The following is a 134,319-nucleotide window of genomic DNA, read 5'->3' as shown; positions in this document are numbered from 1 at the left end:
AGAACTGGAACATAAGCCACCTATCTTCTAAGGCACTGTTTTAACTTGAATTCAACCTGCTTGTGGAGAGAGCAGACTGTGAGGAGACAAAATGTCTGAAAACCCTGTTGTCATCCCCCAATCTTTAAGAGCCTAGGAAACCTACAAAAAGCAGGAGCTTGAAAAGAGAGAGGAGTGATGGAGGAAACAAGGAGACCAAGACTTTTTATTTTTTTAATGTTTATTTTTGAGAAAGAGTGCACAAGTGGGGGAGGGCCAGAGAGAGAAGGGGACAGAGGATCATGACCTGAGCCAAAGTCAGCCACTCAACTGACTGAGCCACCCAGGGGCCCCAAGGACACCAACATGTAATGGATGGGTAAAGAAGGAGAATTGAGAAGAAACATACAGCAAAAGGCATTTCTCAAAAATTAATGTTAGACTAGGAGAAATATGGACGCATACTTTAAAGGGGAAGCAGTTTATTCGTGTCAATTGATGCATAAAAACTACTCAAAACATTCAGCATCTATTGATACAAAAGAACACCCCATAACCTGATGAAGGATATCTTCAAAAACCCTACAGCACACATCACAGTAATGATGCAATGTTGAAAGCATTTCTGCTAAGGTGAGAAACACCAGGGTGGCTCAGTTAGTTAGGCATCAGCCTCCTTTTTCATCCAGCTCAAGTCATGATCTCACTGTTCCTGAGGTTGAGCCCACACGTCAAATCTCCGCCTAGGATTCTCTCTCTCCCTTTCTCTCTGCACCCCCTTCAAAATAAATGAATAAACTTAAAAAAAATTACATTCAAAACAACACTTTACTCACAATGCCCATTTCTCTAGTGACTTTCAGAAATTACTTAGATATTGCACAGAAAAATATTTTTTCAATAAAAATATGCCATTTGGTTACATGAACACATACATATAGAAGTCAAGCTGTACACTTTATTTATTCACTTTATGTTTGTTTCTTAAAAAAACTTTTTTTAACGTTTATTTTTGAGACAGAGAGAGACAGAGCATGAACAGGGGAGGGGCAGAGAGAGAGGGAGACACAGAATCTGAAACGGGCTCCAGGCTCTGAGCTGTCAGCACAGAGCCCGACACGGGGCTCGAACTCACGGACCGTGAGACCTGAGCCAAAGTCGGACGCTTAACCAACCAAGCCACCCAGGTGCCCCTATTCACTTTATGTTTGGTTGCAATAAAAATTTTATTTTTTTGTCTCAAAAGTTTTTATGAGTAATTGTTGTTGTTGTTGTTTTTTAATTTACATGCAAGTTAGTTAGCATCTAGTGCAACAATGATTTCAGGAGTAGATTCCTTAATGTCCCTTACCCATTTAGCCCATCCCCCCTCCCACAACCCCTCCAGAAACCCTCTGTTTGTTCTCCATATTTAAGAGTCTCTTATATTTTGTCCCCCTCCCTGTTTTTACATTATTTTTGCTTCCCTTCCCTTGTGTTAATCTGTGTCTTAAAATCCTCATATGAGTGAAATCATATATTTGTCTTTCTCTGACTGACTACTTTCACTTAGCATAATACCTTCTAGTTCCATCCATATAGCTGCAAATGGCAAGATTTCATTCTTTTTGATTGTCAAGTAATACTCCATTGTATAGATATACCACATCTTCTTTATCCATTTATCCCTCGATGGACATTTGGGCTCTCTCCATACATGGGCTATTGTTGATAGTGCTGAGATAAACATTGGGAAGCGTGTGCCCCTTCGAAACAGCATACCTATATCCCTTGGAGAAATGCCTAGTAGTGCAATTGCTGGGTCATAGGGTAGTTCTATTTTTAGTTTTTTGAGGAACCTCCAAACTGTTTTCCAGAGTAGCTGCACCAGTTTGCATTCCCACCAACAATGCAAAAGAGATCCTCTTTCTCTGCATCCTTGCCAACATCTGTTGTTGCCTGAGTTGTTAATGTTCGCCATTCTGACAGGTGTGAGGTGGTATCTCATTGTGGTTTTGATTTGTATTTCCTTGATGATGAGCGATGTTGAGCATTTTTTCATGTGTCAGTTGGCCATCTGGATGTCTTCTTTGGAGAAGTGTCTATTCATGTCTTTTGCCCATTTCTTCACAGAATTATTTTTTGGGTGTTGATAAGTTCTTTATAGATTTGGGATACTAACCCTTTATCTGATATTTCTTTGCAAGTATCTTCTCCCATTCTGTCGGTTGCCTTTTAGTTTTGCTGATTGTTTCCTTCGCTGTGCAGAAGCTTTTTATGTTGATGAGTCCCAATAGTTCATTTTTGCTATTGTTTCCCTTGCCTCTGGAGACATGTTGAGTAAGAAGTTGCTGTGGCCCAAGTCAAAGAGGTTTTTGCCTGCTTTCTCCTCAAGGATTTTGATGCCTTCCTATCTTACATTTAGGTCTTTCATCCATTTTGAGTTTATTTTTGTGTATGGTGTAAGAAAGTGGTCCAGGTTCGGGGCGCCTGGGTGGCTCAGTCTGTTGAGTGTCTGACTTCAGCTCAGGTCATGATCTCGCTGTCTGTGAGTTCAAGCCCCCATCAAGCTCTGTGCGGACAGCTCAGAGCCTGGAACCTACTTCAGATTCTGTGTCTCCCTCTCTCTCTGCCCCTCCTTGACTCATGCTCTGTTTGTCTCTCTCTGTCAAAAATAAATAAACATTGGGGTGCCTGGGTGGCTCAGTCAGTTGAGTGTCCGACTTCAGCTCAGGTCATGATCTCGCTGTCTGTGAGTTCGAGCCCCACATCGGGTTCTGTTCTGACAGCTGAGAGCCTGGAGCCTGCTTCCAATTCTGTGTCTCCCTCTCTCTGTCCCTCTCCCCCTCACGTTCTGTCTCTTTCTCTCAAAAATAAATAAACATTTAAAAAAATTAAAAAAAGAAAGTGGTCCAGGTTCATTTTTCTGCATGTCGCTGTCTAGTTTTCCCAGCACCACTTGCTGAAGAGACTGTCTTTATTCCATTGGATATTCTTTCCTGCTTTGTCAAAGATTAGTTGGCCATATATTTGCGGGTCCATTTTCTGGGTTCTCTATTCTGTTCCATTGATCTGAGTGTCTGTTCTTGTGCCAATACCATACTGCCTTGATGATTACAGGTTTGTAATACAGCTTGAAGTCCGGGATTGTGATGCCTCCTGCTTTGGTCTTCTTTTTCAAGATTGCTTTGGCTATTCAGGGTCTTTCCTGATTCCATACAAATTTTAGTATTGTTTGTTCTAGCTCTGTGAAGAATGCTGGTGTTATTTTAGTAGGGATTGCATTGAATATGTAGATTGCTTTGGGGAGTATTGACATTTTAACAATATTTGTTCTATCCAAGGATCATAGAATCTTTTTCCATTTTTTTTTGTGTCTTCTTCAATTTTTTTCATAAGCTTTCTATAGTTTATAGATTCAGTGTATAGGTTGCAATAAAAATTTTAATAAAAATATATGATTTGCAATAGCAACCGAAATATAAAGTACTTGAGAATAAATTTAACAATAGGTGTACAGGCCCTTTGTAGATAAAATGATAAGGCTTTACTGAAAGATATTAAAGAAAATCGAAATTAATGGAGAGAGATACTGTGCACTTAGAAGAACGACCTGATATTGTAAAGATGTCCGTTGTCTCCATGACCTCAGTGTGGGGCCAAGGGGGATGATAAGAGTCCTCTATGCCCAGTCCTGGTACAGTCTCACCCATCTGCCCATCTCAGGAGCAGACTGAGTGGGACAGCCCTTGGTGGGCCTTTACTCCTCCCCAGAGACTTCCTCCTGCAAGCTGAGGAGTTTTTCTTACCTTGCAAATCACATTCCTGAATCCCTCATCCCTTTCTCCCCCTGCTTCCCTTTCTGGCTTGTCTCGCCCTTTGCAGATCTCTCCACAGATGGCAAGGTGGACTGGTGGGCTGTAAAGTTAACCTTGGTTATGTCTAAAAGATGTCAACCCTTCACACACCCCCCATCCTACCCCAGCAAATTCTTGTGTTCGCCTTCCTGGAAGGTGTGTTACTTAGCCCCTCACCCTTGCACGTATTCTGCCTCTGTTACCCTCTCCCACAAAATTTGTTGTCACTGCTTTGGTCCTCAGCCCCCTTGGTCTCAGAGTAGGGTGACAATCCAGCAGTTCTGTGACTATACTAAAAACCACTGGTTTGTACGTTTTAATTTTGTTAATGTTTATTCATTTTTTTAGAGAGAGACAGACAGACAAACATAGTGCAAGTGGAGGAGGGGCAGAGAGAGAGGGAGACACAGAATCTGAAGCAGGTTCCAGGCTCCGAGCTGTCAGCACAGAGCCCGACGCGGGGCTGGAACTCACAAACTGTGAGATCATGAACTGAGCCTAAGCCGGACGCTTAATTGGCTGAGCCACCTAGGCACCCCTGATTTGTACATTTTAAAAGGTGAATTTTATTTCTCCAAACTATTATGAAAAGCTTTAATAGGCCATTCGGCTTTCAAGTACAATTCATTCAACATTTTTGAAGTGCCCACTCATACCATGTATACTCTGCTAGGCTTTGAAGAAGGAGACACACACAGTCTCTTTCCTATCAGAGCTACAAGTTGGGGAGTAAAGGGGAGACAGACAACAAAATATTAGCATATGGTAGAAGGAAGACAAGTGCTGTTGGATCACCTTTCTCAGAAGTGAGGAGTTGGAGAAAGATTTCCAGGGGAAGCTCTCATCTCAGCTGTGTGAGCAGCGAGATAAAGTAAGCACGCAGAAAAAGTAGCTTCCATCTCGAAGGAGTGGAGTTGTGGTTACAGGCCAGGAGCTGAGGTCCCAAAGGATGGGTCGAGCTTTGTGGGTCTGAGAGGACCCAGCCAGAGGTGATTGATTTCCCCTAAAGTTATTCTCCCTTTATCCCAGGGTTTTATTTGGTAACACAACCAAGGCATAGATAGATACCGGTCCTGTGAGGTAGAGACCCACTCATCACCACAGAGTAAGTCATGGCAAGGAGTAGGCCTGTGGTCTATTCTGGAGAAGGGGGGCTCCAGTTTTTCCCACAGTGTCCCGGCACTGCGGTGACTCCCAGATCCTCGTCTACAGTCTCTAGGGGAAAGGGTGCAGAGAAGCTCTCCAGGGGCCTCCACAAGCTCACCTTCCGGGAACACAGCAGAAGAGGAGCCCTATTCCAGGCCACTTGCCCCAAATCCACAAGTGACAATCATGGGTGTTTCTTCAGGCACCAAGATTTGAGTAGCCCACGGGAGAAGAACATAACTACCATTAGGTCTGAGGTGCACTATCAGCCTTTTGTCCCCCAGGGAAAGAAGTATTTGGAGCAGGAGAAAAACCACTAATATTGTCGAGGCTGTGTAGGAAGTGAAGCCCAAGATGGCATGAAGACCGGGCAATTCAAGGTGTGCCAGGGCACGGGGCGTACTTTCACATTTTGTACCGCACGAATGCATTACACAATAAGATGAAAAGAAAATGAGAAAAACGAAATATGCCTCCCTGTCAGATTGGTACTCCCATACATTATTGGTACTTCTTTTCTAGAAGTTTAGGAAACTTGAAAGTGCCAACATCTCTTTTTGTTTTTCTTAATGTTCATTTATTTTTGAGGGGTGGGGGAGACACAGAATCCGAAGCAGGCTCCAGGCTCCGAGCTGTAAGTACAGAGTCCGATGCGGGGCTCGAACCCACAAACCGTGAGATCATGACCTGAGCCGAAGTTGGACGCTTAACCGACCGAGCCACCAGGTGCCCCAGTACTGACACCTCTTAAAGTAATATTCCAATTTAAGAATTTGGTTTAAGGAAATAATAAAAAATGCGCACAAAAATTTACAAAAGTAAAGTGCTGTAAACAACCAAAGTTTCCACTAGTGGATAATTGTTAAACAGAAGATGACAAAACTATGATGCAAATTTAATTTACAAATATTGATAATAACACATATATACATATATATGTGTGTGTGTATGTATGTATACACACACACACACACACACACACACACATACATATAGTATACTTATCAGGGACAGTGTGCCTTCTATGTGTGCTGCTGCTGGTGATTCAATCCTGAGCCCTAACTCACCTAGCCCTGCCCTCAGGGAACTTAGAGTCAATTGAAGAGACTCACCTTAAACACACAGCCATACCATTCAGTGTACAACTGTAAAATGAGATGAACTCTAAGGAAGAAAAGCATTTGAGAACATGTGGAACATCATGCAGCCACTGCGAGTAGTGATTCTGGAGACTCTACAGTAACAAGTGTGGCATAAAAATAAATGATACATTTTTGGGAATGCAAGCTGGTGCAGCCACTCCGGAAAACAGTATGGAGGTTCCTCAAAAAAACTAAAAATAGAACTACCCTATGACCCTGCAATTTTACTACTAGGCATTTATCCACAGGATAGAGGTGGGCTGTTTTGAAGAGACACATGCACCCCCATGTTGATAGCAGCACTTTCAACAATAGGCAAAGTATGGAAAGAGCCCAAATATCCATCGATGGATGAATGGATAAATAAAATGTGATACACACACACACACACACACACACACACACACACACAATGGAGTATGACTCAGCAATGAAAAAGAATGAAATCTTGCCATTTGCAACTGCGTGAATGGAACTGGAGGGTATTATGCTAAGTGAAATTAGTCAAAGAAAGACAAAAATCATATGACTTCACTCATATGAGGACTTTAAGAGACAAAACAGATGAACATAAGGGAAGGGAAATAAAATAATATAAAAAACAGGGAGGGGGACAAAACAGAAGAGACTCATAAATGTGGAGAACAAACTGAGGGTTACGAGAGGGGTTGTGGGAGGGGGGATGGGCTAAATGGGTCAGGGGCACTAAGGAATCTACTCCTGAAATCATTGTTGCACTATATGCTAACTAATTTGGACGTAAATTTTAGAAAATAAAAAATAAAATTAAAAAAATTAAAAAAATAAATGATACATTTTAAAAGACCTTCAACCTTGGTTCAAATCACTTGTCACTGTTACAAATGACAGTGATATCTTACGGGAAGTGTTGCAAGAAAAGAATTTCATTGACATGAAGTCTTTCAGTGCAGCTTAGGTACAGGTTATAGGTACAGGTACAAGTATGGGTACAGGTACAGATATAGGTACAGACAGTATGTATCAAGTACAATGGGCCAACATTTGGCCAAGGGGAAGAAGCTTTTCCAAAATTATTTTTGGCATGCTCTGTTTCTAGTTAAAGTGTAACTACCATTTTATTTTATGTTTTTAATTTATTTTTTAAAGTTTATGTATTTTTGAGAGAGGGGAGGGGCAGAGAGAGAGAGAGAGAGAAAGAGAGAGAATCCCAAGCAGGCTCCGCACTGTCAGCCAGAGCCCGATGTGGGGCTTGATTCATGAACCGTGAGATCATGACCTGAGCCGAAATCAAGAGTCTGACACTCAACCAACTAAGCCACCCAGGCACCCCTCATTTTATTATTTATTTATTTACTTTTCCGTTTCATTTTAAAAAGTGGGATAAAATCAGGCAGCCTCTGGGATAGGCTATTTCTAACTCCAGAAATTATAACCTACAATTGAAGGCTTTGATGATAGGCTTTTTATGAAAGGAAATTGCATTTGTCAAGACTATTTGTTATAGCAAATTGTGTTCGTTTACTTCATGTTGAAACTATATTTGTTATGTGAAATTACATTTGTACATTCACCTTATATTGATAGCCTCCTGTTTGAGACCTTGCTGATTTTGTTACAATTAATCAAATCTGCATATTATCTTGCCAAGTTAGATTCCAAATCTAGAGTATCCCTCCTTGTTAGTTATTCAAGTAAAAAAAAAAAAAAAGGTATTATAGCACATTTGCTTTCAGAAACACATCACTTCATCTGGATCCTCCACAAAGGAGAGCATTTATGATTTAAGGTGAGTGAAGAAGTCTGCCTCCCCTGGGGGGACTTGTATATACACTACATTCAAAATTGCGTTTTGGAAAAAAGAGGATGCATAAGAAAAAGAGTGAGGAAAAATAATCAAAATGCAAAACTTTTCACTACATTTTCAAATGTCATGTAACATGGCTATAATACCTAGGTATGAAAAATTCTTTTAAAAAGATTTCCCTGAGACTGAGAATTAAATCTGCCCCCCAGGCCCCCCAAGGATCCACTGAAATGTTGAGATGTTTCTGTGGACACAAAGATTGGATGGGGAACATTGGAAAATTCCTGTTTGCATTTTTCTACCCAAAAACTAATAGAGATTTTTAGTCCACGTGGTAACTATTTCTCCGGTGACTTTCCAGTTCTCAAAAAGATAAGAGAGCTCCTGACATTAACTACAAACAGATGGCTGGATTCTCTCTGGCCATCTCATCTTTCTCCCTACTCTCCCAGACTATCCAAACACAGCTAACAGCACAGATTTGGAAGAGGAGGGGAAATGAGATTGGGGATGAGAATGCCCACGGGACATTGGGCATGAGGGAATCTTCAGAGGCCAGGCATCATCCAGGTTTCACCTCACGCTGCTACGGGAATGTTCTTTTTAACCATGTGTCCGGATCACAGAATTCCACTACTATAAACCGTATTCAATGAACGTTCTAGAGAGTTTCTCATAAAGGAAATTTTCATATCCAGACTGGGAAATAACTGGTCACTTAAGTAGGCCAGAGGTTGGGTTAGATGAAAGAAATGTGGCTTTCTATATTTTACTGTCATTTCTTTGATGGGAAATGCAAGTTGGTCAATAAAAAGGGAGTGAATGCATACAATCCCTCCCTGGAGATACGAAGACCTCCCTCTCCAGTCTCTAGTCCCCATTGCCAAAGAGGCATCACTCACCCTCCATCTGCAGGGGTAAGCCTCCCAAGAGACAGCCACTCCCTGAGTAAGGTCCATTATCACACTGGAAAGCAATGTCAACGATCCAGGGAAGATACACCCTTTAGATCTAAGGAATCATCTTCTTTTCTTTGGTCAGTGCTCCTCAGAAAAAATTAGTCATAAAAGAAAAAAAAAAAGGTGCTACTACCCTTAATAACATTTTGCTTCATTTTTTATCCAGAATACAAATTCAGTGTAAGAAGCGCTCCCATCAGTAACTGCTTCTTTGGAAAGGCAACAGTTAGTGGTCTCCCTCCCCCTGGATTTTGAAATGTGTTAACTGATTAGCTTGGGCCTGGGAGATGCCAAGAATCATCAACACCCAAGGGCCTGGCAGTTGTAAGACGCTGCAGCTGAGTGTATCTGGAAGCCTATGCCTGAGTCCTGACAGTAGGGAAGAAAGGCCCTGGAAGAGTTTTATGGAAGAAAATTGATTCTTGCTTATAGAGAAGAAGTGGAACAAGAAGCAGATAATATTTTGAAGGATGCTGAGATCAGCGATTCCCTGTGGTTGATGATCCATTTGGGGCTGCAACACACAGTGATCTCATTCTGAGAGCAACAAAACTGGGAATCTCTCATCGAGTTATTCAAAATGCTCTCATAATAGATGCTTAGGCTGCTGTTTTGTAGTTAGGTTTACAGTTGTATAAATTGGGAGAGCCAGGTTCTATCGTTTCCCGGACAGGCACTTGGACACTGGAAAGCTTTTTTGACAAAGTGAAGAACAGACAAAATGGCACACATGCGTCGTGCTTACTAGATATTGAAATAAAGGAGTAGTCTTTGGAACATCTAATCGAAGGAAGACTTACAAACCTCCTTGGTGTATGAATGAAAATCAAGCAGCCCAGCAACTTCTGGAGATTGTTCAGAATCAAAGAATATGAGAAGAATCAGCAGCCACCAAGGAGACACTGTGTTAGCTTAGCCAGGGTTGGAGCTAAGGACCAGAAAATTGCAGCCAGCACTTGCAGCAAACATGCGCTATGAACTTGGAAGGACCATTTCACTCCTTACTTATCACAGGAGACAACATGCGTCTGTTGGAGATGGAGATGCTAAGCCTGTTTTCCATACGGGAAAACGGCCCAGAATCCCCAAGCATTGATGGGCTCCGAACATTGACATTTTCTATTGTTAGATGGTTGATTTCAGTCATACATGCCTGTACATGTGTTTGTATAACACACTGAACAGTTCTTTTGGTTTATTTAATAAGTTTAAAACAAATGACCAAGAAGAAAGATGTTGACTCAACAACTAAAACAAAACAAAACAAAAAGAGAATACTTTTTAAAAAAAAATTTTTAACGTTTATTTATTTGAGACAGAGAGAGACAGAGCATGAATGGGGGAGGGTCAGAGAGGGAGACACAGAATGTGAAACAGGCTCCAGGCTCTGAGCTGTCAGCACAGAGCCCGACGCGGGGCTCGAACTCACGGACTGTGAGATCATGACCTGAGCCGAAGTCTGCCGCTTAACCGACTGAGCCACCCAGGCGCCCCAAGAGAATACTTTTTTACAGCGTGGAGCCAGGGGCCCTGTGTGGGACGCTGGGCACACAGCAGTGAACAGGACAGACATGGTCCCTGCCTTTTTTGAAGTACTCACCCCAGTGAGGAGTACAGATAGACCAGCAGATAGAGAGGCAATGACAAAAAATAAGAGATCACAGATGTGATATACTCAGCACAGCATGTACAATGGTACGCATTTTCTTCCCTTTGGATGCCGGAATCTTGAGAGCAGTAAGTGCAATGTAAAATGCATTCACCTTGAGAATTGTATTTAGCCTTTTGATGTTTTCCAAATCTAGTGAGCCCTTGGCTAATTAAAAAGAGGCTTCCCTTCTTCAAAGAAAAATTCATATCTGATCTTATATCTGCTTTATAAAGAAGCCGTTCCCTATGTTTTTCTGCCACCACGGCTTAAATGGTCCAGTGTGCTGCCCATGCCCGCGTGGCCAGACGTCTCCAGGGCAAATCCGGCTACAAAGCGTTTTTTAATTTCTCAGAAGTGCAATGTGCTCCCTCACATCCAGGCCTTCCCATTTAAAGCTTAAAATGATTTTTTCTCCCTCCCCTTCCTTCCTCTTTCAAAATGAGGAGCTCTCCGTCTGACAGCCGCCGCGCCGCCACCCCGGAGGCCAGCCCCGCTCAGCCTATCGAGCTGGCCAGGCTCGGCAACGTGCTGGGTGGAACCGGCTCCCGGGGACAGTGCACGCAGGTGCGCGTGGAGGTCACGGATCGCAGGAGCAGTTCCACCCTCCACAAGGTGAGAGGCCTTGGGCGCGAGGGCCAAGTGCTCACCCTGTCAGAGCGAGAGGCTGCGATGAACTTGTGGCTGGGTCCTGGATGTCTGTGAGGACCACTTGGCCCGCAGGGGTGGTTTGCGATTAATAAAGCGTTTATAGTGTTTAAAAAGGCGGGGGGAGGGGACGCCTGGGTGGCTTAGTCGGTTGAGCGTCTGACTTTAGCTCAGGTCATGATCTCACAGTTTGTGAGTTCGAGCCCTGCGTCAGGCTTTGTGCTGATAGCTCAGAACCTGGAACCTGCTTCGGATTCCGTGTGTCCCTCTCTCTCTGCCCCTTCCCTGCTCACACTCTGTCTATCTCTCTCTCTCTCTCAAAAAATAAATGAACATTGAAAAAAAATTAAAAAAAAAAAAACAAGAAATAAGTAGAAAACCACATAGCACAGCCATAGTGAACCTGACGGAATCACCACCCTCTTATTCAACACTATTTGTCCTGTTTTTTTTTTTTTTTAAATAAGTAAAATACTACAGACTCAGTTGATGCCCGTGTGTACTCCTTCCAGACAGCCCTCCTCTCTCCTCAGAGGTAACCTCTAGCCTGAATGTGATGATTGCCAGGCCCGCAAATTATTTTGTACCATTACTGTATTTTTATGGGTCTGTGAGAACATACGCATTTTAACGTGTTCAAACTGGATTTACTTAGTTGCTAACACATTACAGTTTAGTTTCATCTTCACATCACATTTTATGTACAAGTGATTTCAAAACTTTTTTGATCACAGGTTTTCATTTTCACGTGAAACATAACAGAGGATTGAGCAAGGTCTTGCTGGAGACGTTTCAGTGCAAATATTTTTTTTGCATTCTGTGGCAATTGTAAAATATCACAGAAAGGAAACACAAGTTTCTTTTTTAAGATAATCTGGTGGATAGGTTTCAACAAGAAACCCATAAATATGGTTTTGCCAAAGTCCAAATAGGCTGTACGTGCCTTGAGCATTTTTCTTGAACTGGTTGGGGCCAGAATTTATTTTGCTATATTTGAATAGATGATATAATTGCATGATTCAAAATTTAAGAGAGGCAAAGGATGTATGTTAAAAGTCTACCAACCACTTCATCCCTCACCACACACTTCCCATCTCTGAAGGCAATGAATGTTTTTAATTTCCAAACTATTTAAGTGAGAGTGTGTATTAAATGGGAGGGCATTTAAATGGGACACTCTAGGTGTCCCTGTGCAGCTTGCCTGCTTTTTCCTATCAACCTTATATTTTTGAGATTTATATATTTTGAAACATGTCGACCCAGATGACTCATTTTATCTGTTCCATAACAGTGCTGTCCAGTAGAACTTTCTGCAATGATGGAAATGTTCTATATCTGCACTGTCCAATATGGTACCACTACTGAGCACTTGAAGCATCTGAATGCAGCTAATGTGATTGAGGAACTGAATTCAAACTTTGAAATTTAAAACATAGAATTCATTTGAATCAATTTAAATTTATAATTTTTAAATTTAAAACTTTATTATTTTTTAAAAAATTTTTTAATGTTTATTCATTTTAGAGACAGAGAGAGACAGAGCATGAATGGGGGAAGGTCAGAGAGAGAGGGAGACACAGAATCTGAAACAGGCTCCAGGCTCTGAGCTGTCAGCACAGAGCCCGATGTGGGGCTCAAACTCACAGACCGCAAGATCACGACCTGAGCCGAAGTCGGTTGCCCAACCGACTGAGCCACCCAGGCGCCCCTATAATTTTTAAATTTAAATGTAAAGAGTCCCATGTGGCTTGTGGCTACCATATTGAACAGCACAGCAGTATAATATTCAATTTTACAAATATATCACAGACCATGTATCATTGTTTCGCTTATGGATATTAAAGTTATTTCCACCTTACTGGGGCGCCTGAGTGGCTCAGTCAGTTGAGCGTTCGACTTTGGCTCAGGTCACGATCTCACGATCCGTGAGTTTGAGCCCTGCATTGGGCTCTGTGCTGACAGCTCAGAGCCTGGAGCCTGCTCCGGATTCTGTGTCTCCCTCTCTCTGCCCCTCCCCTACTCATGCTCTGTCTCTCTCTCTCTCTCTCTCTCTCTGTCAAAAATAAATAAACTTTAAAAAAATGGCATAAACCACGTAGACCTACCAGACATTTATTAAAAAAAATAATTTCCACCTTATTGCTATATAAAATAATGCTGCAATAAACATACTTCTGTATACCTTCTTGTGCAAATGTGGGAGAATTTGGGTGTAAGTCTATAAGTGGAGGGGCACCTGGGTGGCTCAGTCCACTAAGTGTCCAACTGCAGCTCAGTTCATGATCTCATGGTTTGTGAGTTCGAGCTCTGTGCTGATGGCTCAGAGCCTGGAGCCTGCTTTGGATTCTGTGTGTGTCTCTCTCTCTGCCCCTCCTCTGCTCGAGCTCTGTCTCTCTCTCTCAAAAGTAAATAAACATTTTTTTAAAAGTGTATAAATGATATTGTGTTATCACCTCCACTAGAAATTGCCAAATGGTCTCCACATTGGTTTTTCCAGTTTACTCTCTGACCCAATGTAAGAGGGTCCTTATTGCCCCATAGTCTCACATTTGATATTACCAGACTTATCTTTGCCAATCTGATGGATGTGAAGTGTTATCTCGTTATTTTCATTGGCAGTTTTTGTTTCTTCTTCTTTGAGGAATTGTCTTTTGTCCTGTCTTCACTTTTTCTGTGGGGTTTATTGTCTTTTTCATATTGATTTGTGGAAGCTCTCTATAAATTCTAGATAGTAATTCTTCTTGGTTATATGCCTATATATGACGTCTACGTTAATGCACCTTTTATTATTAATTTTTGGAATAGAAATATATTCACATGTATTTCAAAAGGCACACAAAGATAACCAGGGTTCTTCAAAAAGTTAAATATAGAATTACCATATGACTAAAAAAGATTCTCTCCTTGACCAAACTCTAGCCAGGTGTCTCTAAACCCTTTCAATCTAGACCTATAAAGACTTAAACAAATGCTAACATCGTTTCTAACAGCTCAAGACCACATCCTTGCAATGACCCTTGACCCCCTTAAAGCACCTGCCTGAGAAAACTTAAGGCTGCCAGAAGAATTTACTGTTTGTTCCAGCCGATGCCTGAAGGTAGGGCCCCTGTCTCTCAGCCTCTTTGGGAGGGTAGAAGCCTAACCTGGATAAGCACCAGTTAATAAACCCAAATGGATTTCACACGGACCAACTCCCCCGCTTCCTGCTTTTTGTAATTTTTCACTTCCCTGACTCTACAAAGTTGCCCCTCACCCCCCTCCCTATTCCCTCATTCTCCCTTTAAAATGCCCAGTTACCTCTGTACAAATCAAAGTTGAGTTTCATGCATGTGGGACTCTTTTCTCTACTGCAGTAGTATCTTACTGACTAAAATCTGTCCTTACCACTTTAAGTAGCGCCCAGCTTTGTTTATTCTTGATATGAGCCAGCAATATTACCCAAGAAATAAAAGCATATGTACACACAGAAAGCTGTACAAGAATGTTTATAGCAGCGATTTTTCTAATAGCCAAAAAGGTGGAAACAGCCCAAGTGTCCATCAACTGATGAATGGATAAGCACGTTATGATACATACATAGAATGGAATAGTAAGTATTCAGCCATAAAAAAAGGAATGTAGTACAGATACATGCTACTTTGATGAACGCTGAATTATGCTAAGTCTAAGAAACCAGATACAAAAGGTCAAATTGTGTGATTCCTTTTTATACGATATATATATAGGCAAATCCATAGAGACAGAATGCAAAATAAACTTGCAAAAGGTGGTGGGGGGGTGCCCTCTGGCTGTCTCAGTCAGTCGAATGTCTGGCTCTTGATTTTGGCTCAGGTCACAATCTCAGGGTTTGCAAGATCCAAAAGCACTGTGTAGGGCTATGTGCTGACAGCTCTCTCTGCCTCTCCCTTACTCGTGTGTGCATGTGCGTGCTCTCTCTCTCTTTCTCTCTCTCTCTCAAAATAAATAAATAGACTTAAAACAAAAAACAGAGTAGAGGTTACAGGGGGATGAAGTCAAGGGGAATGTGATTACTTAATGGACAGGAAGCGTGTTTATGGGGTGATGAAAAATCTTTGAAATTAGAGAAAGGTAGTGGTTACATTAACATTGTGAATATACTAAATACCACTAAACTGTACACTTGAAAATGATTAACTGTATGCTATTTGAATTTCACTGTTTAAAAAAAAGTAACCAATAAAAAGTCTCCCTCATTATCCTATTGCTTGGCTACTCTGTAAACCCTTCTCAGAGGTAACCAATGTTTTGTTGTTAATTTGTTTTTCAAAACTCCATGTATAATGACTTTTATTTCTTTTTTTTTTAAAGATTTATTTTTAAGTGATCTCTACACCCAACGTGGGGCTTGAACTAACAACCCCAAGATCAGGAGTCACATGCTCTTTCAACTGAGCCAGCCAGGCGCCCCAGAAGTTTTAAATTTTAACATAGACAAATTTATCAATTTTTTCCCTTTGGACTTGTGCTTTTCAAGTATCTTATGCAGAAATTCTATCTTATCCCAATATTCTACTGCCCTACATTTTTCTCTGAAAGTTTAAAATTTTTGCTTTATGCATTTAGGACTTTAATCCAGTTGGGCCTCCTTTCTCTGTATGAAATGAGATAGAAATCTAGTTTTATTTTATTTTATTTTATTTTATTTTATTTTATTTTAAGAAAGAGTGCATAAGTGAGTGAGGGGCAGAGAGAGAGAGAGAGAGAGAGAGAGAGAGAGAGAGAGAGAGAGAAGCAGGGCTCACTCAAAGTGGGGTTCATGCTCACCCGATGCGGGACTCGAACTCATGAACCGTGAGATCATGACCTGAGCTGAAGTCAGATGCTTAACTGACTGAACCACCTAGGTGCCCCTTTATTTTATTTTTTCATATGGAAAACCAATTGTCTCAGTGCATTTTATCGAATACTCAATCCCATCCACAGAACAAGGACAACTTACCTATGTCAGTATTAGATGTCCATATATATGCATAATTATTGTTAAGCTTTCTTTTCTGCTCCATTGCCCTATGAGTTTATCCCTGTATCAGTACCCAACTATTTTAATTACTAAATAATTGCCATAATTCTTTTTTAGTGTTTATTTATTATTTATTTATTTTTTAAAATTTATTAATTTAGTTTGAGAGAGAGAGAGCTGAAGAGGTACAGAGAAAGGGAGGGAGAGAGAATCCCAACCAGGCTCTGTGCCATCAGCACAGAGCCTGATGCGGGACTTGATCTCACAACCAGAGATCGTGACCTGAGCTGGAATCAAGAATCCCATGCTTAAGGAACTACGCCACCCAGGCGCCCCGCCATAATTCTTGATATATGGTAAGGCACATATCTTGTGATATCTAGTTGTTCTTGGCTCTTTGTTCATCCATATAAATTTTGGAATCAGCTTGTGACATCCAGAAAAACTATTACTAGGGATTTTTATTAGAATTGCATTAGATTTACAGATTACTTTGGGGAAAGTTGACACTATTGTAATATTAAGTCTTCTCATCCAAAAACATGGTATGACTTTCTGTTTATTTAGGTCTGCTTTAGCACGTTTCAATAAAATGATATAATTTTTCTCAGAAATTTCTTGAACATTTTTGTTTGATTTATCCCTAGTTACTTTCAAATCTTTATTGTATTGTAAAGGGCTTTTATAAAATTATATTTTCTTACTAATCTGCCACTTGTATAAAGAAAACCAGTTTTTTTGCTTATTAATCTCATATCCAGTAACATTTCTAAGGTTTCCTATCAATTCTAATAGTGTGTTGGGTTTTCTATGTAGACAATAAAATCCCTATAAATAATACAATAATTATTTATGGGGTTCCCCCCCTTTTTTTTTTTAACGTTTTTTATTTATTTTTGAGATAGAGAGAGACAGAGCATGAACGGGGGAGGGGCAGAGAGAGAGGGAGACACAGAATCCGAAGCAGGCTCCAGGCCCTGAGCTGTCAGCCCAGAGCCGGACGCATGGCTCGAACTCACGGACCGCGAGATCGTGACCTGAGCTGAAGTCGGACGCTTAACCTACTGAGCCACCCAGGCGCCCCTCCCCCCTTTTTAATTGTCAGGTTAGCAGTACACACACAGCTGGGTTAGATTTACACACACACACACACACACACACACACACACACACACACAGCTGGGTTAGATTTACAAAAATCTTGTTTAGGATTTTCCCAACTATGTTTGTTAGTGAGATTAGCCTATAGTTTTCCTATCTTATACTGTCTTTGTCTAATGTTAACAAAGTTATATTGAGCATTATAAAATAATTTGAAAATGTACTCTCTTTTTTCTCTTCCCTGGGAAAGTGTATGCTGTTTTTGTTTTAATGTCGGTTATAACCCTGTATCCAAGTAATAATCTCATGGAGTGTTTTTTCTACCTTCAAATAATTTATACAAAACAGTGAGCCCCTTGGCCCCACACTCTTTAATTTTTTTTTCTTTTTTAATAATCTCTATGCCCAAGGTGGGGCTTGAACTCGTTAGTCAGAGATCAAGAGTCACATGCTCTACCCGCTGAGCTAGCTAGGCGCCCTAATTTAAAAAAAATATTTTTAAGGCCCAGGGTGCCTGGTAGGCTCAGTTAATTAACCGTCAGACTCTTGATTTCACTTCAGGTCATGAGCTCACAGTCGTGGGATCAAGCCCCGAGTCAGGCTCCACGCTTAGTGTGGAGCCTGCTTGAGATTCATTCTCTCTCTCTCTCTCTCTCTCTCTCAATCCTTCTTTCTCTCTGCCCCTCCCCCACTCTCACACACACACTCTCTCTCTCAAAATAAATAAACATTAAAAAAAATTTTAAGTCTCCTCACTCTTTTACTGGGCTAATTTCTATTCATCCTTCAGTTTTCACCGTGAACTTCATATCCTCAGGAAGCTCTTTACTGCGTCACATGAGATTAGCTGTCCCTGTTCCATATCCCTCATAGCACATTTTATTTGTTCTATCATAACTCCCTTCACATTTCATTGTAATGTTTCACTAAATGTTAATATTTTCAGCTGGGCCACAAGCTGCTTGAAGGCAGGGACCCTGTGCTTCGCACACTGATGGCACAAAGTTGACTATCAATATTTGTTGACTGATTAAGTGAATGAGTAAAAGAAATAGCCTCAAAATGGGACTTGAATCAAGTTATTCTTGGATATGGGCAAATTTGAGCTCCCTGCGAAGGCCTTCTGCTTCAGAACAAGTAAAAGAACTAAGAAAGACCACGGCACCAGCTATGGAAGCAGAGGCCTATGGAAGGAGGTGGATGCCCCACCCTGGTCCCTCTGTGCAGAAGCCCAGTATAAAAAAAGTGATGGGGACAGAGATGTGTCAGCACCAGGGACCGCATCATCACTGGAGTTCTGTTAGAATCCTGGGCATTCATTGTGCCACCTGAGAGCCAAGTGCTATGTAGGGTTATGGGGAAGACCCTGGAGGTACTCTCACAGACAAGAAGCTGGGGCTTGGACAGGGCTAGACTTCTCTTAATAGGAGGAGGAGTCCCTCAAAATATCAGTTTAAATTATATATATAATATATATAAAACTTATAAGTTATATATATATTATATATATATATAAGTTATATATATATTATATATATATAATTTAAACTGATATATATATACATAATTTAAACTGATATATATAGATATAGATAGATCAGATATCTGATATATATATATATACACATATATATTCACACACACACACATATATATATATATACGTATATATATATATATATCTGATAACTGATCTATCTATCTTGTACTGTGTGACAAAATTGTATCCAGGCCTGAGAAATTAAATTATACTTTCAGAATTACCAAATCCTGTCAAGACAGGCATGTTTCAATGGCTTCTGTGGGGCCCTAGGGAAACTTGCCTAACATGTCCTCACCCCTCTGACTCATGCTCAGTGACTATCATGTTTATTCTGCATCTGTACCTCAGTAGTAAGAAGTTCCTTGGACAGAGGTATGAGAAATCTACTCACTGGAAAGACATGATATCCTGGGTACTCTAGCTGATCTGTCTCACATGACTTTGACTAATATCAGGTAGACCTTTGAGCTTCAATAACTCTAAATACACTGGCCAACAGATCTTTAGGCTTGCAGGGAGGTTCATCAGGCCCTGATCCTATATTGTGGCTGATCCTATATTGTGGTTTGCTCATTCATTCAGTAAACCTTCATGAACACCTACTGTGTGGGATACAATTGTTGGGTCAGTTCCTGGTATCTACCTAGAGAGGTATTTCCATGTGGCCCAGAAATTTTGATCTATAGAATAGATTTGAAGACTGATGGCTTAGACTTGCTATTTGCCAAATTTCCTTTTCATTGTTTCAAAGCAGAAGAGGGGGGATGAAGGGAGCAGGTGCTTGAGGGGGCTTATTTTAAGTGTGTAGGTTGATTAAATTGTTGAGTGAGGTCACCATCACCTAACATCTCTTCCTGCATAAAACTCAGAGAAACCTCAGGACTAGCCCTACATCTGAGTATCCTCTGGTGCCTGGCCCTGACTCTTTTCTGAGTTGTATGGCTACAGGGCCAGATCAAAGCCATGTTGGTATTTTTAACTGCTATGCCCAAATTTTCTGCTTTTTCACCATGGAGGCATTTAACTCCATTACCCGTTGAATCAGCTGACATGTATCTAAGAGACTTCAGCCTCACACAAGACTTGGAGGGCAAGGTATCATAGTAAAGTAAAAGCATGTGCTCTGTAGACAAAGCTTGGGTTCAAATCCAACCTCCAGCATTTACTTCTCTAGGCCTCAAGGAAAAATAGAGTTAATAAGAGTCTAACCAGTTTTGGTTAGGATACACTCAGCTGCAACTGACAGAAAACTCAACTAACAGTATAGATATTAACTCATTTCATATTACAAAAAGGTCTGGAGGTAGGTGGCTGGTAAACACCTTAAACTATGTCATCCAAGACCTAGGCTTTCCTCATCCTGCTCCATCATGCTTGGTATGCCGGCTCCTTGGGCCCTCTGTGATTCTCCACTGATACTCTTTGCACACGGGAAACTTTGCTCCTAGAATTCACACATCATTTTGGAAATATTGCTTGGGAGTGAGGGGTGGGCAGGGAACAGTGGTCCTCTGGCAGTTTCGATTGTTATTCCCAATTCTCTGCCTCCCCTTTATTTAAGTATACTTCCATGCCTTTTGCTATGTGACTTTCCTTGGGCCAATAGAATGCCATAGAACATGATACAAACATATACTTTAAATGTGCTTTTGTGATTTGACTTTGCTTCTTACACTCCTGTGATGTGTTAAGAGAAGAGCAAATTCCAGACATGCACGGCCCCTCCAGCTTGGGTCCCAGATTAAATAACTGAACATAACCAGAAGTCTGAAGCCCTACTACTCCCTGTCAAGCCCAACTTGGATAAGTCAAACCATAGCCAACTTCTACCACCAAAAGCATGAAAATAGGTGGTTTTTGTTATAAGCCATTGAGATCTTGGAGTTGTTTGTTACACAACAAAAACTGACTATTGCAGTCCATTTTGAGGGTCCCACCAATGTCTAAGCTCCTTAATAGGATCAATTATCTTATTCTACAACTCAGAATGTGAGGAGAAATAGTTTATCTATAAGCAATGTGGTCTTTCTTACAAACTTCATCCACTGGGTGGCATTAAAAGCTGTAGTTGTTCCAGTGCAATACCACAGAATAAACAGGCTGTTCAGATATTTTTAAATCTATCTAGGTAAAAATGCTCAGAGTCTCAGATTTCTCAGAGGTCTTGCCTCTTCCCAGGCTTTTTTCCAAGTAGCTGTGAGAGTGCATGGAGAGAGAGAAGAGGCTTAAGTGATCTCGTCGGGAATGGGTGTATGAGGAGAATTGGGGTCCTTGTGCTCTCAATGTGTCCTTTGGCTCCTCTGGTTTGTTGGCCAATATGCACTTGGTCATTCTCCCCCTGCTGGCCTTTGGCTAAAGTCAGCACTTACAGTATCTCACATGTCTTTCTTTCTTTTTTTTTTTTAAGTTTATTTATTTTTGAAAGAGAGAGAGCATGAGTGGAGGAGGAGCAAAGAGAGAGGAGACAGAGAATCCCAAGCAGGCTCTGTGCTGTCAGCACAGAGCCCAATGTGGGGCTCAAACTCATGAACTGCCAGATCATGACCTGAGCCGAAATCAGGGGTCAGACACTTAATGGGCTGAGCCACCCAGGTGCCCCCTCACATGTCTTTCTTGACTAGGTCTGACTTCAACCTCCCCATAGCTCTGCAAAGCCCAGTGGACCCCTTGAATTTTGACATGTCCTCCATCCAGGCTCTGACCCAAACTACATGCCTGTTTCCTGTTTGGATCTTCCTGCCATACCATTCTCCATGGCATGCCCATGGCTCTCAACTGAATACTCATCACTGGAGGACTAGAAGTACAAACTAGACCCTATCTCTCTGACAGTTTACCCTGATTTGTCCATTTATCTACATTGGGCACAAGTTTGTGCCAACTTCAATGATTTCTTCTCTTTTCTGGATATTTCTGAAGCCATTCCCACAAAAGCAAGTTAAGCCTCTTTGATTCTTATCTCACTCTCACCTTCTAGCTATCTTCTTCAATGTCCAAGAAAGGAAAGGGCAGGCTTCTCTTTTATTCCTTCGATATCATATCCTTGGCTTCCTGGCCCACTTCCTAAGTCCCACTTCAGAAGACAGAAGTTCATTCTGGAAACAATCCTTTGATATAGGTGTTATCATCATCGTCATGAGTAGATGGGGAAATCAGAGACAATAGACTAAATTACCCCTACTTTGGTGGAGATTTGAATCTAGTTTTGGATCTTGATCTTGTTAAATGGGAGCTAGGTGAATATAGAAAATTATTTCTCTCACAGAGTCCAGTTTTCAAGCCTATTGTTTTGCTGGAAAAAAACTATTTTGAATTTCAATAATGCATATTAGCTCTTTTCTTCTTAGTATTCCTCCTGAAACAATATTAATCTCCTCACAAACAGATTGATGCCATAACCAAATAAGAAGGAGGTCATTTCCTTGCTAAGTGCAAAGGGAAAAACACATTAATAGTTTCTAAGGATCTAAGTCAATGGCAAAACTAGAGCTGGAATTCTCCCTACTCTGAAGTCCAGGGAATTTTTGGCTAGTCCTTTGTGGTCATGCACACGTGTCAGTGTGTGTATGCATGTGTGTGAGTATGTGTGCATATGCGTGACAATGTTGAGAAAAATCAGGTCTTCAATTATTCTTTTAAAGAGGTTTTCTTATGTCATGAGTCGTTGGCTTTTAAAGCCCCAAAGAAAAAATTTGACTCATTTGTAATCGGTGTTGTATTATCATTCTTTCTTGAGATAAAACCAGAACCCTTGTTTTCTGTGATGAGCATAGGGATGGGGATTACAGAAAATATAGGGTAATAGGTTACTATTTTAAAAGTCTAGTATCTCTAGGATCTAAGTCAATGGCAATGGAGAGAAGAGAGGGCAGTGATGGTCCTGACCAACTACCACTGAGCTGTCTAGCCCTTTCGCTTTTCTTCGACCTCCTTGAGTCATAACTCTGGCTCCAATAACTTACGAATGCAGCAAAATGAAGCCAAGATATTTTTGAGCCTTAACCATATGCCCAGCAGTATGTTATGTACTTTCATATACATTACCTCTTTTATTCTCAAGGCAATCCTTCAGGATAGGTATTAACATTCTCGCTTTTCAATGATGAGGGAGCACAGACTGAAAGAGGTTGAATAACTTCTCCAAAGCCCCACAGCTAAACCATGAAAGAGGTGGGATTCAAACCCTGTCTGCTATGGTTACTAATCTCACCTCCTTTCCTTATATTAAGGTACTTCTTGAGAGAATGTACCAGCACCACATGAGGAGGATTCTGTAAAGATGAGTATTTTCCTTCTTGCGGGAGTTTATTTTTAAAATGTTTTTCTTTCTTGCAGGAGTTTATTTTTAAAATGTAACCTGGTGGTAGAGCAGTCTCAGAACTGTTTGTATCAATTTGCCATTTAAGTTTAAAGTAAAAGACTGGTTAATGATAACAATGAATCATAAAACCTTCAGAAGGAAAGGAGGTTTTGTGGACCATTTGTGTGTGTGTGTGTGTGTGTGTGTGTGTGTGTGTGTGGCAGTTTTTTTTTTTTTTTAATTTTTTTTTCAACGTTTTTTATTTATTTTTGGGACAGAGAGAGACAGAGCATGAACGGGGGAGGGGCAGAGAGAGAGGGAGACACAGAATCGAAGCAGGCTCCAGGTTCTGAGTTGTCAGCACAGAACCCAACGTGGGGCTCAAACCCACGAACTGGGAGATCATGACCTGAGCTGAAGTCAGACGCTTAACCGACTGAGCCACCCAGGCACCCCAACCTGGCTTTAAAGGCATCAGGGGTGCCTGGATGGCTCACTTGGTTGAGCGTCCGACTTCAGCTCAGGTCATGGTCTCACTACTCATGAGTTCGAGTCCCAGTCAGGTTCTGTGCTGACAGCTCAGAGCCTGGAGACTGCTTTGGATTCTGTGTCTCCCTCTCTCTGCCCCTCCCCCACTCATGCTCTCTCTCTCTCTCTCTCTCTCTCTCTCTCTCAAAAATAAATAAACATTAAGAAAAAATAAACCAAAGGCATCAGATCGGGGCGCCTGAGTGGCTTAGTCAGTTGAGCACCTGACTCTTGATTTTGGCTCAGGTCATGATCCTGGGGTCATGGGATCGAGGCCCAAGTTGGCTCCACACTGAATGTAGAGACTGCTTAAGATTCTCTCTCTCTTCCTCTGCCCTTCTTCCCTGCTTGAGTTCTCTCTCTCTAAAATAAAAATAAATAAGGGCACCTGGGTGGCTCAGTCAAGCATCTGCCTTTGTCTCAAGTCATGATCTCATGGTTTGTGAGATCTGGCTCTGCGCTGACCCCCCGTGAGCCTGCTAGGGATTCTCTCTCTGCCCGCCTCTCTCTGCCCTTCCCCCAATCACATATGCAAGCTCTCTCTCTCTCTCTCAGAATAAATAAACTTAAAAAATAAAATATAAGTAAGTAAGTAAGTAAACAAATAAACTACAGGCATCAGATTTAAGCCACTGCCAAAAAATATCACAAGTGGAAGAGGCCCCAGCTCCCTTGCCATGGGTTAAAGGGAGCTCATACTGGGATCCGTAAAAAGCCACCCAATCTGAAGGTAGTGTTTGAGGGCATTTCCCACTCTTGTCTTTAAGTTTAGGTTTTTGAAACCAACGGTGAGTAAAGGAGAAAATGCCTAAGCTCAAATCTTTTTTAGAGATTTAAAAAAATTTTTTTTAACGTTTATTTATTTTTGAGACAGAGAGAGACAGAGAATGAACGGGGGAGGGTCACAGAGAGAGGGAGACACAGAATCCGAAACAGGCTCCAGGCTCTGAGCTGTCAGCACAGAGCCCGACGCGGGGCTCGAACCCACGGACCGTGAGATCACGACCTGAGCTGAAGTCGGACGCTCAACCGACCAAGCCACCCAGGCGCCCCTAGAGATTTTATAAAAATTCCAAGGACACCTGGGTGGCTCAGTCAATTGAGCATCCGACTCTTGATTTCGGCTCAAGTCATGATCTCAAGCCTCATGTCGGGCAATGTGCTGACAGTGCAGAACCTGCTTGGGATTCTCTCTCGCCTTCTCTCTCTGCTCCTCCCTCCCTCCCCCCCTACTCTAAAAATAAAGAAACTTAAAAAAATTCTAAAATGCATATTTTTCTTCCAGACCAGTATATGCTTTTTCTTTAACTCTTTTTGCCATTTTCTTTAGCTCTTTTTGAGCACAGTCTCCATGTCATGACATCTTGATGGGTAGAGGCAGTCCCTCAAACATCAAGAACCCGAAGTTCTTCTGGTTCAGTCTGGTGACCTATCGACGCATAACAAACTGCACCAAAACTCGATGTCTTAAAACAGTCGCCGCTTTATTGTTTCTCACAACATATGGGTCAGGAATTCTGGCAGGCTCAAGTGGCCAGGGGATGACTGCAATTGCTCAACTGGTGTCATACATCTGAAGCCTCAGTTCTCATTGTTGCTGGCTTCCTCAGTTCTTTGTTGTGAAATCTCAGGGCCTCTCCCTCTCTGTGTGGCCTTTCCACACAGTCACTCCAGCAGGGTAGAAAGACTTCTTACCTGGAGACTCAAAGTTCCCAGGAGAGCAAAAATGAAAACTACCAGGGTTTCTTTAGGCTTAGGCTCAGAACTGGCTCATAGTCCCATCCACTGTAGCCTATTGGCTACACAAGGTTGTGAATACTGCGAGGCATCCATTAGGGGTCACCGATATAGCAGACCACCATAGGTCTCAACCTATATCAGCCAGTCCTGCAGAAAGTTCTCTTCCCTATTTGTTTTGTTTTAATTTTTTTAAAGTTTATTTATTTTTATTATTAATTTTTGAGAAAGAGAGAGAGAGAGAGAGTGCAAGCCAGGAGGGCAGAGATAGAGGGAGAGAGAATCCCAAGCAGTCTCCGAGCTCTCAGGGCGGAGCCCAAGGAGGGGCTTGAAATCACAAACTGTGAGATCATGACCTGAGCCGAAACCAAGAGTTAGATGCTTAACTGACTGAGCCACCCAGGCGCCCCTCTTCCCTGTTTGTTTGTTTGGTTTTTTTTCTAGATGAGCCCACAAGAGGCCTTACATGTGTTTGTAAATATCAGCTGTAGCCTTCATGAAGTATCTGCCGTGTTCCTCCTCTCCTATTCTGATTCAACACTCATAGTTCTCAAAGCTGCTTAAGGAAGCTTTGCTGTTACCGGAACTGATATCCTACAGAAGAAGCCATCAGCCAGTCCTCAGATTACCACATTAACGTGTGACAAACTGGGACAATAGGCCCCACAGCAGTAGGACTTGTGTCTGGAGTCCCCGATATCTCTCAGGAAACAGCTCCTTCTACTGATGAGCCTGGATCTATTAACCACTGGCACTCACACTTGTACTAGGGCCCGGGGTGGTGGTGAGCAGACATCACATCCTCCTTTTCTCTTTCTCGTAGATACAAAGCAAAAAGCCAATCAATGCTCTCAAGCTTCTAAAGCAATAAAGGCAGAAAGTTGAAGGGGAAGACTGTCTTCACCAGCCAGGCAAGATGCCCTGTCACTCAAATAACTTTGTGACAATCTCTTTCTGAGAAGTTACCAATGTGGAGTTTTCCCAGTTGATTAGAAGTAAAATGTCACATTGTCTGTGATAAAATAGCAGGTTATAAAAGGACACAGAAGGAATTCTGGTAAGGCATTCTTTTTAATGACCGAAATCACACAGTGAGGAGAATAGAAAAGGAGACAGAAGCAACAAAATGTTGGAAATTGGAAAGCTGCAAGGCAAATGGTAACTAATTTAGTAGATTAGAGAAAGCTGGGGAAAACCGAGCAGCAACCACATTTACATCAAAGAAGCTGCAAAAGGAATTAGTGACACAAATCACCTCTGGAGGTGAGTATGGGGCTGAAAACAGAACGTTTAGCTGGAAGTCTACTTAAGAAGCAGCTGAACCCCAAATACCCCTCCTCTGACAGCAGGTATATGACTTCTCCTCCCAAACTAGCAGAAGTCTGAGCATTTATATCCCAGAAGGTACCAATTAAAGAGTTTCTAGACTGGAGGACACCAGATGGCGAGGGTGTCATTCTAAAATGGGAGGATTGGGGTGCCTGGGCGGCTCAGTCGGTTAAGCGTCCAACTTTGGCTCGACTCAGGTCATGATCTCACAGTTTGTGAGTTCGAGCCCATGTTGGGCTCTGTGCTGACAGCTCAGAGCCTGGAACCTGTTTCTGATTCTGTCTCCCTCTCTCTCTTCCCCTCCCCCACTTGTGCTCTGTCTCTGTGTCTCAAAAAATAAATAAGTAAATGTTTAAAATTTTTTTAAAAAAGGGAATTTCATTCAGAAGAAGGATAGACTACTTAACGTATTTGAAGAAATTGAGAAGAAATATGCACTGGGGGATATTTGAACATTGAATTCATGGTAAGAAGGTAGAAATAATTCACAAAAAGGCAATTATTAGGTCAAGGGGAAATGAGAGGTTATGCAGCAAGTAATGTTTGTGCAGTGGTAATAGGTTAACAGTGAATATCCATTTAACCAAAATGAACTATGTTGGACTGACCCGGGGATGAGAAATGGGCAGATAAGGCCCAGTAGGGGGTGGGTGTCATTTTCGATAACAAGCCCTGTTGAAGTATTTAAACTGTGTGCATGAATGACTTTGATAAAATATAATAATATTATGAAATTAATACCAAAATAAACATAAATAAAGACAGGAACTCTAAACAGGAAAGGAGATGAAAGCAGGGATCAGTGGCCTGTTCTTTGTAAAAAGTCTCATAAAATTATTCGACTTTTTGTTTTTCAGCGTCTTCATTGAAAACCTTTTATGGAAGCATGTAACTTGCGTACCCAAAGGGTACATATCATAAACATACAACTTGATATTTTTCACAAAAATGAACACAGCCTTGTAACTACCTTCCAGAGAAAGACATGGAAGATTCCAGAATATTCCCTCATGGGATGGCTTCATCTACCCCCTTCCGATCGCTACCCCCAAGGGTAATCCTTTTCCGTTTCTAACGTGTAGATTCATGTTGACCGTTTTGTATTTTATATAAATGGAGTCATACAGTATGTCACCTTTTGTGTTTGATTTCTCTCATTCAACATTACGTCGATGAGATTCATCTGCGTTGTTGCGTGGCCCTGTAGTTCACTCCCCTGTCCCTTTGTGACAATATAACACAATTTATCCATTCTACTGTTAATGGCATCTGTCTAATTTCGAATATGAAGCTACTACGAGGAGTGCTACTATGAACATTTTAGTAAATGTTTTTGGTAGACATTGTATACACACTCTTGTGGGCGGTATTTTTGGATACCGCCTGACAATTTTCCAAAGTAGTTGTACCGATTTTACCTTTACATCAATAGTGTGTGAGTGTCCCAGTTGCTCCACATCCTTGCCAACACTTGCTGTCATTAATCTTTTTCATTTGAGTCCTTCTGGGGATATGTCGTGGCATCATGTTGTGGTTTTAATTAGAATTTCTCTGACAACTAATGAAGTTGAGTACTTTTTCATAAGTTTATTGGCCATTGAATATCAGCTTTCATGAAATGTCTCTCCAAGTTGTTTGCTCAGTTTTGTATTGTGTATTTCTGTCTTTTTCCAACTGATTTGTAGAAATTCTTCATCTATTTTCATATTGGTCTTCTGTTGCCTGTATGTATTATGAATATTTTCTCTCACTCTATTGGTTACCTATTTTCTTTTTGAACTATGTTGCACAAATAAAAGCAAGATCCAAATTATATGCCCCCTACAAGAAACACATCAAATATAAATCCATATCTGAGTTAAAAATAAAAGTATGCAAAAAGATATACATGCAAACACTAATCAAAAGAAAGAAGAGGGACTATATTAATACCAGACAAATTAGACTTCACAGTAAGGAATATTACCACGGATAAAGAGGGACCTAACAATAAAGGAATCAATTCATAACAGTCCTAAAATTTCATGCATTGAACACAGCCTCAAAACACATATAGCAAAACTTCTAGAAGTGAAAAACAAAATAGATAAATCCACAGTTACAGTTGGAGACTTCAACATTCCTGTCTCAGTAATTGATAAGACAACCAGACAGAAAATTAGCAAAGATGTAAATACCTGAACCCACCATCAACAAATTTGACCTAATTGACGTTTATGGAACATTCCACCCAACGACAGAAAAACAACGTTCTTTTCAAGGATGCATGGGGCCTTTACCAAGATGGATCACATTCTGGGCCATAAAACAAGACTTACCAAATTTAATCTAATTGAAATTATAAAAAGTATGTTCTTTCACCGCAACTGAACTAAATTAGAAACCAATAACAGAACGATATTTGGAAAATCTCCCAAATATTTGTAAATTAAACAGTGTACTTCTAAATAACCCATGGGTCAAAGAGGAAGTCACAGGGGAAACCAGAAAATATTTTGAATTGAATAGAAATAAAAACACAATATTATCAAAATTTGCGGATACCACCAAAGCAGTGCTTACATGGAAATTTAAACATCAAACTAGAAAACAAGAAAAATTTCAAATCGGTACTCTAATCCTCCACCTTAAAAATCCAGGAAAAAAAAAAAAGCAAATCCAAAGCGAACAAGGAAGGAAATGAGAAAGAGCAGAAATCAATAAAAATTGAGAACAAAAAGTAATGAAACCCAAAGCAGGTTTTTAGAAAAGATCGTTAAAATCAATAAACATCTAGACACACATCAAGAAAAACAATTTAACAAAATCTGTATTGGCAGAAATCAGATCAGTGCTTGCCAGTAGCTCCACGTTGGGGGGAGGGGTTGATCACAAAGCATCAGTAGGGAATTTTGAGGGAGATGGAAACGTTCTACAACTTGACTGTGGTGATGTAAGCGATTGTATACATTTATCAAAACACATAGAATCTAAACAGAGTGAATTTCACTGTATGTAAATGACATCTCAATGAACCTGATTAAATATCAGAATCCATTTTAGCACTTTAGGGAAAAGGAGAGTTTCACGATACTTTTGTTTTAGATGTGACTGTGCTCTGGATTGCAGATAAAATGTGTTTGTTTGTTTGTTTGTTTGTTTGTTTTGCCCATATATTGTGGTTTTCTAAAAAAAAAGAAGGAAAGAAACTATCACCCTAGAATATGCCAAAGTCTTTCCTGCCTTGGAATTTTATACACTAGCCACTTCCTCTGCCTGGAAGGCTAAGACTCGTTCATTCTCCTGTTTGAAGTCACCTTAGGAAGACCTTTCCTGGTCACTCTGTCAAGTAACTAAATATCTTCCCACTCTCTAGATCTCTAACCCTCCCTCACGCTGTTTATTTCCCTCATATGACTTACTACAATCTGTAACTTTACTTTTGAACAATACACTGAGTCTGTGGACTTGCAGATTGTAATCAGGTAATAGCTTTACCCTCTTCTCCTACTGCCCTTTGGAATCTGCCTTACTGGGCTAGTTCTTCCACCCCCCTGCCCCCTGGAACAATACTCAGGAAGGCCACAGACCATATCTGCTCAGCCTCTGGTATAAAAAGTCCTCCAACCTTCATTTTAAACTTTCTTCTCTGGGCCAGCTAAGACTGGCTTGACGTGGAAACCTGTGGTGGGAAACAGACACGGTGTGGCTGGCTTCTTCATGCATTCCTTTCTAGGCTCCCTCAGTGTCCACCCTTCCCACCGAAGCCAGATGCAGGGAGGTAAGGGGAGAAAATGCATTCCTTAACCAGCACAGACCAGAAGTGGTTTTGGTTTCCTCCGGCCGAGGCAGATGTTCATATCGACTCTTGCTCTTGGGGGATGTTTGTGGCTCTGTATATCCCCCAGTCGCTGGCTGTCTCTCACCTACAGTCTCTATCCCAAACCTTGAATTTTATTTTCACACCCCTTGACTCTGGATCAGCCTTATGACTTGCTTTGGTCAATAGAACAAGGTGGAAGCAATCTTGTGTCAGCTGTGAGCGTAGGCCTCAGGAAGCCTTGTATACTTTTCTCCAATCTTGGAACCCTGGTAACAAACAAGCTCAAGCTAGGCTTCCAGATGACAAGACATGGGACCCAGGCACCTCTTGTCACTCTAGAAACACACAGCCAACTTCCAGAAGTAATGCTGTCTGACCAACATCTGATTACAAACACATGAATGAACCTTGCTGATAGTAAAAGAATTGCATGCAGGAGACCAACACATACTGCCGACCCACAGAACTGTGAGCTAATTAAGTGGGTGGGCTTTTTTTTTTTTTTTAATCTTTATTTATTTTTGAGAGAGGGAGAGACAGAGTATGAGTGGGGAAGGAACAGAGAGAGAGGGAGACACAGAATCCGAAGCAGGCTCCAGGCTCTGAGCTGTCAGCACAGCACGTGGGGCTCGAACTCACCAACTGCAAGGTCACCACTGGAGCCGAAGTTGGACGCTTGACCAACTGAGCCACCCAGCTGCCCCAAGTGGGTGTTGTTTTAAAACAAAAACTTTGGGGGTACTTTGATACACAGCAATTAACTAACTGATACAGTCTGTTAAGAAGTTGTAGGGGTGCCCGGGTGGCTCAGTTAAGCGTCCAGCTTCGGCTCAGGTCATGATCTCGCAGCTCACAAGTTCGAGCCCCGCATCAGGCTCTGTGCGGACAGCTCAGAGCCTGGAGACTGTTTCTGATTCTGTGTCTCCCTAGCTCTCTGCCCCTCCCCCACCCATGCTCTGTCTCTAGCTCTCAAAAAAATAAATAAAACGTTAAAAAAAATTTTTTTTTAAAAAGAAGTTGTCTGTGCTGGGTTGAGAGGCAGACAGCAAGAGTAACAGCACGGGGCAGCGGTTCCAGTTTAAGGAGACTGGTCCAGACCCTTATTTGCTTCTCCACCCTCCTCAGCCTCCCCCACTCCTACCTTGTTGTGCACCATGAGCCTCTGTTCCTACACTCCACCCTCCACCTTTTATTTTCCCCACTATTGCAGCCGCCTCCAGGCCTGTTGCTATAGAGCCTACCAGTGTGTCAATAAACAACAGCTGAAGCAACAACAACAACAACAAACAAGGAGTTTTATCTGTGCCAGCTGGATTCTGGTTCATAATTTGCATGACTTTTCTTTATTTTTTAAAGACTTTATTTTTAAGTAATCTCTACCCCCAACGGGGGCTTGAACTCACAACCCCCAAATCAAGAGTCACATGTTCTACCAACTGAGCCAGCCAGGCACCCCATGTGACTTTTCTTTAGCCTTGTTTGGGTCCTTAGGATTGTTATTAAAAAGCCAAATAATAGGACAAGTATTATTATTTGTTTTGGTCTTCTAAACTATCTTTCCTTGGCATAGGCTCTTTCACTCCACCTTATGAGGAAGAGATTATTATTATCCTAGTTTTATAGATAGCTAATTGAGTCAAAGAGCTTTAAAAGATTTGTGCAAAGTCATTCAGCTAGCAAGAGGCAGAGCCGGGATGTGAACCCAGGTAGCCTGGCTCCGGAATTGATGCTATTAAACACGATCTATCTGTTTCCTGCCACAGTGACAAGTATTTCCTGGGATGTATGTAAACCAGTTTGAGGAACATGGGTTTAAAATAAGGCATCTCTATATTGTTACCTCCAGCTTTTCTATTATTTCTAAAGAATAGGCACCATTTCCCAATATATAAAAAGCTCTTTCAAATCAATAAGAAAAATACTGACAACCATCGAAAATGGGCAGAGCGTATAAACTATTTTTGGAAAGGAAATTCAACTGGTTTTTCAACCATTTGATTGAAATTGAAGCGTGCTCAATTTCAGTCATACTGATGAAATGTAAATTAAAATAACAAATGGCATACTATATTTTGCCCACCAGATAGACAAAGATAAAAAAAGTTTGATAGCAAAAGAGAGAGAGAGAGATTTGATAGCATTCTCAGGTGGCAGGAGTGGGAGAAGGGAATTGGCATTGTCACAGTGTTGATGGGAGGGTACGCTGGTGCAACCTTCCAGACAGCAATTTTACAATATCTATCTGAATTAAATATTTATACATTTTTTGAGTTAGCAATTCTGCTTCAACACCATATAACTCCACTGGACATTTTTGAGAATCATAGGGAGCACTCTTACAAAACAAGGACTCACCTGGACATCTGCATGGAGAGGCACCCTGACCATGAATTATGTGCAAGGATATTCACTGCAGCATTGTGCGTATTGGTAAAATATTGGAAATAACTCAATTATTTATCAGTAAATTAATGGTTAAATAAAAGTATCATTTAACCCTACAATAGAATGCAACACAATAGTTAAAAAGGAGGAAGCTCTGTAAATATTGATATCAAGATATTAAGTATAAAAAGCAAGGCAGAGAATGGGTGTGGTATACTACCATTTATGTGTGTTTTTTTGTTTGTTTATTTTTTTAAGTTGGTGGAGCCCAACACCAGGCTTGAACTCATGACCCTGAGCTGAGGTACATACAGAGTTGGACGCTTAGCCAACTGAGCCATCCAGGTGGCCCCCATTTACATGTTTTAAAGGGTATGTATGACTACATGTTTGTATATGAAGACACTATCTCTGGCAGATCCAGGGTTGGGAAGTCCTGAAACTTGTACAATTCTGGTGGCCCTTTTTAGCAAATGAATATAGGGGCGCCTGGGTGGCTCCCTCGGTTCAGTGTCTGACTCTTGGTTTCAGCTCGGATCGTGATCTAATGGTTTGTGGCTTCGAGCCCCATAACGGGCTCCATGCTAACAGCATGGGGCCTGCTTGGGATTCTCTCCCTCCCTCTCTCTCTCTGCCCCTCACCTTCTTGTACTCTCTCTCCATTTCTCTCGCTCTCAAAATAAATAAACTTAAAAAAGAAAATGAATACAAAAAGTACAAATCAAAATTGGGTTCAGGACCTGGGAAGGGTCCTGAGCAATAAGGATCTCTGATGCCAAAGCATCATTGACTTCACAGTAAATTGACTGCCTTATCTGGAAAGAGGTAGGAGAAACCAGTATAACAGTTTGGTTCCCGGGAGGTGACCTGGGTGGTTGTGGGACTGGGGAAAACAGGAGATGCACCTTTCTTCCTTTGGGATTTTGCACACGTGGTATCTATCCAACAGGAAAGATTCTTTTGTTAATTAACTGCAATGTCAAATGAGTATAATACCTAAAAATAGCCAGGACAAACAGGACAGTCATTTTTCAAGAGAAATATGCATTCTTTTCTTTAGAGACTCTCATTTTCAAGAGGAAAAAAAAGAGGATAAATACCGTTTGTTTGTTGTTTGAGCTAAATACAATGAGGACAACTGTTATTTTATATATCAAAAAATGTTTTTTAAATGTTTTTATTTATTTTTGAGAGCAAGGCACAGAGTATGAGTGGGAGAGGGGCAGAGAGAGAGGAAGACATAGAATCTGAAGCGGGCTCCAGGCTCTGAGCTGTCAGCACAGAGCCTTATGCGGGGCTTGAACTCACAAACGGTGAGATCATGACCTGAGCCGAAATCAGACAACCAACTGAGCCAACCAGGCGCCCCTTATTTTTTTTTTAATATTTATTTATTTATTTTGAGAAAGAGAGAGTGTGCTCATGCAGGGGAGAGGCAGAGAGAGGAGAGAGAAGGAACGAGAGAACCCCAAGCAGGCTTCACACTGCCAGCACAGAGCCCAACATGGGGCAACATTTTTAAATTAGTTAATTTTTTAGAAGATTTTATTTTATTTAAGTTAATTTATTTGTTTTGAGGGAGAGAGCATGCGCAGGGGAGGGGCAGAAAGAGAGAGGGAGAGAGAGAATCCCAAGCAGGCTCTGTGCTATCTGCATGGAGCCTGATGTGGGGCTTGAACCCACAAACCATGGAGATCATGAGCTGAGCCAAAACCAAGAGTTGGATGCTTAACCGACTGAGCCACCCAGGTTTGATGTGGGGTTTGAATCCATGAGCCGTGAGATCATGACCTCAGCCAAATTCAAAAGTGGCTTAACCTACTGAGTCACCCAGGTACCCCTAAAGATTTTATTTTTAAAGTAATCTCTACACCCCACATGGGGCTCAAACTCACAACTCTGAGATCAAGAATTGAGCACTCTACAGGGGCGCCTGGGTGGCGCAGTCGGTTAAGCGTCCGACTTCAGCCAGGTCATGATCTCGCGGTCCGTGAGTTCGAGCCCCGCTTCAGGCTCTGGGCTGATGGCTCGGAGCCTGGAGCCTGTTTCCGATTCTGTGTCTCCCTCTCTCTCTGCCCCTCCCCCGTTCATGCTCTGTCTCTCTCTGTCTCAAAAATAAATAAACGTTTAAAAAAAAATTAAAAAAAAAAAAAGAATTGAGCACTCTACCAACTGATCCAGACAGGTGCCCCACAACTGTTACTTTTTAAATGCTAGTAGCTTCTTCCTGCCATAAAAAGTAAAATCCAGGGGTGCCTGGGTGGCTCAGTTGGTTAAGCATCAGACTCTTGATCTCAGCTCAGGTCTTAATCTCAAGGTCATGAGTTCAAGCCTCACAGTGGGCTCTATGCTGGGTGTGAAGCCTAGTTAAAACAAAATAAAATTTGGATCTTAAAATTGGCCTTAAGTTTTTCTCACATACTGTTATTTCTTACATACTATTGATCTTCTTATGGCAATTTGCTGGGTTTTTTTTATAGCATCCTGTTCTTTTTTTCATATATATGCAGTCTTATCTATGAGTAAGTTTATTATAGTTTATGTGACGTTTTCCTCTTCTGTCTGTTTCCCTTATGTTATTTTTACTTTTTATTTTGGTTTGTTGTTTTTGTTCAGAGTCTTCCTTGAATATCCTGTGTTCCTTAACTGAACACTCACTTAAGATAGAGCCACCAACAAGTCACTAGGCCACCCTGCTACCTCGGTGGGAACTAGTAGCCTTCACTATAGGGCAGTTGAGAGAGAACCCAGATTTGTAAAAAATTTGAATAACCCCTAAATGTTAATATCTGTAGGTATTTTTTTCTTGAGGGCGTCAGTTTCCTTAGAGATTCAGACTCCTGTGGGGTAAAAGTTGCCAACCTTCTGGGAAGCATCTGGGAAGAGGGAGCTGAAGGGTTTACTGCTTAGGATACAGACTTCAGAAGTGTGGAGCCTCATCTCTGCTCTCAGCAGAGCCTGGTGTCCCCAAGACCAGAATCTGTCCAGTTTGACTTTCCCCAATCTTTTCCCAGCATGATGTGCTGGCCTGGGGGGTTGTCTGATTCCGAACTGTGGGGAGAACTAACTCTGCTTCATCAAAAACTTTTAATCCATCTTCCCATTGTATGTCTGCTTTCAAAGGGAACTGGGGTCTCAATTCCTGTGTCTTCCTGAAGTTCTGTCTCAGGAATCAGCTTGTTTCATGTTATCCAGATCTACTGCTCTTACCTCAGGGTTTTGCTTTCCCAGGTTGGCAAAATCAATTATCACCCCTCTTTCAGCTCTTATCAGCTTTCTGATTTCTAAAAAGTTGGCTTCTCCTATCTTCTTTGTCCCTATAAGCCTTTGTCTTTTTCATTCCTTTCCTTCAGGGAAGTTTGGGGCATGAGGAGAGAGAAACTTGAACATCCGATTCTCAAGATTTAACCAAATGAGTTTAAAATTGCCTTTGTAGTCAAAGAAATGAAGCTAGAATTTGTCCTTGGATCAAGATATGCCTTTGTTTGGGAAAGGATTACATTTTTAAACCTTTTATTTGCCATTGGTTCATTCATTAATCCATTAAAAGATATTTCCAAGCATCCTGTATACTGCCCAGACTGGACATGACAGGGTTGGTTCCTGCCCTCACAAAGCTTAGATTCCAGTTTTGAGAAAGGACACAGATAAAGGAGAGAAAAACCAACAAATAAATATTATAATAGAAACAAATAAAAGACAAAGAGAAAGAAAACCCCATTGTCCTCTTTTTCACATCCCAGCAAGTGTTGTTAGTATTGACTGCTTCCATCCCCCATCTCCCACTCGTTTCCCACAACCTACTCCAGCTGGGCTTCTGCCTCTTACTCTAAATTCCCCAATGCCTTCCATATAACCAAACCCAGTGGACTTTCCAGACCTCCTTGTACTCGGTTTCCAACAGCAGATGGCAAATGGACTTCTACTTTATTGGGACACTTGTCCCTTGTCCTACATGACCCAACATATTTTTAATCCCCCTCTCACCTCTCTGATTGTCTTTGGTCACTATTGCCTTCTTTATCTTGACATTGAATACTGGAGCTGTCCAAAACTTGGTCTTGGATTCTCTTCTCACTTTACAATCCTAGGACAGCCCATCCTTAAGAACTGAAAATTTTAGGAGCATCTGGCTGGCTCCATCCATAGAGCATGCAATTATTGATCTTGGGATCATGAGCTCCAGCCCCACGTTGAAGGTATAGAGTTTGGTTTAAAAAAAAAAAAAACAACATAGAAATTTTAGCACTCACTTTCCTGTCTGGCCTCCACCAATAATACTGATGTTCCCTTTGGATATGGCCTCAATTCCTTTTCTACTTTATTTTTTCCCAGCATTTTTGGCAAAGCCCTAACTCTACCAACGCTGCCATTGTACTCATGTGGCTGAACATTTCCAAAAGGAATGAAAACCACACAACTTTGCTGGCTGATCTCACTTTGAATTTATCACAAGCCTCCAATAGACCTCAGTGCTGGTTGATAATCATATTGTGCTTCCCCAGTCCAGTGGTCTTCACCCTAGAGTATTTGGACTCCAAGGAGTACACAAAGACCTTACAATGGGTATGAAGGCAAGGCCACTTAAGAAGGCATCCATTTTTGCATTCCCTATTGCTATATGTTCTCTTACCTAAAACTGGCTTGCCTGAGAACTGTTCTGCAGATTCTCTTTTCCCTCTTCTTCCTCTTTTATCATTGCCTCTATACCATTCTCTCAAGGTAGGGAAGTGTGAAAACATCTGGGTTGTCAAACAAAAGTACAATTTGGAGTATTTGAAATCTTGTTTTTGAACGTAAATGACTTTAATGATTGAGTAATGAACCCTTTAACAATTCAGGTGGTTTCCAATTCTTTGCTTTCAACAGAATTAAAATAGAATGTAATTGAGTTGTCAGCTGGAATATCATTAAAAATACTTTTAATGATAGCTCATTATGTGATTTTTGGCATATAATTCAGAAGGAGTTCAAAGAAGTGAGTGTTATTGCTATAATAAAAGGATTTCCATTCCCTTTTACTTATTTATGTAAATAAGGACTCTCAGCCCTTACTCTAATAACAAAAGAAAAAAATAGAAAAAGAATTGATAATTAGTGCTGCCTCATTCCAGCAATGTGATTCAGTGATACATGAACTCATTGAAAACTCATTAATAGATGCATTTTGGATAACATTTTAGATTAATATTTAATAATTATCAAGTTTTATAATATACTTATGTGTTTTTCATCAGTTTGTGCTACTGCTAATAGTTCAATCCAGAAGAAAAATTGAAACATTAACAGTATTATGGTTAAAAGAAATTAAAAGGAACTAATCTTTTTTTTTTTAATTTTTTTTTAACATTTATTTATTTTTGAGACAGAGAGAGACAGAGCATGAATGGGGGAGGGTCAGAGAGAGGGAGACACAGAATCTGAAACAGGCTCCAGGTTCTGAGCTTTCAGCACAGAGCCTGACGCGGGGCTCGAACCCACAGACCGTGAGATCATGACCTGAGCCGAAGTCGGCCGCTTAACCGACTGAGCCACCCAGGCGCCCCTAAAAGGAACTAATCTTAAAAAACAATTTTTTGTTGCAGAGAAATATAGAGAGACTCTCAGATATAAAATCCATTAAATTAAGATAAAATTCTGTGGTGAAAGGGAATGAAATATGAATTCAAGGAGAAAAAATTATGTAAAATATCCAACTGTGGAAAGAGAGTTTATTCCTTTCATTTTTAAAAACATTTTTAAAAAAGTAGGCTCCCGGGGCTCTCGGGTGGCTCAGTCGGTTAAGTGTCTGACTCTTGATTTCGACTCAAGTCATGATCTCACGGTTCGTGAGTTCAAGCCCTGTGTTGGGCTCATCGATGGCAGTGCGGGACCTGCTTGGGATTCTCTCTCTATCCCTCTCTCTCTCTGCCCCTCCCCTGCTCATGCTCTCATGTGCTCTCTCTCAAAATAAATAAACTTAAAAAATTTTTAAATAAAAAATAAAAATAGGTTCCATACCCAACATGGGGCTTGCACTCATGACCCCAAGATCAAGAGCCGCATCTCTACCTGCTAAGCCAGCCAGGTGTTCCATTCATATCTTTTTAAATTTAATTTAATTTTAATTTTTTTGAAATGGGGGGAGGGTTAGGGAGGGAGACAGAGAGAGAGAGAGAGAGAGAGAGAGAGAGACAGAGAGAGAATCCCAAGTAGGCTCCACACCCAGCAGGGAGCCTGACATGGGGCTCCATTTCACATTAGTGAGATCATGACCTGAGCTGAGATCATGGCCCAAATCAAGAGTGGGATGCTTAATGGGGTGCCTGGGTGGCTCAGTCAGTTAAGCATCCGACTTTGGCTCAGGTCACGATCTCACAGTCCCTGAGTTCAACCGCTGCGTTGGGCTCTGTGCTGACAGCTCAGAGCCTCGAATCTGCTTCAGGTTCTGTGTCTCCCTTTCTTTCCGCCCTTTCCCTGCTTGTGCTCTGTCTCTCCCTCTCAGGAATGAATAAACATAAAAAAAAAAAAAAAAAAGAGTGTGACCCTTAACCGCCTGAGCCAACCAGGTGCCCCCCTATTTGTACTTTTTCTAAAAGGCTGACGTTGAATATCAAATAATGATGGGATTTAAATTCTATTATACATTTAAAAGAGTAATATAAACAACTTTGTTTTACAATGTCAACATTTATAAGACATCAGAATTTTTATACTCTTTGTAGTTATTTAAATTCACAGGGAAGGGCGCTTGGGTGGCTCATTCAGTTAAGCATTCAACTTTGGCTCTGGTCATGATCTCACGGCTTGTGAGTTCAAGCCCTGCATCGGGCTCTGTGCTGACAGCTCAGAGCCTGGAGCCTGCTTCAGATTCTGTGTCTCCTGTCTCTTCCCTTTCCTGCTCGTGCTCTGTCTGTCTCTCTCAAATATAAATAAACATTAAAAAAAATTTTTTTAATAAATTCACAGGGAAAACAATTAGATATAAGGTAAAAAATATGGAAGAGGTTACATAGTTTTCCAAAATGTTTTTAGGAAACAGGCAAGCAAAAAAATTTGAAGACTGATAGACTAATCCTACTACTGTTTTTTACCCATGCAAGAAGGGACTCTGGCTTGAGATCCACATTCAAGAGGTCCCCACGAGTCATAACACAAAAGGAATAAGTTTGGAAAAAATATATGGGTTTCTCTGTTATTAAGGATCTGACACTTAGTTCTGGCACAGCATATTAGTTATCTATTACTGTATGAGAAATTACCCCAGGACACCTGGGTGGCTCAGTCGGTTAAGCACAGGACTCTTGATATCGGCTCAAGTCATGATCTCACTGTTGCAGGATCGAGCTCTGCATCAGGCTCTACACTGACAGTGTCGAGACTACTTGGGATTCTTTCTCTCTCTCTCTCTCTCTCTCTCTCTCTCTCTCTCTCCCCCTACCCTGCTCTTTCTCTCTCAAAATAAGTAAATAAACTTAAAAAAGAAATTACCCTAAAACTTAGTGACCCAAAACAGCACACATATTTACTCATGGCTTCTGGAGGTCAGAAATCTGGGAGAAGCTTAGCTTCAGCTCTGTTTCAGGGTCTCTCACAAAGCTGCAATCAAGGTGTTGCCAATGATCTCGTCTAAAGGTTCATCTAGGGAAGGATCTCTTTCTAAGCTCACCCCGACAGTTGTTGGCAGGATTTAGTTCCTTAAAGGTTATTGGACTTGAGATATCAGTTTCGTGTTGGCTGTTGCCCAGAGGAGGGCAGTTTCTTGCCATGTGAGCCCCCCCAACATGGCAGCTTGCTTCATCAAAGCCAGCAACAGGGAGAGTGTCAGCAAGATGAAAGTCATGGTTTTTTTTAAGAAATTAATCTTAGAAGTGACACCTCAGGCCCAGCCCCAGGCTGCTTCAGCCAGCCTCCTTTAAGGCCTGTGGCCTGGATGTCCTTCCCCACGTGTGCCCCTTATGGGATCTACTCCCAGCGAGGCTCCTGTCTGGCCACTGGGCAGCGGACTGCTCTGCCCTTCATGCCCGCATTGAACCCCTTCCTGGGGCTCTGGGGCACCTATCTGCTGTTGTCTGGGCCTCCTCCCCTGCCTCAGGAGGCTCCACGGCCCAGACCACATCCTTGTTGGTGGCAGTCAGCGTGAAACCTGAGGGTCCCAGCACGCAGATGGCACAGATGGTGATGTCGGGCTGAGCTAAACCCCCCTTTGGACAAGAATGATATAAAGAAAGTCTTATACAAGTTTTACAAGAGGGACGAAATTCAGAAACTGGGTGCTGATTATGGACTTGATGCTCATCTCTTCCACCAAGCTTTCCTAAGTTTTAGAAATTATAAACCATGGCAAACCATGAGAGACTCTTAAGTACAGAGAGCAAACTGAAGGTTGCTGGAGGGGTGTTGGGTGGGAGGACGGGCTAAATGGGTGATGGGCATTAAGGAAGACACTTGTTGGGATGAGCACTGGGTGTTATATACAGGGGATGAATCACTGGGTTCTACTCTGGAAACCAATACTATACTGTGTGTTAACTAATTTGAATTAAAATAAATAAATTTCAAATAAAAAAAAAAGAAATTTGATCATGCAGTCTCATTCCCTGGATGTGGCCATTCGGATTATGTTGAAAGATATTTGCTTCAGTGCAGCTCATGTGGATGATTTATTTCCATTTTTCTTGAGATGTGAGAAGCAGATATTTCCTGTGTTGGATCCTGGGGTGATCTAGATAAGATCGGTGACTTTAGAATCCACATGATCCTAAGAAGCCAGAGCCATACGGTGGAAGATAATATTCCATTCAGGCCCCACAAATGGTGGAAAGGCTTATCATGCAATCCAGAAATACTTGTCAACAAAATCTGGAGTATATTGTGGCCCTTTGAAACTATTGGCACATGATCTCTTCGAAAAGAGAAATACTGCTGCTGTCGGTACACTACTGAATATTTGCTCTTTTTCTTGTTAATTTGGGAGGGTTGGGCAGGGTGAAGGTGGGAGGTGGGAAAGGGCATATGTAGTAATTTACCATTAATAAAAGTGGCCATAGTTAGTTCATTGTAAAAAGAAGAAGAAGAAAAAGAAAAAGAAGAAAAGGAAGTAACATCCCATCACTTTTGCCATATTCAATCCCTTACAAGCAAGTCATTAGATGTAGTCCACACTCAAGGGGAGGAGATTGCACAAAGACATGAATATCAGGAGGTGGAAATCACCTGGAGCCATTGTAGAAGGCTGCCTACTATACACAGCGTGACCAGAAGTCTAAACATCTTCCTTTATAATTTACACTATTCAGGTCCTGGGGCACTTGGATGGCTCAGTCAGTTGAGCAGTCCTGGCTCTTGATTTCAGCTCACATCTTTAAGAAAATTTTTTCAATGTTTTTTTTATTTTTGAGAGAGTGAGAGAGAGACAGACAGCGAGCTGCAGAGGGGCAGAGAGGGAGACACAGAATCCAGAGCAGGGTCCAGGTTCCGAGCTGTCAGCACTGAGCCTGACGCAGGGCTCGAACTCACAAACTGTGAGATCATGACCTGAGCTGAAGTCTGATGCTTAACTGACTGAGTCACCCAGGCTCCCCTCAGCTCAGATCTTGATTCCAGGGTCATGGGATTGAGCTGTATGTGGGGCTTTGTGCAGAGTGTGGAGCCTGGTTGAGATTCTCTCTCTCTCTCTGTCTCTCTCTCTCTCCCTCTGCCCCTCTACCCTGCTCGTGCTCTCTCTCTCCAAAAAAACAAAACCAAAACCAAACACTAATCAGGTCCCAAGGAAATGTGTTTCCAAACCTCTTATCTTCTATCATTGAAACAAAAGGTGATGGTAACCAAATGCTGTGAAGATTTATGGGCTGTGCCATTGCCGACTCTAGAAATGGACCCTTGTTTAGAATGCAGGGACAATTTAGCAGTGATAGTGATTAGGTAATAGAAAAGACAAATTAATCAATTTGTCAAATATTCTCTCCCAGTCAGTTATGAAAGCAATGCTTTCTTACATAATGATGTCTCATTTCCCGGTAGGTAGGGCCACAGTTGTACCATGGTGGCTGAGGAACATTTTCCTGTCCTAAACAATTTATATTACTCTTAGATTTGTGAATATATTTATGTATAACAAGCATGACATATGAAGTTATACTGGCAACTAAATCAATAGCCAACACCTGAATTACATGTAGCTTTATTTTTATAAAAATATTTAAGAAGGTTTAACTATAATCTCAAAAAGTTAAAATTTAAAATACCATCTTTCTGGGGTGCCTGGTTGGCTCAGTTGGCTGAGCATCCGACCCTTAATTTCAGCTCAGGCCATGATGCCAGGCTTGTGGGATCGAGCCCTGCATAGGGTTCTGTGCTGAGTGTGGAGCCTGCTTAACATTCTCTCTCTCTCTCTCTCTCTCTCTCTCTCTCTCTCTCTCTCTCTCTTCCTCTGCCCCTCTCCCCAGCTTGTGCACTCTCTCTCTCTCAAATAAATAAATAAAGCACCACCTTTTTATAATAATTTAAAATATTTATTTAGGGGGTGTCTGGGTGGCTCAGTTGGTTAAGCATCCGACTTTGGCTCAGGTCATGATCTCGAGGTTGGTGGGTTGGAGCACCACATTGGGCTCTATGCTGACAGCTCAGAGCCTCGAGCCTGCTTTGGATTCTGTGTCTCCCTCTCTCCTTCTGCCCCTCCCCTGCTCATGCTCAGTCTCTCTCTCTCTCAAAAATAAACATTAAAAAAATAATAAAACAAAATATTTAGTATAACTTGCATTTTAAACTTTAGTTTTAATAGATGATTTAAACTTAGACAAATAATATTTGAAAGCATGAGTATAATTTTAATTTTAGGTTAACTTCATTTTACATCTGTATGCAAATACTGTATGCAAATATATTCAAATTATGTGAAGTTTGAATACAGTTGCATTTGACTTTTTTTAAAAGTTTATTTGTGTATTTTTGAGAGGGAGACAGAGAGAGAGAGAGAGAAAACAAGTCGGGTAGGGGAAATGAGAGAGAGAGAGAGAGAGAGAGAGAGAGAGAGAGAATCCCAAGCAGCTTCTGCACTGTCAGCGTAGAGCCTGATGCAGGGCTCAAGCCCACGAACTGTGAGATCATGACCTAAGCCGAAGTTAGATGCTTAACCAACTGAGCCACCCAGGTGCCCTGAGTTGCATTGACTTTTAAATTCTTTAGCCCATTACCATCAATAGAACACAGATTATTTGAAAATCTTTATTATAACAACATAGCAACTTTGCTAAAATAAAGATAAATAAAATTCATTTATAAAATTAATATTTTATTAATTTTTAAATAATGCATATCTTTATTACTCATCCAACCATATCTTATCCACCAATAGAATACTTAGATACATGTGATAATGATTAAATGATTAAGTATAGTCATTTTGATGTTCTTCCAGTTGTGTTGCTTTGCACATATTTTTTTATTTTGTTATGAAGGTAGATTTCTCAAGGTATGAATAAAGAACATACTTAACAGTTCATTAGCTTGGTTAGTGAGTTCAAAAAAATTAGACCTATGATATGTAAGCATCCATTTTTACTCTTGCACTGGGATCCTGCAAATGTCTACACCTTTCCTCAAATTAACCTCCTGGTGCCCTTCTGATTGTGTTACTTCCTAGTTCACTGAAAGGTGGAGAACTTTCTCCACCTCCCATTACACCTCCCCACCTATCTACACTTTTGCCCTTAGACTTTGTCTTCCCTCCAGACACCATAAATGTAATAGTCTATCTAAGGCCACCTCTTTTACTTGTGGCCATTGAATCCCAGACCCACTCACTCAAGGATACCATTCCTACAGTTGCCACTTTACTCCCTAGTCTCCTCTCTCCCTACTTAGTCATTCCTATAAGCATATCAAAATATCAGAATATACTATTAAAAATATTCTTCCTCTTAGGGTGCCAGGCTGGCTAAGTCAGAGGAGCATGCAACTCTTGATCTTGGGGTCATGAGTTTGAGCTCCTTGTTGGGTGTAGAGTTTACTTAAAAAATAAATAAAATCTTTAAAAAAATCCTTCCTCTTGATCCCATGTTTCCTTCTACATTATGCTGCATCTTTCTCTTTCCTTTCAGGGCAACATTCTTGGAAAGGGCTGGCTGTGTTCTTGCTCTCCTCTTATTCACCTACCACACTCTCTTGAATTCTCTCCATTTCTTCCATCAAGAGGTGGATTTATGAGGTCCATATCTCTTCCTTATAAATCTGAACAGGCTTGTGGCTCTCTTGTAGCCAATAAAAAGCAATGAAGTCGTGCTGCATGATTTCTGAGGTTAGATCTGAAAGGTGATGTACCTTCTGCCCTTTTCACTGCAACATTCGCCTTTGAGCCATGAACACCAAGTAAGAATTTTAACTACCCAGAGGTTACCATGCTGTGAAGCAGCCCTCGCTACATGGAGAGGACATGTGTAGGTGCTCTGGCCACCGGCTCCAGAGATCTAGCTGACAGCTAACATCAACTGCTAGAAGATGCCTCCAGATGATTCCACCTTAGCAGTTAAGTCATCTCCAGCCTTCAAATCTTCCCAACTGAGGATCCAGACATTGTTGAGCAGAGACAAGCTGTCTTTTTACTGTGTCCTTCCTGAATTATTGACATCATTCCATAAGCATAATAAAATGGTTGTTTTACACCACTAAGTTTTAGTTATGTTAGGCAGCAACAGTAACTGGAACAGTGTGTGTGTGTGTGTGTGTGTGTGTGTGTGTACATATATATATGTTCATATATTTCCTAGCTTGGTTTGCTGTCAGGGGCTAGAAACAATGGCATCCCTGTAGTCATGAGTATATCTAGTACCCAGATCTTGGTTTCCAAATACCATCCTGTTAGAAGAAGCCAGAAGAAACAGTTGATTCCTGGGCGGAGGCAGGAAAAGTACAAATTCAGCCTGGATCACCTCTTGTACCAGAAAGTAAGGAAGTGCTCAGGGTGCCTGGGTGTCTCAGTTGGTTAAGTGTCGGACTTGGGCTCAGGTCATGATCTCATGGTTTGTGGGTTTGAGCCCCACATTAGGATTTGTGCTGACAGCTTGGAGACTGGAGCCTGCTTCAGATTCTCCCTCTCTCTCTCCCTCTCTCTCTGCTCCTCCCCCACTCACGCTCTGTCTCTCTCTCTCTCTCAAAAATAAATAAACATTAAAAAATTGTTTAAAAAGCAAAAAAAGAAAAGAAGGAAATTCTCAAATAATGTTGAGAACATCTCAAAAGGACACAGGATCCAGCTTGAAAGGATATTTCATTTACCAAATTTGGGATCTTTGTGCATCAAAATAATAATTATAGTAACTGATTATAATTCATTAAGTAAAATAGAAACCCTCAAGTCCAGACAATATGATAGTAATGCATTACAGTTCATTGAGTAAAAGAAATCCATGAGTCCATATGATATAAATAAATGAATAAATGAGGGAGAAGGTAATGTTCTCTCTTACAGTAGATTGTTGACTAAAAGCTGAAGAAGGAATGGTGGAATTAAAAATCAATATTATTGATTAATTAATAATTAGTTAATTAATTAATCAATTAATTAATTATCAATTAATTAAAAATCAAACATTATCATGGTGGTTATTCCAAGGGAGGTTATCAATCGATGCTAAGGCAAATAGATGGAGATTTGATGACGTAGCAGAGACTTAAGAATTACAAAGGGACAAGTGCTGACTTTATGGAGGAGAAACCTGCCGAACTGTATATGGGTTCACCCCCTGCACTTCCTAATGTCATGCACTTGAAAGGACACCACATCATTTTCCTTTTGCCTTTACGTGCACTTAGGTTGAAGGACATCTTGCAGAAAGTAAAAAGCTTGTGCTCTTTAAAACTGATTCCTGAAAGCCAAGGCAAGACAAAGGAACTACCCAGATTAAAGGAGACTGTAGATATGTGACAACCAAATGCAATATGTAATCCTGGATCAAAAAGGGCAGATATATTGTTGGTGAAATTGGAAAGGTATCTGTGATTTGAATAGTGGTGTCGATTTGCTGTTTAGAATAGTGTATTAGTTTGCTAGGACTGTTTTAACAGACTGTGGCTTAAACAATAGAAATTTTTTGTCTCACAGTTCTGAAGGCAGAAGTCCAAAGTCATAGTGTTGGCAGGCTTGGTTCTTTCTGAATGATGATATGAGAGAAAAGTCTATTCCATGCCTCTCCCCTAGATTCTGGTGGTTTTCTGGCAATCTTTGGCATTCCTTGGCTTGTAGACACATCAACTGTATCTCTGCCTCCATGTACACATGGTATTCTCATTGTACACAGATCTGGGTCCAAATTTCCCCTTTTTGTAATGACATTAGTCATATTGGATTAGGAGTACACTTTACTGCAATATGACCTCATTTTAATTAATCCAATTACATCTGCAATGACCTCATTGCCAAATAAGGTCACATTCTTTTTTTTATTAAATTTAATTTTTTAAATTTACATGCAAGCTAGTTAGCATCTAGTGCAACAATGATTTCAGGAGTAGATTCCTTAATGTCCCTTACCCATTTAGCCCCTCCCCCCCCACAACCCCTCCAGTAAACCTCTTTGTTTTCCATATTTAAGAGTCTCTTATGTTTTATCCCCCTCCCTGTTCTTATATTATTTTTCCTTCCCTTCCCTTGTGTTCATCTGTTCTGTGTCTTAAAGTCCTCATATGAGTGAAGTCATATGATTTTTGTATTTCTCTGACTGACTGATTTCACTTAGCATAATACCCTCCAGTTCCATCCACATAGTTGCAAATGGCAAGATTTCATTCTTTTTGATTGCCGAGTAATACTCCATTGTATATATATACCACATCTTCTTTATCCATTCATCCATCGATGGACATTTGGGCTCTTTGCATACTTTGGCTATTGTTGACAGTGCTGCTATAAACATTGGGGTGCATATGCCCCTTTGAAACAGCATATCTGTATCCCTTGGATAAATGCCTAGTAGTGCAATTGCTGGGTCGTAAGGTAGTTCTATTTTTAATTTTTTGAGGAACCTCTGTACTGTTTTCCAGAGTGGCTGCACCAGCTTGCGTTCCCACCAACAATGCAAAAGAGATCCTCTCTTTCCACATCCTCGCCAACAGCTGTTGTTGTCTGAGCTGTTAATGTTTGCCATTCTGACAGGTGTGAGGTGGTATCTCAGTGTGGTTTTGATTTGTATTTCCCTGACGATGAGTGTTGTTGAGCATTTTTTCATGTGTCGGCTGGCCATCTGGATGTCTTCTTTGGAGAAGTGTCTAGTCACGTCTTTTGCCCAATAAGGTCACATTCTTAAGACACTGAGGATTAGGACTTCAATATATGAATTTTATGTGTCAAAATGCAACCCCTAACAGATAGTTATATTGGGGTTGAGAGAAATGAGCACATATATCCACATGTAGAATGGGGGAATTAGGGTGAAAAAGATACCAGGGTTTTTGATACCATTCTTTTTTTTTTTTTTTTGTAAGTAGGCTTCATGCCCAGCACAGAGCCCAAAGTGGGGCTAGAACTCATAATCTGAGATTAAGACCTGAGCTGAGATTAAGAGTCAGATGTTTAACCAACTGAGCCACCCAGGTGCCCCTTCTTGATACCATTCTTAAATGTTTTCTGTAAATTTGAAATTATTTCAAAATTTAAAAAAAATCCATTGAGGTGCTGGGTTTATATATTACACAAGACCTTGGTGCTAAACCTATCATGTAGAAGGAAAGATAAAGGTGTTTGTATAGCCTCATCATCAGGGAAATACAAATCAAAACCATGGTGAGATACCACCTCACACCCATCACGATGGGTAAAATTAACAACACAGGAAACAACAGATGTTGGTGCAGATGTGGAGAAAGGGGAACCCTCTTACACTGTTGGTGGGAATGAAAACTGGTGCAGCCACTCCAGAAAACAGTATGGAGGTTCATTCCTCAAAATGTTAAAAATAGAACTACCCTATGATACAAAAATACAAATTTGAAGCAGTACATGTACCCTGATGTTTATAGCACCATAATCAACAATAGCAAAACTGTGTACAATGTTTTTTTTTAATGTTTCTTTCTTTCTTTATTTTGAGAGAGTGAGAGAGAGAGCATGAGCATGAGGGGGAGGGACAGAGAGAGAGGGAGAAAGAGAATCCCAAGCAGGCTCTGAGCTGTTAACACAGAGCCCAACTCCAGGCTGGATCTCATGAATGTGAGATCATGACCGGAGTTGAAATCAAAAAGACGCTTAACTGACTCAGCCACCCAGGCCCCCCAACAATAGCCAAACTATGGAAACAGCCCAAATGTCCATCAACTGATGAATGGATAAAGAAGATGTGGTATATATATGATGGAATACTCCTCAGTCATCAAAAAGAATGAACTCTTGCCATTTGCAATGACAGATGAAGCTAGAGTGTATTATGTTAAGCAAAATAAGTCAGAGAAGGACAAATACCATATGATTCCACTCATATGTGGAATTTAAGAAACAAAACAGATGAACATAGGGAAGGCGGAAAAAGAGAGAGGAAGCAAACCATAAGAGATTGTTTTTTTGTTTTGTTTTGTTTTTTAGTGTGAGACAGAGAGGCTGTGAGTGAGGGAGAGGGGCAGAGGGATAGAGAGAATATTTGTTTTAATTTTTTATTTTAGAGAGAGAGTTGGGGAGAGGGGAAGAGGGGAGAGAGAGAGAGAGAGAGAGAGAGGGAGAGAATTCCAAATAGGCTCCACAGGTGTGGAGCCTGATGTGGAGCTGGATCCCACGACTCTGGGATCATGACCTGAGCCAAAAGCAAGGGTTGGATGCTCAAACAATTGAGCCACCCATGTGCCCCAAGCGACTCTTAACAATAGATAACAAACTGAGGGTTGATGGAGGGAGGTTGATGGGCTAAATGGGTGATGGGTATTAAGGAGGGCACTTGTTATGATGAGCACTGGGTGTTGTATGTAAGTGATGAATTACTGAATTCTACTTCTGAGTCCAATATTGTGCTATAATATTAACTAACTAGAAATTAAATTTAAATTTGAAAAAGAAAAGGTGTTTGTGTAGACTTATTGTAAACTTGTCTGAGACATAAGTGAGGGTATCAGAAATTAATATGTTATATTAATATAGCACTTCACAATTTACAAACAAAAACAAAACAAACGCCTTATTTTATTTGTCCCTTATAACAATTTTGTGAAGCAAGAGATTTCTCAGTTTTATAAAAAAAGTCCAGTGACTTCCTCAAGATGACACTCACAAACAGGTAATAGATAAACTGAGGCATATTAAAAATTCAAAGCGTTTATTTGAGTAAAAATGGATTTGAGGGGAGGCTGGGTGGCTCAGTCAGTTGAGCGACCGACTTCAGTTCAGGTCATGATCTCATGGTTTGTGAGTTCAAGTCTCGAATCAGCTCTCTGCTGTTAGCACAGAGCCTGCTTCAGATCCTCTGTCTCCTTCTCTCTGCCCCTCCCCAACTTGTATGCACACACTCTCTCTCTCTCTCCTTCTCTCTGAATGAATGAATGAATGGATTTGAATGGGGTAGCACCAAACCAAAAGTGCTTAGGCACATTCTGCAGACAGGAGCCAGGGGAAAGACTTATACAGATAAAGTCCAGAAGCACAGAAAGGCAATTATTTGTCTGGCTATAGCTTAAAGCCTCGTTGACTGTGATTGTCTTCAGCATTTTGATTTCCAAACCTTGGGGAATTTACAGGCTTAGATTTGGGTTTGCTAATGCAGTCTAATGGCCGCCTTGTTTAATTAACACAAGTCCTAAGTGATTAGTTTGACTCCATCTAGGTTTTTTGACTCTTAGAGCAACCCTCTTGTGGCGACAGCAAACAATAACAGAACTTGGCTCTAAACAAAATCGTGGCATCGTTTGTACCTTTTTGGGGGTGAGCAAGGTCTTCCTATTAGGTCAAAATGAAGTTTAGGTAAGAGATCCTAAAGGCTCCATGCATGAGGTCCGCTACCATACATTGCTCCCTCTACTGGCTACCCTACCCCCGTACTGCTCCACTTATTCCAGGGGGTCCTCCTGGAGGCCTTGGGGCCAGTGCCTAGGGAACAGGGCCAAGAAGAGGACTTCAACCCTTGCTCCAACGACAGCCTCCTGGACGACACTCCCAGTCAACAACTCTTTAATCACCCCCCCTCTCCCATATTATCGCGCCAACACTTAAGTCCCAACGACACACTCTGGCTCCGCTGACCAATCACGATCTTTCTCTTTCTATAGACCCCCGAGAGCCCTTCCCCCAGGCCTCCTCCCACCACCCAAGGTAAAGCTGGAATGGGCTGACAGCGGCTCACGGTGGCACATCAGCTACAACTGCTCACCCTCTGTCTGTAGGGCCGAAAGACGTGGGGCCTTGAACCTGGAGACCCAGAAAGACTCCAGCAGTCGTTCCAGCTCGCCTGTCTCCGTGTTGCGAAGACACAGTTGCAGTAAAGGTGGACAGACTTTAGGAATCACTTAGTCCAGACCATTCACGTTGCACGGGATGATCATACGATTGCCTCCTTTCTGTCTTTGATGGGGGAATTAGGGTCAACCCAAGCAGGTTCAGGGCTTGCTGCTGCCATGCCCCTTAATCCTGGCGTTGCTGAGCAAGGGCTCCCATCCCAGCCCCGCTGATCCAGTCAGCTGTCAGCTGTGAGTTACTATGGCGGAGGAGGAAGGCGATGTGGCTGAGGAGGATGTGTTCCTGGCGTTCGCCAGGCGTCCTTGTCCTCCCAGAGGTCCCCTGCGTCGGGCCTTGGACAAGGCCTTCTTTATCTTCCTGGTCCTCTTCCTGATGCTACTGACGCTGGAGGCTGTTTATAAGCTGCTGTGGCTGCTACCGTGGGCAAAGTTTGGGGACTGGCTCCTGAGAACAGCTCAGAAGGAGGAGGAGCTGGAATTGTGACCACCTTTCCTATAAACATTGTCTTCCCCTGTGACAGAGGTGAGAGGTGGGGACAAGAGGGAAATAGAATGTAGGGGGCTGTGGAGGGGACACTTGCACAGCTGTCTCAAAATTTTTGCACCTATACTCTGGGAAAATTTTTTGAAAAGGTTCGTACTTCTCACATATGCTTAAGTAATCATCTACAGTTTTTCATCATAAATGAAAATTGTTTCAAGGATGGAATTTCTGGCCGATTGCAGATATTCACATCTTGGGGAACCTGGGTGGCTCAGTCGGTGAAGCGCCCGACTTCAGCTCCGGTCGTGATCTCCGGTTCTTGGGTTCGAGCCCCAAGGCAGGCTCTGCTGTCGGCGTGGATCCTCTGTCCTCTTCTCTCTCTGCCCCTCTCCCATTCATGCATGTGCTGTCTTTCAAAATAAACATTTTTTTTAAAAGGAAAATAGGGGCGTCTGGGTGGCTCAGTTGTCACACTTTGGCTCAGGTCATGATCTCATGGTTGGTGAGTTCGAGGCCCATGTCGGGCTCTGTGCTGACAGAGATTCTGTGTCTCCCTCTTTCCCTGCCCCTTACAGGCTCATGCCCTGTGTCTCTCCCCTTCAAAAATAAATAAACATTTAAAAAAAAAACTTTAAAAAAAGAAAAAAGGAAAATATTCACATTTTAAAATAAACAAACTCATAACTACAGGATTATTCTCTTCCTTCTTTCGTGACTCTTTTCTTCCCCCTTGAACAGCTATTACCAGTCCACTTCTCCACAGACAATTTTATACTTTTATACTTGAAAGTCTTTTACTGACCGATCAATCATATTTTCTTGCATATACATATTAATTGAGATGAAAAACGTTTTTCTTTCTTGTGACCATAGACAGCAAAGTTTTTAATAATTTTTCTTCTGTTATCATTGCAATTATTATGAGAACAGAACTGATTTAAATAGCATCAAGATTGCACACAGTTTTTAAATGATTAAAAATTGGAAGTACATGTTTAATGAGACAGGAGAGGTGGTGTTTATGGTACCTTGATGAAAGAAATAGGCTACATGTCCCTTTACTTAAGACAAGATTAGCCCCAGATTTCATGATTGACAACCACAGGCATATCTTGGAGATAATGCAGGTTCTGTTCCAAATGACCACAATAAAGCGAATATCGCAATAAAGAAAGTCAAAGGAGCTTTTTTGCTTTTCCAGTGCATATAAAGGTTATGTTTACGTGATACTGTAGTCCATTAAGTGCACGATAGCATTATGTCTTTAAAAAAAACCCAACGTACTACCTTAATTTAAAAACACTTTATTGCTGGGGTGCCTGGGTGGCTCAGTCAGTTGAGAACCTGACTTCAGCTCAGTATGGTTGATGGGTTCGGGGCCCCCCTGGGGTTCTCTCTCTCCCTCTCTCTGCCCTTCTCCCACTTGCATGCACATGCTCGCTCTCTCAACATAAATAAATAAACTTAAAACAATACTGCTAAAAATGCTAAACATCATCTGAGCTTTCGGGGAGTTTTAATCTTTTCGCTGGGGAAGGGTCTTCCCTAGATGCTGGTGGCTGCTGACTGATCAGGGTGGTGGTTGCTGAAGGTTGGGATGGCTGTGCCAATTTCTTAAAATAAGACAACTATGAGGTTTGCTGCATCAATCGACTATTCTTTTCACAAACGATTTCTCTGTAGCATGCGATGCTGTTTGATAGCATTTTACCCACAGCAGAACTTTCAAAATTGAAGTCAGTCCTCTCAAACCCTGCTGCTGCCTTATCAACTAAGTTTTATGTAATACCCTAAATCCTTTGTTGTCATTTCAATGATCTTAATAGCATCTTCACCAGGAGTAGATTTCATTTCAGGAAACCACTTTCTGTGCTCATCCATAAGAAGCAACTCCTCATCTTTTGAAGTTTTATCTTGAGATTGCAGCCAATTCAGTCACATCTCCAGGCTCTACTTCTAATTCTGGTTCTCTTGCCAATTCTACCACATCTGAAGTTACTTCCTCCACTGAAGTCTTGAACCTCTCAAAGTCATCCATGAGAGTTAGAGTCAACTTCTTCCAAACTCTTATTAATATTAATATTTTGTCCTCTTCCCATGAATCACAAATGTTCCTAATACATCTACATTGGTGGATCCTTTCGAGAAGGTTTTCAATTTACTTCACCTAAGTCCATTAGAGGAATCACTATGTATACCAACGACAGCTTTATGAAATGTATTTCTTAAATAATAAGACCTGAAAGCCGAAATTACTCCTTGATCCATGGTCTTCAGAATGGATGCTGTGTTAGCAGGCATGAAAACAACATTCATCTCATTGTATATCTTTATCAGAGCTCTTGGATGAGCAGGTGCATTGTCAATGAGCAGTAAAAGAAAGGAATTTTTTTTTAAGTTTATTTATTTGGGGGGAGGTGCAGAGAGAGAGAGGGAGAGAATCCCAAGCAGGCTCTGCACTGTCAGCACAGAGCCCCACGTGGCGCCTGAGTTCGCAAACAGTGAGATCACAACCTGAGCCCAGATCATGAGCCGGACACCCAACCGACTGAGCCACCCAGGTGCCCCCAGAAAGGAATCTTTCTTTCTGAGCAGTAGGTCTCAAAGTAGGGCTTAGCAGTAACTATGTTGTCAACAGATGTGCTGTCATCCAGGCTTTGTTGTTCCATTTATAGATCACGGGCAGAGTAAATTTAGCATAATTCTTAAGGGCCCTAGGATTTTTGGAATGGCAAATGAACATTGGCTTCAACTTAATGTCACCAGCTGCTTTAGCCCTTAGCAAGAGAGTAAGCCTGTCATTTGAAGCTTTGAAGCCAGGCACTGACTTCTCCTCTCTAGTTATGAAAGCCCCAGATGGTATCTTCTTTCAGTAGAAGACTGTTTCATCTACACTGAATATCTGTTGTTTGGTGTAGCCACTTTCATTAATTATCTTAGCTAGGTCTGCTAGATAACTTGCTGCAGCTTCTACGTCAGCACCTGCTGCTTCACCTTGCTTTTTTATGTTTGGAAGATGGCTTCTTTCTTTATACCTCATGAACCAACCACTGCAAGCTTCCAAGTTTTCTTCTGCAGCCTCTCAGCCTTCACGTAATTGAAGAGAGTTAAGGTCTTTGCGAGAATGTTGTGGCTGGTTTGATCTTCTATCTAGACCCCCCAAGCAGCTTCCATATCATCAGTAAGTCCGTGCTGCTTTCTTATCATTCATGTGTTCACTGGAGTAGCACTTTTTTTTTTAATTTTTTTTTTTACATTTATTTTTGAGAAACAGAGTGAGACAAAGCGTGAACGGGGGAGGGGCAGAGAGAGTAGGAGACACAGAATCTGAAGCAGTCTCCAGGCTCTGAGCAAGCGGTCAGCACAGAGACTGATGTGGGGCTCGAACCCACGAACTGTGAGATCATGACCTGAGCGGAAGTCGGACGCTCAACCAACTGAGCCACCCAGGCGCCCCTGGAGTAGCACTTTTAATTTCCTTCAAGACCATTTCCTTTGCAGTCACAGCCTGACTGTCTGGCACAAGAGGCCTAGCTTTCGGCTTGTCTCAGCTTTCAACATGCCTTCCTTCCTAAGCTTAATCATTTCTAGCTTTTGACTGATTGATTTTTTTTAATGTTTATTTCTGAGAGAGAGAGAGAGAGCAGGGGAGGGGCAGAGAGAGAGAGAGGGAGACACAGAATCAGAAGCAGGCTCCAGGCTCTAACCTGTCAGCATAGAGTCGGATGCAGGGCTCAAACCCACAAACCGCAAGATCATGACCTGAGCCAAAATTGTACACTTAACCCACTGAGCCACCCCGGCACCCCTAGCTTTTGGTTTAAAGTGAGAGACATGTGACTCTTTCTTTCACTTAAACACTTAGAGGCCATTGCAGGGTTATTAATTTCAATATCCTTGTGTCTCAGAGAATAGGGAAGGCTGAGGAGAGGGAGACGGACGGGGGAACAGCTGGTCAGTGGAACAGTCAGCACACACACACGGTATTTATTAAGTTCACTGTCTTTATATGGGTGTCATTTGTGTTACCCCCAAACAATTATAATAGTAACTGATCACAGATTACTATGACAAAACTAAAAATAACAAAAAAGTTTGAAATATTGCAATACTTACCAAAATATGAACCATGAACTGAACCATGAAATGAACAAATGCTGTTAGAAAAATGGTGTCAGTAGGAGCACCTGGCTGGCTCAGTCAGTACAGCATGTGACTCTTGATCCTGGGGTTTTGGGTTCAAGCCCCATGTTGGGTGTAGAGATTCCTTAAAAATAAAATCTTTAGGGGAGCCTGGGTGGCTCAGTTGGTTGAGCGTCCGACTTCGGCTCGGGTCATGATCTCGCAATCTGTGAGTTTGAGCCCCATGTCAGGCTCTGTGCTGACAGCTCAGAGCCTGGAACCTGCCTTGGATTCTGTCTCCCTCTCTCTCTGCCCCTCCCCTGCTCATGCTCTGTCTCTCTCTGTCTCAAAAATAAATAAATATTAAAAATAAAATAAAATAAAATAAAATCTTTAAAAAAAGGAAGAAAAAAAAAAAAAAACCGTGCCGATAGAGTTGCTCAACCCAAGGCTGCCACAAACCTTCAATTGGTTAAAAAAAAACAAAAAACAAAAAACAAAACTACAATATCTGTGAGGCACAATAAAATGAGGTATGCCCGCATACCTTTTTGGGTTTTGTTTGTTTGTTTGTTTGTTTGTTTGTTTAAGAGACGAGGAAGTCCATTATAAAAGGGAAAGGGAAGAAGGAGAACCTCAACTGCAAGCATTTACTCAGTAAGAACAATCTTGCGAAAGTTGAGGATCTAGAAATTAAATCCTTATCATCTCCTAAGGCTGAATACCCTTTGAGGGAATTTTCATGTTCCCTAATTTGAAGACTATAGGCTTAGATGGTGTGGGATTCTTTAATGGAAGGGCAGGTTTGAGGCTCTGGTACAGTGAGGGCTTAAGGATCTAAGAACCTCCGCGTCCTAATAGTGGCAAGATGGTCACCACTTGTAGAAAGCCAAAGGATGCAGGGGATGGGAATCTCCGTGTTAACTGTTCTGGCTTCCCCATAAGTTCACATCTGGACCCACCCTGGCCTCCACGAGTCCTTCCAGCCTCCCTAAAGTTGAGTGAGGTAGGGGGTGCGGGCGAGGCGGGCGTCGAAGTCAGTTTCTTCTCTCTTCGTTCTTTCCTCAGTTTCCCCAGAGGAAGAGAAAGGGACGAGTTGAGACCCAAGGTATTTTACGAGTCTCACTTCGTCTGCCAGCCCTCAGAGCGGCAATCTGCACAGATTCTTCTCGCGGCCCCCCACCCCTTCCCCCTTTTCGCCGTCCTAAGGCCCTGGAGCTCCTGGACAAAGCTCGGCCTCCAGGTCATCACCGCCTACACTTTGGGGGACCCTCTCCAGAAAAGAACGGAGAACCACCTAGCTCCCACCTACTTGGTTGGTCATTAGTTCCATGGAGGCGCTTAAAGAGGAATCAATAACAATAGCGATAATAATAAGAACACATTTGTATAGCTCATTGTGCTCATCTGTATGCATTTGTTATGATTTCACGGTTGGGAGATGTAGACACTTGGAAGTATTAGTAGCTGCTGGACAGCGGCAAGGGAGCGGGCAGCCCGCAAAAGGGAAGGGGCAGGCGCAGTCGATTAAACCGTGGAAAGGGTACCGGGCAGGTAAAAAGCAGCGCCGGAAGGCTGGTCAACGGCCCAGCGGAAGGAAAAGGGCTTTTTTCCCTCTTAAGAGACGCTCGTTCTTTCCTGCACCCTTGCGTAGTCTTGGAGGGCCCAATCCCTTGGCTCTCCTGTTCCGTTCCCCCTTCCCCACTTGGAAAGGTGGCTCAGCCCTTCCCGCACGCGACCCGCCGGCGGTTGGGCCGGATGCAGGAAGTTTCTAATTGGCTGAGTCGCAGAAGCACCGGGTGAAAAGAGCTCTGCCGGCGGCGCGCCCTAGTCCGGGCGTAGCCAATACCGTACGGCAAAATGGCGGCCCCCAGGTAATTTGGGACGCCCTGAGGAGGCAAAAGCGCCCCCTACTGGTCACAGGAAAGGGAGCCGCAGACTGTGTGGGCGTCACTGGAGATGGGGGCGGGTCTACCACCACTTCCTGCCGCAGGGTGAGGCGTGGTCCGGGCGCCGTACGACAATATGGCCGCGCCTATGTGGCTGTAGGCGGAAACTCGGCGGCTTCCGGTCCAGAGAAGGGCCTGCGGTGGGAGGGGGAAGGAAGGCGGAGGGAACCATGCGAGGTTCTGAGATCAGCAGCGAGGGTCGCCTCGAGAGACCGTTTCTGAGGTGGGGGCCGGACGGTGTGGGGAGCGAAGGCGGGGGCGGGAATGTCGAGGGAGAGGTATTGGGGAGTCCCGGGCGCTGAGTCTGAGGGACAAGCTATGGTACCTTCCTTCCTATCCCTGAAGGGGAGTGGGGTGGCCGGGGGCCGAACTGGGGGAGGGGGACTTGGCGGGAAGCTCATCTAGGGGAAGGGGTCAGACGCCAGGTTGGGATTTGAGAGGAATCGGGACAGCTCACTGCTGGGCTCACAGTCGGTTACAGGTCACAGAGAGAGAATGGGGGAAATTCGGGTGGGGTAAGAGGGAGGGGATTGAGGTGAGGTCTCTCCAACCTGACGCCCCGGTTTGAGGAGCCCCGTCGGAGGGCGGAGTATGAAGATAATTCAAGGAGGAGAAAGGGGAATGGATTATTGGGAGGGAACCTCCTGCACCTCAGAGAGTCTAGGAGTTGGGGGTGATCCTTCAGGATGGGATGAGGGTGTGGATTTGACGTGTTTGAGAGCGAAACGGGGAAGGCTCAGGAGGTGGTGCTGCCGGGGGTGTGGTATCTGCGAGGGAACGTCGAGGGAATCTGGAGTGCAATGTGGGAGGCGGTCCAGGGGTTGGAAGAATCAACTTGGCAAGTATGAGAATTGGGGAAATGAATGTCTGAGAAGTGGGGCAATGAAGCAGAAAGCTTGGATATCGACAAGAGGGGTGGAGCTGGGGGTGGGGACTTAAGGGTTTCAGGTGGTTTGGGGCTTCCTTATGTAAAGGGCCAGAAAAGCATATGGTACTAACAGTTGCTGGAAGACAGGCAGTTGAGGACACTGTTGGGCAGGGCTGGGTGTTACTGAAACCCAAGATTGGAAAGTGTGTGAGATGAGGGATGGGCTGTGCTGGAGGGGCTCTTTCTGAGGCCCCATCCCCTTCCAGCAGGAGTTCCGAAATCCCCAACACCTCCTCCCTCCGGGGGATTTGATCCCCCATGGCCACCGCTAACAGCATCATCGTGCTGGATGATGATGACGAAGATGAAGCAGCTGCTCAGCCAGGTCCCTCCCACCCACCCCCCAATCCGGCCTCACCCCGGCCAGAAGCCCCTGGCTCCTCTCAGCCCCATGGGGCTGGAGGAAGCAGTAGTTCTGGCGGCAAGAAATGCTACAAGTTGGAGAATGAGAAGCTGTTTGAAGAGGTGAGCTTTAGGGGAGAAGATTCTTGTACCCCAGGGAGGGGGATGGCTGACTGGCTCTCCTGTCCTTTCTTCCCCACTAACCCCACCTCGCCTTCTTTCTCTCAACCCCTCCCCTTGTCTCTTTCCCCCTACCTCTTCCCCTGAATCCTCTAGTTCCTTGAGCTGTGTAAGACGCAGACAGCAGACCACCCTGAGGTGGTCCCATTCCTCTATAATCGGCAGCAGCGTGCCCACTCTCTGTTTTTGGCCTCGGCGGAGTTCTGCAACATCCTCTCTCGGGTCCTATCTCGGGCCCAGAGCCGGCCAGCTAAGCTCTATGTCTACATTAATGAGCTCTGCACTGTTCTCAAGGCCCATTCAGCCAAGAAGAAGCTGAACCTGGCCCCTGCTGCCACCACCTCTGGTGAACCCTCTGGGAATAACCCTCCCACAGACCCCTCCTCGGACCCCACAAATGCCGAGACCACTGCCTCTGAGGCCCCAAGGACCCGTGGTTCCCGGCGGCAGATCCAGCGCTTGGAGCAGCTGCTAGCGCTCTATGTGGCCGAGATCCGGCGGCTGCAGGAAAAGGAGTTGGATCTCTCAGAGTTGGATGACCCAGACTCCACATACCTGCAGGAGGCAAGGTTGAAGCGTAAGCTGATCCGCCTCTTTGGGCGGCTGTGTGAACTCAAAGACTGCTCTTCACTGACGGGCCGTGTCATAGAACAGCGCATCCCCTACCGTGGCACCCGCTACCCAGAGGTTAACAGGCGCATTGAGCGGCTCATCAACAAACCAGGGCCTGATACCTTCCCTGACTATGGAGATGTACTGCGGGCTGTGGAGAAGGCAGCTGCTCGGCACAGCCTCGGCCTCCCACGACAGCAGCTCCAGCTCATGGCTCAGGATGCCTTCCGAGATGTGGGCATCAGGTTACAGGAACGACGCCACCTTGATCTCATCTACAACTTTGGCTGTCACCTCACAGATGACTATAGGCCAGGTAGGGATTAGTGAGATGCCTGTCAACAACCCTTGTATGTCAGATGTTTGGTGGAGGGGGGATCTCTCTTGTCCCTTCTTCTAGGGTTTGGGCTGAGTACTCTGACTTTATATCTTCCCACGTAGGCATTGACCCTGCACTGTCAGATCCCGCCCTAGCCCGGCGCCTGCGAGAAAACCGGAGCTTGGCTATGAGCCGGCTGGATGAGGTCATCTCCAAATATGCAATGATGCAAGACAAGAGTGAGGAGGGCGAGAGACAGAAGAGAAGGGCTCGGCTTCCCCAAGCTACCTCTTCCCACTCTGCAGACTCCCCCAAAGCCTCCTTGGATTCTGGTGAGGTATGGAAGGGATAAACCCTCCAGACAGACCTTGTCCTTCCCCTGCACTAGCTAGCAGGGAGTTTAGGGTGACTGACTGGGAAAAGTGCAGAAGGAACCCGAGAACCAGACCCTCTGGGACAAGGGATTCCTTAGAGAAATTCCTTTGTCCCCGAGGGCCCTAGTGGAATGGTGTCCCAGGAGTGCCCTACCACCTCCAAGGCTGAGACAGATGACGAAGAAGATGAGGAAAGTGATGAGGAAGAGGAAGAAGAGGAAGAGGAGGAAGAAGAGGAAGAGGAAGAAGAAGAGGAGGAGGCCACAGATTCTGAAGAAGAGGAGGATCTCGAACAGATGCAGGAAGGTCAGGGGGACGATGAAGAGGAGGAGGAGGAGGAGGAGGAGGAGGAGGAGGAGGAAGCAGGTATGTCAAGGAAACAGTCCCCTCATGTGTCGGTTCCCTCTACTCTTTTGGATGTGAACCACCTGTTTGAGACCCTTCCCTCCCTCCTATTACTCTCAGCAGTATTCTTTCCCCTAGTTCTCATGCTGCCTCTCCCCTCTTTTCTTCTTTTCCAGGCCAGGATGGAGACAAGAGCCCTATGTCCCCACTGCAGCAGATCTCCGCTGAAAAAAACCTGGAATCTAGCAGAGGGATCAGCAAGTCTGTGGGGGAGCAGCAGAACAAAGGACTCATAATGTCACCATCTTCACTGTCAGAAGACGCCTTGGCCCCCTCCAGCATAGATGCTGAAAGCAACGGAGAACACCTTGAGGAGTTACCCCTGGAGGAAGAGAGCCCCATGTCTCAGCTCTTTGAGCTCGAGATCGAAGCCTTGCCCCTGGATACCACTCCTTCCCCTGAGGAGAGGGACGTTTCTTCTTCCAGGAAGCAATCAGAGGACCCCCTCACCACTGTCTTGGAGAATGGAGCAGCCATGGTCACCTCCACTTCCTTCAATGGAGGTGTGTCTCCTCACACCTGGGGAGATTCCTGTCCCCCGTGCAAGAAATCCCGAAAGGAGAAGCAAACTGGAGCAGGGTCATTAGGAAACAGGTAACAATGACAAGGAGGAGAAGAGGGAGGCCAAGGACAGATTGCAAGGGGCTTTCTGAGAGGAGTATTGAGGAACTGGGTCTGCTGGGAAGAGACTGGATGATTCCCCTCCGGCCTCAGGCTCTTCATACCCCTCCACATATTTGTGTTTCTGTCCCTAGCTATGTAGAAAGGCAAAGGGCAGTGCATGAGAAGAATGGGAAGAAGGTATCTACCCTGCCCAGCCCACCTTCTCCCTTGACTTCTATGGCCCCAGTTGCTGATTCCTCGACAAGAGTGGACTCTCCTAGCCATGGCCTGGTGACCAGCTCCCTCTGTAGCCCATCTCCAGCCCAGTTGTCCCAAGCCCCCCATTCACAACCCTCCCGGCCTGGTACTTACAAGGTAAGAGGGGGAGGCAGTTGTTTCCTGACTTGTCTTTCATTGTCTGTTCAGTTTCAGGCACTCCATCTGAATTTTGCACCCACCACAACCTCTCTCGACCTTTTTTCTAACCCCAGTTTTTAATCTCTGAGAAATCCTTCCCTTTGCTTCTTTTACCCCTATATTCCAGACGTCTCTTTCTGACTCTGTCTCTCACTCCCCTGCAGATGAGTGTGGCCACACAGTGCGATCCAGAGGAGATCATCGTGCTCTCAGACTCTGATTAGCTGCCTCTACCCCCCACTCCCTGCCTCCAAAATGTTTTGGAATAGTATTTGGAGGATGGTGGGAAACAGATGACTGAGGAAGGGATTGACTGGGCTAATCCCCTTTTGGTGGTGTTTCTTTAAAAAAAAAAAAAACAAAAAAACAAAACCTTAAGTTTTACACAGAAACATTAATAAACAATAAAGTTCTTTTCTTATTGTATCCCTGTCTTTTCCTTTTCGTTGTTCTACTCTCACAGCCGATTGGCACCGGCTGTTCTCTGGTTCAAGGTTAGCCTGGGCCTGGACTACCCCTGGAGCTGTCCTTTGTAGCCTGTCCTTAGCCTGCCTCTCTTTGAGTTCCCTCGGCTTCAGGCCTTCCGCTTGCCCTCTGCCAGGCACTAAAAAGAAAGAAGAAAGAAAGAAAAAAAAAGAAAAGAAAAAGAAATGTGTTCCAGCCTCCCGAATGTGCTTTACTTTCTCACTTCGAGCGGTTGGAGTAAAAAGGCCAATCAGGGGCCGACTCAAGGTTATTTGGCCAATCCAGACCCAGAGGAAGGGGGCGGGGTTTCAGGGGGACTGTCTGAAGCTGGGAGAGCAGGGCGATTAGATCCCGCAAACCTGCTAATGGTCACAGCTCAGGGGCGGAGCCTAAGTAGCGACGGCCAAAACCCTTTGCCAATGGGAAGGGCAGGCTTACGGAATTAAAGGGGAATGAGCGCTTCGGCCGAACCGTCAAGTCCTGCGTTTTCAGCAGCGGAAGAGACCTGGTACCTTTAAGGTGGAATGAGACGGCTGTTCTTTAAAGGAGAAGTGGTCTAGTCGGCCGAGTAGTGCCCAGCGGCACGGGCGGGGTACCCGTCTGTGCCTTTAAAGCCGGAGGGGCGGGAGGCGGAGCGGAGGCGGAGGGCGGAGGGAGTCGGCGCAAGATGGCGGCGGGAGGGGCCCAGGCTGCGGCTCTGGCCGCCGAGTGAGGGGCGGGGGGGCCCGGGGGCGCGCGGCCCGGTAAGCGGGGACGCGCGGGGTTGGGGGGCGCCTTCCGGGTGGGAGAGGAGGTCGAAGGAGCGCTTGGGGCGGAGCAGAGGGGGGCGGGGTCCTGTGTGGGCGGGGGTAGGTAAGGGGCGGGGCCGAGAGGGCCACGGGGGTGGGCCTTGAAGGGGCGGGGCCGAAAGGGCCAAGGGGCGTGCCTTGAAGGGGCGGGGCTAGAGGTAAGCTGAGGGGCAAAGGGGCCCTGGCTCGCAACGGAGCTGGGGGCGAGGGGGGGGTGCATAGCCTAAAAAGACATGGAGGGAGGGATGGTTTTCGGTACAGGAACAGACTTGCCCCCCTCCTAAGAAAAGGTTGCAAAACACCAGTAAGGTAAATTTTGGAAATTCAGGCTTTCAGGCAAATGGGAAATTCCGAAGGGAGGCACCCCGCTCCCCAAGAACACCTTATTTCTCTAATCTCCAAAGAAAGAGCACTGGATTAGGAGTCAGGACACCTGTGTTTCCTGGCACTGCCACTTACTGGCTCTGTGACCTTGGATAATCTCGTAATCTTTCCGAGCCTCAGTTTCCTCATCTGTCAAATGGGGTTGAGAGGAATACCTACCTTACAGTGTTGTGGGGAATTACTCGGATAAAGGGTATGAACATGTTTTTAAACTGTAGAGGGAAGGGCTGTGTTATTATGAGATGTTATCATTCTTCTCTCTTTTTCTTCCCAGAGACCCCCCCGGCCGCCCTCCTCCTTCCCTTGTTCCTGTGGCTGGGGGGGTACCCCCTCCCTCCACGCCATGGAGCCATCTCCTCTCTCTCCCAGTGGGGCAGCACTCCCCTTGCCTCTGTCACTGGCCCCACCCCCACTGCCCCTGCCTGCAGCTGCAGTGGTCCACGTGTCCTTCCCTGAGGTGACCAGTGCCCTTCTGGAGTCCCTCAATCAGCAGCGGTTACAGGGCCAGCTCTGCGATGTGTCCATCCGAGTGCAGGGCCGGGAGTTCAGGGCTCATCGTGCTGTCCTGGCTGCCTCCTCCCCTTACTTCCACGACCAGGTTTTACTCAAGGGCATGACCTCCATCTCTCTGCCCAGCGTCATGGACCCAGGCGCCTTCGAGACTGTCTTGGCTTCCGCTTACACTGGTCGCCTGAGCATGGCTGCTGCTGACATTGTCAACTTCCTCACAGTGGGGTCGGTGCTCCAAATGTGGCACATCGTGGATAAGTGCACTGAACTCCTCCGAGAAGGCCGGGCCTCAGCCACCGCCACCACCATCACCACTGCTGCTGCCACTTCTGCCACTGTCCCTGGTGCTGGGGTCCCATCGGGGAGTGGGGCCACTGTGGCCCCTGCCACCATGGGCTCTGTGCGCTCCCATGCCTCCAGCCGAGCCAGTGAGAATCAGTCCCCCAGCAGCAGCAACTACTTCAGCCCCCGAGAGTCCACTGATTTCTCATCTTCTTCCCAAGAGGCATTTGCAGCTTCTGCAGTGGGCAGTGGGGAACGTCGAGGAGGTGGCCCTGTATTCCCAGCCCCTGTGGTTGGCAGTGGCGGGGCTACCTCTGGGAAGCTGCTGCTGGAGGCAGATGAGCTCTGCGATGATGGGGATGGGAGAGGTGCTGTGGTCCCTGGGGGTGGGCTCCGGCGGCCCACCTATGCACCCCCCAGCATCATGCCACAGAAACACTGGGTATATGTGAAGCGGGGTGGAAACAGCCCAGCACCGGCACCCCTCGTTCCCCAAGACCCAGATCTGGAAGAGGATGAGGAGGAGGAAGACCTGGTGTTGACCTGTGAGGATGATGAAGATGAAGAGCTCGGGGGTGGCTCCAGGGTTCCCGAGGCTGGAGGACCAGAGGCTACCCTTAGCATAAGTGATGTCCGGACCCTGACTGAGCCTCCGGACAAGGGAGAGGAGCAGGTCAATTTCTGTGAGTCCTCCAATGACTTTGGCTCCTATGAGGGTGGGGGTCCTGGGGCGGGGCTTGATGATTCCGGGGGGCCAACCCCTTCCTCCTATGCCCCCTCCCACCCTCCGAGGCCCCTGCTTCCCTTGGACATGCAGGGCAACCAGATCCTGGTCTTCCCATCATCTTCATCCTCCTCCTCCTCCTCCTCCTCCTCACAGGCCCCAGGCCAGCCACCAGGGAGCCAAGCTGAACACGGGGCGGTGACCCTGGGGGGCACCTCAGCAGGGAGCCTGGGCATGCCGGGTGGTGCTGGGGGGACCCCTGGAGGGGCAGGCAGTGGGGATGGGAATAAGATCTTTTTGTGCCACTGTGGGAAGGCCTTCTCCCACAAGAGCATGCGAGATCGGCATGTGAACATGCACCTCAACCTGCGGCCCTTTGACTGCCCCGTGTGCAACAAAAAGTTTAAGATGAAGCACCACCTGACCGAGCACATGAAGACACACACAGGTCTCAAACCCTACGAGTGTGGCGTCTGCGCCAAGAAGTTCATGTGGCGAGACAGCTTCATGCGCCACCGGGGACACTGTGAGCGCCGGCACCGCCTGGGCGGGGGCGGACCCGGACCTGGAGGGCCCGCTGGGCCAGCCCTGCCGCCCAAGAGAGAGTCTCCTGGAGTGGGTGGGGGCAGCGGCGACGAGGCGAGTGGGGCCACGCCCCAGTCCAGCCGAAGGGTCTGGTCCCCACCCAGTGTCCACAAGGTGGAGATGGGCTTTGGTGGAGGAGGAGGAACAAACTGAAGGGGGGGGGCTCCTGGAGGCAGCTTTCGGGGAAGAGGAAACCGGGAGCACCAGCCAGGGGCGCTGTGGCCCTCAGGTGATCTCCCACCACGCTTACTGTCTTCCTTATCTCTACCGGACTTGTATATATTTTGGAGGGGGAACAATGTTGCACCATCGGCCACCCCATTCCATCCCTCAGCCCCTCTCCCACAAAGTATCCCTGGAACTAAGTCCTTCCTTTCCCTCAGCTCCAGACTAGGGCGCATATGGTGGGGGGGGAGGGAAAGGGGCTATGGAGCATCCTGGAGTCACAGGGTCAAGGGTCAGGTGGTTGTAGTCTGTACCTGAAGTCTGTGTTTGTGTTGTTGTGGGGACCAGGTTTTGAGCCCCACCCTTGTCCTAGAACCTACCCCACCCCGCTAAGGACGTGCCCTTTATTTCCACCCTAATCCCTCCTATCTCTCCTTGGGGGACCTCCAACTGGATTCTCATTGAGGAGGGAGTGAAGACAAGGAGGGAATATAAGTCGTAAGAATACAAGGTTTTTATTTTAAATCTTATTTTTTTTAAAATGGTGATTAAAATATTTATTGGTCATTTCACTTGGCTTGCCAACAGCCCCTATGTGTTTGCTGGGGATCCGGCGCAGGTTGGGGAAAGCGGAGTAACGGTTCTCTAGGAAGTAGTTTCTGGAAGGAGGGCACGGAGGGGGAGCCTAGGGTTGGGGAGGGTTTCTGGAAGTGGGTGGTGCTGTGTGGTCCAAGAGGGAGGGGCGGGGCGGGGCGGGGCTGAGGTCCCCAGATCAGAACTGGAGATAGTGTTCCGGGATCTGTGCCTGGCCTGTGCGGAAAGCACCTGCCTCCCACGTGGCCTCACCCAACCAGAGGGGATTTCCGGCGACTCTCCAGCCGGCCTTTCAAGGAAAATGAAAGTGAAAGGGAGAAGTGGAGGTTTCAGAGCTGAGCAGATCGCTGCGCCATGAAGCCCCTGTCTCTGCTCCTCTCCGTGGCTTTGGGTGAGCGAACCCCGAGACTCTGCCCAAGAACAGGGAAGAGGCGGAGGGAGGTGACCCACCACGCGCCAGATGCTGGGGGTGCGGGACGAGGGTCGCCTGACCTCTGGACCGCTCCCTCACTCGCGCCCCTCTCCTCCAGGCTTGGTGACCGCCGTCTCGGCGGGACCCGCGGTGATAGAGTGCTGGATGGTGGAGGACGCGGGCGGGGGCCGCCTGACCAAGAAACCCGCCGCACTGCTGCTGCGCCAGGGCCCAGGGAGACTACCTCCCCGGCCGGACCTGGAACCCGAGCTCTACCTCAAAGTGCGCGGTGAGTCATCCCGGACTCGCCCTCAACTCCCACTTCCACCGAAACCCCCTCCTCTTTAGGTCGCACTGTGACCTCAGGCCTCAGTTTCCCCTTGTAAAATGAGCCTGGATTACCTGCAAATCTCTCACTACTGGGTAGTTTGGGCATTTGGAATTCCCTGGACGCTGCCCTCCCCGTCGCGTTCCTGGTGGTGACTACAGCAGCAACTCCCTTGTCCGCGCTCACAGACCCCGCGGGAGCCCTGCAGGCTGCCTTCAGGCGGTACCCCTCGGACGCCCCTGCGCCACACTGCGAGATGAGCCGCTACCTCCCGCTCCCTGCCTCGGCGAATTGGGCCAGTGGCTTGACCCCGGAGCAGAGCTGCCCTCGGGCCCTGGATGGGACTTGGCTCATGGTCAGCGTGTCCAGCCCGATCTTAAGTCTCTCCAGCTTCCTAAGACCAGAGTCCGAGCCTCAGCCGGAACCTAATCTCATCACCATGGTAACAGGTAGCTGGGACGGGGAAGTGGAAGTGAACGGGTAGATTCTAAGGGTCTAGATCTGCCTGTGACTCGCTCTGTGGAACTTAATTGGAACTAATTGGGGCTTAGTTTCCTTACTTGTAAAGCAAGGCGGTTCGGCTAAGATTAGACAATCTACCGCTAACAGCTTCTTCTATCTCCTGCCCAGTTGAAAACAACCACCCACAACCTGCGGTTTGGGGGTGGGGCTTCGTGGAGTTCCCAGGGGCAGAGCTTTGGGAAGAGTGGCTGACTTTCCCTACACTGGACGTTGAGTAACTTGTAAGGGAATGGGGTTTGGGAGGGGCTCAGAAGCAGGATAATTTTTTTCTCCTTTCCTCCTGGATCTTTATCTTGCGTTTCACTCTGTTTTAAAAACCAGGGTTCAAGCCCCATCCGTGCCCACATCCGGAACTTCTGCACTTAGCAAAACAAAGGCTCTTGCGCTCTAGAGCGTTGACATTTTCTGACTGCCCCTTTCCTTTAGTTCGTGAGGATGCGCGGATTCTGTGGTCACCAAATGGTGGACTTGGAGGAAGAGACAGGGCAGGAGACCTCATGGTTTCCACTGCAAAGACCCATTTCTGTGCATGGTGCAACGCGGTTTTGACGCCCAGGGGTCTGGCACTTTGCCAGAGAGGAGGCATGAGAAGGAAGTGGGCAGATAAAAACAATCAACTGGGTATCTAGGAGCTCACCCTTCTCGCAGCAGAAGGTGGGTAGGATATGAGTAGTCATTGGCTTCCCTCAATCTTGTGCGATTTTTTTTAAAGTTTAAAGTTGATTTAAATTTTATGTATGTATGTATGTTAAGTAATCTCTACGCTCAGCCTGGGGCTCGAACTCAAGACCCTGAGATCAAAAGCCATATGCTCTTTGGACTGAGCCAGCCAGGCTTCCCTTGTGCCATTGTTTGTAAATGACACAGCCCAACCAGCAGATAAACCCCAGCTGAGGGCTGTACCCTCCCTTCCCTTCCCCAGGACCGTTTTCCTGCTACCCTCTTCCCTGAGAGTGAATCACCTACAGGACCAGGGAGAGGGACTCAGCAACTGCCTAATCACCTCTGCCTACACTTCTGTTCTTAGCTCCCAGGACCCACCCTAGGCAGGGGCAGAGGCAAACTGCTCCTTGTGGGGATAGTAGCTCTCTCCAGTGGCAAGGAGTATTTCCCAGGGCTCTGGCTTCACTGAGGTGGGGGTGACAACATACTTTTTCTCTGAGTCTGTTTTTCCAACTGTAAAATGTGGATGCTGTTTCCTATCTGCCTTTCTGTTGTTGTGACTATCATATCACTTTGTTAATGTATTCACTGGTTCAGTATTTATTAGCACCAAGGATAAGTTAGGGCCCAGTGGTTCTCAGTCCAGGCTGCAAGTAAGAGTCCTGTTGGAAGTTTCTAAAATATTCTGAATATAGGGGCGCCTAGGTGGCTCGGTCGGTTGTGTTAGCCTCTTGCTTTAGGCTCAGGTCATGATCTCATGGTTGGTGAGTTCTGGCCCCGAGGAGGGGATGAGGGGATTTTCTCTCTCTCTCTCTCTCTCTCTCTCTCTCTCTCTCTGCCCCTCCCTCATTCATGTACCAGAGCTCACTCACTCTCTCAAAATAAATAAACTTAAAAAAATAATAAAATACACTGAATCCTACCACTCCAGGAGAATTAAGTCAGAATCTTGGGGTAGCCCTGGACATTCTTAAGAGTCAGGAACACGATCAGGGGGCACCTGGGTGGCTCACTCAGTTAAGCTGCTGACTCTTGATTTCCACTCAGGTCATTATCTCAGGATTCCTGAGTTTGAGCCCTGGGTCAGGCTCCGCAGGACCCTGTCTGTCTCCCTCTCTCTACCCCTTCCACTTGTGTGTGCTCTCTCTCTCTCTCCTCTCTCTCTGGAAAACAACAAAAAAAAGGTGATCAGATGTAGATTCTGCTCTCTAGAAGGTTCTCAGCAGGTTTGTCATGGGTAATTGTAATGTAGAGTAGAAAGCAATTTGGGCCATTAGAGTAGTACAGGTAGGGAGCCATGAGAGCGCCCAGGAGGGACAATTTTCTGCTTCTCACAGACCCCTGGGGGTAAAAACTAGTTGCTGTGCTCAGTCTTCCTTTTCAAGCATTTCTGCTTGATTAGGGATTTAAGAAAATGAAAGTTGTTTTAATGTAAAATTTAAAATGAATCTTTCTAGTGTCACAGATCATTGGTAATTTTGCTAATACACATTTAGACAGTATTTCTTATCAAATACTTCAAAATGTTTGTTGACAAATACACTGTCCTAACACAGTTTGTGTGTATGGTATTTAATTCTCATTTTTTTAAAAAACAATTGTGGGGCGCCTGGGTGGCTTGGTCGGTTAAGCGTCCGACTTCGGCTCAGGTCATGATCTCACGGTCGGTGAGTTCGAGCCCCGCGTCGGGCTCTGTGCTGACAGCTCAGAGCCTGGAGCCTGTTCAGATTCTGTGTCTCCCTCTCTCTCTGCCCCTCCCCTGTTCATGCTCTGTCTCTCTCTGTCTCAAAAAAAATAAATAAACGTTAAAAAAGAAATTTAAAAAAAAAACAAAAAAACAATTGTTATCGGAAATTTCAAAGACCTATAAAAGTAGAGAGAGTGGTATAATGAACCCCCATAGGCCCATCACCCATCTGTGTAGATATCGTTGTTCCACCAATCCTCCCCCCACCTATTTTCTTTTTTTGGTGTTTTAAAGTATATATATACCAGGCATCATATGATTTTACTCCTAGTTACTTCAGTAAGCATCTTTATCAAATAAGGACTTAACAAAAATTTACAGGGGCACCTGAATGGCTCAGTCGGTTGAACATCCGACTTCAGCTCGGGTCATGATCTCACAGTCTGTGTGTTCGAGCCCCGTGTCGGGCTCTCTGCTGACAGCTCAGAGCCCGGAGCCTGCTTCAGATTCTGTGTCTCCCTCTCTCTCTGACCCTCCCCCATTCATGCTCTGTCTCTCTCTGTCTCAAAAATAAATAAACATTAAAAAAAAAATTCAGAAAACCATTGGGGTACCTGGGTGGCTCAGTTGGTTAAGCTTCTGAATCTTGATCTAGGCTCAGGTCATGATCTCACTGTTCGTGAGACCGAGCCCCACATGGGTCTCTGCGCCGACAGCTCAGAGCCTGCTTGGGATTCTGTCTCTCCATCTCCCTCTGTTCCTCTGCTGCTCGCACTCTGTCTCTCAAAATAAATAAACTTAAAAAAAGAAACATTGTCATAAACAAACCACACAATAATTCCTTAATATCAGTTAATTCCTAGCCCATATTAAAATTTTCCCAGTTGTCTCAGTGATGTTATTTTACAGCTGGTTTGCTTGAATCAGGGTCAAAAACTGTTTTATATATCATATTTGGTTGTTGCATCTACTTGGGTTGCTTTAACAAAATATCACAGAATAGATGTCTTAATATTTATTTTCCCACAGTTCTGGAGGCTAGAAGTCTGAGATCAAGTCTAAGATTAAGGTGTTCGCAGGGTTGGTGTCTGATGAGAGCTCTCTCCTTGTGGTTGCAGATGGCCACTTCTGGTTGTGTCCTCATGGAGGAGAGAAAGTGAGCTTTGGTGTTGCTTCCTTTTCTTAAAAGGACACCAGCATATCAGGTTAGGGCCCTATGTTAATGATCCCATTTAACCATTATCACCTCTTCACAGCCCCTATCTCCAAATACAGCTTAGTCTGAACAACTGTGTGTATTGGGGGTGGGGGGTGGCTATAGGCGCTGACCCTGCCCCCAGCAGTCGAAAATCTCTGTGTACTTGACTTTCCCAAAACTTAACCATTCATAGCTTACTGTTGACTGGAAATCTTACTGATAATGTAAACAATGATTAACACGTTTTGTTATATGTATTACATGCTGTATACTTACAGTAAGCTAAAGAAAAGAAAATATTATTAAGAAAATTAATCATAGGGGCGCCTGGGTGGCTCAGTCGGTTAAGCGTCCGACTTCGACTCAGGTCATGATCTCGCGGTTTGTGGGTTCCAGCCCCGTGCTGGGCTCTGTGCTGATGACTTGGGAGCCTGGAGCCTGCTTCGGATTCTGTGTCTCCCACTCTCTCTGCCCCTCCCCTGCTTGTGCTCTGTCTCTCTCTCTCTTAAAAATGAATAAACATTAAAAAAAAAAAAGAAAATCATAAAGAAAATACATTTATAGTATTGTACTGTAAAAAAAACCCCAAAACCCTGCATATAAGTGGACCCTCACAGTTCAAACTTGTGTTGTTTAAGAGTCAACAGTTTAGTCACACTGGCCAGGAAGGCTTCAACAATGAACTTGGGGGGTGGGGTGGGGCGCGTATCACAGGCATTCAGTCCACAACAGTTTTGTCTCTTGTCTCTTTTATTCTATAATTGCTCCCCCCAGCCCCCCAAATGGTACTGGTTTGTCACTTGTTCTGTAGAATTTCCTACATTCTGTATTTGGCCAAGTGTTTCTTCATCGTGTCACTTGATTAGGTTTGAATTTAAATTTTTTTCTGTAATACTTTATAATAGTTGTTACCATTCACTTTATTAACAGCAAAGCAAAAACCTATGTAATACAAGCCATAAAAACAGGTACAAATTTCCATTTGTATTTTTCAGAGTCCAGTTTGTAGGATGCAGGTCTAAAATTGCTCCATCAACCCATTTTAAAGTTTATTTATTTATTTAGTGAGAGAGAGCGGGGGAGGGGCAGAGAGGGAGAGAAGGAATCCTCAACAGGCTCCGCACTGCCAGTGCAGAGCCCGATGTGGGGCTTGAACCCCCAAACCGTGAGATCATGACCTGAGCCCAAACCAAGAGTCGGACACTCAACCAACTGAGCCACCCAGGTGCCCCTCCATCAACCCATATTAAAGAGCACTGTTAGCTTCAGGGTTAACCTGTAAAACCTTCAGATTTTGTTTATTAAAATCGTATGGGTTTTTGACAATTCAAGAGTCTGTTTTGGATTTTAATAAACTAAGTGAATTACCTAGTTTTTTTTAAATTTATTCAACAAAAACTCCCATAACATTGAGAGAAGTTTAACCTTGTAGTACTCAGAAACTAGGATTAAAAATTGCATGATCACAAGAGAAGAAAGAGGACTTTTATGGGAAGGACCCAAACATCCTGGGAGGAGGTAGCAGTGGACCTGACCCTGTGGGACATGAAGTATTTAGATGTTTGGGAGAAAATGGGGAAGGACATTATAAACCGAAGGAACCTATGACCATAGCAAAGAATGGCCCAATGATTAGAGTTTCTTTCTTTTTTAAAAATTTTTTAAAAAATGTTTATTTTTGAGAGGTGGGGGAGGGACAGAGAAAGAGGGAGACACAGAATCTGAAACGGGCTCAGGCTCTGAGCTGTCAGCACAGAGCCCGACGCGGGGCTCGAACTCACGAGTTGTGAGATCACGACCTGAGCCGAAGTCAGACGCTTAATCAACTGAGCCACCCAGGCGGCCTGATTAGAATTTCCACTAGTCACAAGAAAGGGATTCTCTGGAGCCAGTCCTTAGGGTGCAAGAGAAGTCTGGACAGATAGGTTGGCAGGTGGATTATCAAGTACCCTGAGATCTGGGCTTTATAAGTGATAGTGAACCATCAGAAGTGTGTGTGCCATTGTCCCCAAAGCCAGGCTTTTTAACTTAATTCTTACAAAAGTAGGCAAGGATCAGATCACTGGACTAATGAGAAAAATATAGATTAAGTGATTTCTTCAAGATACCCAGCAAGTCCGTGGTGATGATGACGACAACAGTAATGAAAATAGTAACACCTGACATTCACTGAGCATTTTCTATGGCCAGGTCTTATTCTAAGCATTTTATAGACATGATCCCATTTATTCCTCTCAACAGCCATAGGAACTAGGCACTGATATCATCTCCATGTCAGAGATGAAGAAATCTGAGACAGAGCACTTTGGTAACTTGTCCAAGAACAGCTTGTAAGAAGCTAGGCCAGGAATGGAGCCTGGGCCATTTAGCTTCAGCCTGTGCCTTCAGTTGCTGGCTTCCTAGGCAGCTGGGTTTTTTAAACAGGCAAGTGACTGGATCAGAATTGTAGCGACACTGTGTGGCTCCAGTGTGGATGATGAATCGAAGAAGAGAGAGACCAAGGATAGGAAGGCCCGAGAGGAGGTTGTAATTGTCCAAATGTATGTTGGTGAGAACTTGAGTTGGAAACAGGTGAGGTCTGTTTGGAAGACAGAATTAGGGCCTGGTTGGGATAGTACACAGTACGTTATTGTTTGGCAATTTGCTCATCTGTCTCCCTTACTAGACTGTAAGAAATCTGAAGGCAGGGACTGCCTGTCACTGCTCAGTCCTCTGCCTTGAACATCACAGGTACTCAATAAATATTAGTTGAATGAAAGCATTAGAGAGGATGGAGTCTTAGTGACTCCAAGCCCTTTAGCATGGGGAGTGGGGGGGTGCGGGGCTGGTGGTGATCATTCATCAAGGCAGAGAGAATGGGCATTGGAGCAGGGGGAGGGAATATTGATGGGGAGAGATGCTGTCGAGTTGGGGCACGTTCAGTTGGTCTAGCTGATGGTCGAGTGTAACCACAGCAAACACTTTGGTAGGCTTACTGTATTCTGGGTACCATTCTAAGTGCCTTTCACATATAGGTGCCTTTGTTATCCAGAATCAGGAAATGAATAATGCTGGGTAGCAAGAGGCATTATATGATTTAACCTTCACTACGACCCCGTAAGATAGGCCCTGTGATCATCATCATTATTCCCACTTAGGAGATTCAGCTAAGCCACGGAAAAGTGAAACAACTGGTCTACAGGACCATATAAATAGCAGTCAAAAAGTACTCTGTACAGCACCATAGGATTGACATCCCTGAGTCTTCACAGTCTTCACCAGTGACAAGAGCGAGCTTTAAGGCTTTAAGGCCTCAAAAGCTCTTTAAAGCCTAAGGCTCTTGAAGGGTGGTGCATGGGGACTGGGCTGGTTCAGGCTGTGTCAGAAGTGCTCTCAGAGCCCACTGAGTGGGCTGTGTGCTCAGCCCGGCCTTCAAGGACTGTCCCCACTCCCTGCCCCTATTCATCTCTAGCTGTATCTGCTCACTCTCAGCTACTTTGGGTCCCACCCAGTCCCAGAACAAAGGGGATTTGCAGGGAGGACTAGAAGATGGAATCAGAAAAGGAGGTGTTCTCTGAGGGCTGGGTGAATTCTAGTTGTATCTTCCCTATAACTCTATTTGTCTGTTTTTCCCTTTCTTTTTCTCTCCCTCATGCCCTTTCCCCTCCCTCCTCTCCCCATCTTCCCCAGCTGTGCTGACTGTCCTCACCCACACCCCCACCCCTCGGATCCGACTGGGACAAGATGCTCTGCTGGACTTGAAGTTTGCCTACATGCCCCCCGCCTCTGAGGCCGCTACATCTCTGGCCCCAGGTCCCCCTCCCTTTGGGCTGGAGTGGCGACGCCAGCACCTGGGCAAAGGGCACCTACTCCTGGCTGCAACGCCTGGGCTGAGTGAGCAAATGCCACCTGCCCAAGAGGGGGCAGTGGCATTTGCTGCTTGGGATGATGATGAGCCGTGGGGTCCGTGGACTGGAAATGGGACCCTCTGGCTGCCTGCAGTGAAGCCCTTCCAGGAGGGCACCTATCTGGCCACTGTACACCTGCCATACCTACAAGGGCAGGTCGCTCTGGAGCTTGCTGTACAGAGTGAGTTGGGGTCCAGGGTTCCCACGGGTAAAGGATGGGCACTGGCATTATGGGGACATCGTGATGGAAGAGGGATAGGGGAGAAGAGGGTGCTGGGTGAGTGATGGGAGGTAGATTGGGGTCCCTGGGCTTCAGAAGGGCAATGGTGGAAGTCCCTGGGAATCTGAGTGACTGGGATAAAGGTTCCCAAATCTGAGGAAGAGGCGTCCCTGGGATTGAGGGTTTTAGCGTGGGAATCCCTCTGAAGCACCAGTGGGGAGACAGCGGGTTCCCCATCCTAGGAGAGAAAAACTCAAACCCAGTTTGGGGGAAGCCATGGGGCAAACTGAGGGTCTCCAAGGGAGGACAATGTGGATTGATTCCCCCCATGCTCCTTTCACGTTTTCTCCCCAGAGCCACCCAAAGTATCCCTGACACCGGCACCTCTTGTATGGGCTACCCGGGGGGAGGCACCCCCCCAGTTGCAATGCCTCGTGTCCCACTTCTATCCCTCTGAGGGTCTGGAAGTGGAGTGGGAGCTCCGGGGTGGCCCAGAGGGCAGCTTTCAGAAGGCTGAGGGGCAGAAGTGGCTCTCTGCCCTGCTCCACCACTCAGACGGCACCGTCAGCCTCTCTGCGCACCTGCAGCCGGTCCCCATAACTGCCGAGCATCATGGGGCACGCTATGCCTGTCGTGTCCACCACCCCACTCTGCCGGCCTTGGGGCGCAGCGCAGAAGTCACCCTGGAGGTGGCAGGTAAGAGCCAGGAGGAGGATGGAGTGACCGGGGCGGGGAGGGGGGGCAGGGGAGGGGGCGGGCGCCCTGGGAAGATACTAAGGGGTTCACTTTTCTCCCTTCCACCTGCCAGGTCTGTCTGGGCCCACCCTGGAGGATGGTGTAGGCCTCTTCCTGTCTGCCTTTCTCCTCCTCGGGCTCATCAAAGCACTGGGCTGGGCTGGTGAGTGTGAGTCCCACCTAGACCCTGACCCCCACTGTGACCATGACAGTCCCTGTCTACTCCCAGAAGCCTGATACCTATCCCTCTCAATCTCATCTCCCCCATCCCATCCCATCCCTCACTCCCCCATCCCATCCCTTCTCAATCTCTCTCCACAGCTGCCTCCATGTGTACTTCGAAGGATTCAAAGGAGAAGGTAATAGCTCTCCTCTTCTTTTCTTTCCCTTTTCATTTGAGACCCTCCCTGCAACTCCTCACTGGTAGAGGAAGGCTCTGGCTTCCACTGGCATGGTGGGCAGAACCTGAACTTGGAATTCACACACACCTGGGTTAACTCCTGCTACTTTGAATATTCCACTTAACCAACACCTCAGTTTCCTTGGGTGTGAGGGTAAAAAAAAAAAAAAAAAAAAATTAGGCAGCACTGTCCAACAGAAATATGATACAAGCCACATATGTACATTTAAATAATCTAGCAGCCACATCAAAAAGGTAAGAAGAGGTGCACCTGGATGGTTCGGTCAGTTAAGCGGCTGACTCTTGATCTCAGCTCAGGTCTTGATCTCAAGGCTTTGAGTTCAAGTCCTGCATTGGTCTGCCCACTGGGCATGAAGCCTACTTAAAGAAAAGCAAAAAAAAACAAAAAACAAAAAACATCAAAAAAAAAAACCCGGTAAAATTAATTTTTTAAGCGATTAATTTTGAGAGAGAGAGAGCATGTGCACACGTACAAGTTGGGGGTTGGGTAGAGAGAGAGAAGGGAGACACAGAATCCAAAGCAGGCTCCAGGCTCTGAGCTGCCAGCACAGAGCCCAACATGGGGCTCGAACTCACGAACCACGAGATCATGACCTGAGCCAAAGTCAGATGCTTAACTGACTGAGCCACCCAGGTGCCCCTAAAATTAATTTTAATAATACTCTTTCAGACTAGGCACATTTCAAATGTTCACGAGACACATGTGGATGGTGGCTACTGTATAGACAGCAGAGCCTCTGAAGGCTGTTGGGAGGATTAAGCAAAAGCCCTTGGCAGTATCTGCCAGGCAGAAAACCCCCTGAAACTGTGAGCCCCATTCTTCTGCCACCCTCTGTGCCCATGATGGTGCATTTATCTCTGGACTGATCATGAGCATTTCACGTCACTTCCTAAAACCCGGCATTCCTCACCTCCTTTTTATTTCTCTTCCAGAAAGCCCAGTGAGAACACTCACCACCATCCTGGGGAAGCCGCCGTCATCTCTGGTTTGAGCTACTGTACTAGCTCCACCAAACAGTACACCATCATCTGCTCATGCTCCCTCCAACCCCTCTCTTTCCAAGGAGCGGCTGGAATGCTTTTTTTAAAGGACACAAATCTATAGCATTTCCCTTCTTAGAGCTCTAAGGCAGTGGTTCTCGATTTTTGTTGTTGTTTTTAATCTCCGAACCACTTAAAAACGGTCAGGAACTCTAAAGAACCTTTGCTTATGTGGGTTATAAACTAGATATTAATGATACTAGAACTTAAAACAGAAAAATTTAACACAAGAACACATAAGCACGCATTCCATTAGCTGTGAGGACGATGAGGTCAATACTCAGCTGCTGGAAAACTCCACAGTACATTGTTTTTAAAGAATGAGAATGAAAAAGGCAGGTAACATCTTAGTATTGTTATGAATAGCCTTAATTTCATAAACCCACTGAAACAGTCTCCAGGACCACTGGGACAGGCGTCACATTTGGGGAACCAGTGCTCTAGAAGCTAAATCCGTTCTTGTCCTGGCCTGTGCATCTCCCACGTTGGAGCCACTGCTTGCCTCTTCAACCCCACCTGTGCCCTCCAGCCCTCCCCTCAATGTTCACCACACCGATGGCTATTCCTTTTCCAACGGCTCCCACCTTCCCTGGTCTGTTCCCTTTGTCTGTTCCGCCCTCGCCCTCTCTGGGCTCCAGGACAGCCTCGCTATTCCCTCAGACCGCTGCGTGTTCCTCCTGTGCGGTTCATCAGTTGTATTTAAGTGATTGTACGAGTCGTTGTTAAATGCCTGTCTTCCTTTCCGGACCGTCGGCTCCTCAAAGGCAAGGACGTGCCTGTCTGTCCACTGCTGTGTCCCCGCTGCGGCACAGGGCCGGGCGCCCACTGGAGGGCGCTCATCAGAAGAAATTAGTCTTTTTTACATCCTAAGTATTGAACAGCAAGTGTTGGATCAGGTAATTACTGGACGAAGGAAGCGGCGGCTTGGCCTAGGGACGTCCGAGGGGCAGGACAGTCGGCCAGGCCGCTGGAATAAAGTTATGCTCTGGTGCTCCCAACACCGTGTCTCCTTCCACCCCACGGGTCCCCTCTGCAAGCACAGACTCTTACAGTCACTTCTGGTTCCTGCCAATCACCCCGACCTCTCAAACGTTTTGGCGACACCCGATCCTCCGGAACAGTTCGGGGTCGGGCGCCACCCAAGGCCGGGAGGACGCCCTCTAGCAAAGTGCACTGGGGGTGGGCAGAAGGGAGCGCAGATACCAGCGCCGAGCGCCGGAAACCCGGGAGTGTCGAATCTGGAACCGGATGTGTCGACTTCCTCCTCCGCCCCCTTGCGAGAGGGCCGGAACCCAGCGCACTTCGGAAAACGCGGAGTGGATTCCGGTCCGCTACACGCGTGGGTGTGGGTGGGGAGTGTAACCCCGCGGGGTGGAGTAACCGATCCCTCTCCACCTAAAGCGCTTCCCACGGTTGTTTTAGCCTCGGCGTTGTGTGGTGGGGAGGGGAATGTCAAATTCGGCCCCTGTCCTCCCTCGGGAGCTGGAGACCGGCATCCATTCCAATTAAGTGTGGGGCGAAGAGGGCTCCAGGATCCCCGAGTAGGGGGTCCCGAGCACAGCGGAGCTGGGGACCCGGGCTCCTGGGTTCTGGCCGCTGGGCATCCAGGGCTCCCCTAGTCCGCAACCCTGGCTCCTGTCCTCACTTCCTTCCCTTTTTGGCTCCTGCTGTCGGAGCGGGCGGACGTGGGGGGGAGCGGAAAGGGCGGGAGGGCCCGGGAGCCTGGCGGGGGGGTAACGGGGGTGCGGAAAAGCCGAGGAGGGGACTCGGTCCAGGGACTCGTTTGGGGACTGGAGACCGACGGGAACAGCGGCCCGGGACCCGCGCTGCTCCCACCATTCCCGAGCAGGTCAGAGCCAGAACACCCTGTGACCCTGCCCGTTCCCGTACCCCCTCATCCCCCAAATGCACCAGGGCCCCCCATATTCCACTCCTATGTTGCCCCCCCAGGACCTCCATACGGTTACCCAGGCACCCACCCGCGTCCCTCTCCTCCCCGATTCCCCGCGCCAACCTGACTCTCCACCTGCCCCCCTCCCTCCGTTTCTCCCCAGGCGCCCCCATGGCCCGGCCCCGCTGATTCCTTCACTCGGCCATGCTCCCGCGGCCCCTGCGGCTGCTTTGGGACACGAGCCCCCCCGGGGGAGTCGTGCTGAGCAGCTTCCGGAGCCGAGACCCCGAAGAGGGTGGGGGCCCAAGTGGCCAGGGCGTGGGCGGGGGGCAGGAGGAAGAGGAGGAGGAGGAAGAAGACGAGGTGAGACGCGGGTGGTGGGAAGTCGGGGAGGTATAAATTTCGGAGACTCTCCACCTTTCTCTGGTGTCTGTGTGTCCCTTCATCTCTTTCCCTCAGCCTCAGTTATTTCCGCGCCTCTTGCTGGGTGGCTGCCTGTCTCCCCGCTGCGGGGAGTCCCGGAATTTCTGTGGCTCTCTGTGGCAGTGTGACTCAGGACCTGCCCGCAGGAACCTTCCCTGTTACTGCCAGAGCGTCTGGCTCTCTGTCCTGCGGGTCTCAGGCTCTACCTGCTTATGCTAGAGTGTGCCTGCCTCTTTGGGCATTGTGTCTTGGTCCCTGTCTCCCTCCTTGTTTTTGTTTGGCGGGGAGGGGTTTGTTTCCACAGTAACCGACTCCTCTGACTCCGGGATTGGGAGGGAACTGTTCGATTTTGTGACCCCTCCCCCTCTCCTGCTGGGCAATGAGTGGAGGCGGGAAGCCCAGGTTCTCGGACTTTGGAGGAAAGATCCCAGATTGAGTGTGTGTGGGGGGGGCGGTAACCAGCTTTCCTCCGGGACTAATGGTGGTGGCTAGAAGTAGGATTCGGGGCCTCAGGAGGGGCCAGAAATTGGATTCGGGGCCCCAAGGCCCTGGACTCCTGGGTCCAGAGACTGGGTGAGGGCAGGGTGACTGGCAGGGCTGGTTTTTCGGGATCGGTTGGGGGAGGGGCTGGGGCCACGTGACTCTGAGTCTGCGTCCCCCCCCCCCCCCCCCAATCATCCCAACTTCCCCTTCTCCTTCCTGTACTGGGATTTGAGCCGCCACCTCGAGGGGTCTCCAGCATTGAGGGACCAGGGGGAAGGGGGCTAAGGGGAAGGACTAACTCTTAGGGCTCGGTCAGTTCCTGCGGGGGAGGGGGGAGGGCGGAGCTTGCGGCTGTGCCTGTGACTGAGGTTCCAGCTTCTCAAGGTCTCTGCCTCTGGCTTTCTGCCTCTCTCGCTTCCCCTTGCACCTTGCTTCTGTGCTGTGTTGGGGTTCAGCTCTGGGGGGAAAGGGCCACAGCGGTCTCCAGGCCCAGGGTTCGTGCATTCCACCCACCTCCCCACTGCCACCCCCTCGACTCCACCGGGCCCTGAGGCGGCTTGGGGGGGGCTGTCTGGGCCCCAGTGGGGGAGACCTGGGGTCACCAGCCCCCCCCACCCCTCGCACTCGCTGGTACTGTCCCCCGCCACCACAGGTGAGGGGTACAGAGGGAGGAGTAGGGCCTGGGGGTGAGGGCTGGGGCCTGTGGGGGGTGGTGTGGGATTGTCTGACTTCCCCTTCCTTGCTCCTCCAGGCCCCTGTGTCTGTCTGGGATGAGGAGGAGGATGGTGCCATATTTACTGTCACAAGCCGCCAGTATCGGCCTCTTGATCCCCTGGTGAGACCCTGACTTTGGCTTCTCACCTCTGACCCATCATCACCACCCAGCCCCCTTTCCTCTGGCCAACTTTTTGGCCAGAGTGCTAAGTTGGAGGTCTAGAGACCTGGACTCTGCCATGTGACTTAGATCAAGTCTTTTGCCCTCTCTGAATCTCATATGACGAGCCTGGACCATCTCCTAGGTCTGGGATTTTCCCCAGAGATCTAGGGGCAAAGGTGAAAAAAGGGTCAGTAATTGTCCTTCTGTCTCCAACAGGCCCCAACGCCTCCCCCGCGTTCCTCTCGAAGGCTCCGAGCTGGCACTCTGGAGGCCCTGGTCAGACACTTGCTGGATGCTCGGACATCAGGGGCTGACGTGACCTTCACATCAGCTTTCCTGGCCACCCACCGGGCCTTCACCTCCACGCCTGCCCTGCTAGGGCTTGTGGCTGACAGGTCAGGGTCATAAGGGACCAAGATGGTATCTGGCTTTCTAAAGCCAGAAAATCCCACCAAAGTAGTCAAAGCCACTGGGGGTCAGGAAAAAATGGGCAGATAGAATCTCTTCTTCCAGGCTGGAAGCTCTTGAATCTCATCCTACTGATGAACTAGAGAGGACAATAGGGTGAGTGACCCCGACTGTTAACCTCACAGTTCCCTCTGGCTGAGCTGCAGCTTGATACCTGACCCCTGGCTGCTTCCCCTTCTCCCAGGGTAGCCATCTCTGTACTGTCAACCTGGCTGGCCTCTCACCCTGAGGATTTTGGCTCTGAGGTCAAGGGTCAGCTTGACCGGCTTGAGAGCTTCTTGCTTCGGACAGGGTATGCAGCAGGGGAGGGTGTTGGGGGGGGCAGCGCTGACCTCATCCGCAACCTCCGGTCCCGGGTGGACCCCCAGGCCCCCGACCTTCCTAAGTCCCTGGCCCTCCCCGGCGACCCCCCTGCTGACCCCACGGATGTCCTGGTGTTCCTCGCTGACCACTTGGCCGAACAGCTGACCCTGCTAGATGCGGTGAGACCCTGACCTCTGACCCCATCCCCCCCCCCGCCCCCTTACTAACCTCTCCCTCACTCCAAATCCTTTCCTTGCTTCCAACCCTTCCTGATCCAGCTCCCAGCTTCCTCTGTCCACTCAGTTTTGACCTTTCTCCCTTTCCCCTTGATTGTTACCCTTCACACCCTGTGCCCCTTTGGTTCCTTGGCCACCTGAGATCCTCACACTTTTGATATTGGAAGGCTGACCTCGCTTGACTATGAACCTTAACCTCTGACCTCTGCCCTGCAGGAGCTGTTTCTCAATCTGGTCCCCTCTCAGTGCCTGGGGAGCCTGTGGGGTCATAGAGACCGGCCAGGACATTCCCACCTCTGCCCATCTGTCAGAGCTACTGTCACACAGTTCAACAAGGTGGCAGGGGCTGTGGTCAGCTCTGTCCTGGGGGCTACCTCAACTGGAGAGGGGCCTGGAGAGGTGACCATTCGGCCACTTCGTCCTCCCCAGAGGGCTCGGCTCCTGGAGAAGTGGATCCGTGTGGCAGAGGTAAGAGAGAGGCTTGGCCTCGTTGGGGACCCTGGTGTTGAGAGAGAGGTCCCAAAGCTCTGGCCTGCCTCTGTGACCCCCACAGGAGTGTCGTCTGCTCCGAAACTTCTCTTCGGTTTATGCTGTTGTGTCGGCCCTGCAGTCCAGCCCCATCCACAGGCTTCGAGCAGCCTGGGGAGAAGCAGCCAGGTGGGGAGGATGGGGCACTGGCCTGGAGCTGAGGGCTGGGAAGAGGCGTGGGGGTGAGCCTGGCCCATCCTCAAGGTTGCTGCCTTCCACCCCTCAGGGACAGCCTCAGAGTCTTCTCCAGCCTCTGCCAGATTTTCTCCGAGGAGGATAATTATTCCCAGAGCCGGGAGCTCCTCCTGCAGGTGAGGCCCTATTCCCTGGTGTTCCCAGCCACCTCTGCTCCCCGTGCCACACGTGCCACACCTATATCTCCTTGTTCTGTCCCCTCCCTCCCCCCGCCCAGGAGGCGAAGCTGCAGCCCTCTCTGGAGCCAAATTCCAAGAAGGCCCCGAGGTCTGGCTCCCGGGGTGGGGTGAGTGACCAGTTGGGGGGTGGTTGTGAAGGAGTAAGGAGTGTGTGGGGCAGCAGACTGAGGGATGTAGAGGGGAGGCATAGCGGGGTGGGGGAATTAAATTTGTCCTTCAAGACAATGGGATAGGAAAGTGCAGAGCAGTGGAGAGCTCTCAGATCAGGGGCGGGGGGGTCTAATCCTGACCTCTGACCTCAGGGTGTGGTCCCATATCTTGGCACCTTCTTGAAGGACCTGGTGATGCTGGATGCAGCCTCCAAGGATGAGCTGGAGGTTGGTGGTGTGTGTGTTAATGTGTGCATTGTGATGAGGGAACAAATGGGCCTCAGGGCCAGACGGACCTTCCAGAAAGGTGCCGTGGGGTGTTAGCGCTTGAACTCCAGGGCTCGAGCCAGATTGCCAGAATTCTGGTTCTGTTACTTTGGCAAGTTGCTTGACTTCTTTGTGCCTAGTGATCTGTAAACAGGAAACCAGTGACAGTGTCTATGTCAGTCTGTTATTATGAGGATTAAGTGAATTAATGTTTGGCAAGTGCTTAGAACATGCCCTAAATGTAAGCATATGTAGCATTTGTTAAATAAACAAACATTGAGATCTCGGGCAAGTTCCTCATTCTCTCTGAGCCCTGATTTTCTCATCTATGAAATGGACACCCTTTCTACCTGTGACCATTCAATTTCAAGGGTAAAGTAGGGGGCTTAGGGCATGACGGGAGTGAGGGGGAGCCAGGGAAAGGACGGAGAAGTCAGAGGCCTAGTGAATGAAGTGTGTGTGAGTTGAATGTGGATGTGTGTGTGCTTGGAAAGGGGTAGTCTGTCTGTGGCAGGGTTGGGCTTCACCCCATCCCCATTATTTTTGCAGAACGGATACATCAATTTTGACAAGCGGAGGAAGGTGAGGGGAGTGCATGGGCCAGATGCTAGACATCTCTAGTCATGTCCCAAGAAGGGGAGGGAGATGGGGAAAGTCGGGGGTCCCTGAGTTTTGGCTCCTGCAGACTGTGGGCTCCTTCCTAGGAGTTTGCTGTCCTTTCGGAACTGCGGCGGCTCCAGAACGAATGTCGTGGCTATGACCTCCGACCTGACCCTGATATTCAGCGGTGGCTACAGGGGCTCCGGCCACTGACAGAGGCCCAGAGGTGACTGGCTGGGCAAGGTTGGGACTCCAGGGCTGGGGTTGAGTGTGGGGATCGGTGTGTCACGTCCTGACTTCTGCCCATTTCCCTCCCTTCACAGCCATCGAGTGTCCTGTGAGGTGGAGCCACCTGGTACCAGTGACCCTCCTGCCCCACGGGTGCTTCGGCCAACGCTGGTCATCTCACAGTGGACAGAGTGAGGGAGTCCGCGGGTAGGGGGGGTAGCATCTTGGGGAAGCTACTTGGGAGAAGAGCCCTTCTTCTTCTGACCCTCCCCGTCTCTTGCCACTCCAGGGTTCTGGGCTCTGTTGGAGGTCCCACCCCTCTTGTCTCCTGGGACCGGCCCAGCGTCGGGGGAGGTGACGTACCTGGAGCCCCTGCCCCTCTGCTGACGCGGCTGGCCCAGGTGAGCCCTGTTCCCGATCTCTGACCTCTGACTCAACCCTGAACCTGCCCTTGTGAATGTTTCTTGCTTGACTTCTCTGCCTTCATGCCAGTCCCCCATGTTGTTTGTCCCCAGCACATGAAGTGGCCGTCTGTCTCATCTCTGGACTCTGCCCTGGAAAGCACTCCATCTTTGCACAGTCCGGCTGACCCCAGCCACCTCTCTCCCCCAGCGTCCTCTCCCAGGCCTTCTCGAGGTCACCGCCGCTCCGCCTCCTGTGGCTCCCCACTCAGTGGGGGTGCAGAGGGGGCCTCCAGGGGGACTGGATGTGGGGGAGGGGGGCCTGGGCCAGGGGCCTCTGATTGCCGAATCATCCGAGTCCAGATGGAGCTGGGGGAAGATGGTAGCGTCTACAAGAGCATCTTGGTGAGGAAGCTGTGGGCTGGGGGTAGGGGTGAAGGATGATGCCTTGTGGGGCTACAGGTGTTGTCTTAGGTTTGAATAGCCAAGAAGAGAATGATTCTAGTTTTAATTCTGACCTTTGGTTATGGCAGCTGTTTTCTTATTTTTTTTAAGTTTATTTATTTACCTTGAGAGGGACAGAGAGAGTGTGCGCACATAAGTGGGGAAGGGACAGAGGGAAGGAGGGAGAGAGAGGGGGAGAGAGAGGGCATCCCGAGCAGGCTCCATGCTGTCAGTGCGGAGCCCAGCTCGGGGCTTGATCTCAAGAGTCGTGAGATCATGACCTGAGCTGAAACCAGGAGTCGGATGCTTAGCTGACTGAGTCACCCAGGCTCCCCAAGGTTATGGCAGCTGTTTTATTTTAAAGGCTACTTTGCATTAGCTGCTGCACCTTGAATTTTGGTGGCCATATTAGATTTTCAGAACCAACGGCAGTTTTGTCATAGGGAAGCAGCCCTATTTCACTGGACACCATGGAGTATAGGCTTGTGCGGTACAGGGAACCACGGTATAGGGTTTCCCTGTTCATTCTAAAGTGTTTGACACCGGTAACCATTTTTGGTTGGGATCAGTGGTTAGAACTGAAAGGCTAGAAAGCAGAGGTGATGGCCAATTTATTGTCCTTTTGGTCTCTGTCCTGCCAGGTGACAAGCCAGGACAAGGCTCCGAGTGTCATCAGTCGTGTCCTTAAAAAAAACAATCGTGATTCTGCAGTGGCTTCGGAGTATGAGCTAGTGCAGCTGCTACCGGGGGAGCGAGGTGAGAGGCCACGAAGGAAGTCAGATTTGGGCGGAGAGGGATGCCCAGCAGTGGGAAGGCGTCCACAACCAGGTGGTTGTGGGGGGAATGACCATGTTTGTTCTCGACACTCCCTCTCTGAACACACAGAGCTGACCATCCCACCCTCGGCTAACGTCTTCTACGCTATGGATGGAGCTTCGCACGATTTCCTCCTACGGCAGCGGCGAAGGCCCTCTCTTGCTACACTGGGTCTCACCAGCAGCCCCTCTGCCTCAGGAACTCCCCCAAGTGAGGGAGGAGGGGGTTCCTTTCCCAGGATCAAGGCCACAGGGAGGAAGATTGCCCGGGCACTGTTCTGAGGAGGAAGCCCTGCCGGCACAACAGAACTCATGGTGGCCATAGCAGATGTGGGTAGCCATCCTGAATGGTGGCAGTCATGTTGCACTGGGAAGAAACCCAGAAAGGTGGCCAACCACCCTGGGGCAGTGAAGTGCCACTGGTTTACCAGACGGCTGAGGGATTCAGCTTTGGGGGAACTGGTAATCTTGGTAACCAAGTTGGATACCTGTGTATAGCTCCCTACTTTCCATGAATGCGGCACACAGCTAGTGGTAGAAAATGGAATCGGTTTCTGATTCCTGACCACAACCTAGCATGCCAAGGGCCAAGGAAAGGCCTGCAAGGAGGGAGAGAAGAAAAGCCTAGAGGCTCTGAGCCCTGGGGAGAGGGGATGGCAAGAAGTAGGTTCTAGTAGGAGTTCTTTTTCCTACTGTGGGGTTTCCCGTCACTGTGACAACACTAAAATAATAAACCAAAACACTACATAAATTCTACTCCCTTGTCGTTGCAGTGTGTATGGTCTAGCTGCTGGGAGTGGGGGTAGAGAGTTGGCTGAAGGTAGACGCCAAGTAACAAGAAAGAGGCCAGTGTTTTCTCCCCATTTCTATCCCATTGCTGAGAGTGAGGTGTTGGTGAAAACAGTTTCCTCACAAGTTTTTGTGAGGAAATTGCTCCCCAGCAACCCCTCCACCCCAGTCCTTTTATTTGCTCTTAAGTTTTTCTCCACAGTTGTCACAGACCCATGTCAAGTACCACCCACCCAATTAAAGTGATCCATATGAAGGACAACCCCCGGTTGAAAATTTGTAAGAAACAATTTTAGGACAAAGAAATGGAAGAACAACTCTGTGGATACTGTCTAAATTTGGAGCATTCCATGTTGGGATTTCAAATCCATCTAAGCTACATTCAAACACATTCCAGAAAGAGACTGACGAGAGATGCCAGGGCTATTTGGAAGATGGCAAGAAATCATAGCAAGGAGGGTCACCACATTTCACCCTGCGGTCTCAGTTTAGATTACTGTGAGTCTGGCAATTGAACTGACATTCCCAACAACTGTTGTGATGCAAATGCCCTTCCCGTGTTTCTTAAAGGGGTTTGCCACCCAAGATAAGGGAGAATTCAGCGTTGCACATACAGGCAAGAAGTAGGTTTGAGACATTTCAGATTTTACTCTCAAGAAAGAAGAAAGGATTACTCTGCCACAGAGAGATTCCAGTTACAAGAATTTGGGACCTGAGGGAGTAATATAGGTGGTGTATATATAAAGTGAAAGGGGCCTGGGGGACGGATGGGAGACAATTATGACAGAAGTGGCTGGTCAGAAAACAGCCAGGTGTTTTCACATTTTATTAGCTACAGTATAGACCCTAGAGCTGCCTCATTCCCTCCCCTCCCCCTCCCCCCACCACGGGGTCAGGCCTTCCCAGAAGCCCCTGCCTTGGCTGCCTGGGCCCGCTGGAACTCCTGCTGCAGCTGAGCCAGGGTCTCCCTCTGTTGCTCTGACTGCCGTTCGAGGTCGCGGAGCTGCGATTCATATCGCTTACTGAAGAGAGGCAAGAGAGACAAGCAAATAAGGAGAAATTAATGGGACTTACTAAGGAAGGTGATGAAAGCAAGGAAGAGATTGATGGGGAGGAACTTTGAGATCTGGGGGAGGGTTTGGAAGAACTGGACAACCGGGGGGAGGGGGGGTACTCTGGAGCTACACTATAATGGTTTTGGAACACCTCTCCCCCAGCCCTGTCGGGTGCATTGCAGGCTGGTGGAAGAAAGACTCACATTTCAGCTGTGATATAGTCCAGCCTCTTCCCCACTGTGGCGCGGGCCTCTCCCAGCTCCTGTTTGACCAGCACAGGACCCAGAAGTTTAAAGACCACGTTGGACCCATCTAGCAGGGCCAGTTCCTGGTGGAGGGATGGGACATAAATGATCAATCACTGCCAGTATAGGTCCCTCCTCGCCCCCCCACCCCCACCCCGCAAATCCCTCTCTCACCTCCTTCACAATATTATTTTCTGTTAGTTGCGCCTCAAGCTTCTGCCGCCCTGACATGGATTTACTCAAGTCTGAGGGTTGGGGGGGAAACGTTTGATTAGCAACATCAAATGTGCCGCCTGATCCCAACGCTGGAGAGAACAAAATGGAGCTGAGGAAGGAGGGAAGGACGGGGCGGCTGGTCAGTGGGTGGGGAAGAGCATTGAGATGGGGGAAGGAGCTGCCCGCGGGGACTCGGGCAGAAACATTATCTTGGTTTGGCTCTGGACTGTGAGTGAAGGGATTGGGGCGAGGCCACACCGACCCTGCTCCCTTACCCTTCTGTAGCTGCTGATATTTCTCCACTTCTCCCTGTAGCTTCTTCTGGATTAGCTCAGCCATGGCGGGGACGAAGGCCTGCGGGGAGCGGGAGAGGGGCGCAGGGTCTCACTCTGGGAGGTACTCAAGCTCCCCTTTCTGGCCTGGCCTGCGGAAATGACTGCACTGTTGAGAGACACCCTCCCGGGGCACCGCAGCCTCTCCCCGTCCCGCAGAGCCACTCTATCCCGGTCCCAGGGGGAGGCGGCTGAGGCTAAGACCCCCAAACCCCTCAACCGTAACCCAGCCCTACTCACGTTCTCCCTTCACTATTACTAAACCTGGAAGTAAACAAAGGATGCTGGGAAAAGAGGGTGCCGGAAGTTGTCCTCCTACGCATGTCGGGAACTGTAGTTTGGGCAGGTTTAATGAATGGTGTTCCGCCAAAAAAAGACTGGACTCGGGAAGGTTTAGGCAAGATGGGGAAACGAAGCCGGAAAGAGAAACTGTATTGTTTCTTGGGCCCCAGCCTCAGATTACCTTTCATTCATTACTCGGGCATAAGCTGCTGCTAGAGAGAGAGAGAGAGAGAGAGGAGAGAGAGACAGAGAGAGACAGAGAGAGAGAGGAGAGAGAGACAGAGAGAGACAGAGAGAGAGAGAGGAGAGAGAGAGCGCGCGCGCGCGCAAGAGCCCTCATTTAAGATGGCGCTTAGAAGGCTTCAGATCTGGTACGGCGCTGATTGGATGAGGGCCGGCCGACTTCCGGGAGCTTCCAAGCCGACTGTGAGACAGCTGAGAGGAGTTTTGCACGTGGATCGTCGTTCGGGTGGGCTAGATGGAGACAGTCCCCAAACCGAGCAGAGATGTCCCGCCCAAGAAGAACAGACTTCAGGCCAAGAAGAAGGTAGAGACCTCCCTGGGGTGGAAGAGAAGTTTTTAGCTGTGGGGTCGCGGGGGGCGGGGCGCGGCGCGGGCTGCGGAGTGTTAAGAGCTCCTGCTCTGCCCGTAGAAACCCCGGAGGTACTGGGAGGAAGAAACCACTCTGACCGCTGCTGGAGCTTCTCCGGGGCCCCCTGGTAACAAGAAAAGGAATCGTGAGCTCCGCCACCAGAGGCCAAAGAACACTAACAACCCCAAAAAGTCTCGGTTCTCCAGAAAGCCTCAGCTCCCGAAGAAACCCCGAGAGCGGAGGAACCCGGGGCCTCAGCGGAGTTTGTCCGGGGTGAGCCTGGGACCTGATAAGGTGGTGGGGCAAGTCGCCTTGTACTTTACGCGTGCGAGGGTTGGGGGTCAGCCCTAGCCTGTCTTCTAATTATTACCTCCTTCCCCAGGCCCAGGATCCATTTCCAGGCCCTGCCCCCGTCCCTGTGGAGGTGGCTCAGAAGTTCTGTCGCATTGACAAATCCAAAAAGGTGAGGACCAGCCAGAGAGTGGGGAAGGGTTGCAGCCCGAGAGTATATGAGTGGGGATGGAGGGGGGCTGTGTGGCTCTCGCGGAATCCTACATAATGTCCGGTTCTTCTCTCACCTCTCCACCACCAACGATATTATAGCTGCCGCATTCGAAATCCAAAACCCGAAGCCGACTTGAAGTGGCTGAAGCTGAGGAACAGGAAATAAGCATTAAAGCTGCTCGCTCTGAGCTGCTTCTGGCTGAGGAACCCGGGTAAGTGGACTCTCGTGTGGGCCTCCCCAGGCCCTGCTTTATGGGGCTGTCCCTTATCATTTTCACGCTGGTACACCCACTTCATATTAGGAAGTTTTACTGCTAATACTCACTCCTAGGTTTCTGGAAGGGGAGGATGGGGAAGACACGGCAAAGATACGCCAGGTGGACATTGTGGAGGCTGTGGATATTGCAAGTGCAGCCAAGGTGAGTCTGAGATTGGAAAAGGGGCTACTGGCTACATTGGTGGTGCAGAGCAAGACGGAAGTGGGGACTACAAGAGGGAATTATTGAAAGAAGCCAATTATTTCTTGACTTTCTCTCTCCCCCCCCCCCCTTTTTTTTAATGATATTCCCTTTCCTAGCACTTTGATTTGAACTTGCGGCAGTTTGGACCCTACAGACTGAATTACTCCCGAACTGGAAGGTAAGGCTGGATGTCAGTGACTCTTGAACTAGGATATGGTTGCATCTCCTTAAACACTTCAGCCATGTTCACCTCAGCCAGGCCAGTGTATGTTTAGGCCGATGATGGCCGGGGGGGGGGGGGCGGTCCTGTGATTTGCTTGCATGTGAGGTTGAGCATGTAAAAATGTCTCATTGGAGAGGAGGGGCTGGTGTGGGGCAGACCTCAGATGGTCTGAGTCACGGTGCTTCCCTGCACTGACACTGCCTGTTCCCCACCTCTAACAGACACCTGGCTTTTGGAGGGCGCCGGGGTCATGTGGCCACCCTTGACTGGGTAACAAAGAGGCTCATGTGCGAGATCAACGTCATGGAGGCAGTGCGGGACATCCGGTCAGTGGGGGGGCGAGGCATCCCATTCTCGATTGAATGACGGTCCCTTGACCCCTGTCCCACTGAACCACTCTTGCCTTCCTCCCAGGTTTCTGCATTCAGAGGCACTGTTTGCTGTCGCTCAGAATCGTTGGCTTCACATCTATGACAACCAGGGCATTGAGCTCCACTGTATCCGCCGCTGTGACCGTGTCATGCGGCTTGAGTTCCTGCCTTTTCACTTCCTTCTGGCCACGGCCGTGAGTGGCAATGGAACACGGGGACTGGGCGGCAGCCCTTGAGAAGACTGCTTCTTCTCTGGGATCCCACTAGAAGGACAGAGGGCAATCAGGACTCATTCTGATCTCTCTCTTTCTCTCAGTCAGAGACAGGGTTTCTGACCTACCTGGATGTGTCAGTGGGAAAGATCGTGGCAGCTCTGAATGCTCGGGCTGGACGGCTGGATGTCATGACTAAGAACCCTTACAATGCCGTTATCCATCTCGGACACAGCAACGGTTGGTCTCTAGCTGAGCTTTGACTCTTTGATCATCCTGACCTGCTTTGCTTCTATATTTGCACTTTGCACATCCCTTTAGATAGCCCCTGTTCCTCTCTCTTGATACCTTTTGGCCTTGAGACCCCATCTTTCCCAGGTATAATCCACGTAGCGCCTGTTGATAACCTCAGTTCCTCTTCTCTCACATCCAGGGACTGTGTCCTTATGGAGTCCAGCCATGAAGGAGCCACTGGCAAAGATTCTCTGTCATCGTGGAGGGGTCCGGGCTGTGGCAGTAGATTCTACAGGCACGTAAGTCACTTGTTTGGTCATGAGGTGCTGGGGAGGTCGCCGCTGGGTAGAAGAGTATAGAAAGCAGTATGCCTTTAGGAGCATAGACTTGCAGTCAAGCTGCCCAGATTTAAATCCTGGTGTTAGCCACTGACGGGCCACGTAAGCATGGGCACACTCCATAACCTCTGTGTGCCACACACTCTTTCGTCACCCCAAGAGTGGGGATGAGTATCTAGCTCAAGCGGCAGGAAGCTTTTTCTGTAAAGAGCCAAATAGAAAGACTTTAGGTTTTGCTAGCCGAGAGGGAAATTCGAGCATGTTATGTAGGTACTTAAGAGAAAACAAAGCATCACAAATTTTTAGGCCATAAAACTTAGAATATAATAATTGAATATAGCATTTTTTAACACAGGTCTGATGGGAAGAACTGGATTCCTCTTTTTGAGGATAACATTTTGCTCAGTTAAGGTTAAAAGTTACAGTATTCTAAATCATCAAACTCATTTGCAAATGCTTGTTAGCATTGATCTGGGAAGAGATTTTACCTATTTGTCTTTGAAAACCTCTTTCACACAGATCGTGAGATAGGTGGCGCTTGAAACGTTGTCCAGTTATAATGGTATCCTTGTGAGTTGTGGTGTGCCCACAGTGGTGCAGAGATGAGATGCCATACGTGGTGTTGGTGTTGACCTCTCTCCTGTGCTCTTGTGGTGCAGAAGCAGCCCCAGAAGAAGCCAATGAAAGCATGTGGTTGTGCTCCAGTAAAACTTACTTTGCAGACACTGAAATTTGAATCTCCTATGACTTTCACCTGTTTCAAAAGGTTTTTTATTTTTTTCCTACTACTTAAAAATGTAAAAACCATTTGGAGCTCCAGGGCTGTACAGAAGCAGGTGGTGGGCTGGATTTGTTTGGCGCATGGGCTGTAGTTTGCCAAGCCCTGGGCTTAGTTCATAGGCTGTCACAGGCGGCCCGTATCAACACGAGTTAAAGCCTGTAGGGTTTAGCGTGGTGCCCAGGGAGTACGGAGCACTGGCTTTCACCACTGGCATCCTTGAAGATGATCGTTCTCTTGAGTTCTGGCTGGTGATGTGAGGGGTAGGAGTAGGGGGCCTGCTTCGAATTGCTGCCTCTCCTGAGAGTTTGCAGCTGCCCAGCTGTGCTGTCTGATTCGTACATATGTGTGGACCTGGTGCACTGTTTTCCGCATGAGTTCCCTCTAATGGGATCAGTGGATGTTCCTCTTAATTCCTTTCATTGTCAGGCACTCACTGGGCACCTGCTGCGGACTAGGCTCTGTGCTGAGGTTCTGGGGGTACAAGGGTGAATGGGCTGTTGAGCCTGTCATGGGGCAGTATTCTACTTTATGTTCAGAAACGGGACTGTGGTTGACGGAAACGATTAGCCAGGAGACACGCTTAGTTCCTACTAAGTTGTCTTCTGTTGCCCCAGATTTAATGTGTCCATCGCGGGATAGGTCACCCCACTCCCCAGAGTTCCTCCAGGCTTGCTCCCTTTCTGCCACACTTTCCAGTCACCCAGAATTTGACTGGACACCTCCAGCTAGCTCCATTGCCCTGTGATCTTCAGCCATCAGTAAGGGCAGGAACCAAATTGCTGTTGACTGGGTGCTTTCTGGGTGCCCAGGCTCTACTGCTTGTTTTGGTGGCATCCTTTCGTTACTGCCCACACTTCCCTGTGAGGTCCTGGCTGCTTTCCCCTCAAGGGCCTCTCTGAGGTCCATTTCTGTCCATTCTTGCTGCCTCTTATTGAACACATGTGATATTCACAGACACTTTCCAGCCTCTGATTGTTCCTCCTGCTGGCAAGTCCTGGGTGCTGCTGGCAGACTAATCTGCTTTCCTCCTTTTACACTGCTGCTCAGGAATCTTGTACATGAAATGTGAACTCCATCACTTTATTTTCAAATGGTTTCAAAGAAAGTCTGTAAAAAAAAAGGGGGGGGGGTGCCACCTAGGTGGTTCAGTCACTAAGCGTCTGACCCTAGCTCAGGTCATGATCTCACAGTTTGCAAGTTTGAGCCCCGCATCAGGGTCTGTGCTGGCAGCTCAGACCCTGGAGCCTGTTTTGGATTCTGTGTCTCTCTCTTTCTCTCTCTGCCCCTCCAGTTGCATGCTTGCATGCTCTCTCAAAAATAAACGTTAAAAAAAAAATTTTTTTTTAAGTCTGGGAAAGGAATAGCCCAGTAGTCCCCAACTTATAAAAACTTTTCAGATGCTCAGACCCCCTTGCCCTCCCGTAGTTGTACCTTAGGGGCCGAGAGATATGCTTCAACCATTTTTACTCTGTATTTGTGCCAGTTTGGCTTTAGGAGAATGCTTTCTGTGGGCCATTGAACCTATGTTGTCGTTTGCCTTCCCTAGACTGCTTTGGTCAGCTGCTGCTGTGCCCGAGGCCTAATCACGTAGTTTCCTGAGATTTGGTCAACACCTTGAGTACAGCTCTGGTCCTTGATCTTGGCCCAACTCTGCTTATCTCTGGTCCTTCTCAAGAGCACCTCAGATAAGCCACAGGGGCTCAAGATGAGGCTTACTGGCTTCCTGGAGGCATTCTGGAAGCTGGCATTAGGACTGGATGGGATTCTTAGAACTAGACTGTTTTCTGCAGGGTTAGTAGCATGGTAGTGTAGCCTGGATGCCCTCTGGTCAGTGGGCTGGTATTTGTGCAGGGGATCCCAAAGGCAGGTATGTGTGGGGAGAGAAGCCAGAATGTTCCCTTGAATTGTGGGTTGACTGAAGGGTGTGACCTGTGTCCCAGGAGCCCTCCGTAATTCCTGGTTTGCATTGATGGTCTTTCCATCTGATGCAGCTGGGGCCCTGATTGTCTTGTGAGAAGTGTCCAGCTGGGCCTCTATTCAGCCCCATCACTAGGCTAGTCCCTTTCATAGGAGTCCTTTGGTACCCTCTTCTTTGGCTCACAGCGAAGGCTAAAAAGAGAGTCTGTGGCCCCTTAGCAAACTTACATACCCTGGCCTGGCTGGTCACCCTTTAGCCTCCCTCTCTGAGGAACATCATGAACATAGAAACTCCAACCTTGGAAAACAAACTACAGTGCATGATTCCTTGAGAGGATTGCCCTCTCTTTTTCCAGGGAAAGAGGGGGTGGGGCAGGGCCTCCTAGCTTATTACTTCATTACTTCCTAAGGTTTTCTCAGGTCCTCACAATCTTCCAGTTGTGGTCTGTCATTGCTGGAGAGCAGTGCTGGGGATCTGAGTTTAAAGAGCCCCTGCTGTTTGTCCCCTTGTGATCCTCCTGACATTTCCCACTGATCCCCAAAACAGACCTCTGCTTCCATTTCACCATCTCCACACTGATATTAATTCATTTGTACTTGCTATATGTTTCTTGAGAATGACCTAGAACAGCTCCTAGAGGTCCTCCCTGATCACTGCTGTTGATCCTTCTCTTTGCTGAGCCACTGTACTCCCTGTGGGTACAGTGGAACATCTCATTTAGGTACAGATGGGTGTGTGCACTGTCCCTTTGATTAAGACAGCAGACACTAATGGGGCGCTTGGGTGGCTCAGTTAAATGTCTAACTTTAGCTCAGGTCATGATGGTCTGTGAGTTTGAGCCCCGCATTGGGCTCTGTGCTGACAGCTCAGAACTTGGAGCCTGCTTAGGATTCTGTGTCTCCCTCTCTCTGCCCCTCCCCCCTCATATTCTGTCTCTCAAAAATGAATAAACGTTAAAATATTGAAAGAAAAAAAAAAGAGGGAGAAGAGACACTAAAGAGACAGGCTGGACTTGAATTCTAGCTCTACCATTCACTCTTACTTGATTATCTTCCTCTGAGCTTCAGTTTCCTCATCTGTAAAAGGGAAATAAAAATTGTTTCTCCCCACCGAGACTTTATGCTTGCACTTGGCTATAGACCTGCACAGTAAGCCCACACTGCAGATTAATTGACCTCCCCGTCTCTACCAGGTACATGGCCACCTCTGGCCTGGACCACCAGCTGAAGATCTTTGATTTACGAGGGACGTTCCAGCCTCTGAGTGCTCGGACCCTGCCCCAGGGAGCAGGGCATCTGGTCTTTTCCCAGCGGGGACTGCTGGCTGCAGGCATGGGTGACGTGGTCAACATATGGGCAGGGCAGGGCAAGGCCAGCCTGCCCTCCCTGGAGCAGCCTTACCTCACCCACCGGCTCTCAGGCCACGTGCATGGCCTTCACTTCTGCCCCTTTGAAGACGTGCTGGGGGTGGGGCACACTGGGGGCATCACCAGCATGCTGGTACCTGGTGAGTGGGCCAGAGGATGGGGTCCAGTGAATGAACTCTGGATGGAAGTGTGGGTTGGCTTGTGATAGCCAGGAGCAAAAGGGCTTGGTTGGGTTGGAGCGGCTGGACTTGGTTCTGTTTATAGCTCCATGCTTCTCCCTCTTTCTAGGGGCTGCTGAGCCCAACTTTGACGGCCTGGAGAGTAACCCTTACAGGAGCCAAAAGCAGCGCCAGGAGTGGGAGGTGAAGGCCCTGCTGGAGAAGGTGAGCATGTACCTGCATGTGGTTTGGGCTGGGGGTAGGAAAAGCTCCCCATGGCCCCGGGGGTCTTGGGAAGAGTGGGATTCAGCAGCCCCCTGGCTTCCGTCCCTCTTTGGATCATCCTCCTGTGGCTCCTATGGCTCCTTACCCATTCCTGTCCCTCCATGACACCTCCAGGTACCTGCAGAGCTCATTTGTCTGGACCCACGAGCCCTGGCAGAGGTTGATGTCATCTCTTTGGAGCAAGAAAAGAAGGAGCGGATAGAGAGGCTGGTATGAATCAGGCCCAAGTGCCCAGGCCCTTCCCCCCCTTCACAGCCTCCCCCGTGCCATGTCCCCAGAAGTACGGCACAGCACATGGTACTGCCACGGTTCCTGGTCTCTGAGGCTCTTAGGGATTTTACCCTTGTCTCCTCTCTTAGGGCTACGACCCCGAGGCCAAGGCTCCTTTCCAGCCAAAGCCAAAGCAGAAGGGCCGCAGTTCTACAGCAAGCCTGGTGAAGAGGAAGAGGAAGGTCATGGATGAGGAGCACCGGGTAAATGACCACTGGGGGGGGGGTGGACCAGGTGTCCCGTGGGCCTCTGCCCTTGCCAGCCTGCCACTTCTCACCTTGCTGCCCTCTCACCACCCAGGATAAAGTCCGACAGAGCCTTGAGCAGCAGCCGCAGAAGGAAGAGAAGAAGGCCAAGCCCACGAGGGCCCGACCATCTGCCCTGGACAGATTTCTGCGCTGAGCCGTGCCCAAGGATGGGCCTGAGAGCAACACTTTCCCCCTCGACTGCCCGTGGGGAAATGACCCTATTCCTTGGAATAAGGAGGGGGCAGTATGCCCCTTCCCCAGCTGGGTAGGGACAGCTGGCTCCTGGGCTGGGTTGGGATTAAAAAAGGTGGGTTTTTTTTGGATAATGTGTCTAGATCATTCTTAGGACCTGTTCCCCTCCCTTTGCCCAGGATGGGACTACTCTAGGATCTGAGGGGTCACGGTGTCCTGCTTCTACCCCCACCTCATATCTCGTCACTATAGCCTTAGCCTTGTTCTTTAGGGCCCTTCCTTCTCTCTTTCCCATGTCCCTGGAGAGGTCCTTCCCATCCAGCATGGTCTGGCAGCCTCCAGGCTCCCCAGGTATGTGTTCTTGGACTCCTGGTGATGACCACGCTGTACTCGAAGAGGTAGAAAGACAAGTTTATTGAGGAGCTTGTGCCCCTCTCCTATGGCTGGAGAGAACAACCCCAGCATTATTTTGCTCTTCCTGGTGACCATCTTTGGGGCTGGCAGGCCAGGCCCCTCGATTTCTCTATCTTCAGTGATAGACTGAGCATCTGATAGCGGAAAGTGGCCATCTGTAGCCAGCTAGGGCCCCTGCCGTGGGCCTGGACGAGAGACGGCTGTGAGGGGTGCTGGCTAGACCCTGAGCTCCTCACTCTGCTGTGGCCCCAGACACTGTCAGCTGTGAAGCCAGGCTATTATCCGACACCGCAGGATGCCCAAGACTCCCTGGAGCCAGGAGCAGAAGGGTGCAGTCTTTTCTCCCTCAGAGCCTCCCACTAGCTTCCAGGCCTCCTGCATCTTCCAGGGGTCCAACCTGTGGGATGTCAGCAGGAATTTCCCATAGCAGCACCGGTCCAGGGGGTAGTGGGTGGCCCCAGCCAGCTTGACACAATGGGTTGGGGTGAGGCCTCCTCGTCGGGCACTTACCCCCACAAAGACATCTTCCAGTGGTAGAGGGGGTGCCCGGCTGGCCACTTTCAGGATGAGCTGCACGGCAGAAGCTGACAGCACATACCCTGTGCCAGAGGCATAGGGTGGAAAGGGGCCCCAGGTGGGAGGCCACTGCTCCTCTGATACCTGGTGTTTGCTCCCTGGTGTCCGAGAGGGGTGCACCCGCCAGTGCACACGGCCCAGGTACAAAAGAGGCATTGGCTGGCCCCTGAAGATGGACCTTTCTTCCCACTCTTCATCTTCAAACTCATTCTCTCTTGGAGGCTCCATGCTTTTCTCCCATTGTTCCCAACGGCCCCCTCGTCGAACCAGCTCTGATACCAGTTCAGGGACGTTGACAAACACGTCATCATCCGTCTTGAGGATGTAGCGGGCCATGGAGCAATGTTTGTATGCCCAACTCAGCCCGATGAGAGTCTTGAGAGTAAGGTTCCGGTAAGAGTCCCGGAAAGCCGCCTGCAAGATGTCTCCCCGAGTCGCTGCCTCTCGTGCCAGGTCGATCTCGTGGGATTCCCTGGTGGGATGCCGCAAACTTGGCTCTCCCAGCAGAAAGAGTGTCTGCACCCTGAGCCCTCGGGCTTCGCGCAGCCCGCCCCACGAAGCCCGAATGGCGTCTCTTTGGTTCAGGTTCTCTGGGGCCGTGCACACCAGTATGAGCAGGAAGGGTGGGGCGCCGGGACCCCCACATGCCTCCTCATTGGGGATCAGGAGGCGGGGCAGGGCCAGGGGCGGCCCTGGGGACGCCGGCGCCGGGAGCAGGGAGGCCAGCGAGAGGCTCAGCAGCTCCTCCCCGATGCCTGAGGGCCCGAAAAGGGTCCAAATAATCACCAGCATCAGGGCAGCAAGGAGCAGGCGCCGGAAGAGGCTGAGGGGCATGGTGTGGCGTAATCAGAAGGGACCTAGAGGGAAAGATGGGGGCGGTTAGAGTGCGGAAGCCCCAGATCTCCGTTATCCGGGTCCGTAACCGGCCACGCCTGGGATGGAGCGCGCGGCCAGGAGCGGCGTGGGGGCGCCTAAGCCCAGGAGGCGGCGCGGCCGCGGGGGTTGTGGGGTAGCACAGCCGGAGCTGCGGGGAGGTTACCTTGTCGTCGGGGCCCCGCCGCCCCAAAGCTTGGCTCCATGGCGGGGTTTCGCCACAGCGCCAGTTGCCCCTCCTCCACCCGCGGTGGCGGCTGGGTCCCGCCCTCCTCCCTCGGAGGGTGTAGTGGCGCGTGCACACCGCCTTCCCGGAAGCGTAGAGGCAAGCGAAATACCGGTGGCGGGGCCTCTGTGCGACCGCGAATGGGATTCCGATCAGTGTGCCTCGTACGCAGAGGCGGGCGCGGGACAGCCTACCAGCCGCGGCCTCCCTCCCCAAGTACGCAAGCGCCCCCTCGCTCTGCTGCGGAGCCCAGCTCTTCCGGGTCAGCGATTTATAGGGTTGCCTCGGTAGGGGAAACTCACAACTCTCCGGGTCTCCGCGGGCCACTTCTTTTCCTTAAGAAACCTAGGTTTGGTCAAGACCTGTGGTACTCACACTTGCCACACCGCCCCACGCGCTAACCCGAGCGCCTTGGTGGTCTTGAAATTGGCTTAGGCTCCCCCTCTAGGCCCAGTGTTTTCTCTACCTCACACCTTAGAGGGTGGGAACCAAAGAGGGTGCGCCACTTCTGGTAGGGCGGGGAGTAGCAACGCCATTGCTTTACCCTAGACCCAGGGCACCTGGTTTGGGTAGCTGAGTGAGGCCATCAACTGAGAGGAGAAACACCCAAAGGGCCCACTGTGGTAGCTTTCCGGATCAGTGTCCCCAGAATAAAGGAGAGAACTACATACAAAGAAGACTTAGGTGTATAAACTATTTATTAACAGACAAGGTCTACAGATTTATTTCTTCTTGGACACACCCACGGTGCGGCCCCTGCGGCCTGTGGTCTTGGTGTGCTGGCCTCGGACACGAAGTCTGCAGGTGAGAAGAGAGAAAGGTCACAGGTCATACACAACATAAAGGAAACACTTGGGGGGCATAAGAAACCTCCAGGAGTCTAGGGGCAGGCAGGGAGAGGAGACTCCCATCCCACTCACCCCCAGAAGTGGCGCAGCCCTCTGTGGGCCCGAATCTTCTTCAGTCGTTCCAGGTCTTCACGGAGTTTGTTATCCAGACCGTTGGCCAGGACCTGGATTTGGAAGAGCAACGTTTTACCCACTGACCTCCTAGGACTAATTCTAATGGGACACCCTGCCTTTCTCTAATCTCTCCCATTTCAATACACACCTGGCTGTATTTTCCATCCTTCACATCCTTTTGTCTGTTCAAAAACCAGTCTGGGATCTTATACTGGCGTGGATTCTGCATAATGGTGATCACACGTTCTACCTGTCAAGCAGGACAAAGGTCAGATACAGATGGCCTCCCTTCCAAGGCAGGCCCAGCCCACAGCACCCCCTTCCTTGTCCTCACCTCATCCTCAGTGAGCTCTCCTGCCCTCTTGGTGAGATCGATGTCTGCTTTCCTCAACACCACATGAGCATATCTTCGTCCTACACCCTGAGGAGAGGTTTTGTAATTTGGGGTTGAGTCTTGATTTTTTTTTTTTATTGTTTGTAAGCCCCACTATTCAGCCTGCAACCACCCACTGCACTATACTTTTTTAGATACAAAGCCTAACCATTAAACAGAAAAGGTTTTATTCAGGAGCGGGTCCAAAAGAAAGCACATCTTTTCATACTGCTCAACACATACATTCATCAAGTGATGGCTCTTAAGACACTGCAGCAGCACCCAAGAATGGTACCTTCTAGTCTCTGCATTGTGGAGGACCAAAGGCTTGGCTCTCAACGTGGAGCAGCAGCAAGAGTAAGGACTCTTGGGGTAATAGGGTTGATCAAGGGGTGGGATTGTGGTGCTCTGGGTCTCTAAGGGCCATAGTCCTCTGGGCAGGTCACCTCATCACAATGATTACAGTTTTCTAAGATCACAAACTTGATGGTCAGTGCTCAGAGATGAGCAGGCCACAGGGAGCTAACCACCCAAACCAAACTCAAGAAAACACACCGGTGGCATTGTGTCGGCATCAACACGGGTACTTTGCCACCCAAACTCGCACCTGAATGGTGAAGGATGGTGTGCCAGGTTGAATAGTGCCCCTCCCCTCACTCCACTGTATGTCCACCTAGAATGTGACCTTATCTGGAAAAACGGTCATTCCAAATATACTTAGTTAAAATGAGGTTAGACCAGATTAGTGCAGGCCCTGAATCCAATGACTGGTATCCTCACAAAAAGAGAGGACGCAGAGCAAAGGCCATGTAATAAGAGCGACACAGCTACAAGACAAGAAATAGCAAGGACTGTTGGCAACCACCAGAAGATTGATTCCTAGAGCCTTCTGAGGGAGCTCACACCTTCATTTTGGATGTTTGGCTTCCAGAACTATAGGAATAAGTTTTCTGTTGGTTTAAGCCAACAAGTAGCTTGTTTCAGTAGCCCCAGGAAACGAAGACTTATTTCCTCTCTGTAAGAAATGACCTGGAATATCAAATTATCAGAAGATATTAAGGTCTAAGCCTCTCATTTACAGATAGGGGTGCCTGGGTGGCTCAGTTAAGCGTCCAACTTGACTTCTGGCTCAGGTCATGATCTTATAGTCTGTGGGTTCAAGCCCCGCATAGGGTTCTGCGCTGACAGTGCAGAGCCTGTTTGGCAGTCTCTCTCCCTCGAAACAGATAAATGTGAAAAAAATATTTACAGATAAAATAGTATGTCTGAGGTTTACTTTAAAATGATAGAGAAGAGTGTAGATGAAACAAGAGTTCATATTTTTAGACGATATTCATAGGGGCTAGTAATTTTCTGCCCTCTACTTTTCAATGTTAAAATTTTTCCATAATCAAGTTAAAAAGTTGCTGTTAAGCTAAAATTTTTGAAAGCCCTGTTTGCAGACTGATACAAACTCGCCAACTTCCTAAGTTAGGACCCTAGATCCCCCTTTCTCAGCCAAGGAGACCACCTCTGCTTTCTCCATCCAGAAGAGTATACTCAGGGGACCATCACTCATTATTTGTAGCCCAATGGCCTAGACCATATAATAGAAGAGTTGGCACCAAATTAATATTACTCTCAGAAAGTATTTAATGCGGTGTTACTCATGGGACAGGACCTGAATTCTTCAAACATGGCCAGTGGGTTATTTCCCAGGTTTCCAAGTAACCCACAAATGACAGTATCACCCTGATTTAGAGGAAAGGCAGAAAACCAGCCAACCTTAAATAGACACAGCAAAAGTCTTCAAGTGGAAACAAAACACTTAGGAAAGGATCGTTGGTATACAATAATCTTATAAGGTCTGTATTATTTCTCAATATCCTCTTCTGCTTGAGTCAATTTCCATTCTTCATCCTTCCCCATCCAATTAATCTTACCATTTGTCGTTGTTGTTTTTTTTTTGAGGAATCCCTCATACCCAGCCTCCACTTTCTTCCAGTTTCTAATTATTACCCTCCCCACCCCCATTCTGGATCCTTAGCAAAAGACCCTCTCCAAGCGTTAGTTCTCTCACCAAAGAGCTAGGTGCATTCGCTGGCTCTCCACACAATTAGCAAAAACCTCTGTATCGTCTATCTCTAGGAATAACCTTTCCCAGTGATAAGCAAAGCGTAATAAGAGACTTATTACAAAACTCACAAATTACCTTTAAGTCCTTTGGTTAAATTGTTAAGTGGACTACAAACACATATTTAATGAAAGTAAATACAAAACCAGTTAATTTCAAAGAGGCAGAGAGAAAGGGATTAACACAAGCATTCCATTAGCCATCACCATCTTTTATACAGGCACATCTCATTTCACTGCACTGTGCAGATATTGTGGTTTTTGTTCTTTTACACAATGAAGGCTTATGGCAAATTCTGTGTCAAACGAATCTATCGGTGCCATTTTCCTAAAAGCATTGTGCTGGTGTCACATTTTGGTAATTCTCACAATATTTCACTTTTTAGTTAAATACTATAGTCATTATAGTGATCTGTGATTATGACTCCTTGAAAACTCATGGTTAGCATTTCTTCCAGCAATAAAGTATTTTTAAATCAAGGTACACACATTTTTTTAGACATAATCCTACACACTTAATATTGACTACAGTGTAAATATAACTTGCATACGCAACGAGAAACCAAAAGATTCATTTGACTCACTTTATTGCCTGGAACTGAGCCTGCCATATACATCTCTATGCTGTGCCTGTCTGTATTCACTATCCCATTTTAGCCTCATACCAACGCTTGAAAAAGGTACTATATTTTACACCATCTTACTAGTTTCACATAATAACCAAAGAAAGCAATCTTTTTATACACCGTTTAAGAAAAACGAAAGCTGTGCTTCCTGCAGTATAACATGAAAAAGCAAAGGAATTTGATCTGATGAATCAAAGCTAAGATATACAATTCTAAATTAACAAGTTATTTTATATTTGTCTCCTTTAAATTTTTTGAAACCAGACTACAGTATCCTGGATCCATTCCCTAACACTGCATAAATACACCAATTATGCACCAGAAGCAGGGGACTGTGAGCAAGACAGGGACTATACCCGCCCCCACGATGTCCACAGAAGGGGAGAAAACACACTCAGCCATTCCACAATTATACGTACGGGCCAAAAAATACAATAGGATAACGTCTCCATCTGGAAGGCCAGTTCATCAGGTTGGTGAAGGGAATCATCCAAGCCTGTGCTCCCTGACCTAATTCACAGCATGAACCAAGCACTTGTTCCCATCAACAGAAACAGGAAATGCGTTTCATTCACCTCTGGCATCAGAGTTAAACAACCTGCTCATGATGCAGTGACACCCTCCTACTTCCCAACTATTGGTTTCTTCATGCTGGGAATCTTGGCATTTCTATGTACCCCCCCCCCCCCCGTGTGCAATTATACAATTTCTAGGGTGGATGTATTCCCACAGTGATGGCTGCTGTTATGATGCACTCCTGTAGGAATCAGAAACCAAATTTAGAACCTCACAAGAGGATCATGGCTGATGGTCCAGTAAAATTTTAGTGAATTCTGGTAGACAAGGGAACCCACTCCCTTTCCCCTAAAAGTATCGTGGCTTCTACTCAGACTGTTCTCTGGCTTTCTTTACTTACCTTTTAGGGTAAATGTGGCGAGGGATTAGGGGAATTAATCACTCTTTTAACCATTCTTTTGTTTTTACCCAGCTAGTTGGGACGTGTGTTTCTTCAACCCTGCCTCACTTACAGCTGTCTTAACCTAAGTATCATTTTTAGTCTCCATTCCTTACCCTACTTTACCTTAATTGCAGTGATGGCAAAGGCTATCTTCCGCCGCCCATCGATATTGGTGTTGAGTACTCGCAAAATGTGCTGGAACTTCTCAGGGATTACTAGAGACTGACAGAGATTGGGGGAGAAACCAGACATCATGAATGAACTACCATCAAACAGTAACGTTAAGCTTGTCACACAGGGAGCAACGACCCCCCCCCCCTTCAGTTTTCTCACAACAAACTCTCCTCAGTGCTGCAGACAACAGGACATGAAGTGTTCAGGCCCAGGAAAACGCAACCTTTAGGAGGGGGGAGGTCTTCTGCCCGTTCCCAAAAGTACACTCTGAGTGGCAGACACTGGAGGTCCCCATTCACGCCCAACCTTTTCGCCGCTTTCGAGCGCTCTGGGAGGGACTCTTCCTTTGGCCCACTCCCCAGATGTCTTTAGTTATTCCCCCCCGGGGGGCGCCATCCAAAGACTCACACAGAAAGTTACGAACCCGGAGAATAGGCCGTTTCCGGCCTCCTAATAGCAGACTTTCTGTGTCCCAGTTCCGATGTCGCCAGATCCCGCCACTAACCCCAGGCTTACCATGGCGGCGGCCCCAGCGGCGGCGTGTAGGCCTCCAGTGGAAGAGAGAACGGAAGTGACGTCGTACCCTTATATAGCTACCAGACGGAAGAGGCGGAGCTATCTTGCAGGAGCGCTTCAGGAAATTGTGCCAGAGCCTGGTCGACTTCTGGGAGTCGCTATTGATGGCTACAACTTCCGGTGCTGCCTCCCTTTACAATTCGTAAAGTTGTTTGGTGTGAGAGCGGCAAAGGTTCCGGGATGGGATAGTGCTTAAGACTTCCAATTCCCATTTTCAGTTGGGTGAAGTGGTTAGGGCTGAAGAGGGAAGGTTGGAGTCAAACAACTTAATTCAAATATCTGGGAACGATTTCGCGCTCCTCAAGACCTTCTGGAATTTGTAGTTCCACTCCAGGGACGGACTCGGCGACTGACAGCTGCCGGAAGTGAGGCTGCGCGGAATGGCCGCCGCTGCGACCATGGCGGCAGCTGCCCGAGAGCTGATGTTGCGGGCTGGGGCCTCAGATATGGAGGAGGAGGAGGGCCCGCTGGTGAGAACGCGGGGCTCTTTCTCTTACGGAGTCTTGTCCGGTCGTCCTCGAGTCAGAAAGGCCTGGGCTGGGTTTAGGCACAAGGGTGGGAGCTCGACTGCTACCGATGATGCTACCTGTTTGGCTTTCCATACCCCCTCCTTGGGACCCGACTTGAGTCTGAGCCGGAAACAGAGTGGCCAAGAGTCAATTTCCCAGAGGCACAATTTCAATTAATTTCCAGATTTGGGGGCAGGATGGAAAAGCAGTGTAGTGTAAAGGTTAAGAACATGGCTTCTATCGTCAGATTGGGTTCCAATTCCAGTTTTGCCACTTACACGCTGTGTGTCTTGGGGCAAGTTAACCAGTCTCTCGGTCGTGCTTTATACACATATAAGGTAAACGAAATAATAAGACGTACCATATAGATTGTTGATTATTATGGTGAGATGAATGAGTATATCAAGGGTGGCACCTGGCACGCAGGTAAAAGCTATGTGTTAGCTGACATTTCTAGAAAGGCTGGTGCTCCCCAGAGGGATTGTTGATAGAACACTTGAGATAGCAGGAGTCTGGAAAAGCCTGCATTCAACTGTAAGTTTTGCTCTGTCCTCTGCAACTCCTGATTTTTCCCATTGGGACACCTCTACTCTCTGTGGGTTGCCTGTTTCTTTGTCGTATTCCCTACCTATAAGCCCCAAGTAGTAGATTGGGTATAATGTGAAACTCTTGGAATTTTTTGACTCAGTACGTATGGCTCCCTAGTAAACTCCGGCCCGTCCTCCTCTCCCCTCTCCCACCATGCCATGAAGGTTTGCGGATTATCCCATTATATTTGTTCTCCCTATGTTCTTCCTGTGTCCTTTCCCATTAACTTGTCCCTCTCCAGGGGGGTGGTCCTGGTCTTCAGGAGCCATTGCAACTTGGAGAGTTGGACATCTCCTCTGATGAATTCATCCTGGATGAAGTGGATGGTAAGTGATAGAGGTGGATGCAGACTGCTTATGAGGATGTGAGAGGCAAGGGGGCTGGAAATAATACGGCTGGGATTGGTGGACAGATGTTCAGTTGGGGGAGAGGGAGCTGTGGAGCTGGACCCTTACGATAAACTTCTATTTCCAGTTCACATTCAGGCAAATCTGGAGGATGAATTAGTAAAGGAAGCTCTTAAAACGGTGAGGCTTTCGGCTATACTGATCTGCCCCTCCACTTACCCTCCCTTCAAATAATTAAAAAAGGAAACAGTCTCTTGGACTTACAATGTTACCCTGGTGTCTTATTCTCTAGTCCTGTGTTGATTCTGTCCCAGTGTCCCTTCACTGTGACTTTCTCCTAAGCTGCCATGTTTCTGTTCTCCCAGGGCGTGGATCTCCGACACTATTCAAAGCAGGTTGAGCTGGAGCTACAGCAGATTGAGCAGAAATCCATTCGGGATTGTATCCTCCAGTAGAGAAAAAGGGTGATGTTATTAAAATAGGGATTTTGTGAAGTATGGTGCAGGCAGCCTGGGGTGGGGGTGGGGGCTGACTCTTCTCTCTGAAGTTTCTGTCATCTCAGGGAGAAACTGGAGAGGTCCTGCAGGTCTGAGAATCTCCAACTTTATGGTGAGGCCCCTTGACTTTTTGTGGGTCAGATATCCAAGAGAGTGAGAACATAGCATCTCTGCACAACCAGATTACAGCCTGCGATGCTGTTCTTGAGGTTAGTAACCATGACCTGTGATCCCTAATAACCCTGAACCAGATCATGGTGTCTGGTGCCATTCTTTAGGTCATCAGCCTCAGATGGGGATAGTTAGATTCATTTTCAGGATGACCTCAGCAGCCTTTCTTGTTGTTACTGCCATAACTAATGTTGCTTGCCAGTGACCTTTGGGGTGCTTTTTACCTAATCACCTGCTACCCTCATGGACTGATACTGAAGACTTCAATAAACTTAGGTGGCCCATTTGTCCCCTACCTACCCTGTGGTGCTCCAGCAACATCTCTGTCCTCCCCCCAGCGCATGGAGCAGATGTTGGGAGCTTTTCAGAGTGACCTCAGCTCTATCAGCTCTGAGATCCGGACACTGCAGGAACAGTCAGGAGCCATGAACATTCGGCTTCGAAACCGCCAGGCAGTTCGGGGGAAACTTGGGGAACTTGTCGATGGTCTGATAGTGCCCTCTGCTCTGATCACGTGAGTTGCCAGTTTGAAGAGTCACAATGTCTGTAGCAGGTAGATGGGCTGGGGTGACCTACCTTACTTATTACGTGGGTCTCCTGGCTTCATGCCATCAGGTGCCTTCCAGAAACTGTTGGGTGGGTTGACAGCCCTTTCAATCTTGATGCATGCATTAGGCATCCAAGATTAGGAATCATCCAGGGTCAGGCATGTAGTGAGCAGTTTCAAGGCTTATGGGCATGGGAGCAGGGGGAGAGGTTCCAGGAACAGAAAACTTTGTATATGTATCCTGACTACATGATACAGTGTGAGAAGGGAGAGGAGACGGTGGATATAAGGGATACGGTTTGGGGTCTAGGGATGTCTGGGTCTCCCTCCTAACCCCTTCCACCCATCCCTGCTACCCAGGGCAATTCTGGAGGCCCCAGTGACAGAGCCCAGGTTCCTGGAACAGCTACAGGAACTGGATGCCAAGGCAGCTGCAGTCCGAGAGCAGGAGGCTAGAGGCACAGCAGCCTGTGCAGATGTCAGAGGCATACTCGACCGGCTCCGGGTCAAGGTGAGAGATGGGGATGATAGCCCAGAGATGATAATACTCTTCCTGACACCTTCAACTTAGATTTCCCTGGCAGCGTTCATTGTAGCTTTTCCCCAAAACTTCACCCTACCTTTACCTGGCAGAGCTCATCCTCACGTCTCTGGCTTCCCCTGAAAATTTAAAGAAATACTGAAGAGGTATTCTCTACCCTTCATCCTCCAATATTTAACATTTGGTACTTCCCCCACCACTTCCTGAACAGTAATAAGGTTGCAGCTTCATGCCCTGTGTTTGGTCCCCCGTGTCTAGGCAGTGACGAAGATCCGAGAATTCATCCTGCAGAAGATTTATTCCTTCAGAAAACCAATGACCAACTATCAGATCCCCCAGACGGCACTGCTGAAATACAGGTCACCACCTGAAGGAAGGGCTCAGGATGGCCTCTGAAGTATTGAGCAGCCCATTGTAGTGTCTGCTTTCTTGGGGAGGCAGGGATACTGACTCATCCCTGGCCCCTCCAGGTTCTTCTATCAGTTTCTATTGGGCAATGAACGAGCAACAGCAAAGGAGATCAGGGATGAATATGTGGAAACACTGAGCAAGATCTACCTGTCTTATTATCGCTCTTACCTGGGGCGGCTCATGAAGGTGCAGGTGAGGCCAGGGTGAGAGGCATTCCTAGGAACCTGGGCTGGGAAGAGGGACCACCTCTGGGCAAGGCTGGACAGTGGACAAAAATTTTTTATCACTATAGGAAGAGATGGTTACCAGTCCTCTTTTCTCTTTTTTCTAGTACGAGGAAGTGGCTGAGAAGGATGATCTAATGGGCGTGGAAGACACAGCAAAGAAAGATATCCTAGACCTGAGGAACCCACATACCAGCCCTTGACAGGGAGGGTACTTCCAGTTCAGCCTCAAAGGCATTGCTTCTTGCCTTTTTCTTTGTAACCAAAACCTTTGAGAATGTGATGAAGGCTATGGCCTTCCTCCCCAGAAAAAGGCACACATCATTTTGACACATGGTTTTGCATATGGTATCAGGGAGGATAGAAGCTCTCTGAAGCCCATTCACAAGTATCAGGTAGAGTGAGGTCCTGGTACTGGGAAGAAAGGACATCTAGGCTGTGTCTAGCTGCCTCCGGTCCCTGAAGGCACTGGGTCTCTGAGTCTGTCACAGTTGTGATCTTATTATTTTCCCTGACCCTTCACGATTCTTCTCGAAGCCTTCCCTCCGCAGCAGGAACACCATCTTCACCCTGGGGACTCGTGGCTCTGTCATCTCCCCCACTGAACTGGAGGCCCCCATCCTGGTGCCCCACACTGCACAGCGGGGAGAACAGAGGGTAGGAGAAGGAACAAGAGTCTGTCGCAAGGGGACGCTGAGCCTTGGGTGGGGGAGGCCAGACTGGACCACGCTGTAGGTCCCTGCATCAATTTCCTTAGAACTGGGAGTGGCCTTCTCAGGTCACCCGAGCGTTCTGTGATGCGAGGAGGGTTAAGACTGTTGACTTTGGGGCATATAGAGGGAGAGACTGGCTGAGGGGTGTGACATGTCATGAGGCAGGTTGTGGAGGTGAATGCACACATAAAAACGGCAGGTGGGGGTAGGTTCTTCTCTTGTGCCCCTTGTCCCCCCTCCTCCTTTCAGTACACATTCAGGTTGCTCTTTCTCAGTCTGCACTTGGGTCAGATGGGAAGGGCCTCCTGAGCTCTCATTACCCAGGCTCGCTGGTTTTCCAGCTCTGTCTCTGGGGAGTCAGTGTTGGGATCCATCCCTTCTGTTTCTCTTCTTTACCCCTCCCATCCTAGTATCCATTCGAGGCCCTCTTCCGCAGCCAGCACTACGCCCTCCTAGACAATTCCTGCCGTGAATATCTTTTCATCTGTGAATTCTTTGTTGTGTCTGGCTCGGCTGCACACGAGCTCTTCAATGCTGTCATGGGCCGTACACTCAGCATGACCCTGGTGAGATCCCCAGCTCCTGTGCCCTTAGATCTCTTTGTCATCAGTCCTCTTTAACACCCTAGTGGAGTCCTAGTTGTGGTGGTACTGAAACCAGGATTCCCTTATTCTAAAATGTCTAAACCTCGTACTCGCAGAGTATATGAAACCCTCAAAGTTTGGGGTCCTGAGGTTACCTCTACTACTGACCCACACTCAGGCAGTAACATCTGAAAACAGAGGGGCCCCCAGAATAGTGCTCAGCCCTGAATTCTGCTGTGATGGGCTTGTGATCATAGATCCTGATGGGCAAGGCAGCAGGACCATGTGAGTGGCCAGTGGACAGGGAAGGAGGGAGCATTTCCTGAGAGATCACACCTCTCCCTCCCTTCCTTCCAGTGCCACCTCCCCAGAGGAGCACATGCATTTGTCCATAGCCGCTGGGAATGACACAGTAACATTCTTTTCCAATCTTCTGTTTGTCCCTGAATCATAGAAACACCTGGAGTCCTATCTCACTGACTGCTACGATGCCATTGCTGTTTTTCTCTGTATCCACATTGTTCTCCGATTCCGCAACATTGCAGCGAAGAGGGATGTTCCTGCCCTGGACAGGTCACTGAGTTCTGGTCCTTGATGCCCACTGCCCTTGAACCCATAGTCTTACATGACCCTGCCCTGACCTTTGGACTGCTACTGACCTGATACCTGATTCTTACTCCCATTCATCTGCCTGGAGATAGTACTGCTTTCTGATTCACCTTTCATACCAGTCCTGCTTCCACCAGTCATCAGCTATTAATTGGGTTCCCCCCACAGAAACTCTTCCCCTGCCCCCCCCCCCCCATTTCTTACTGACTTCCTAAGTTTTTATTTTAATTCCAGTTAGCTAACATATAGCATTCTATTAGTGTCAGGTGCACAATATGGTCATTCAACAATTCCATACATGACCCACTGCTCCTCATGACCCCCCTGTTTCTTGCCAGCTGATCTCTGATTCTGATTAAGCCTGCAGGTACTGGGAGCAGGTGCTTGCCTTGCTCTGGCCACGGTTTGAGCTGATTCTAGAGATGAACGTCCAGAGTGTCCGAAGCACTGACCCTCAGCGCCTTGGGGGGCTGGATACTCGGCCCCACTATGTAAGACAGGACAAGGGTAACAAAGGGGTTCTGAAAGGCAGGGCTCTTAGCTTCACTGTGGGGTTGGCCAGGTGTCCAGTTGTATTGTGGGCCTAGCTGGATATTTGGGCACACTGTGTGAGGGGGCACTGTAGGAGTGCGCGTGAACTCAGGGTGAGCTGGGCACTGTTGGTTAGAGGGATGGGAGGTAGGAGTCATAAAGGTTAATTGGCTAGCTCCCAGGGACTCGGGCAGGGGGTTGGTGTGAGTTTTCTTCCTACTTTGTCTCCCCAAGATCACACGCCGATATGCAGAATTCTCCTCTGCTCTTGTCAGCATCAATCAGACAATTCCCAACGAGCGGACGATGCAGCTGCTGGGACAGCTACAGGTGAGGGCGGCCAGGACAGACTTCCCAGCAGCCCAGCTGCCGCAGCCACCTGAGTGTGAGGAGGGCCGTGCGCCCTTGCCTCCACTTGTGTCACCTCCTTCTTCTGACTTTTCCAGGTGGAAGTGGAGAATTTTGTCCTCCGAGTGGCAGCTGAGTTCTCCTCAAGGAAGGAGCAGCTGGTGTTCCTGATCAACAACTACGACATGATGCTGGGTGTGCTGATGGTACAGACACTGCTTCTCCCTTCCTCCCCACCCGGAGAGTGTGGCTTCCCCCACTGCTCTGTTAGCTCCCTGAGGACAGACATGATGTTGGTTTTGTTCCATGTTTTATTCTTGGCGTCTGGCACAGTGCCTGGCCAAGTACAGTAACTGCGGAAGGAAGGGGATATCCTGAAGTGAAGGGCTGCTTCTCCCCACACTTGAGATTTCCCTTTGTCATCCCTTAGGAGCGGGCTGCAGATGACAGCAAAGAGGTTGAGAGTTTCCAGCAGCTGCTCAATGCTCGGACGCAGGTAGGGGTGTGGGGAAGAAGAAAGGATGGTTTTGTGTGCTGTTTTCAGTTCTGTGTGTGTGTGTGTGTGTGTGTGTGTGTGTGTGTGTGTGTGTGTCTGTGTGTGTAGGATGTGGCAGTTAAAGGATTTTAGGTACACAGACTTGCAACTATTGGTCAGCTTTATTTTCTTTTGTATTTTGTTTTTATGATATATGTGCTCCTGAAGCCACTACATGCCTTGGCAATAACCAGCATCAAACACTGAATTCTTCCTCACTTCTCAGGGTCTCCCCTTGACCTATATGTTGTGTTTAGCATGTTCTTGCTTTTAAAAATATGTAACAGAAAAAAAATATATATATATATACGTATACACACACACACACACACACACACGTATATATATATGTATGTATGTATGTATGTATGGTAAGGCAATAATTAGTTTTGTTTTTTTTAAGTTTTTGTTTTTTATTTATTTTCTTTTTTGAAGTTGGCTCTACACCCAGTGTGGGGCTCAAACTCACAACCTGACACTGAGCCACCCAGGAGCCCCTGTGTATTTCTTTTCGATTTATAAAAGTTTTTTTGTATTAATTTTATTTATGAAACCAATGTTTTGATCATATAGTTTGTAGATATTTTCGGTGTTTTATCTTTTTATTTTTTTTTTATGTTGTCTTAAGATGGACATCTTAATTGTCCATCTTAATTGTCTTAATTGTCTTAAAATTAATCTTAATTTTAATATGATTGACTTTACTGATCTTTATTTTTCTGTCTTGTTAGAAATGTTGGGGCGCCTGGGTGGCTCAGTCGTTTAAGCGTCCAACTCTTGATCTCAGCCCAGGTCTTGATCTCGGGGTCATGAGTCAAGCCCTACATTGGGCTCTGTGCTGGGTGTGAAGTCTACTTTAAAAAAAAAAAAAAAAAGAAATCTTACATTATCCCAGGGTCAGAAAAATATTATACTACATTTTCCTGTTAATGTAGAATTTTGGTTTTTACGTTTAAGCCCTAAATTTACCTGGAATTGATTTTGTGTATGATGTGAGGTAGGAATCTAATTTAATATATTATGTATAGAAAATGATGGAACCAGAACTATAGAAAATCCCTTTCTTTCTCCATACACAGTGTGTGCTTCTGTCAGATAGCAAAATGTGTCTTTGTCTCTGTTCTTTTTTTTTTTTGATGTTTATTATTTTGAGAGAGAGAAAGCAGAGAAGGGGCAGAGAGAGAATCCCAAGCAGGCTCTGCACTGTCAGCACAGAGCCCAGCACGGGGCTTGATCTCACAAATCACGAGATCATGACCTGAGCCCAAATCTAGAGTCTGCCGCTTAACTGACTTGTGCCATCCAGGCACCCCTTGCCTGTCTATTCTATTCCATTGATCAATTTGTCTAACCTGCAATGCAGTTTTAATTATGGTGCTTTATAACGATGCAAACATGCTCTATGATTATGCAAATATTATGCTATATTATTACGCAAATTCTACCTTTTTTAGGAGTATGTTGAGTAGTGTTGACCTCTTGATTTTTCATATAAATTTTACAGTCAGCTTGTAAATTTTGACATTTAAAAAAGTCCGTTAAGGATTTTGATTGGAATTGCACTGATCAATTTGAATCAGTTTGGAAGAATTGATAGTTATGGTATTGAAACGTCTCATCCATGAACATGGGCTCCCCATTTTTAAGGATATTCTTTAATGTCTTTTTTTTTTTTTAACTTTTTGTTTTTAGTGTTTATTTATTTTGAGAGACAGAGAGAGACAGCAAGCAAGGGAGGGGCAGAGAGAAAGGAGAGAGAGAATTCCAAGCTGGCTCCAAGCTGCTAGTGCAGAGCCCATTGCAGGGCTTGATCTCACAAACTGTGAGACCATGACCTGCACCGAAATCAAGAGTTGGATGCTCAACCAACTGAGCCACCCAGGCGCCCCCTGTCTTTAATGTCTTTTCATAACCTTTTATAATTTTCAACACAAAGACATTGCAGATCTTTTGTCAGTTATTCCTAGGTAGGTGTAATATATAGATTTCATCCTACCAGGAGTAATTAAATCCTCTCTAATTCTCTGTGTTTAATTTCTTACATCTTTGATCTTTTACTGTTCTGGGTAGGACCTCTCTGACAATGTTGAACAGTTGAATAGAATAGTGTACAATAGTGAGAACCCCTGTCCTGTTCCTGATTTTAAAAGGAATGCTTTTATCACTTTCCCATTAGGAATAATGCTGCTGTGTTTTTGTAAATGCCGTTTATCAGGTTAAGAAAATTCCTTTCAATCCCTAGTGTACTGGGAGTTGTTACTATAGTTATTCCTATTAGGAATAAATCCACATTCAGGAATAATTACTAGGAGTACTAGGAATAATTGCTAACTTTTTTCCTTTCAAATTGTTCAGACTTCCTGATCTATTCTTTTAGAATTTGCCTTTTAAATAAACTTGTTACTTAAATATTATCATTTTTAAAAGAAATTTTCTTGTTGTTTGAATTGCCATGTAGAAATGCTCTTGAGGGTGCCTGGGTGGCTCAGTTGGGTAAGTGTCACACTCTTTTTTCTAATGTTTATTTATTTTTGAGAGAGAGACAGAGCACGAGCAGGGGAGGGGCAGAGAGAGAGAGGGAGACACAGAATCCAAAGCAGGCTCCAGGCTTTCAGCTGTCAGCACAGAGCCCGACGCAGGGCTGGATCTCACAAACCTCCAGATCATGACTTGAGCCGAAGTCAGACGCTTAACTGACTGAGCCACCCCGGTGCCCCAAGTGTCTGACTCTTGATTTCGGCTCACGTGATCTCCTGGTTTGTGGGATGGAGCCTCACATGGAGCTCTGTGCTGACAGAGCCTGTTTGGGATGCTCTCTTTCACTCTGTCCCTCCCCAGCTCACGTGCGCATGCTCTCTCTCTCTAAATAAATAGACAAATAAATAAACTTAAAAATGTATTTAAACAAAAAAGAAATGCTATTGATTTTTGTGTATCAACCATATACAAAGCCACCTCCTTAACTTTTTATTTCTAAACATTTCTGGAGGTAGTGTGTGTGTTTCTATGTAGATATGACAGATTTAGTTATTCCTTTCTAATCCTTAGGTCTTTAATTTCTTATGTCCTTATTCTCCTCCTGTACTGGCTAGTACCTCCACACAAAGCTGAATAGTTGAGTAGAAGTGATGACAGTGAGAACCCTTATCTTTTCTTAGTTTTAAAAGGAATGTTTTCATCATTTCCCCGATAAGGGTAACATTGCTGTAGGCTTTTTATAGTTACCCTTTCTCAGGTTGAGAAAATTCCTTTCAATCCCTAGCATGCCAAGAGTTATCATTAGTAGTTTTTCATTACCTATCAATAATTACTTCATTTTTAAAAATTCAAGCATAATTAACATACAGTGTTATATTAGTTTCAGGTGTACAATATAATGATTCAATACATGTCTCAGTGCTCATCAAGATAAGTGTACTTTGAACTTCCTTAATCTATTTCACCCTTCCCCCTACTCTCCATCCCTCTGGCAACCACGTTTGTTCTCTGTGTCTAAGAGTCTACTTTTTGGTTTGTCTCTTGTTTTGACTTTGTTTTGTTTCTTAAGTTCCACATATGTGTGAAATCACATATGGTATTTGCCTTTTTCTGACTGACTTATTTCAGCTAGCATTATACATTCAGGGTCCTTCCATGTTATTGCAAATGGCAGGATTTCATTTGTTTTTATGGCTGATATTCCATTGTATATTCCTTGTCCTTTCATCTGTTGATGGACACTTTGGTTATTTCCATATCTTGGCTGTTGTAAATAAGGCTGCGATAAATATAGGGGTGCATATTATCTTTTCAAATTAGTGTTTTTGTTTTCTTTGGATAAATAGCCAGTAGTGGAATTACTGGATCATATGGTAATTCTATTTTTAATTTTTTGAGGACCCTCCATACTGTTTTCTACAGTGGCTGCAACCAGTTTGCATTTCTACCAACAGTGCACAAGGGTTCATTTTTCTCTACATCCTCACCAACACTTTGGTGTTTAATTTGTAGTAGGCCAGAAATTACTGTTTATTAAAAGCATGAATGGGTGTTGAATTTTTAATCAAGAACGGCTTTTTCTGCAGTGGTTGAGGTAATTACATGGTTTTTCTTCTTTATCAGTTTTATGGTTTATGACATTTGTCGACTTTAGAATGTTAAACCTTGCCAGAGGCTTCTGGGTGGCTTGGTTGGTTAAGTGTCCGACTTCGGCTCAGGTCATAAATCTCACAGTTCGTGAGTTCAAACCCCATGTCGGACTCTGTGCTGACAGCTCAGAATCTGGAGCCTGCCTTGGATCTGTGTCTCCCTCTCTGTCTGCCCCTCCACCACTCATGCTCGTTCTCTCTCTCTCTCTCTCAAAAATAAATAAACATTAAAAAAAACTTAAGAAAAAAAAAAAAAGAAAAGAATGTTAAGGGCACCTGAGTGGCTCAGTTGGTTAAGCGTCCAACTTCAGCTCAGGTCATGATCTCACGGTTTGTGAGTTTGAGCCCCACATTGGGCTCTGTGCTGACAGCTTGGAGCCTGGAGCCTGCTTCGGATTCTGTGTCTCCTCCCTTTCTCTGCCCCTCCCCTGTTTGTGTTCTGTCTCTCAAAAATAAATAAACATTAAAAAATTAAAAAAAAAACAAGAATGTTAAACCATTCTGAACTTGATCTAATTCATTTAGAATTTTTGTTTCTTTGTCCATAGGTGATACTGGCCATTGATTTTCTTTCCTTGTACTGTCTTTGTATGGTTTTGGTACCAGAGTCATACTGGATTCGGAGGAGGAGGTAGAAAGGAAATATGCCTTCTTTCTTTCTATTCTGAAAGAGTTTAAGGTTGAAATGATCTCTTCCTTGAAAGTTTCATAGAACTTGCCAACAAAAGCATTTGCGAAGATTTAAAACAATGAAATTCCCTCAAAGTACCGCTTTTATTGAATTCTGTAGGTTTGAATATGTAGCATTTTTTTAAAAAAATTTTTTTAATGTTTATTTATTTTTGACACAGAGAGAGACAAAGCATGAGCAGGGGAGGGGCAGAGAGAGAGGGAGACACAGAATCCGAAGCAGCTCCAGGCTCTGAGCCGTCAGCACAGAGCCCGATGCGGGGCTCGAACCCACGAGCTGTGAGATCATGACCTGAGCCGAAGTCGGACGCTCAACCGACTGAGCCACCCAGGCGCCCCTGAATATGTAGTATTTTTGAAATAAGTCAGTTCTAAGAATTTTAATATTTCAATTATTTCTTCTTTAGATCCATGAGATTTTTGGAGGAGTATTTTAAAATTTCCAAAACTGTTTTTCTTATTTATCAAAGGTTTTTTTTTTTTTTTTTAAATTAATGTCTAACTTAATTACATTGTGGGTAGAGAATGTGGGGTTTTTTGATACTGAGTTTTGGAAATTTGTTTAGATTCACTTGTGGCCTAGTACATGATCAACTTTTATAAATGCTCCATGCATGGTTGAGAAGGATGTGTATTCTGTAATTGCTCAGTGTGGAGATCCAAGCTTTTTAATTGTATTGTTCAAATTATCTACATCTTTAATGATTTTTTTTTTTTGCGTGTACTTATCAGTAGTTGAAAGAGATGCTTTGAAATTTGTAGACTTGTCACTTTTTTACTGTAGTTCTATCAAATTTTGCTTTACATAGTTTTAGCTTATTTTATCTAAATTCTTAAAAGTTTAGAATCAGGGGGTGCCTGGGTGGCTTGGTTGGTTAAGCGTCTGACTTCGGCTCAGGTCATGATCTCACGGTCCGTGAGTTCAAGCCCCGCATCGGGTTCTGTGCTGACAGCTCAGAGCCTGGAGCCTGCTTCGGATTCTGTGTCTCCCTCTCTCTCTGCTCCTCCCCTGTTCATGCTCTGTCTCTCTCTGTCTCAAAAAAATAAATAAACGTTTAAAAAAAATTAAAAAAAAAAACAACTTAGAATCGGGGGGCACCTCACCAGCCCATTCCTAATCTTGTTGAGTGGTCATCTTTGTGTCTATATTTTTAGCTTCTTTGAATGTTTCATACAGAATGCACAACCACTGTATATCTGATAGTTCTGATGTTGGCAATCTTTGCAGGTCTAAGTCCATTGCTTACTATCTATACTGATTCTTATGGTAGTTTTTCCTTTCTTATGTGTCTGATGATCTTTGAGTTGATTGCCTGATCTTATGATCAGGGGGAGTCATATGGGCCTAAAATGGGATTGAGGATATTTTCCTTTTTTCAGTAATTTTATTTTTTAATTAATTATTTTTTTGAGATTGAGAGAGAGAGAGGAGAGGGAACACATGAGCTGGGGAGAGGGGCAGAGGGAGAGAGAGAGAATCTTAAGCAGGCTCCACACTCAGCATGGAGCCTGATGCAGGGCTTGATGCCCATGCCCCTGAGATCATGACCTGAGCCAAAATCAAGAGTCGGAAGCTCAACTGACTGAGCCACCCAGGCACCCTGAGGATATTTTCTTTCAAGAGGATTTGTCTCTGCCTTTGTAATAGCTGAAAGACACAATCCACTTGGATCTACATCAGTACCTCTTTGAGGTTCTCATGAGAGACCCAGGCTCTGCTTCTCCACCTGAGTCTGCCATCAGACTCCCTCCGTTTCCAGATAGCAGATTTGCTATGGCCATTTGCCTTCTGGTAGCCTTGCCTCTCCCAGCCACCCACCCCTCTGGTTCCGGCCCTGACCCCAATTTATTATTACTTTGCTTCCAGCTCAAGTTTAGTTTTTTGTTTTTTGTTTTTGAAGAAGGGGATCCTTGGAGATTTCCCCTACCCCTGAGACCAGTGGTGTCTTAAAGTATATAACTTGCTCTGGGAGTGTTCTGAGGACCCGGTCAGTCATGATCCGCAAGGAAAGGTGCTGACACCAGGGCCACTTGACCCTGTGTATATGTGTATTTCTACAGGAATTCATTGAAGAGTTGCTGTCTCCCCCTTTTGGAGGTCTGGTGGCATTTGTGAAGGAAGCGGAGGCTTTGATTGAGCGTGGACAGGCTGAGCGGCTTCGAGGGGAAGAAGGTATGAGGATGATGTGGTAGTGGTGGGTTCAGTGATAAGGTGAATGGAAAAGAAAAACGAGAGGGTGCAGATCCCATGAGGAGGGTAGAGTAGGAAAATGGGGTTGGATGCCGAGGAAGGCTGTGCCTGGGGGAGGACTTTGGGACAAAGATCACCCTAGCCAAGTCCTTCTCTGACACCCTCTCTCTTTCCTCCTGCCATCAGCCCGGGTTACTCAGCTGATCCGTGGCTTTGGTAGTTCCTGGAAATCATCAGTGGAGTCTCTGAGTCAGGATGTAATGCGGAGTTTCACCAACTTCAGAAATGGGACCAGTATCATCCAGGTGACTTACAACTCCCAGCCCTCACTTTGCCCCACTCTGTCACTAGTTGTTTTCCCTCTCTTTTCCCTGGGCTTGTATCATCCAAGTGACCCTTGATCGTCAACTACCAGCATGCCCAGAATTCTGGATGAGCCCTAGCCTGATTCCTAACATCATCTTTAGCACCACCCCACATGATCCTTCCATGACTTTCTCTGACCAGGGAGCTTTGACCCAGCTGATCCAGCTCTATCATCGGTTCCACCGTGTGCTCTCTCAGCCCCAGCTCCGAGCTCTCCCTGCCAGAGCTGAGCTCATCAACATTCATCATCTAATGGTGGAGCTCAAGAAGCACAAGCCCAACTTCTGATGTCTCGGACCCTGGGATCCACCGGCCTTCTCCATGGACTTCTGTACCCTATCCCAGACTCTTCTTCACCTGGGGTTTCCTTTCCAGTTCTCCCTCTGCCTCCCAGGTCCTTGACATGCCTCACCCTGCCTTCATTCCCCGGACCCTGCCTTATCAGGATAAGCTGAATTTCCTTGTTTTCAGGTTCCCAGGACCACTTCCCCCTGGCCTTCCAAAACACCTTTATCATTTTCCCTATTTCATTCACCATCCTTCCCCCACACACATACACCCAAGTTTTCTTTCCCCAGTAAAACCTTCACTGCCTTGGTCTCTGGTTTACTCAACTCTTGTCACCATGTCCTGAGTCACAAAAGCCTCAGCTCTTGGAATTGGTGGCAAAGTGAAACTGCCTCCAAGTCATTGATTCCTCTCCCCTGGCCCTACCCCCAGTGTTTTGTTTTTTGTAGCTTTTTTTTTTTTTTTAATATTTATTTTTGAGAGAGTGTAAGTGTGGGAGGGGCAGAGGTGGGGGGACAGAGGATCCAAGCGGGCTGTGCACTGACAGCAGCAACCCGATGCAGGGCTTGAACTCACGAACCAAGAGAACATGACTGAGCCACCCAGGTGCCCCTTTTCTATGGCTTTTTGACCTAAGATCTCAGCAACTTGAACACTAACCAATCCCCTCCTGGCTTGAGAGTTACTCCAAGGTCGGTTTGCAGAAAACAATAAATATTTAATATGACATAACACACTTTTCCCATTTCCTTCCTCTTTCCTCCTTGGGCCTTCAAGTGGCCCCATCTCTGTTCCAGGGTCACCTTTCCTCTCAGGCTACCTCCTGGGCTTACCTCCCTTCTGATGGGTGTCCATAAGGAAGAGGTACTGGTAGTAAACTTTTTTTTTTTTTAATTTTTTAACCTTTATTTACTTTTGATATGGAGACAGAGTGCAAGCGGGGGAAGGGCAGAGAGAGAGGGAGACACAGAATCTGAAGCAGGCTCCAGGCTCCTAGCTGTCAACAGAGCCTGACGGGACTCGAACTCACCAACTGTGAGATCATGAGCTGAGCCAAAGTTGGATGCCTAACCAATTAAACCACCCAGGCACCCCCCCCCCCCCCAGATAATAAACTCTTCACTGCTTCAGGCCAAAGAAGTGGTGGCATTTCTATTATGGTTATTATTTCTATGGTTACTATTTCATGAGTAACCAGCCTGGTGGAGGAAGGTGGTCCCTGTTTAAAATGGCCAATGCATCAAGTGCTGGGAACATGGCTGTGCAGCCTCTGGCACTGTCCTACGGCTGCCTTGGTTCCCCACTACGGTCTGTCCTTGCATCCCTGCCCCCAAACTGACCCTGGGACTGTGTCCTTTCCTTGAACATCAGCTTTTGAGCTCCTCTGGTTCTGGCTGGCACAACCCTTGATGGAGGGCTGTAGCACCTACACCACTGAGGCAGGTGTAGGACAGGTCTGCAGTGTGTCTGTCTCATCCATTTCTATGTTTGACTTGGAGCCTTCCTGCTGCTTCCCACCTATACACCTCGTTTGAATTCAGACTAAGTAGGAGGGACTCGGAGGCGCCTTCAAGTCCTAAGGGGTAAGGCACAGACAGACTAGGGGTGGGAGGGATGGTAATTGGGGATGTTTCCTCCTCCCCTATAGCCTGAGGATTCCTTCCCAGGTCCCAGCGAGGGATGGAAGGAAAATGATTTCTGCTTCCCGCTTAGGCCTTCTGGATGCGGGCCCGGCCTGCCAAGGCAGGGGCGGGGTGGGGGGTTCCTGGAGGGCGCCGCCGGAGTCTGAAGGCTGGGTCCTTAACCGCAGGGCGCGGGAGGTGGAGAGAGAGGTAGGCGCGCGGGCTGGCCGAATAGGAACAGTCCCGCCTGGCAGATTCTCCGGATTGGCTGTTGCGGGGTGGGGGCGTGGCGGATGGGATGCCTTCTCTCGCTCCCGCTTTCTTTGGGTTCCGCCCCATCTCCGAGAGCCGCACTCTGATTGGAAGCCGGACATCAAAGCTGCCTCCTCACTGCTTTGAGAGCCTGGGCGCCGGAGGCTAAAGTGCGGCGGGGACCGGGTGATTTGGGGGGACTGTCGGCGGCTCCTGATTGGCCCAGATGCCTCAGAGGCGGAACCAGGGCAGTGTCCTTAACTGACCTCACCCGGCGCCTCCGCCCCTCGCTCCCTGCTCTCGGCGTGCTTCCAGGTTTACCCTGCCTGACTCTGCCCCACACATTCCCTGAGGCCTGCTGCATGCTAGGCGGTGGTGTTGGTGTGCTGGGCCCAGAGGGCCCGCAAGCTCTCCCCCGGAACTCTCTGTTCCTCCGCCTTCCTTTCCCACTTCTCATTCCTCGCCCACCTACACCCTCCCCAATTTTAGCTCTCAACCTTAGCGGATCCAGATGTTCATCACATTTGATCTGACTGCAGCCTCAGCGTGAGGGGCACAGAAGGAGGTTCGCTCAGGGTCTGGGACTTGGGACAGGGGAGGCACAGGCCGCTTTGACAAAACAGCGGGTTCCCAGAGAAAGGGTCGAGGGGGACTGCCTCCAAGACAGGAGACTTCATCGAAAGTCAACTAATGTTCGGATGGGACAAGGGCTGTGCAGGCAGGCACTTTGATTTCGCGCACTACAGACCACTTCTATCCATCTCCGAGCCCAAATATTCAGACGAGCGGTAAGCGCGTTATTTTGCAGGGCTCCCTGAGGGGCAGTGCTGTAGTATGAGGAGGCCCTTGATGAGGGAACCCGGAGGTATGCACATAGTTTTCGGGGACATGGAACTCGCCGGGAGAATCCATAAGAACGCTCATCCAACAGTCTCTCGGGACCCGGATGAGCCATAACTGCGTGAAAGGGAGCCGCGACATCCACATCGACCTCCAGGGGGCAGCATCGACCAGGAGATGGGGTCGTTCCCAGTTCACAGGCTCTGCTGCCTCGTCTTGCTGAAGAAGACTGCGAAGCTTTTCTCATGCTCCCTTCACACTGAAGCAACTGAGAGCTTTCCTTCAGCCTACACCCCCCCCCGCCCTTTTTAAAGTTTTTTTTTTTTTTTTTTTGGCGGGGGGGCGCCTAGGTGTCTCAGTCGTTAAGCGTCTGACTTCGATTCAAGTCATGATCTGGAGGTTCGTGAGATCCAGCCCCGCATCCGGCTCTGCTGACAGCTGAGAGCCTGGAGCCTGCTTCCGATTCTGTGTCTCCCTCTCTTTCTGCCCCTCCCCCGCTCATGCTCTGTCTCTTTCTCTCTCTCTGTCAAAAATAAACATTAAAGTGTTTTTTTGTAAGTTTATTTATTTTGAGAGAGAGAGCATGACCTGGAGAGGGCCAGAAAGAGGGAGAGAGAATCCCAAGCAGACTCCATGCTGCAGAGCCGGATGAGGGACTCTAGCTTACTAAACCCTGAGATCATAACCTGAGTGAACTCAGGCATCCCAAAATGTGTTTTGTTTTGTTTTGTTTTTTAAGTAATCTGTACACGCATGGTGGGCTCGAACCTACAACCCAGAGATCAAGAGTCGCATGCTCGACTGAGCCAGCCAGGCACCCAAGCCTTTTGGCTTAGATAGAACCTTGTGACCCCCAGGCTGAAACTCAACTTCTGATGAACATCACTGCCCCTTGCGTTTCTCCAACACTGCTCAGGGATCTCTGTCCTTTAAAGAAATATCATTTCCCTCTATTTCTCTGTACCCTCGGTTTGCCCTGAGTTATTTCTTAATTGGGCTCTCGGGGAAACATTTACTTAGTGTTTCACAGCTCTATTTCTGTGCAAGATGGGCATGCTCATCTCGGCATCAATTTCCGGACCACTGAATGAGGAAGGACAAAAGAAATAAAGGACATCCTTCTTTCTCCCCATCCTATTATTGACCCATCCTCCCTCCACTTAAGAAGGTGGCTTTTTTAATTTTTTTTTAAATTTCAGGAAATCAGTCAGAAGGCAAATTAGCTGGATTCCAACAGAGACTTAGGGCAAAGATTCAAGGAAAGAAGGAGAAAGCAAGACCAACACAAAACTTTGAGGGGAAGAATAGGAATCTGTTCTCTTCATCCTGGGAATAATGGATACAGCAATTCATGTTACATTTTGGAGTTTCTCAAGTGTTTTCAGATTCAGATACACCCGTTAAGCCAAGGTATATTTATTGACCCCCTTCTGTGTTCTGTGATAGGCACTGATAGGATTCAACAGAGAATAAATCAAAGTCCTTGATCTCATAGGAGCAGATATTTCGTCTCACTGAAATCCACACACCTGCCCTGTGAGAGGATGCTGTTCCTGTTTCTCATGCTTGAATAAGTTGAGTCCAGCACCACCCAGCCCCTCAGTGGTTTGAACCTTCTCTGCCCACATTCACTTCTTGTTCCATGACTCCAGGCTGGGAGTCATGGGGCTGAGGAAGTAGCTATCTGTGGAGAAGCAACAAATTAAGAAGTTAGAGTAATTTATTGGGAGGATATTTACAGAAGTGAAGGAAAAAGTGAACAGGCAGGCTTTGGAAAAGACAGAAGCCAGGACAGTTACAGGATCTAAGTAGCAGGGACTAAGAGTCACAAGGCTCACGGGCAGAGAGCAACATGTTCTCCTGGCCCGGCTCCCTTTCCGCTGAAACATCCCTGGTTCAAATGCAGGGCTCTTAACCCAGATCCTAAAGGCTCTGTGAATGAGGATCAGGAAAAATTACATTTTATTTTCTCTAACCTCAAGCTGCAGCTTAACATTTCCTCCAATGATAAGTGTAGGCAACCCACCACAGCAGAATTAGCAGTACCTGTGACTGTCATCAATAGACATCACAGATGTTTTTATGTCACCTTATCACCTTCTAGTTGCAGAAATTTCAAAATGTCATGTGTGCTCATTGTTACTTCATAGTTACGATAGTGATTAGACCTACACTAAATCTTAGTATCTATCGCACCTTTGATTTTTTATTTTGATGCCTGTATTTCAGTACAATTGTTTTCTTTTGTAATCCTATGTATTTTATTTTATGCAGTTTACCCTCCATTGACTTCATCATATAGCCAAAGGGGTTCAAGACAAGAAGGTTAACAACTCCTTGAGCTCTCACGAGATGGTTATAGTTTCCTGGTTTTGCATTCTTTTACAACATCAGTAATTGGGAAGGTTTTCTTCCCGTTTAAACAAAACGCCCATATTTTCTTGTCTTCATTATTACACCGTTCAATCATTCATTCATCAACTATATAGGAAACACCTCTCTTGTACAAAGCTATGCTGCTCAAAACTCTGCCGTCGTGTGCAAAATAACCCTCACTTGCCATGGCTTCCCATAGGGCTCCCATTCTGGTGGAGGAGTGGACCGTTTACTCACATGGGTCACCCGGGCTGCAGCTTACTGACGGCAGAGCAGAGGGAGGGTTGCCCCACGGCAGGCAGCAAGAGGGTGTGTTGTCTGTAGAACATTTTAAGACGATACTGAAACCAACTTTTTATCGTTCCCATGCCACAGCAATTCTACAACATTGTTAGTGACAAAATACTCCTCCTTGTGGTGCTATCTCCTTGCACTTCATCCTGCTTGGTATGCAGGAGTTTAACGGTGTCTGGTTTACACACACACACACACACACACACACACACACACACACACAGGCTTTTGAAAAGACTGCATTTACTTCCTCAATCTCCCCATCCCAAATCTCATCTCACTCCACTCAGGGTGGGGTCTGCAAGCTTTTTTTTTTTTTTTTTTTAATTTATTTTTGGGACAGAGAGACAGAGCATGAACGGGGGCGGGGCAGAGAGAGAGGGAGACACAGAATCGGAAACAGGCTCCAGGCTCCGAGCCATCAGCCCAGAGCCTGACGCGGGGCTCGAACTCACGGACCGCGAGATCGTGACCTGGCTGAAGTCGGACGCTCAACCGACTGCGCCACCCAGGCGCCCCAGGGGTCTGCAAGCTTTTGGACCAGTCTACTCCAGGGTGAGCGTCCAAGCCATCTGTCTGTGAGCCCAGTGTCCACCCTTCTTGAGTGACAGTAATGTGACTGCCACGTATCGAATGCTTGCTCTGTACAAGGCACTGCTTTTTCCCCCTCACTTTGTTGAATTTCTTCATTGAGCATTGCTATTTCTATTTTATTCATGCCATCTCTTTATTATTTCTTCTATTTGCTGTGTTTGAGCTTGATACGCTAACCTTTTTTTTTTTTTTTTCGTTGTTAAGATGAATTCGAATCATTGGTTGCCAGCCTTGTCTCCTTTTCTAATATATGGTCGTAATTCTATAACTTTCCCTCTAAACACTGTTTACTTGTGGCTCACAAAATCCTTTATCTCTTTCTATTGTTATTCAGCTCCAAAGATGTTCTAATTTCTATTGTGGTGTCTTCCATAACCCAAGGGTTATTTAGGAGTATATGGCTTGATATCTGAGCAGTTCAGTATTTTATTATTTTATTCTTGATTTCTACCTTCTGGAAAACATACACTGAATGGTTTTAATCCTTTGAAATTTTTTTGAAGCTTGTTCTGTGACATAGCATGGGGTAATTTTTAGTAAACAAAATTTATTTTGCAAAAGAATGTGGATTCTTTTGTTGCTGGGGGAAGTGTCTTGTCTTTGTGAAATAAATCAAGTTGTTGATTGTGTCCTTCAAATGTTCTATATCCTTACTGATTTTACCTTGTGTTTTTTTTCCCCCATCAGTCACTGAGGAAGGTATGCCAGAGTCCCTCACTATGAATGTAGATTTTTCTGGGGCTTTTTTTCCATTTCATTTTGTCAAATTCTGTTTTGTATATTTTAACATGTTTTGGCTATATATTGAATTGGTTTTGGGGAAGGGAAGGAGTCATGACCCTGTGGAAGTGCAGTATCCTATTGTCTTTAAAATGGAATTAGGATCCGGGTTCAACTTTCAGTTCAGGATCTTGCTCAGAGTCAGACACTGCTGCTGAGAGGTGGGGTGTGGTGAGAAAAATCAGGACACAGCTACAGAGATGTTCATGGAGTGTTCAGATCCAGGGCTCTCATCGGGTTCCTGCAGATCCTCAATATAGACCACCTATAGGAGACGGGGAGCAGCAGCTCCTTGAAGGAAACACGGATAGGTCAGCCCTGGAGCTATTAGTTCAGGAGGTAGGAGATCCCCATATCTGCACAGAGAAGACCTGAGAAGATGTTGTCCTCCCATGTATATCCCAGAACCCTGTGGAGGGCCTCCCTCAGGGGCAGGGACAGGATCAGTCGTTGGCCTCATTAATTGTCCAGTATAAGTTCTACAAACTTAGCATCTGTGGGCATTATCACCAGCTCTTCCCTGCGCCCCTGTGCTTGAGCCCCTTGGCAATTGCTTTTGCCACTGCATGATTTCTGTTCCTCATCTCCAGATGTGTCCTGTCATTCAAGAAATCTCTGGACTTTTGAAATCCTCCCTGGTTCCAAGCTCCTTTTTCCTCCTTTGCTTTCTGAACACTTCTCATCATTTTACCTGGAAGTGTCACTGTCTCCATTTTTTGTTTCTGAGTTTTCTCTCATTCTTGGATCTGTAGCCGCAGGGCCTCACCCAGGACCTGCAAAGAGCAGACACCTCGTCTGAGCTGCTCTAATCGTGGTGCGTAAGGATGTCTTCTTGTAGCCTCTGCACTTTTTTGAGACATCACATTCTTCCTTCAGCTTGAAACTTTGCAACCCTGACATGAACTTTGTAGTCTCTAATCTCATCTTTATTTAATGCGAGGTTTGCAGATCCCTCTCCAAGTAAGGATCTTGAAGTAACAGCAAAGCCCATCTCCTGTAAGATTTTTTTTGGTTATCTTTGTAAAGCTTGACCTTGAATCCTTCTGAGGATCTCTCATAATAATGCAGGATTTGGAAAAGCTGTATAAACCCATCCACTGTAAGATAAAATACATTTGTATTCCTATCTTCCTCAACCTGAAACCATCTTGATTCTTCCTTTCTCTTAGCTCCCCTCTTTGGGGATCTGTGGGTTTGGGGTTTTTCTTTGCAGGAGTTCCTCCACATCCTTAGCATCGATACCTTGGACACTTGCAGGAGAGCTAGACGTGTCATCATTAGAGAAGCCATAAGTGGCCTGATGTGTAGCAATCTAACCTCCCGTGACCTTAGGGAGTGAAGGCTCCTTATCCAGATCCCAGTGATAGGCGGTGTCAGCTGGCTTGCAACCTGAAAGCTTCCATTTTTCCACCGGGATCTTGGCGTCTCCGTATAATTCTTGCATTCACAACTGCTCGTGAAACTCCCCCTTCCCATCCACGTGGTTGCCACTCATGTTTTCCACCTGGTGCAGGGGCAGGGTCCAAGTGAGCGAAGAGGCTGTTCTGCCAGGTCTGGGAGCCACCGCCAAGTGTAGGTGGGGCAGCTACCCAGATTCTGTCCCAAACGTTTAACACACGAAGTCATTTAACGATCACGGCAGGCACTGTGAGGCAGGTACTGTTGTCACCTCCATTTTATGGAAGAGGAAATGGAGGCCCAGCGACCTTGTCCAAGGCTAATAGACAGCTGGAACATGACAAGGCTGGGATTTGAATGCGGGCGGCTCTGCTCTAGAGGCCACATCCTTATTATTTTTTTAAGTCTGTTTATTTAATTTTGAGTCCCCTCTACACCCAACGTGGGGCTCGAACTCACGACCCCGAGATCAAGAGTCGCACACTCTTCAGACTAAACCAGCCAGGCGCCCCTAGAGGCCACATCCTTAATCACTTTTTTATAGCTTCCGAGAGACTAAATGAAATCCAGCCTGCCTCCCCTCCTATATCTGTTTTGATCCTTTGCTAGTGGAAATGTAAATGCCCTGGCCCACCGACTCTACTGCATTGTCGTCCCCAGACCCTCTGTACTCTGGTCCTTAACCGGCCCTCCACTTGCCCCCTCCCTAAGCTACCCTCATGCCCTCGAATAAACTGCAGACCTCCTCACACCCTTAACTGCTCCTTCACTTCCCGGCTTTCACTGAAATGGAACTCTCCCCTGGGGGCACTACCTCCTCTGCAGTCCTCTGAAATGAGAGCTGTTTGTTTTCTTACAGAGGAGGGTGCTTTCCTTGCTCCAGATTGCTGCCTCCAGACTACACCTCCTCCGGTCCCCAGTATTGAGTTGTTTGGCCATTAGGCTAAATTGCCTTCTTCCTTCCTCTTAGCCACCGTCTGCCACCTGCCAGAAGTCCTTGCCTCTCTCGGAGAGGCGGACTGTGTCTTCCCCTCTCGTCCACACGGAGGCCTCTCAACAATTTGGTGACTTCGTCCCAGGACCTTCTGCACTCCAAGCCAGCCAGCTTGGCCACCCCCTGGACTTTGTCCTCTGAAGCCCCCCCTCTTTGAGAATCCCTCATTCAAGCAGCCTGCCTGCCTCAGCACCATCTCTGAACCTTCCACCCATCACTCTGTTGACCCCCTCACCACCCTTTTTCAGTCTCCCGGTACCTCGAGGGTGGTGATATTTCCCTTCTTCCAACCCATCAGCCCCTCCTACCCAGTGTCAGCTGCGTGGCTTGTTCATTTCAACAACTGCCTTGACAGTGTCCCAGACTTCCTTGCCCCTCCATCCTTTCACCCTATCTGGCCGAGTGCTCCCCCTAGATGAGCTCAGTGATCTGTTTCCTTCAGGATTTTACTCTGAGAGACAAAAAGCGTTGGAGGAAGTCTCCACTCCAGGAAATAGTTACCGCTCCTTATTCATGGCCACCAACCCTAAAAGAGGCCCCAGAATTCCTTAGTGACCCAACCACATCATGCTGGTCAGTTGTTACTTTAAGCTCCCTCATCTTGGAACCTCTGAAGCTCTTCTCTCTGTCTCACCTCACTCTCAGTTGATGATCTCACTTATGTCACAGAGGAAACTGAAGCCCTCAGAGGTGAACTCCCTCAACCCCTGGTGACCAAATTTACACCACCTCCGTGTTCCTCTCGTTAGAGCAACAGTTCTCCAATTTTGTGTGTGCCAGGAGTTCCTGGAGCATGTGTTAAACTATGTGTTTCCAATTCATTAGTTTGGGTGGGAGGGCTAGAATTTTCATCTGTAACTAGTTCCCAGATGATGATTGTTGCTTGCTGCTGGCCTAGGGCCCTCACTTTGAGAACCACTTGAGTAGAGGGGGCTGCCTTTCTCCCATCCGAGGCCAGTCTCTCTACGGTGTTCTGCAGCCCCTTTCCCTTCCTAAATCTTCAGCCTCTCACTTTGAAGAAACCAAACCACTCCTCCACCTTCCCTCTTCCCACTGTTCCCTGCAGCTCTTTTTTTTTTAATTTTTAATTTTTTTAACGTTTACTTATTATTGAGAGACAGAGCATGAGCATGAGAGGGACAGAGAGAGGAGGAGACCCAGAATCCGAAGCAGGCTCCAGGCTCTGAGCTGTCAGCACAGAGCCCGACGCCAGGCTCGAACTCGCAAACCGCGAGATCATGACCTGAGCCAAAGTCGGACTGAGCCACCCAGGAGCCCCCCACTTTGTTTTTTAATTTTTAAATGTTTATTTATTTTTGAGAGAGAGAGAGTGTGTGTGAGTGTGTGTGTGTGTGTGTGTGTGTGTGAGCAGGGCAGAGAGAGAGGGGGACAGAAGATCCAAAGTGGGCTAGGCGCTGACAGCCACAAGCCTGATATGGAGCTCGAACTCACGAACCATGACATCATGACCTGAGCCAAAGTCGGATGTTCAACCGGCTAAGCCGCCCAGACACCCCTGTTTCCTGCACCTCTCCTTCTCCTGCCTGACTCACACACAGCGTTGTGTGTGCCTTGATTGCATACTGGTTTGGAAAAATACATAAACCTGGGTGAAATTTGAGTATATTTTGCATTATCAGATGGTATTAGGGACCGATGGTTATTCTCTTACTGTAACGATGGCATTGTGGTTACGTAGGAGAAAGTCCCTGTATGCTGAAGTATTATATTAAAGTGTGAAACATCGTGATTTCCTGGATTTTTACCTGGTTCAAGAATATATATAAATACGTAAATATCTGTATGTATGTATAAATGGTGATTGTTAAGTCTAAGTAAAGTTGCAGATGCACAAATGATAATTGTGCTATAGTTTCAACTTTTCTGTATGTTTGCAACTTGTCATGATAAAAAGTTGGGGAAAAATCCCTTATTCCTTCACTTCCACTCACTCTTCAGCCCTTTCAGGTGGGCATCCAGCTGTCCTGTGCCGCTCAACTGCTTTTGCCATTGGCTTTCTGTCATTAAATCCATTTTTTTTTTAGTTTTTCCCTGCTTGAACTCCCACCGGCAGTCAACTGTGTTGACCAAGTCTTTCTTGAAACACTTTGGCTTCCAGGACTGAGCACTCTTCTGGCCTTCTTCCTCTCCCTCTGGCTACTCCTTGCTTCTTTGTGGGCTTATCCTGTGCTGTCTGGCCGTGCTGGGGTTCGTCAAGGGCAGTGAGTCCCAAACCCTTCTTCTTCTCATGCTACACTCTCCCTCCAGGGGACCCATCACACCTGACCCATGGCTTCAGCTGCTATCAGCTGATCGCTCTCAAATCTGTGTCTTTCCTCCGATCCCCAGACTTCTGTATCTGGCTGCGAACATGGCATCCCTACGTGGATGTCTCAAAGATACCCCAAACTTAACATATTCGAAACTGAACCATGGTCTCCCCCCACCAACAGTATCATCATTAAATCTGGACCACGAGGTCCTTGCCCTGGCTCACGTACTTTAGGGGGACTCACCACGTACAACACTTATTACATGACACCCAGGCACTTGGGATCTGGCCTTCAGTGCTGGCGCAGCACAACCTGCAACTCTGAACGTGCGCTCTCATAATTAACACTGTCTGGGCCCCAGGGAGAGGCTTCTGCAATCTCTTGCCCTGTATCCTGGAAACAAAAGGTGACTACAATGAATTCTGTGAAAGTTTAGGCTGTGCCTCTGCCAGATTCGGAGGTGTGTCGGGAGGATTTAAGTGTTGGAAGCACTTAGACAAGAGCAAATGCAACTTAATTAATTCGTCAAATAGTACCCCTCGGGGCACCTGGTGGCTCAGTCGGTTAAGTATCCCAATTCGGTTCAGGTCACGATCTCATGGTTCGTGGGTTCGAGTCCCACATGGGGTTCTGTGCTGACGGCTCGGAGCCTGCTTCAGATTTTCTCTCTCTCTCTCTCTCTCTCTCTCTCTCTCTCTCTCTCTCTCCCCCTCCCCTGCGCGCACTCTCTGTCTCAAAAATAAATAACATTAAAAAATATTACCTCTCACGTAGCATAATAAAGTATCATTTCCCAGTAGTGTTGAATGTCCATTTTTCTGCTTCTCTTTGTGTTCTGGAGGTATCGATGTATGATCTACGCGGTGCTGCATTCCCAATAGTTGCAAATGACAATTGAGGAACATCTTGCAATTTTATTTTTTTTTATTTTTTATTAAAAAAAATTTTTTTTTCAACGTTTTTTATTTATTTTTCGGACAGAGAGAGACAGAGCATGAACGGGGGAGGGGCAGAGAGAGAGGGAGACACAGAATCGGAAACAGGCTCCAGGCTCCGAGCCATCAGCCCAGAGCCTGACGCGGGGCTCGAACTCACAGACCGCGAGATCGTGACCTGGCTGAAGTCGGACGCTTAACCGACTGCGCCACCCAGGCGCCCCATCTCGCAACTTTAAATGATTATTATTACTGTTAAATGTGTCTGCATGTAGGTCTAGACATAACTTTTGTGAAGTATGATATTGATTTTCTATTTGGTAAGTGGATGAACATTGAATACTGGATTATGAATAGTTTGATTTCTATAAAAATATGTAATAAGGATTTTTAAAGTCAGCAAAAAAGCTTTATTTGAATTAGTTTGGTTTAGCATATTAATACTTATGAGTTACAATTTTAATGTTACCCTTTTCAATACATAATTTTGAATATTTTAGAAGAAAATAACTTTTATGACATCTACTACAATGATTTTAGGGGCCACCTGGGTAGGTCAGTTGTTAAGCGTCTGACTCTTGATTTCGGCTCTCATGATCTCACAGTTCCTGGGATCGAATCCCACGTGTGGCTTGCGCTAACAGTGTGGCGCTTGCTTGGGATTCTCTCTCTCCCCCCTCTCTCTCTACCCCTCCCCTGCTTGCATTCTCTCTCTCTCAAAATAAATAAATAAATAAATTTAAGGTTTTTTTTTTTTTACATTTACATTTACATATTTTGGTAAAAATACATTTAATTTTTTTAAACATTGGCTATACTATACTATATAATTTTTAGTTTTTCAAATGTTGATTTATCATTTATTTTGAGAGAGAGAGATAGAGAATAAGCAGGGGAGGGGCAGAGAGAGAGGGAGACAGAATCTCAAGCAGACTCTGCCCCATCAGCACGGACCCCAGTGCGGGGCCTGAATTCACAGATCGTGAGATCATGACCTGACCCCAAATCAAGAGTCAGATGCTTAACCGACTGAGCCACCCAGATGCCCCTATTTTATTGTCTAATTATATAAATCAGGGAGAATGAGCACACACTCAAATCATGATAGAAGTAGAAACTATGAATGTGGAGCTCAAAGAAAAATGGGGGATCTTCAAATAATAATCTACTGAAATTTTCAAAAACTGAGAAAAGCGTACAAATGGAGGCCACATGTATCTTCATTGTTTTGACCCATAACTAAACCGATAAAGAATATGAAGTTGTGTGAATTTTATCTGTTCAAGTTGTAGATTTCATGAAGTCATTTTCTCGCTCATTTTTTATCAAATCCACAAGCTGAACGGGGAGATTAAATCCCTGCAACTTCATATTCCTTATTTGTAGTCTGTACGTAGACCCCTCAAATGTCTGGGGTTCTCTCTCTTTCCCTCAGAAGACTTGCTCCCCAGGAACCCAGGCATCACTGGTTGCAGGCAACAGTTTCGTCTAAGGTTGCAATCAACCGCCAGTACCAGCTCCCAGACATGGAGTCACTTCTAGCACAGTCCCCAGACATTGTAGGGCAGAGACAGCTGGCCCCACCTGTGCCCTGCCCACATTCCTAACCGCAGAATCCATGGGATAAAGTATGGTTATTGCTGTTGTAAGCCACTAAGATTTGAGTACTTTGTTAAACAACATGGATAAGTCATACAACCTCCTCAATTCACTGTAGTCCCTTTCCCTCCCTCCCTCCCTCCCATTGAACCTGCTCTCACTAGGGTAACACAGTTAGATCTTCTTTTTGCCGCATCCAATGGAAATTTTTCTTTAAAAATTTTTTTTTATGTTTATTTATTTTTGAGAGAGAGAGAGAGAGAGAGAGAGAACCAGGGAGGGGCAGAGAGAGGGGAGACAGAATCCCAGCTGTCAGCACAGAGCCTGATGCGGGGCTCAAACTCACAAACCTCGAGATCATGACCTGAGCCAAAGTCAGGTGCTTAACTGACTGAGCCACCCAGATGCCCCTAATGGACATTTTTCATCTTTGCTTTGCTTTTCTTCCCAGGAGCATTTGACCTTGCTGACTGCCCTTTGAAGTTCTTTTCTCTGCTGGCTTTTGTGAAACCACT

At 46.6% G+C, this 134,319-nt stretch overlaps 10 protein-coding genes, 2 long non-coding RNA genes and 1 pseudogene across 24 annotated transcripts; 9 read left to right on the top strand and 4 right to left on the bottom strand.

Annotated features, from left to right (window-relative positions):
* The first annotated feature begins 9,104 nt into the window (after window positions 1-9,104).
* On the top strand, window positions 9,105-10,029 carry LOC102949059 (annotated as a pseudogene).
* A 571-nt stretch (window positions 10,030-10,600) lies between these two features.
* LOC122238597 lies at window positions 10,601-27,752 on the top strand. Of its 2 annotated transcripts, none has more exons than XR_006217582.1 (4): window positions 10,601-11,111; window positions 26,158-26,391; window positions 27,036-27,129; window positions 27,521-27,752. It is a non-coding gene; the product is annotated as an uncharacterized LOC122238597 (long non-coding RNA). The 2 variants fall into 2 exon arrangements; XR_006217583.1 differs by lacking the exon at window positions 10,601-11,111 and adding an exon at window positions 14,073-14,241.
* Window positions 27,753-51,320: 23,568 nt separating this feature from the next.
* SMIM40 (small integral membrane protein 40) lies at window positions 51,321-51,993 on the top strand. The gene is made up of 2 exons (XM_042985273.1): window positions 51,321-51,778; window positions 51,982-51,993. Exon 1 carries the CDS (start codon window positions 51,497-51,499, stop codon window positions 51,737-51,739), a length of 243 nt encoding a protein of 80 aa, XP_042841207.1. The 5' UTR covers window positions 51,321-51,496; the 3' UTR covers window positions 51,740-51,778; window positions 51,982-51,993.
* Window positions 51,994-57,714: 5,721 nt separating this feature from the next.
* Window positions 57,715-62,416, top strand: DAXX (death domain associated protein). 4 transcript variants are annotated; one of them, XM_042986114.1, is made up of 8 exons: window positions 57,715-57,735; window positions 58,945-59,203; window positions 59,357-60,188; window positions 60,314-60,528; window positions 60,685-60,931; window positions 61,087-61,564; window positions 61,726-61,948; window positions 62,155-62,416. In XM_042986114.1, the coding sequence occupies exons 2-8, from the start codon at window positions 58,997-58,999 to the stop codon at window positions 62,212-62,214; spliced, it is 2,262 nt and encodes a 753-aa protein (XP_042842048.1). In that variant the 5' UTR covers window positions 57,715-57,735; window positions 58,945-58,996; the 3' UTR covers window positions 62,215-62,416. The 4 variants fall into 4 exon arrangements, with proteins under 4 accessions (XP_042842048.1, XP_042842045.1, XP_042842044.1 ...); XM_042986111.1 differs by lacking the exon at window positions 57,715-57,735 and adding an exon at window positions 57,922-58,033 and having other exon boundaries at window positions 58,948-59,203; XM_042986110.1 differs by lacking the exon at window positions 57,715-57,735 and adding an exon at window positions 57,922-58,033.
* A 100-nt stretch (window positions 62,417-62,516) lies between these two features.
* On the top strand, window positions 62,517-66,465 carry ZBTB22 (zinc finger and BTB domain containing 22). The gene is made up of 2 exons (XM_042986116.1): window positions 62,517-63,198; window positions 63,902-66,465. The coding sequence occupies exon 2, from the start codon at window positions 63,971-63,973 to the stop codon at window positions 65,879-65,881; it is 1,911 nt and encodes a 636-aa protein (XP_042842050.1). The 5' UTR covers window positions 62,517-63,198; window positions 63,902-63,970; the 3' UTR covers window positions 65,882-66,465.
* A 224-nt stretch (window positions 66,466-66,689) lies between these two features.
* On the top strand, window positions 66,690-78,599 carry LOC102949355 (TAP binding protein). 2 transcript variants are annotated; one of them, XM_007093218.3, is made up of 8 exons: window positions 66,692-66,878; window positions 67,018-67,188; window positions 67,416-67,676; window positions 74,967-75,365; window positions 75,759-76,100; window positions 76,213-76,302; window positions 76,461-76,498; window positions 77,494-78,599. In XM_007093218.3, exons 1-8 carry the CDS (start codon window positions 66,842-66,844, stop codon window positions 77,503-77,505), a joined length of 1,350 nt encoding a protein of 449 aa, XP_007093280.2. In that variant the 5' UTR covers window positions 66,692-66,841; the 3' UTR covers window positions 77,506-78,599. The 2 variants fall into 2 exon arrangements, with proteins under 2 accessions (XP_015398001.2, XP_007093280.2); XM_015542515.2 differs by lacking the exon at window positions 76,461-76,498 and having other exon boundaries at window positions 66,690-66,878.
* A 169-nt stretch (window positions 78,600-78,768) lies between these two features.
* RGL2 (ral guanine nucleotide dissociation stimulator like 2) lies at window positions 78,769-86,844 on the top strand. Of its 2 annotated transcripts, XM_042986108.1 has the most exons (18): window positions 79,362-79,450; window positions 79,656-79,855; window positions 81,150-81,233; window positions 81,492-81,670; window positions 81,789-81,839; window positions 81,928-82,225; window positions 82,499-82,750; window positions 82,836-82,939; window positions 83,037-83,121; window positions 83,223-83,291; window positions 83,487-83,561; window positions 84,150-84,182; window positions 84,305-84,426; window positions 84,524-84,619; window positions 84,718-84,829; window positions 84,944-85,234; window positions 85,915-86,029; window positions 86,159-86,844. In XM_042986108.1, the coding sequence occupies exons 2-18, from the start codon at window positions 79,697-79,699 to the stop codon at window positions 86,368-86,370; spliced, it is 2,337 nt and encodes a 778-aa protein (XP_042842042.1). In that variant the 5' UTR covers window positions 79,362-79,450; window positions 79,656-79,696; the 3' UTR covers window positions 86,371-86,844. The 2 variants fall into 2 exon arrangements, with proteins under 2 accessions (XP_042842043.1, XP_042842042.1); XM_042986109.1 differs by lacking the exons at window positions 79,362-79,450; window positions 79,656-79,855 and adding an exon at window positions 78,769-78,927.
* A 657-nt stretch (window positions 86,845-87,501) lies between these two features.
* On the bottom strand, window positions 87,502-89,284 carry PFDN6 (prefoldin subunit 6). 5 transcript variants are annotated; one of them, XM_015542521.2, is made up of 5 exons: window positions 89,189-89,284; window positions 88,669-88,747; window positions 88,352-88,422; window positions 88,136-88,260; window positions 87,502-87,899 (listed from the first exon to the last, which is right to left on the bottom strand). In XM_015542521.2, exons 2-5 carry the CDS (start codon window positions 88,730-88,732, stop codon window positions 87,770-87,772), a joined length of 390 nt encoding a protein of 129 aa, XP_015398007.1. In that variant the 5' UTR covers window positions 88,733-88,747; window positions 89,189-89,284; the 3' UTR covers window positions 87,502-87,769. The 5 variants fall into 5 exon arrangements, with proteins under 5 accessions (XP_015398007.1, XP_007093284.1, XP_015398006.1 ...); XM_007093222.3 differs by having other exon boundaries at window positions 88,669-88,817; window positions 89,189-89,283; XM_015542520.2 differs by lacking the exon at window positions 89,189-89,284 and adding an exon at window positions 88,966-89,164.
* Window positions 89,285-89,389: 105 nt separating this feature from the next.
* WDR46 (WD repeat domain 46) lies at window positions 89,390-97,274 on the top strand. The gene is made up of 15 exons (XM_007093223.3): window positions 89,390-89,554; window positions 89,660-89,872; window positions 89,982-90,062; window positions 90,203-90,315; window positions 90,435-90,522; window positions 90,681-90,742; window positions 91,009-91,113; window positions 91,202-91,352; window positions 91,475-91,610; window positions 91,804-91,903; window positions 95,834-96,147; window positions 96,296-96,390; window positions 96,565-96,660; window positions 96,810-96,923; window positions 97,021-97,274. Exons 1-15 carry the CDS (start codon window positions 89,486-89,488, stop codon window positions 97,120-97,122), a joined length of 1,839 nt encoding a protein of 612 aa, XP_007093285.2. The 5' UTR covers window positions 89,390-89,485; the 3' UTR covers window positions 97,123-97,274.
* LOC122238596 lies at window positions 93,134-96,607 on the bottom strand. The gene is made up of 2 exons (XR_006217581.1): window positions 96,536-96,607; window positions 93,134-93,830 (listed from the first exon to the last, which is right to left on the bottom strand). It is a non-coding gene; the product is annotated as an uncharacterized LOC122238596 (long non-coding RNA).
* A 276-nt stretch (window positions 97,275-97,550) lies between the features above and the next one.
* B3GALT4 (beta-1,3-galactosyltransferase 4) lies at window positions 97,551-99,876 on the bottom strand. Of its 2 annotated transcripts, none has more exons than XM_042986118.1 (2): window positions 99,625-99,876; window positions 97,551-99,007 (listed from the first exon to the last, which is right to left on the bottom strand). In XM_042986118.1, exon 2 carries the CDS (start codon window positions 98,982-98,984, stop codon window positions 97,833-97,835), a length of 1,152 nt encoding a protein of 383 aa, XP_042842052.1. In that variant the 5' UTR covers window positions 98,985-99,007; window positions 99,625-99,876; the 3' UTR covers window positions 97,551-97,832. The 2 variants fall into 2 exon arrangements, with proteins under 2 accessions (XP_042842052.1, XP_042842051.1); XM_042986117.1 differs by lacking the exon at window positions 99,625-99,876 and adding an exon at window positions 99,190-99,488.
* A 53-nt stretch (window positions 99,877-99,929) lies between these two features.
* Window positions 99,930-105,073, bottom strand: RPS18 (ribosomal protein S18). The gene is made up of 6 exons (XM_007093224.2): window positions 104,971-105,073; window positions 104,404-104,502; window positions 100,546-100,632; window positions 100,360-100,461; window positions 100,170-100,261; window positions 99,930-100,047 (listed from the first exon to the last, which is right to left on the bottom strand). The coding sequence occupies exons 1-6, from the start codon at window positions 104,971-104,973 to the stop codon at window positions 99,972-99,974; spliced, it is 459 nt and encodes a 152-aa protein (XP_007093286.1). The 5' UTR covers window positions 104,974-105,073; the 3' UTR covers window positions 99,930-99,971.
* Window positions 105,074-105,088: 15 nt separating this feature from the next.
* VPS52 (VPS52 subunit of GARP complex) lies at window positions 105,089-120,341 on the top strand. Of its 2 annotated transcripts, XM_007093225.3 has the most exons (20): window positions 105,089-105,500; window positions 106,369-106,453; window positions 106,602-106,654; window positions 106,840-106,915; window positions 107,113-107,180; window positions 107,481-107,656; window positions 108,050-108,200; window positions 108,489-108,589; window positions 108,701-108,833; window positions 108,973-109,030; window positions 109,389-109,522; window positions 109,989-110,144; window positions 110,617-110,735; window positions 111,139-111,262; window positions 111,537-111,632; window positions 111,749-111,856; window positions 112,081-112,146; window positions 119,064-119,175; window positions 119,380-119,498; window positions 119,701-120,341. In XM_007093225.3, exons 1-20 carry the CDS (start codon window positions 105,411-105,413, stop codon window positions 119,845-119,847), a joined length of 2,172 nt encoding a protein of 723 aa, XP_007093287.2. In that variant the 5' UTR covers window positions 105,089-105,410; the 3' UTR covers window positions 119,848-120,341. The 2 variants fall into 2 exon arrangements, with proteins under 2 accessions (XP_007093287.2, XP_042842049.1); XM_042986115.1 differs by lacking the exons at window positions 105,089-105,500; window positions 106,369-106,453; window positions 106,602-106,654 and having other exon boundaries at window positions 106,903-106,915; window positions 107,108-107,180.
* The last annotated feature ends 13,978 nt before the right edge of the window (window positions 120,342-134,319 follow it).

This window comes from Panthera tigris, chromosome B2 (genome assembly GCF_018350195.1).
Source record: "Panthera tigris isolate Pti1 chromosome B2, P.tigris_Pti1_mat1.1, whole genome shotgun sequence".
Classification (NCBI taxonomy): domain Eukaryota; kingdom Metazoa; phylum Chordata; class Mammalia; order Carnivora; family Felidae; genus Panthera; species Panthera tigris.
This window is presented reverse-complemented; position numbering and strand designations above follow the sequence as displayed.

What these genes read in the sequence shown, in the direction of transcription:
- DAXX (XM_042986114.1), top strand. Translation starts at nt 58,997, where the DNA reads ATGGCCACCGCTAACAGCATCATCGTGCTGGATGATGATGACGAAGAT. An exon ending in ATGAGAAGCTGTTTGAAGAG is followed by an intron (nt 59,204 to 59,356) that starts GTGAGCTTTAGG and finishes TGAATCCTCTAG; the next exon opens with TTCCTTGAGCTGTGTAAGAC. An exon ending in GCAGGGTCATTAGGAAACAG is followed by an intron (nt 61,565 to 61,725) that starts GTAACAATGACA and finishes TTCTGTCCCTAG; the next exon opens with CTATGTAGAAAGGCAAAGGG.
- PFDN6 (XM_015542521.2), bottom strand. Translation starts at nt 88,732, where the DNA reads ATGGCTGAGCTAATCCAGAAGAAGCTACAGGGAGAAGTGGAGAAATAT. An exon ending in ATATCAGCAGCTACAGAAGG is followed by an intron (nt 88,423 to 88,668) that starts GTAAGGGAGCAG and finishes CCCAACCCTCAG; the next exon opens with ACTTGAGTAAATCCATGTCA. An exon ending in AAAATAATATTGTGAAGGAG is followed by an intron (nt 88,261 to 88,351) that starts GTGAGAGAGGGA and finishes TCCCTCCACCAG; the next exon opens with GAACTGGCCCTGCTAGATGG.
- SMIM40 (XM_042985273.1), top strand. Translation starts at nt 51,497, where the DNA reads ATGGCGGAGGAGGAAGGCGATGTGGCTGAGGAGGATGTGTTCCTGGCG.
- B3GALT4 (XM_042986118.1), bottom strand. Translation starts at nt 98,984, where the DNA reads ATGCCCCTCAGCCTCTTCCGGCGCCTGCTCCTTGCTGCCCTGATGCTG.
- WDR46 (XM_007093223.3), top strand. Translation starts at nt 89,486, where the DNA reads ATGGAGACAGTCCCCAAACCGAGCAGAGATGTCCCGCCCAAGAAGAAC. An exon ending in CTCAGCGGAGTTTGTCCGGG is followed by an intron (nt 89,873 to 89,981) that starts GTGAGCCTGGGA and finishes CTCCTTCCCCAG; the next exon opens with GCCCAGGATCCATTTCCAGG. An exon ending in TGAAGGCCCTGCTGGAGAAG is followed by an intron (nt 96,391 to 96,564) that starts GTGAGCATGTAC and finishes TGACACCTCCAG; the next exon opens with GTACCTGCAGAGCTCATTTG.
- RGL2 (XM_042986108.1), top strand. Translation starts at nt 79,697, where the DNA reads ATGCTCCCGCGGCCCCTGCGGCTGCTTTGGGACACGAGCCCCCCCGGG. An exon ending in AGTGGATCCGTGTGGCAGAG is followed by an intron (nt 82,751 to 82,835) that starts GTAAGAGAGAGG and finishes TGACCCCCACAG; the next exon opens with GAGTGTCGTCTGCTCCGAAA. An exon ending in ATTTTGACAAGCGGAGGAAG is followed by an intron (nt 84,183 to 84,304) that starts GTGAGGGGAGTG and finishes GCTCCTTCCTAG; the next exon opens with GAGTTTGCTGTCCTTTCGGA.
- VPS52 (XM_007093225.3), top strand. Translation starts at nt 105,411, where the DNA reads ATGGCCGCCGCTGCGACCATGGCGGCAGCTGCCCGAGAGCTGATGTTG. An exon ending in TCGACCGGCTCCGGGTCAAG is followed by an intron (nt 108,201 to 108,488) that starts GTGAGAGATGGG and finishes CCCCGTGTCTAG; the next exon opens with GCAGTGACGAAGATCCGAGA. An exon ending in GCGGCTTCGAGGGGAAGAAG is followed by an intron (nt 119,176 to 119,379) that starts GTATGAGGATGA and finishes TCCTGCCATCAG; the next exon opens with CCCGGGTTACTCAGCTGATC.
- RPS18 (XM_007093224.2), bottom strand. An exon ending in GAGAGCTCACTGAGGATGAG is followed by an intron (nt 100,462 to 100,545) that starts GTGAGGACAAGG and finishes CCTGCTTGACAG; the next exon opens with GTAGAACGTGTGATCACCAT. An exon ending in GGGCTGCGCCACTTCTGGGG is followed by an intron (nt 100,048 to 100,169) that starts GTGAGTGGGATG and finishes TCTCACCTGCAG; the next exon opens with ACTTCGTGTCCGAGGCCAGC.
- LOC102949355 (XM_015542515.2), top strand. Translation starts at nt 66,842, where the DNA reads ATGAAGCCCCTGTCTCTGCTCCTCTCCGTGGCTTTGG. An exon ending in TCTCATCACCATGGTAACAG is followed by an intron (nt 67,677 to 74,966) that starts GTAGCTGGGACG and finishes CATCTTCCCCAG; the next exon opens with CTGTGCTGACTGTCCTCACC. An exon ending in AGTCACCCTGGAGGTGGCAG is followed by an intron (nt 76,101 to 76,212) that starts GTAAGAGCCAGG and finishes TCCACCTGCCAG; the next exon opens with GTCTGTCTGGGCCCACCCTG.
- ZBTB22 (XM_042986116.1), top strand. Translation starts at nt 63,971, where the DNA reads ATGGAGCCATCTCCTCTCTCTCCCAGTGGGGCAGCACTCCCCTTGCCT.